Source organism: Budorcas taxicolor, chromosome 8 (assembly GCF_023091745.1).
Source record: "Budorcas taxicolor isolate Tak-1 chromosome 8, Takin1.1, whole genome shotgun sequence".
Lineage (NCBI taxonomy): Eukaryota > Metazoa > Chordata > Mammalia > Artiodactyla > Bovidae > Budorcas > Budorcas taxicolor.
This window is the reverse complement of record NC_068917.1, coordinates 86,071,885-86,216,063: the sequence shown is the minus strand read 5'-3', so window position 1 is coordinate 86,216,063 and position 144,179 is coordinate 86,071,885. Positions and strand designations below refer to the sequence as shown.

Sequence of the window (144,179 nt, the reverse complement as noted above, 5' to 3'; positions counted from 1 at the left end):
AAGCAGAAGATGGCAAGAGTGAACACCAACATCTTAGGAATCAATGAACTAAAATGGCAAGAATGGGTGAATATAATTAATATAACCATTATATCCATGACTATGGGAAAGAATCCCTTAAAAGAAATGAAGTAGCCCTCATAGTCAACCAAAGAGTCTGAAATGCAAGACTTGGGTGCAATCTCAAAAATGACAGAATGATCTCAGTTCATTTCCAAGGCAAACAATTTCAACATCATGGTAATTCAAGTCTATTCCCCAACCACTGATGCCAAAGAAGCTGAGGCTGACCAGTTCTATGAAGACTTAGAAAACCTTCTAGAACTATAGGGGGTTGAAATGCAAAAGTAGGAAGTCAAGAGATACTTGGAGTAACAGGCAAGTTTGGCCTTGAGTACAAAATGAAGCAGAAAAAAAGGTAATAGAGTTTAGAAAAAAAGGTAATAGAGCTTTGTCAAGAGAACACACTGGTCATAGCAAATACCCTCTTTCAACAATAAAAAAGACAACTCTACACATGGATATCACCAGACAGTCAACACCAAAATCAGATTGATTATATTCTTTGCAGCCAAAGATGGGTAAGCTTTACACAGTCATCAAAAGAAGACCTGTAAATGACTGTGGCTCAGATCATGAACTCCTTATTGTCAAATTCAGACTTAAATTGAAGAAAGTAGGGAAAACCACTAGACCATTGAGAGAGTCATTTCCTAGGCAGGTTGATAAGAAGTCTAGGGGTCCCCAAGGAGAGAGGGGTCTGGAATTCTCAGGGAGGAAGAAAGAACAAACTTTGTTTCCCCTCTACATTCCTTAGGATTATATAACAATAACGTATCCTGCCTAAGGACAGTCTCTGGATTAAACCTTCTGGCTAATCCTGTTATCTTAAAATGTAAATTATGGGAGTAGGTCTGGTCTTTACAAGGATGATATAACAATAATTATCCTGCCTGAGGACAGTCTCTGGATTAAACCTTCTGGCTAATTCTGTTATCTTAAAATGTAAATTAATGGGAGTAGATCTGGTGAGGACTTTACAACCTCCAGACATTCTTTGGATTCACTGGAAAGTATATAACTCCATTGCTAACACTAGCAAGGGGGTACTCTTTCTGCCCCCTTCTGATGTTTATGTCAGAAGCTTTCTCTATCTCCTTTATACTTTAATAAAACTTTATTACATAAAAGCTCTGAGCGATCAAGCCTCGTCTCTGGCCCTGGATTGAATTCTTCTCCTCCGGAGGCCAAGAATCCTGGCGTCTTTGCGTGGTTCAGCAGCAATGTTTCGCCATTCAGGTATGACCTAAATCAAATTGAGAACCCCCTGAACAGTATGAAAAGGCAAAATGATAGGATACTGAAAGAGGAACTCCCCAGGTCCGCAGGTGCCCAATATGCTATTGGAGATCAGTGGAGAAATAACTCCAGAAAGAATGAAGGGATGGAGCCAAAGCAAAAACAATACCCAGCTGTGGATGTGACTGGTGATAGAAGCAAGGTCCAATGCTGTAAAGAGCAATATTGCATAGGAACCTGGAATGTCAGGTCCATGAATCAAGGCAAATTGGAAGTGGTCAAACAAGAGATGGCAAGAGTGAACATCGACATTCTAGGAATCAGCGAACTAAAATGGACTGGAACGAGTGAATTTAACTCAGATGACCATTTTATCTACTACTGCAGGCAGGAATCCTTCAGAAGAATTGGAGTAGCCATCATGGTCAACAAAAGAGTCCGAAATGCAGTACTTGGATGCAATCTCAAAAACAACAGAATGATCTCTGTTCATCTCCAAGGCAAATCATTCAATATCACGGTAATCCAAGTCTATGCCCCAACCAAGGGAACATTTCATGCAAAGATGGGCTCGATAAAGGACAGAAATGGTATGGACCTAACAGAAGCAGAAGATATTAAGAAGAGGTGGCAAGAATATACAAAACAACTGTACGAAAAAGATCTTCACGACCTGGGTAATCACGATGGTGTGATCACTCACCTAGAGCCAGACACCATGGAATGTGAAGTCAAGTGGGCCTTAGAAAGCATCACTATGAACAAAGCTAGTGGAGGTGATGGAATTTCAGTAAAGCTATTTCAAATCCTGAAAGATGATGCCGCAAAAGTGTTGCACTCAATATGCCAGCAAATTTGGAAAACTCAGCGGTGGCCACAGGACTGGAAAAGGTCCATTTTCATTCCAATCCCAAAGAAAGGCAATGCCAAAGAATGCTCAAACTACCACACAATTGCACTCATCTCACATGCTAGTAAAGTAATGCTCAAAATTCTCCAAGCCAGGCTTCAGCAATACGTGAACCATGAACTTCCTGATGTTCAAGCTGGTTTTAGAAAAGGCAGAGGAACCAGAGATCAAATTGCCAACATCCGCTGGATCATGGAAAAAGCAAGAGAGTTCCAGAAAAACATCTATTTCTGCTTTATTGACTATGCCAAAGCCTTTGACTGTGTGGATCACAATAAACTGTGGAAAATTCTGAGAGAGATGGGAATACCAGACCACCTGACCTGCCTCTTGAGAAATCTGTATGCAGGTCAGCAGCAAAGTTAGAACTGGACATGGAACAACAGACTGGTTCCAAATAGGAAAAGGAGTACGTCAAGGCTGTATATTGTCACCCTGCTTATTTAACTTCTATGCAGAGTACATCATGAGAAACGCTGGACTGGAAGAAGCACAAGCTGGAATCAAGATTGCCGGGAGAAATATCAATACTCTCAGATATGCAGATGACACCACCCTTATGGCAGAAAGTGAGGGGGAGCTAAAAAGCCTCTTGATGAAAGTGAAAGAGGAGAGTGAAAAAGTTGGCTTAAAGCTCAACATTCAGAAAACTAAGATCATGGCATCTGGTCCCATCGCTTCACGGGAAATAGATGGGGAAACAGTGTCAGACTTTATTTTTTAGGGCTCCAAAATCACTGCAGATGGTGACTGCAGCCATGAAATTAAAAGATGCTTACTCTTTGGAAGAAAAGTTATGACCAACCTAGATAGCATATTCAAAAGCAGAGACATTACTTTGCCGACTAAGGTTCGTCTAGTCAAGGCTATGGTTTTTCCTGTGGTCATGTATGGATGTGAGAGTTGGACTGTGAAGAAGGCTGAGCACCAAAGAATTGATGCTTTTGAACTGTGGTGTTGGAGAAGACTCTTGAGAGTCCCTTGGACTGTAAGGAGATCCAACCAGTCCATTCTGAAGGAGATCAGCCCTGGGATTTCTTTGGAAGGAATGATGCTAAAGCTATAACTCCAGTACTTTGGCCACCTCATGCGAAGAGTTGACTCATTGGAAAAGACTTTGATGCTGGGAGGGATTGGGGGCAGGAGGAGAAGGGGACGACAGAGGATGAGATGGCTGGACAGCATCACTGACTCAATGGACGTGAATCTGAGTGAACTCCGGGAGTTGGTGATGGACAGGGAGGCCTAGTGTGCTGCGATTCATGGGGTCGCGAAGAGTCAGACACAACTGAGAGACTGAACTGAACTGAACTGAACTGAATTGAAATCCCTTATGATTATATAGTGAAAGTGACAAATAGAGTCAAGGGATTATCTCTGGTAGACAGAGTGCCTGAAGAAGTATGGGTGGAGGTTCATAGCACTGTACATGAGGCAGTGACCAAAATCATCCCAAAGAAAAAGAAATGTAAGAAGACAAAGTGGTTGTCTGAGGAGACTTTACAAATAACTGAGAAAAGAAGAGAAGAAAAAGGCAAGGGTGAAAGAGAAAGATATACCCAGCTGAAGGCAGAGTTCCAGAGAATAGCATGGAGAGATAAGAAAGCCTTCTTAAGTGAACAATGCAAAGAAATAGAGGAAAATAATAGAATGGGAAAGACTAGAGATCTTTTCTAGAAAATTGGAGATATCAAGAGAATATTTCATGCAAGGATGGGCACAATAAAGGACAGAAATGGTAAGGACCTAAAAGAAGCAGAAGAGATTAAGAAGAGGTGGCAAGAATACACGAAGAACTATACAAAAAAGGTCTTAATGACCTGGATAGCCACAATGGTGTGGTCACTCAACTCCAGCCAGGCATCCTGGAGTATAAAGTCAAGTGGGCTCAGGGAGCATCAGTACAAACAAAGCTAGGGTAGGTTTTAGAATTCCAGCTGAGCTATTTAAAAATCCTAAAAGATGATGCTGTTAATGTGCTGCACTCAATATGTCAGCAAATTTGGAAAACTCAGCAGTGGACATGGGACTAAAAAAGGTCAGTTTTCATTTCAACCCCAAAGAAGGACAGTGACAATGTTCAAACTACCATATGATTGTACTCATTTCACATGCTAGCAAGGTTATGCTCAAAATCCTTGAAATGAGGCTTCAGCAGTATGTGAACCAAAAACTTCTTGATGTACAAACTGGGTTTAGAAGAGGCAGAAGAACCAGAGATCAAATTGCCAACGTACATTGGATCATAGAGAAAGCAAGGGAATTCCAGAAAAACATCCACTTTTGCTTCATTGACTACATGAAAGCCTTTGACTGTGTGGATCACAACAAACTGTGGAAAATTCTTAAATAGAGGGGAATACCACACCAGCTTACCTGTCCCCTGAGAAACCTGTATGCAGGTCAAGAAGCAACAGTTAGAACTGGACATGGGACCATGGACTGGTTCAAAACTGGGATAGAAGTACATCAAGACTGTATATTGTCACCCTGCTTATTTAATTTATATGCAGAGTACATCATGCGAAATGCCAGCCTTGATGAATAACAAGCTGGAACCAAGACTGCCAGGAGAAATATCAACAACCTCAGATATGCAGATGATACCACTCTAACAGCAGAAAGTGAAGAGGAACTAAAGAGCCTCTTGATGAAGGTGAGAGACAAGATGGCGGAAGAGCAGGTGAATGTGGAATACATCTCTCTCCTTGGATACATTAGGAATACACCTTAGACAAAGAATATCTTGCAGAACACCAGCTCAGAGTGGCCAGGAGTCCCTGACCACCAGGAAGGAATCTATAGATCCATATAAAACTTGGTAAGATGAAGGAAAGAGGGGGAAAAAAAGGAGCGTGAGCAGGACTAGATCTGCACCCAGTGGGTGGGGGAACTGACACAGGGGTCAGCAACTCTTGCTGTAGCCCTACATACCCTGGAGAGGGAGACAGTTCCTAGAAGCCGCAGTGGCTGGAAGCTCAAGTGCAGGGATTGGAGAGCAGTCCCAGGGTGAAGTCTGCTGTTGACTATGGGTAAATGGCCCAAGAGGATGTGAGTCAGGAGATCGAAGTTTGAAATGCCTGTGGAGGAAAGCTGAGCAGCTGTGGAGGCAAGGCGATACTCCTGAGTCACACACAGTGGGTGGAGCCATCACTGCAGCCTCTCTCTTCCCACACACCAGCACCAGCAACAGAGCGATAGAGAAAGACTCCATAGAGGGTGGCCCTTTAAGTGCCTAATGTGTGGAGCAACAGAGAAAAACCAGCCAAAGAGGCCCTTGGAATGTTAACTGCCAGAGGCTAGGAAAATACTCTAATTGGGCCATTGTTCTTGCAGCTTCCCTCATAGCTCAGTTGGTAAAGAATCCGCCTGCAATGCAGGAGACACCAGTATGATTCTTGGGTTGGGAAGATCACCTGGAGAAAGGGATAGGCTATCCACTCCAATATTCTTCAGCTTCCCTTGTGGCTCACTTGGTAAAGAATCTGCCTGCAATGCAGGAGACCTGTGTTTGATCCCTGGGTTGGGAAGATCCTCTGGAGTTGATGGCAACCCACTCCAATATTATTGCCTGGAGAATCCCCATGGACAAAGGAGCCTGGTCAGCTGGAATTCCATCACCTCCACCAGCTTTGTTCCTAGTGATGCTTCCTAGGGCCCACTTGACTTTGCGCTCCAAGATTTATATCTTTTCCCAAATTTGAGAAGTTTCAGACACTATTTTTTCAAGTACTTTTTCAGTGCTACTCTTTTTCGCCTCTCTTTCTGTGTTTCTGATGGCATGTGTGTTGACTCTTTTGTTATTGTCCTACAAGCCCTTGGTTTAAATTCTATTTTGTTGTTGTGGTTTCTCACATATGGTGATTTCTATTGATTTGTCTTCATATCTCTGAATCTACATTCTGTTCTGTCCACCTTACCATTGAGCTTATACAGCAAGTTTTCATTCTGATTATTGTATTTTTCAGTTCTTTAATCTTCATTTGCTTATTTTTTGAATTTTTATTTCTTTGGTTAGATTTTCTATTTTTTATGTTTCCAAAAATATGTAACTGCTTATTGAAACGTTTCTAAGATGACTACTGTAAAACCTTTGTCAGATACTTACATCAGATATATCTTGGGGTTGGTGTCTGTTCATTGTCTTTTCTCATTTCTTTTGTGATTTTCCTGGTCTTGGTAAAACACGTGTTTTTTGTTGTTGTTGTTGTTGTTGTTATATCTGAGATATTTTATATGTTATACTATGAGATTATGGATCTTATTTAATCTTTTGAGCAGTCAGGTGGGTGTATTTGTTCAGCTTCCTGTCAGGATCTTCCAAAGCATCCTGGCCAAAATGGGGCACTGACTCATGCTCCTTTATTGCAAATGGGTAGGGTAAAAGTTCAGATCCTTCATCACCTCATCGTCATCTGTCTGGGAAAGGTGGGGCACTGACTCACATCACATTGTTGTCTCTGAGTGATGTATGATCAACTCACTGCTTGGCTCTACTGCCTCCCAGGTGGGAAAGAAGAATGAGCAGAAGGCTGACTTAACCATTTTGTTGCTGTGGGTAGGGGTAAAGGGTCAGCTCCCCATGGGGCCCCACTGACATCAGGCGAGGGGAGAAGCAAAGCATGAACTTCCTCTCACTGCACCATTCCATTCTGCCTCTCTGATGCCAGATAAGGTAGAGAGTTAGCTCCCCAATAGGCCTTGATGACAGGGGTAAGAGAGGTGAAGCCTCGCTGTGACTACCTCTGCCTTGTGCAAGCTTGTGAAGTTTCACTGTTGCCGTGTGGGAGTGGAGGATCAGTTCAAGGCTTGACCCCACTGATGTTCTCCTGAAGAAGCAGGGGGGAATCAGGCCACTGCCTGCATCTAGGAAAGTACAGAATTTCAGCCCTTTCAATACTACTCTTTCTTTCCTTATTTGTGTCTGGGTTTTAAAAATATGATGGCTTTGCTTTGTGAGATCTCCTGTTTTTATTCTCCTCTCTCATTTCAATTTAAATCTCCTCTTTTCATCATCTCTGTTTTCCTTATCACGCTTGATTTTGATTCAACTGCAAGCAATTTCTTGCAGGTCAGCCCCAGCAGGTCAACTCAGAGTTCATAGCAGTTATATTGCTCTCTCTGTTTTTATTCTGTCTTAACATAGGCCCCTTGCACCAAAGTGGTACTGGAGACAATAAACTTCCTTTTAGAGCCGCTGTTCTCAAACTAGCCCATCTCACTGTTTCCCTTGCATTCTCTTGCACAGATGCTACTAGTGTGCAGATGGTGTGTCTCTAAACCCATATTTTGAGATTTATGGGGATATCTTGTCATCTTTTTTCCTTTTTTTTTTTTTTTGGTAAATTTATCCCTGATGCTTGATGTTTAATTTTGTTTTGATATCTAGTTGTTCTGTTTTTTTTTATGTAGTAGTTTAGAATGACTAAACAACTTTTTTGCCACTTTCATTGTCTTCCCAGAATCTCCTCTCTCTTTCTATTCTTCATTTTCTATCGTTCATTCTTCTCAGAACAGTCTGTGTGGTACTCTCTCTCCATTGTTTCTTCATGGATAAAGTGGCATCACAGGTATTCGCAGGTTATCCAAACAGAAGAGAGAATTCTCATTTTGAGTCAATGACTGATTTAAGCCATCCCTCCCACAAGTTCGATGATGATGTGCTCAGTCATTTCAGTCGCGTCCGACTCTGCAACCTATGGACTGTAGCCGCCAGGCTCTTCTTTCCATGGGGATTCTCTAGGCAAGAATACTAGAGTGGGTTGCCATGCCATCCTCCAGGGGATCTTCCCAACCCAGGAACTGAACCCATATCTCTGGCATCTCCTGCATTGTAAGCAGTTTCTTTACCCACTGAACCACCTGGGAAGCCCATTAGTGCATTAAGACCCCCTAAACCTTGTTCCTATTAGCTCATGGTATCAGAAAGAGGAGAAGTAAACCTACACATCTGTCTCCTGACTGCCTTCCTAAGGCATGTAACTGATCTGTTATCAACTGCACACAGGCCCTGAATGCATAGTTTCTCTAGTCCTACAGAGCTCCTTAAACTGCTGTTGTAAGGGATATATGCAGTAAGCAAGGGCACCAGTATAAAGACAAATGCTAACTGAATAGTGTCAGAGCAGCATTTCACATACTCCCACCAAGTACAGGCTATGGAGTAAGTGAAGAACAGAACCAGGATAAATCATGTCCTAGAGCAGGGCTGGTGAGCACTGAGAGTAGGCTGTGCAGGAGTGTCCTGTGCACTAGCAGGAAGCCAAGAGATCCACTCCACACCATGTTTCTACCAAGAAATGGGAAGAGCCAGGTCTAACAGGGAAACATTCTATAAAAAAAAAAGAGTGCAGTTCATGGACTCTGAATGCACATTTATGGCATAAAAGAATTTCAAATCTCTGTTTTCATAAAGCAAAAATCTCAAGTCTTTGCGATTGAGTTTCGCTTTAACTGGCACTTTATTTGCTTAAAACCTAAGCATTGTCAGTTTGAGAAGTAATCCACTGAGATACATAGGTCTCTCCATCTAAATTCTAGGGTTTCTTCTTTTGATCCTTGATAAAAAATTTTTTATCCAAGAAACAGAATAGATACATGAACCATTAGAGAATGAAACAGGGAATCAAGGAAGATTTAAGTTTTGGTGGCCCTTACTTTTTTTAAAAAAAGTTCTTTAAGACTGTAGCAGAATAAAAGGATCACTGGCTCCGAGTCGCCTAGAGACAACAAGTGATGAAACTAAAACAAACAAGTAAACCCACATCCCTAAACAAGTTTGCTGCTGCTGCTAAGTCACTTCAGTCATGTCCAACTCTGTGCGACCCCATAGATGGCAGCCCGCCAGGCTCCCCCGTCCCTGGGATTCTCCAGGCAAGAATACTGGAGTGGGTTGCCATTTAGGCAACCTCAATTCCCTGCCCTGCCCCATGGTAAAAAACATGAATACTTTAGGTAGCAGTTCAGAATTTATCTTCATCTCTTACCTGCCCCATCAATGGAAGTTCAAAGTCATGATTTTTTTTGGACATCCATATTTTTGTATATAGAATATAAACTAATATTAGATGATAACTAATTTTTTTTAATTCAGGTCCAGAAAGAATCAACAACTTTTAATTAAAACTGTCTACATTTTGATTACTGTTCAACTTGCTTCCATTTAGCAAAAAGCAAAATTTCATATGTTTACTTCAAATCTCATTGCTTTACAACTGTGGCATAACTTCCATTAAAAATAAAAAGGTGAAGCAGTCAATCCAGTGATTAATTTAACATGGCTTTCATTGGGAAAAGGGGGGAGGGGGAAGTGGGGGTCATGACGAAGTGGAGACCAATAGACAAAAAAGGTAAATTAAACATACAATTGTTTCCTTTAAAAAAAACAAGAAAAAAATTATCATTTTCAATTATCAATTATTATCAATGGTGATAACTGAAGTAAAGGAAACTTCAGCTAGTCTTTTACAACCAACAATGTGGAAAGATGGGATGTATTTTTCAAGTTTAAAATTTCTATATTGACATTAACATTTTATAATTAGGCATAATGTAAATATGCATCCAGTTAAAATTAATACATAAAACTCTTGCCACATAACTAAGACCAAGAGACTGATTCTTCCCAACTAATGCCTTTGCAATTTTTTAAGTCAGAGGCTTGGTTCCACAGTTGCCAAGCAATAGAGATTAAAATGAGTCTAAAAAAGTCATCTTTTAAAATAAAATAGAAAATAATTTTATCAAGAAATTAGTTTCTCTAGTTGAGAATCAAAGGATAATTCAGAATCCATTATTAAAGGAAGCCTATCCTTCTTTTAGAAGTGGCCAATTTTCCATTCGTACTCATGCTTAAAAAGAATTTATCATGTGAAATTTGCATAAGAAAATAATGAAAAACTTACTGGTAAAAGGCTACTAATATGTCTTCCTTATGGTTACTAATAGATAAATATGCTCTAATTCTAAAGAATTAAGGCTGCTTCATTCCAACAACTCAGCAAGTAGTTTGTATTTTTGGAAACTAAAAGATCTTCATGATCCAGATAACCACGATGGTATGATCACTCACCTAGAGCCAGACATCCTGGAATGCAAAGTCAAGTGGGCCTGAGGAAGCATCACAACAAACAAAGCTACTGGAGATGATAGAATTCCAGCTGAGCTATTTAAAAATCCCAAAAGATGATGCTGTGAAAGTGCTGCACTCAACATGCCAGCAAATTTGGAAAACTCAGCAGTGGCCACAGGACTGGAAAAGGTCAGTCTTCATTCCAATCCCAAAAAAGGGCAATGCCAAAGAATGTTCAAACTACTGCACAACTGCACTCATCTCACACACTAGCAAAGTAATGCTCAAAATTCTCCAAGCCAGGCTTCAACAGTACGTGAACTTCCAGATGTTCAAGCTGGTTTTAGAAAAGGCAGAGGAACCAGAGATCAAATTGCCAACATCCGTTGGATCATCAAAAAAAACACAAGAGTTCCAGAAAAACATCTATTTCTGCTTTATTGACTACTTCAAAGCCTTTGAATGAATGGATCACAACAAACTGTGGAAAATTCTTAAAGAGATGAGAATACCAGACCACCTGATCCGCCTCCTGAGAAATTTGTATGCAGGTCAAGAAGCAATAGTTAGAACTGGACATGGAACAACAGTTCAGTTCAGTTCAGTTCAGTCGCTCAGTCGTGTCTGACTCTTTGCGACCCCATGAATCGCAGCACGCCAGGCCTCCCTGTCCATCACCATCTCCCGGAGTTCACTCAGACTCACATCCATCGAGTCCATGATGCCATCCAGCCATCTCATCCTCTGTCGTCCCCTTCTCCTCCTGCCCCCAATCCCTCCCAGCATCAGAGTCTTTTCCAATGAGTCAGCTCTTCTCATGAGGTGGCCAAAGTACTGGAGCTTCAGCTTTAGCATCATTCCTTCCAAAGAAATCCCAGGGCTGATCTCCTTCAGAATGGACTGGTTGGATCTCCTTGCGGTCCAAGGGACTCTCAAGAGTCTTCTCCAACACCACAGTTCAAAAGCATCAATTCTTTGGCGCTCAGCCTTCTTCACAGTCCAACTCTCACATCCATACATGACTACTGGAAAAACCATAGCCTTGACTAGACGAAACTTAGTCAGCAAAGTAATGTCTCTGTTTTTGAATATGCTATCTAGGCTGGTCATCACTTTTCTTCCAAGGAGTAAGCATCTTTTCATTTCATGGCTGCAGTCACCATCTGCAGTGATTTTGGAGCCAAAAAAAAAAAAAGTCTGACACTGTTTCTACTGTTTCCCCATTTATTTGCCATGAAGTGATGGGACCAGATGCCATGATCTTCGTTTTCTGAATGTTGAGTTTTAAGCCAACTTTTTCACTCTCCTCTTTCACTTTCATCAAGAGGCTTTTTAGCTCCTCTTCACTTTCTGTCATAAGGGTGGTATCATCTGCATATCTGAGGTTATTGATATTTCTCCTGACAATCTTGATTCCAGCTTGTGTTTCTTCCAGTCCAGCATTTCTCATGATGTACTCTGCATAGAAGTTAAATAAGCAGGGTGACAATACACAGCCTTGACGTACTCCTTTTCCTATTTGGAACCAGTCTATTGTTCCATGTCCAGTTCTAACTTTTGCTTCCTGACCTGCATACAGATTTCTCAAGAGGCAGGTTAGGTGGTCTGGCATTCCAATCTCTTTCAGAATTTTCCACTGTTTATTGTGATCCACACAGTCAAAGGCTTTGGCATAGTCAGTAAAGCATAAATAGATGTTTTTCTGGAACTCTCTTGCTTTTTCCATGATCCAGCGGATGTTGGCAATTTGATCTCTGGTTCCTCTGCCTTTTCTAAAACCAGCTTGAACATCAGGGAGTTCACGGTTCACATATTGCTGAAGCCTGGCTTGGAGAATTTTGAGCATTACTTTACTAGCATGTGAGATGAGTGCAACTGGGCGGTGAGGGGAAGGTGAAGTCACTCAGTCGTGTCCGACTCTTTGCGACGCCATGGACAGTAGCCTGCACCAGGCTCCTCCATCCATGGGATTTTCTTAGGCAAGAGTACTGGAGTGGGTTGCCATTTCCTTCTTTGAGCATTCTTTTGCATTGCCTTTCTTTGGAATTGGAATGAAAACTGACCTTTTCCAGTCCTGTGGCCACTGCTGAGTTTTCCAAATTTGCTGGCATACTGAGTGCAGCACTTTCACAGCATCGTCTTTCAGGATTTGAAACAGCTCAACTGGAATTCCATCACCTCCACTAGCTTTGTTCATAGTGATGCTTTCTAAGGCCCACTTGACTTCACATCCCAAGATGTCTGGCTCTAGATTAGTGATCACACCATCGTGATTATCTGGGTCATGAAGATCTTTTTTGTACAGTTCTTCTGTGTATTCTTGCCACCTCTTCTTAATATCTTCTGCTTCTGTTAGGTCAACAGACTGGTTCCAAATTGGGAAAGAAGTATGTCAAGGCTGTATATTGTCACCCTGCTTATTTAACTTATATGCAGAGTACATCATGAGAAATGCTGGGCTGGGTGAAGCACAAACTGGAATCAAGATTGTTGAGAAAAATATCAATAACCTCAGATATGCAGATGATACCACCCTTATGGCAGAAAGTAAAGAACTAAAGAACCTCTTGATGAAAGTGAAAGAGGAGAGTGAAAAAGCTGGCTTAAAACTCAACATTTAGAAAACTAAGGTCCTGGCATCCAGTCCCATCACTTCATGGCAAATAGGTGGGGAAAATAATGAAAACAGTGAGAGACTTTATTTTTTTGAGCTTCAAAATCACCACAGATGGTGACTGCAGGCATGAAATTAAAAGATGCTTCCTCTTTGGAAAAAAAGCTATGACCAACCCAGACAGCATAAAAAGCAGAGACATTACTTTGCAAACAAAACTCTGTTTAGTCAAAGCTGTGGTTTTCCCAGTGGTAGTGTATAGATGTGAGAGTTGAAAAATATCATTATGCTGTTGGACAATATCTTTATGTCTTTATACTGAGCTCCATAGAACTGATGCTTTTGAACTATGGTGTTGGAGAAGACTCTTGAGAGTCCCTTGGACTGCAAGGAGATTCAACTAGTCCATCCTAAAGGAGATCAGTCCTGAATATTCACTGGAAGGATTGATGCTGAAGCTGAAACCTCAATACTTTGGCCACCTGATGCGAAAGGCTGACTCATTTGAAAATATCCTGACACTGGGAAAGACTGAAGGTGGTATTGGGGTCCAGCCCCAGCAGGATCCAGGGGTTCCCTCAGGATGGACGGAGCTGGAGAGAGAGAGAGATGGGGAGACGAAGCTTAAGTGGAACAGGTCTGTAACTTTATTTTTAAAAAGAGCTTTTATACCTTGGGTTGTACATAGAGGGGAATGGAAGATGCAGAGTCATGCAGGGTCAGCAGTTCTGACCCTTATCGAAACCAGGCTTTCTTTCTGCATACCTTTGCATATACAAAAGTCTTATGTGATTTACATCATCTTCTGGCCTGGAGGCCTGTTAACATTTTATGACCCTTTTTTCTGATAAAGTTTTGCCAACCAGAAAACTTATTTTCTCTAAAAGTGTTTTTTCTCTAAAGTCTGGTACCACTCTCTGAAAGTACTAAATAAAGTTACATTCCTATGGGGCAAAGGTGCAGTGGGTTATAACAAAGAAAAAACTTATTAACTCAAAGGTCTAATGTTGCTAACACCAAAGCTACTACTTATTTTTCCTACACACCAACTATATTAACTAATATACTCCTAGGCACACAATGGGTAAGGGATATGGAAACTTGGCAGCAAGCATTGGCTCAACAATGAAATCCTTCACCAGCACTATTCTAATAATTTTTACTCCTCAAAGGGCTCTATGCCTATTAGGACTTTAGAATGTTTAAGTTCCGCTGCCTTTCATGGTTGGGAAGTTGTGAACAATCATGTGCACTAGTTGTAAGAGTATGGATAGACCTGCCATGCAAGTTAGAATGCTAACAGAGGGGTTTGAATTGAAATATTCCTTTCATGCCCAGGAGACTTATCAACTAGAGCCCTAAGTTGATTTTCTCCAGAGAAAGGTGGTCAGGGATAGCCCCCTGTTAATGCCAGAAGAGTTGGAAAGGCATAATATAGTAAACAGTAGACAGACAGATTTTGGTATCGGGGTAGATGCTCGAGCAGGTCCAGGGAGTCCCTCGAGTCCTGATCCACCCTGCCTGTCAGGTCTCTCCTCATGACCTTGTCATGGGTGGGATCTCGTGCGCTGGCTCCCAGCAAGGTGGGAGGAGAAGGGGATGACAGAGGATGAGATGGTTGGATGGCACCACCAACTCGATGGACATGAGTTTGAGTATGCTCCTGAATATGGTGATGGACAGGGAAGCCTGGTGTTGTGCAGTCCATGGGGTCACAAAGAGTCTGACACAAATGAACTGAACTGAACTGATAGTCACTTTTCTCACAGCCTTTAAAATCCTGCTGTTCACAGAAAACTGTAGAATCTAAAATATAAATTCACTTTTCATGAATTTAGGTCCTTTGGACTTAACCTATTTTTTGGTCACATCAAACAATCTACATAAATGTCAAGTAATTGACTAAATTCTGAACACTTTTAATCTACATATTCCACATTTTATTAGATCTCTGATAATGTGTTGTTAGAATAAGCACACACACACATTTCCAAAATATTTCATTTTATGCAATCCAGGCACTTTTTATTAAATTAACAAGAAAAGTTTAATACTCAGATGGAAATGCAAAAGATCTAAATAATTAAAACAATTTTATAAAATAAAAATAAAGTTAGAGAACTTATATTATTTGATTTTAAAAATTACTATTAAACTATAGTAATTGGAATGGGCTGGGAGGTTGGAGGGAGGGGACATACATATACCTATGGTCAATTCATGTTGATATATGGCAGAAACCAACACAATATTGCAAAGCAATTATCTTACAGTTAAAAGTAAACATTTTTAAAATGTCAAAAAACTGTAATTATCATGATAGTGTGATATTGGCATAAGGATGGACCTACAGAACAATAGAGCAGAATGGCAAATCCAGAAATAGACACAAACATTTATGTCTGTTCAATTAATTTTCTATACAGGAGCCAAAGTACTTCAATGAACAATGATAGTCTTTTCCATAAATAGTGATGGAATAACTGAATATTTGTTTAGGGAGAAAGCTTAATCCTTACCCCATACCCTATATTATGCATAAAAATTAACACAAAGTGGATCATAGCCCTTACTTTAAAGGCTAAACATATAGTTTCTAAAGGGTGAAAATTTTTTATAACATTGATTTCTTTACAAATAACATTAAACAAAAAGAAAAAATCAATAAATTAGACTTCATCATAATTAAACCTTCTGCAATTTGAGAGAGTCTCTTAAGAAAACAAAAACTAACCATGTGATGAAAAGTGTTATATACCATGATCATCGATGTCAAATCCTGGTTATGATACTGCACTATAGCTTTGCAAAATATTACCATTGGAATAAAATGGGTACATCTCTTTACATTTCTAGAATCTGCATATTAATCTATCAGTTTAGTTCAGTTCAGTCACTCAGTCGTGTCCAGCTCTTTATAATTATTTCAAATTAAAGGCTTAATCTAAAAAGAGCACATCACAGACTGAGAGAAAACATTTGCAAAATATATATCTAACAAACAACCTATATACAAAATATATTTCAAGATTTTAGAGATTAAAAAATAAGATGATGAAACTTAATAAAGGTAAAAAATTTGAACAGACCACGTACTGAAAAAGTTGCATATAAATAATGACAGGAAAATAAGTTCAACATAATTGTCTACCCCAGAGATGCAAGCGAAATCTCCATCCAACTGAGTGGCTAAAATTAAATGACTGACACTTTTCTGGTTCCAGGCTAGATGTAAGCACATGCCCCTATCTATGTTTCTCACACTGCTTTCAAAACAAACAAAGAACCAAAATAATTCTAGACGAAATTTATAAAGCAAGCAACAAAAGATTCCAGAAGTAAAGGGAAGAAGATAGATTGTATAGAGACCTTGAGACTAGAGAAAAACCAGTGGTGATTTCCTGTAGGTTTTGTTTGTTTGTCTGTCTTTGTTTTTTGCCTTACATATCATAGCCTGGGCACTTAAGGGTCCTGTGACTTGGAAAGAACAATGGGCAAAAAGAGAAAAACTTCCAGAAAAAGCCCACTTTCTCCAGCATAAGTACCAGGAAAAAGGACAAAAAACTTTTGACCATTCCTTCCCAATTTAGGAAAACATAAAAGAGCACACACAAAGACACACACACTCATTTCTTAACTGTCACTGGCCATTACAGCTGCAAGGATTGTAGGCAGTCTTGTCTTTTATCCAACCCTGCAGTAACAGGGAGGCACCTTCTTGTCAGCCATGGAGCTGACATGAAGTCCTGACACTCATTCCTGACAAGTAGTAATGGAGTAGCACTTTGCATTTACAGCCATGGAGACTCTGGGCAAAGACTGATTTTCGGTCTCTTCCCTTCAGTAACTAGGTGGAACTCAGCCCTCGCCAAATGACCACAGACTTTGGGAACACGCTTGTCTTTCATCACTGATCTGCAATAGCAAGGTGGTGTCCCTTTCCCTCCACATGGGACGCTGCAGCTGCAGAGAATACCAGCAAAGTTCTGTCTGTGCTTACCACCCTTCAGAAAAAGGGATGCCCCTCTCGACTAAATAAGGGGGGATGGGAGTTCAGAGGACTATAGAGAGAACTGAACTAGAGAAAGGAATTTTCTTAATCTTTGCATGAAGTCCTGGGCAGAACTCTGAACAGCCCATGCATAAACCACAAAAATAAGAAAAGGTTTAAGAACTGAACACTGATGTGGACTTCTGCCCAGGTTTCAAATGCTGTCATAATTTTAAAAAATTAAAAGTTAAAAAAAAAAAAAAAAAACCCTGAATTTTGAAATAAGGAGCTCATGATATGAGCCACAGTCAGCTCCAGGTCTTGTTTTAGCTGACTGTATAGAGCTTCTCCGTCATCATCTCTTGGGTTGTTGAAAAAGTTTGCTATGAACAGTGTTCTCTTGACAAAACTTTGTTACTCTTTGCCCTGTTCATTTTATACTCCATGGTGAAACTTGCCTGTTATTCTAAGTGTCTCTTGACTTCCTATTTTGGCATTCTAATCTGCTATGATGAAAAGGACATTTTTAATTTTTTGAGTGTTAGTTCTAGAAGGTGTTGTAAGTCTTCATAGAACCAGTCAAGTTCAGCTTCTTCAGCATCAGTGCTTGGGGCATAGACTTGGGATTACTGTGATGTTGAATGGTTTGCTTTGGAAATGAACTGAGATCATTCTGTCATTTTTAAGACTGCACCCAACTACTGAATTTCAGACTCTTTGTTTGACTATGAGGGCTACTCAATTTCTTCTAAGGGATTCTTGTCCACAGTAGTAGATAAAATGGTCATCTGAATTAAATTAATCCATTCTCATCCACTTGAGTTCACTGATTCCTAATATGTCAGTGTTCACTCCTGCCATCTCCTGCTTGACCACATCCAATTTACCTTGTCATGGACCCAACATTTCAGGTTCCTATGCAATATTGTATTTTACGGCATCAGACTTTACTTTCACCACTAGACACATCCACAACTGAGCAATGTTTCTGCTTTTGCCCAGCCACTTCATTCTTTCTGGAGCTATTAGTAATTGCCTCCCACAAGGGATCAGTTACACTGGGGCTTCCCAGGTAGCGCTAGTAGTAAAGAACCTGTCGGCCAATGCTGGAGACTCAAGAGACATGGGTTCAACCCTTGGGTCAGAAAGATCCCCAGGAGGAGGGCACAGCAGCCCACTCCAGTATTCTTGCCTGGAGAATCTCATGAACAGAGGAGCCTGGTGGGCAACAGTCCATAGGGTCGCTGAGAGTCGGACACAATTAAAATGACATAGCATGCACACAGACTTCCTCAGTAGCATATTGGACATCTTCCTGGGTGTCTTATGGGGGGAGCTTATCTTCTAGTTTCATATATTTTTGCCTTTTCATACTGTCTATGGTGTTCTTATGTCAAGAATGCTGGGGTGGTTTACTATTCCCTCCTCCAGTGGACCATGTTTTGTCAGAATTCTTCACTATGACCTATTTGTCTTGAGTGGCCCTGCCCCTCATGGCTCATAGCTTCAATGAGTTATGCAAGCCTCTACATCACACAAGCCCCTGTGATATATTAAGGAGTTTGTTCCACTGTCTTCTGATATTTTTCAAGTGACTTCATACTTCCATCTTTCCAAAATTTTTATCTTTTTGAGCAAAGAACACTTCCAGGTACCTTTTATATTCTTCCAGGGAATTGAAATTTTTTCCAATAAGCAAATTTTGTAAAAACAAAAATAAATGGGAATCTGAAGGTGTAACGTCTGGTAAATACAGCAGATGAATCAGAACTTCCCAGGCAAGCTGTAACAGTTTTTGCATGATCATCAAATAAACATGAGGTCTTGTTTTATCCTGATGGAAGATTATGCATTTCCTGTTGCCAATTCTGGAAGCTTTTCTGTGAGTGCTGCTTTCAGTTGGTCTAACTGGGAGCAGTGCTTGTTGGAATTAATTGTTTAGTTTTCCAGAAAGAGCTCATGATAGAGGACTGCCTTACAATCCCACCATGTACACAGCATCACCTTCTTTGGATGAAGATCAGCCTTTGGTGTGGTTGGTAGTGGTTTATTTGACTTGCCTCGTGATCTCTTCCATTTCACATTATTGTATAGCATCCACTTTCCATCACCCATCACAATTTGTTTTAGAAAGGGAACATTTTCCTTATGTTTCAGTAGAGAATTGCATGCAGAAATACAGTCAAGAAGGTTTTTTTCACTTAACTTATGTGGAACCCAGACATTAAAGTGATTAACATAACCAAACTGGTGCAAATGATTTTCAATGTCTGATTTGTATATTTTGAGTATGTCAGCTATCTCCTGCATGGTATAACATTCAGTTCAGTTCAGTTCAGTCACTCAGTCGTGTCCAACTCTTTGTGACCCCATGAACCGCAGCATGCCAGGCCTCCCTGTCCGTCACCAACTGCCGGAATCTACCCAAACCCATGTTCATTGAGTCAGTGATGCCATCCAACCATCTCATTCTCTGTCGTCCCCTTCTCCTCCTGCCTTCAATCTTTCCCAGCATCAGAGTCTTTTCAAATGAGTTAGCTCTTCGCATCAGGTTGCCAAAGTGTTGGAGTTTCAGCTTCAATACCAGTCCTACCAAAGAACACTCAGGACTGATCTCCTTTAGGATGGACTGGTTGGATCTCCTTGCAGTCCAAGGGACTCTCAAGAGTCTTCTCCAACACCGCAGTTCAAAAGCATCAATTCGTTGGCGCTCAGCTTTCTTTATAGTCCAACTCTCACATCCATACATGACTACTGGAAAAACCATAGCCTTGACTAGACAGACCTTCGTTGACAAAGTAATGTCTCTGATTTTTAATATGCTGTCTAGGTTGGTCATAACTTTCCTTCCAGGTATAACATTGATTGCTCTTAATTAATATCTCAGTTTGATTGCTATCAACTTCAACTGGTTTACCCAACCATGGAGCACTGTTCAGCAAGAAATCTCTAGCACAAAACTTTGCAAACCACTTTTGACATGTTTGATCAGTCACAGCACTTTCTCCATACACTGCACAAATCAAGTTTTGTGTTTCAGTTGTGTTTTCACCTTTCTTGAAACAATAAAGGATAATATGCCAAAATGTTACTTTTTTCTTTAATCTTCAACATTAAAATGGCTACACAAAAAGTCACCAATTTTGATAAGGTTTTTCTAATGCAATCTAATTGTTTCAAAGGAAGTTAAAGAAAAGTAAATGCTACTAGAGCCATCATAAGAAGAACAAAAATTAAAGAACCTTTTGGCCAACCCAATAAATCACAGAGAGAAAACGACCTGAGGGACCTATGGGACAGAAACCAAAGGTCTGACATTTAAATCATCAAAGCACCAGAAAGAGAGAAGAAAGAGTGTGAATAAATATTTACTGAATGAATATTTAAAGAAATAGTAACTGTGAAGTCCTAATACTTAGAAAAAGACACACACAAAAATCTAATGTCTGAGGAAGCTGAGCAAACACTAAAAGAAAAATCCAAATAATCTGTACCAAGATATATCAGAAGAAAATTTTTGAAAAATAAACACAAGGAAACATCCTTGAAAGTAGCCAGAGATAAATGAGGGTTAACCTACAGGAGAATAATGATTTAGTAACAGTTGATTTATCATTAGAAATGATGGAAGCCAGAAAAGGCACAACATTTCAAAGTGCTGAAAGAATGAACTGTCAACCAAAGTTTTACATCCAGAAAAAAATATTCTCTAAGAACAAAGATGAGCGGTCGCTTCGGCAGCACATATACTAAAATTGGAACGATAGAGAGAAGATTAGCATGGCCCCTGCACAAGGACAACATGCAAATTTGTGAAGCATTCCATATTTTTTGGAAGTGTAAAAAAAAAAAAGAACAAAGATGAAATCTATATTTTCAAATGAAACAAAACTCAGAGAATCTGTCACCAGCAGATCTTCTCTAAAAGAAAGATTAAAGTAAGTTCTTCAGACAGAGAGGAAATGAGAGCAAAAGAAAACTAAGAACACCCAAAATGGAGAAAAATCAACAGGAAGAGTAAATATATAATTAATACAGTATACCATGTTTTCTATCTTTTGAGGTTTTCCGTTTTAGTGGGTGAAAGTAAAAATGATAACACTGTCTAATGTGATTCTCAGTGTAAGTAGAAATAATATTTAAGACAATTGTATTATAAAGAGGGAGGTTAAGGGCTGATAAAGTTTCTATATAATCTTTGAAGCAGTAAAATATTGATACTAGTAGCCAATGATATGTTACAGAGATGGGAGAATGGATTACGAAAGATGAAAATAAAATTAAAAAAAACCAAAGTACATGCTATGCACAAAATCTCACATGAAATGTTATGATTTAGGTAAGCTGAACCTAAAAGTACCAAAAAGATATAACATGCGAACACTAAGCCAAGAAACCTGGAATGACTATATTAATATCAGACAAAGTAAATTTCAGAGCAAAAAATTTACAGAGACAAAAACAACGTTATGTAACTATCAAATAGTCTATTCATGAAGAAAAGATAACAGTTCTAGATGTATATTCATCACACAAGAGAGATTCAAAATACAGTAGATGAAGTAAGATCTGACAGAATTGAGAGGAGAAACGGACAATAGATTATAGTTTGGATGTTGGGCTTTCCAGGTGGCACTAGTGGTAAAGAACCCTCTTGCCAATGCAGGAGATGCAAACAGATTCAGGTTCTATCTATGGGTCAGTAAGATCCCCTGAAGGAGGACACGGCAACCCCCTCCAACATTCTTATCTGGAGAATCCCTTGAACAGAGGAGCCTGGAGGGCAACAATGAATAGGGTCACAAAGAGTCAGATGTGACTGAAGCGAGTTAGCACACACACATAGTTTGGGATTTTAACACTCCTCCCTCAGTAATTGACAGAAGTAATGAACAGAAATTCAGAAGAGATAGAAAAGAATTGAAGGACCCTGTCAATCAACATAATCTAGGGAACTCCTTGGTGGCCCAGTGGTTAGGACTTGATGTTTTTCACTGGTGTGGACTGGGTTTGATTCCTGGTCAGAGAAATAAGATCCCACAAGCCATGTAGCATGGCCACACACACACACACACATGCACAAGTAAAAAACCAGGATCTAATTGAAATGTACTGAACCACAGCAGAATACATCATTTCAAGTATACCTAGAAGATAAAGACAGTCTATGTCCTGAGTGTTCATTGGAAGGACCAATGCTGAAGCTGAAACTCTAGTACTTGGGCACCTGATGCGAACAGCTGACTCATCTGAAAAGACCTTGATGCTGGGAAAGATTGGGGGCAGGAGGAGAAGGGGACGACAGAGGATAAGATGGTTGGATGGTATCACCGACTCAATGGACAAGGGTTTAGGTGGACTCCAGGAGTTAGTGACGGGTAAATGGGAACTACCCCATTATCAAACTACCCCAAATTACCAAAACAGTGGGAAATTTAAAGAACAGTGGGCAATGTGACTATAATTAACAATACTTGAAATTTGCTATGAGATTTAATCTTAACTGTTCTCACCACAGAAAAAAAGAAAAAGAAAATGGTAACTGTGTGAGGTGATGAATATGTAAATTAGATTCTTTGTGGTTATCACAATATATGTGTAAGTCAAAGTATCAAGTTATACACCTTGAATGTAAATGATTTTTATTTATCAATTATACCTTAGAGAAACTAGGGGTGATATAACATCATAAATTGAAATTTTAAAAACATATTATTATTAATTACAATTCTCAAAAAAATAAAACAAATTTGATAAAACTTGAGCAGGATCTGTATGGCAAAAAATACAAATGTTGATTTAAAAAATAGAGAAAACAAATGGAGATACATGCAATGTTCATAGATTAAAAGACTTTATGTAGCTCAGATTCCTGAGGTTTTGGAGTAAATTTTGCCTTTACCTCATGATAACAATCCTCCTTCTGAAAAGGAGCTTCTGATTTGCCATTGGATCCTAATAGACACTAAACTCCTGAACATGGGAAAGCAAGTGACTATGTGACCCAAAATATCCACCATTTACTTGTGTAATCTGCTTCACTGAATCAAAATAATGGATACATAAAGCTATTTCTTTGTTAAATGGGATAGCAAAATATAAGAACAGACCAGGGTTTCCCTGTGGTCCAGTAGTTAAGAATCCACCTGCCAATGTGAGGAACACAGTTTTGATCCCTTGTCCTAGAAGATCCCACATGCCAAGGGGCACCTGAGCCTGTGTGCCACAACTTCTGAACCCATGCTCTGGAACCTTCCAACAGTAACTACTGAAGCCCATCCACTGTATAGTTCATGCTCTGCAACAAGAGAAGCTATCACAATGAGAAGCCTGCTCACTGCAACTGAAGAAAACCCACACACAGAAACAAAGACCCAGTGCAGCCAAAAATTAATAAACTATATTTTAAAAAGAGACCAGACCAAAACAGAATCAGAAAGTATAAGCAAACTGTATAATAAAGTAGTTCACAGTATCGTGGTATCAATATTTATTTTAGAAAACTGCTGACCAAAACCACCTGCATACATGGGCAGCCATAATGATAATCACTTGCAAGAGCTGTTTTGCAACAAGAGGTCTATATAAGGAATACAGTGCTGTAGCAGACACGACTGAGCGACTTCACTTTCACTTTTCACTTTCATGCATTGGAGAAGGAAATGGCAACCCACTCCAGTGTTCTTGCCCAGAGAATCTCAGGGACGGCAGAGCCTGGTGGGCTGCCGTATATGGGGTTGCACAGAGTCGGACACGACTGAAGCAACTTGGCAGCAGCAGCAGCAGCAGTAGCCAAAAACTAACTGGGAGAATTCAGGAGGGGCCTAAAAGAGGGAGGAGATGTCAGTCCATATTCTACCAAACTCCCATAATCCTTCTCACTGAAATTCATCTTGGCTAAGAGATGCACACACCACCAGGAAGGACCCTGAGTCATATCGAATACAGGTCAAGCAAGGTGATTGGCCAGAGAAAACCTGGAAACTAATCCCATTACCATAAAATCCGAGATTATACGCTACATGATAGAGCAGTTCTCCTGGTTTCCCTTACTTTGCTGCTCTCTGCCCGAATACCACTTCCCAATAAAATCTTTTGCTTTGTCAGTATGGGTGTCTCCTTGGACAATTAATTTCCAAGTGTTAGACAAAAGCCCACTCTCAGGCCTTGGAAGGGGTCCCCTTTCTGCAACACTTAGTCTTATTGAGTCAACACATGACCCCCCCCCCCCCCCAATACACCTTAGAGCCCCATGGGGAGTCCCCTATAAATATTTAACAGAGGATGAAAGAGTACCCTTCTTAGGTTACAGATGTGTCTGCAAGGGATGGTGGCAGAATGGTGACCCTAAAAAGCTGTAGTGAAGAGAAATCCTCCTTAGAGGGCAGAGTTTGGGGAAAGTGAAAGTGAAGTCACTCAGTCGTGTCCAACTCTTTGTGACCGCACGGACTGTAGCCTATCAGGCTTCTCCGTCATGGGATTTTCCAGGCAAGAGTACTGGAGTGGGTTGCCATTTCCTTCTCCAGGGGATCTTCCAGTTCAACCCAGGGATTGAACCTGGGTCTCCCGCATTGTAGGTAGATGCTTTTACCATCTGAGCCACCAGAGTTTGGGGAGGTATATTTAATTGTCCACTTTGTTTGAAGGAAGATATGTTTAAAATCATACTAATTCCCTTGGACTGCAAGGAAATCCAACCAACCATCCTAAAGGAAATCGGTCCTGAATATTCATTGGAAGGACTGATGTTGAGGCTGAAACTCCAATACTTTGGCTACCTGATGCAAAGAACTGACTCATTTGAAAAGACCCTGGTGCTGGGAGAGATTGAAGGTGGGAGGAGAAGGGGACGACAGAGGATAAGATGGTTGGATGGCATCACCAACTCAATGGACACTGAGTTTGAGTAAACTCCGGGAGTTGGTGATGGACAGGGAGGCCTGGCGTGCTGCAGTCCATGGGGTCGCAAAGAGTCAGACACAACTAAGTGACTGAACTGAACTGAGCTGATGTTTAAAATCATATTAATTCAAGATTAATGATTTAATGAGTTCATTGATAGTCTGTGCCTGGAAAATTATCAAGTAGACTTGGAAGAGACTATGTGGATGTACTTCTAAGAACCAAACAGAGAGGGAGGATACACATAGTCACTACTGGACAGGACAAGAGGGTGAAAAACAAGTAGAATTTGGGTATTTATTCCTTTGGCCCTCTATACTAAGCCTTGAGTTGGCCATTTTAATGTTCCTCTTCTGAAGACCATAGCTCCGCTTGGGGCAATTTCTTGCCAAGCTGTAGTTATATACCCAGCCCCCACCATAGGCCTTGTGGTGATAATGGCTCCATACAGCCACTAGTCACGGGGTGTGTCTCACCAACCCTGCCCGTATTTTATTAGATTTCTTTAAGTATCCCATTGTTTCCTAACAATTGAGCACAGCAACCCTGATCATAAACTCCACGAGAGTAGGGATTTTTCTCTCTTAATATTGTTTGTTAAAATCCCAGCATCTAGAATCATGTCTACCACACAGCAAGTTTTCAATAAATGTTTGTTGATCAAATATATGTATGGCCCACTTTCTCTCCATTGGAACACTGTAGACTTAAAAATAGTCACAACCTACAAACTGAGAGTTATGGTTTAGGTTTTTTCTGTTGTTGTTGGAATGTTTAGGACATGGAGCCTGGGAGACAGCATCTCAAGTGACCCTCAGAGAATTGTTCTGAGGAGGAAAGGGGAAGGAGTCAGGCCATATTCAAATTTGCAACAAAGGGGGCAGGTAGTCTGAACATCAAAGATTATTGTTTCAAGTTGAGAATTTAACACTATTCTGTGCAAGGGAAGATGCGAGAGTCTGGCTCACTAAAATCATTCCTTTCAGATGCATTTCAGCTCTCTGTGGCCAGAATCTTGGGTTTTCACATCCCCATCTTGGGTTTTCACTCTCCCTACAGGAAGTGGCTGCAGCCTGACGGCTATTAGATAGCAGGTAATCTTCTTCCTGAATTCCCTTAAGACTCACTGGCTCACACAGAAGAGCTGCAACACTCATGACTGTGACATCATTGTTTACTGATACGGCAGGAAATACTCCATTTCACAATATGAATAGCAATTCATTTGGCATCACTAATAATTAGTTTTCAAAAATGCATGTTATCTGCTATCTGGTGTTGGAATGGATGTGAGAAAACAAAATAAACTGATACAGTTTTTCTGAGGACAATTTGTTAGCGTCTGTTAAATATTTAACATTGACAGGGCCTACATGGAGACTCATGGTTAAAATGGCTCATTATGTTGACCTCACAAAGAATGAAGTCACACTGACCCTTGAGATTGATCACATTGCTCAAGCAGACATTCTGTTTTCCCACTAGTGCCGACTTTCTCAAGGCTATGCAACCACCAGATTCCAGACCTCAGGTTACGTGAGCACAAGACCCTAGCTGCAGGCTAAAAATTAACCACCTGCTCAGAGAGTTTTTCATTGGTGAGGTATAAGAAGGACTTCATCAGGAAGAGAGGACACTGGTTCTTCTCAAGGGCCAGTCACTCTCTTGGTTTCCCCTTAATAAGTTTCCTTTTCTTGCCTATCTGGCTCACTCTCTTTTCTCTACACTTGCCTTACAAACGTGACATTTTTTTAATGCCATCTGGCTTTCAGGATCTTGATTCCCCTGCCCAGGGACTGAATCAGGCCCTTGACAGTGAAAGCACAGAATCCTAACCACTGGACCACCAGGGAATTCCCACGGGTATACATTTTAACAAAAATTTTTTTTTACAAAAAAATGTATGGGCAATGATGTGTGCTATATATTATTTATAAAAGTGAAAACTGGAAGCAAACTGAACATCAGTCACAAAGAGATTGATTAAATAAGCATGATATACCTCTACAATGCAGCCAAGGAAAAGAATGCTTTAGTTTTACATAGTCTGACTAGATGGGCTTCCCTGGTGGCTTAGACTGTAAAGAATCTGCCTGAAATGCAGGAGACCAAGGTTCAATCCCTGTGTCAGGAAGATACCCTGGAGAAGGGAATGGCTACCCACTCCAGTATTCTTGCCTAAAGAATTCCATGGACAAAGGAATCTAGTGGGCTATAGTCCACTGGAGTCGCAAAGAGTTGGACACAACTGATTGACTTCCACTTCACTTTCAACCTGACCAGATAACTGGATCAGGAGACACTTTGTGCAAAAACAAGTAGTAAATAAGTAGTGATCATGCTTTTTGAAAAACGCAGTTAGCTCTAACATAAAGTCTAGAAGTCAACATCAGTTAATATTGGTTTTATATGGAAGATGGGATAGAGAGTAGAGGGAAATTCCATTATCCAGCAAAGACTTATAATTTAAAGAGAAACATTAAAATACACTTACATTAAAAAATAAACAGGGTCAACTGAAGTGTTTAAAAGACAACAGGCTTATTTAATAGCTCTGCTCAGCACAGAATGTAAGGACCATAAAATATCAAGTTGTGAAGCTTATTACAACACTAATGAATGTAGTCGGGATAACCATCTCCTGAACTGTCACATTTTGCTTTCCTGGTACAAGTTCAATGGTATTTACCTTAAAAGCTGCATTTAAAGAAAAAGAAGCGGATTTGATTGTTAACAAACCAACTGCATTGCTTATGGAAAATACATTTTTTTGTCCTTCCCAGAGAGTCCACATGACACCAAATAGGGTCCATTTTTGCAAAGATGGAAAATTCAATCTGATTAACGATATATATCCATGACCATCAGGAGTTGACCAACATAGAAGACTCCTTACCCAGCTGAGGTAAACCTGAATTCCTTTCACGCTGGCGTGGGGCCTAGCCGGGGAAGAGGGTCAAGGGTGGGGTGTGGGATGTGGCAGGAGTTCAACTCCACTGGAGACGCGGCTGGATCCCGGCTGCGGGGAAACCTACCCTGTCTCCCAGTGAAGAGGAAAAGTTAAAATTTTACATAACCTCCTGCTCCTTCTGCCTCTGTAACTCAGCTTGCTCCTTGCAAAGTCTAGATCACGTAGGTCATGTAGTCTCAGAAAGGGGGGACTTAAAACACTAGGAACTGGAGCTTATCTCACTCACCCTTGTCCTACTCTTTGCAACTGCCCAGCCCCTGCAAACCTGCTTAATCATGTCTGTCCATGTAAAGGTCAGGCATCCCCCTCCCCACCTTGACTGCTGTTTCCAAGCATGCAAAACCCCTTAGTTTAAACCAGCGTATTAGCAGCTAGTGTTGCCCACTATAGTCTGTCTATAAAAACTCTGTAACCCTTTTGTTCTGGGCTCAGAGCTTAGAGTGTTAACTCCTTTGGGCCCGCTGGCGTAATAAACTTGACTTCTCCAACTCTCCTGAGTGTGGTGCTTGGTTTCTGCAACGCCAAGACCCAGGCGTGGGAGCATGCCCACAGACTCCTGTAGGGCAGGTGAGGACGCGCCCAGTCCAGCACTAGCACATCCACTCTGGCGGGAAGACGCCTCTGGATCCGGCCAAGCAAGGCGGGAGAACACGCCCAGACGCAGGACTGAGGCGGATTCCCTGAACGAGGCGTAGCGAGGCCGGAGGACGCCAAGAGGGAGCGGCGGCGGCGGCGGCTGGGGAGCAAGGGAAGAGCCCGTTAGTGCCCGCTGAACTGTGCCCATTGCCCTCTCTGCTGGCCCAGAGCCCTGTCCACCCTGGCAGCGGGGAACTGAGGAGGCTGAGCACCACGGGCAGGGTGTTCCAGGCATGGGTCGGGCTGAGAATTTCCTAGGAAAGCTGCTGAAGCTTTATGTCTCTGCTCACGTAGATTGCACTAACTTCTTGATGACTGTATTCCTTTTTTCACCTTATGAATAGGACCGAACTTTAAAAATCATTGTTATAGAAAAAAGGATATGTTTGATGTCAATTAATATTGACCTTATTAACTAAATTACGTATAGTTAATATATTAACTTTAAATATATAAATATTTACTAGTAATTTATATTAATATTAACTAGGATCTAGTTAATATTAATATATATTAATATATTAGTTCTTATTTAGTTAATATAGTAACATATTGCACATGTTAACAAGCACAATATATGTAATTTAGTTAAAAGATGTCCCTATAATATTATTCTCATATGTACTTAATTTGGTTAAAAACAAACCAGGATGTTTACTTAAGGTGGCAGCAGAGTCATCTCTGATAAATACATGATTTTTGTTTTTGCCACACTGTTGTGGGAGCTTAGTTACCTGACCAGGAAACCAACCCAAGGAAGCTCAGAGTCTTGACCATGGAACTGCCAGTGCTTTTCTTGATAATCATTTTCTTATTTTGGATTGTGTGCATTTTCATACATTAATCATTTTTGAAATTCCTCTTTTCCCTTTCCTGAGATAAATTCTGTTTGTCTCAAATACTTTCTTTTATAGTATTGCTGTGCTCAATGTTCAAATGTCTTATTTGCCTTATTCCCAAAATGTGTCTTGACTTCTTTTGGCAACCTTGAGTTTTAATGGGAGCACTGATGGAAAAAGAATGCCTATTCTTTTCTTTGTATTAAAAAAATGTGAAAGACATAGTGATGGAATAAATGTTAGATATTAAAGCAGGACTCCAAGCAACAGTTAGAACCAGACATGGGACAACAGACTGGTTCCAAATTGGGAAAGGAGTATGTATTGTCACCCTGTTTGTTAAACTTATATGCAGAGCACATCATGTGAAATGCCAGGCTGGATGAATTACAAGCTGGAATCAAGATTGCTGGAAGAAAATACCAATAAACTCAGATACGTAGATGACACCACCCTTATTGGCAGAAAGTGAAGAGGAACTAAAGAGCCTCTTGATGTAGGTGAAAAAGCAGAGTGAAAAAGCTGGCTTAAAAGTCAACACTCAAAAAATGAAGATCTTGGCATCTGGTCCCATCATTTCATGACACATGGATGGGGGAAACAATGAGAGATTTTATTTTCTTGGGCCCTAAAATCATTGCAGATGGTGACTGTAGCCATGATATTAAAAGATGCTTGCTCCTTGGAAGAAAAGCTATGAACAGCCTAGACAGCATATTAAAAAGCAGAGACATTACTTTACTGACAAAAGTCGGTATACTTAAAGCTATGGTTTTTCCAATAGTCATGTATGGATGTGAGTTGGACTATGAAAAAGCTGAGCACCAAAGAACTGATGATTTTGAACTGAGGTGTTGAAGAAGACTCTTTAGAGTCCCTTGGACTGCAAGGAGATAAAATCGTAAAGGAAATCAGTCCTGAATATTCATTGGAAGGACTGATGCTGAAGCTGAAGCTCCAATACTGACTCATTTGAAAAGACCCTGATGCTGGGAAAGATTGAAGGCAGGAGGAGAAAGGGAGGACAGAGGATAAGATGGTTGGATGGTATCATTGATTCAAGGGACATGAGTTTGGGCAAGCTCCTGGAGTTGGTGATGGACAGGGAAGCCTGGCGTGCTGCAGTCCATGGGGTCGCAAAGAGTCAGGACACAACTGAGTGACTGAACTGAACACATATTCAAGTTTCCCAATTTGTCTCCAAATGATTTATGAAAAAACTGCTATTTCAATCGGGAGCCAATAGAAGACCACCCCTCGCATTTGGCGGTTAAGTTAAAATTTAACCTGTTCTCTTCAGGATCTTTGAGATTCTGGGCAGGTTACTTTTAAGACACTGCTCTGCTGCTAAGTCGCTTCAGTCGTGTCCGACTCTGTGCGACCCCATAGACGGCAGCCCACCAGGCTCCCCCGTCCCTGGGATTCTCCAGGTAAGTACACTGGAGTGGGTTGCCATTTCCTTCTCCAGTGCATGAAAGTGAAAAGTGAAAGTGAAGTCGCTCAGTCGTGTCCGCTTCTTCGCGACCCCATGGACTGCACTAAAATGCATAAAAGCCTCCTGAGAGACCACCACTGTGGCCGCGGAGGTCTATGGGAAATGTAGTCTTGAATCCGTCTGTTTCACCGCGCAGCACTCTGGGAAGAGCATTCTGGGCTTCTTCCGCGCGTGTGCAGCCGTAGCCCCGCCTCCTCACTCGTCTTCTCTGAACTCTAGGGGAGCGGTGTCGTAACGTGGGGTTCTGCTCGGAAAGTGAAGGGTGCGAACCTGGGGTGAGAGTGCGAGGGGGCGGGGGGTCAGCTGGGAGGGGGTGCCTTTGTGGCTAGGGACGAGAGCGGAAAATCTTTGAAACGCACTCCCACCAACGCTGGTGTACATGCCTGAGCGGGCCCTCAGCCTGGGGAAGGCCAGTAAGGGGTGACCCGGGCCCTCGGGCTCCGAGGGTGCAGGTCGGGTTGGTCCGGTTAAGAGCAGGTGTTCAGTCTAGGCCTGGGTGTGTGGGACCTTGGATTTGTCCCCGCCTGCAGCCTGACAGGGGAAAAAAATCCATGTCGGCGACAGGAGAGAGAGTGAATTTACACCGCTGATGATGGCCATGGGTCGGGAATGAGAACCGTAGCTCTGGAGCCAGAAAGGCCTGGGTAAATGCCAGGTCTGTCACCTGTAAGCAGGGTTACAGAAGGAACCTGGATAAGAGTCCAGTTTCTCATGTGAAAATGATACTAATGATGACTGATGGCGTTGTTTTGAAACTTAGACCTAAGTCATCCCTTGCAAAGTATTTAGACAAGTGCCAGATAATGAGCACTGAATAAGTTCCAGTGCTATTATAGTTGGAAGACACTTTATTCTTTTTCATTGGACGGGTTTATGTAACCTCACGACCACTTTAACAAAAACGGAGGCTCAGGGTGGTGGATCGATTTGCTCAGGTCAAAAGTTAGTGGTGAGGGAATTCAGATTGAAGGGCAGGTGTGCTTTACTTACAACCTCAGGCTTTATCTAAATATCACAACAGCCTAAAACCATCATTGTAGCCTTCACAACCCTTAATAAAGTGGCCTGCCCCTAGTTTCCAGAAATATAAGGAACGTGAATGTAGATGGGATCCTACCATGTGTCAGATGTGTTCTGGGAATTCTGTCTCTTCCTGTCACTTGGGGCAGACAGAGGTTCCTGGCCCCTTCTGCATTGTCAGGAAGTCTCTCTTTTACATGTAGTATTATAGTAAATTCCAAGAATTAGGCATTTGCTCCTAAAATGAATTTGTTTCTTATATCCACATCCCACTTACCTTGAAATAAAGTGACCCTTGTGAGTTTGGAAGCAGGGGATCTCTGTAAAAGGGAGTCTTAGCTGGAAGAGAGCATGCATAAGACTTTAGACCTCGCTCCAGAATCTCATGGCAGAGACAGACTGGGCCTAGAAAGGAGTAGATCCTAAACTTGCAAGATCAGAAGCTGCTCAGAATGAGCCAGTCTTGGTGATGATGCCACCTCCAGAAGCCACCAAACTCTTGATCGTGGGGAGTTTGGGCCATTGCTGAGAAGAGCAAAGTGAGCTGAGGTGGTCCAGGGGCAGGCTACTCAGGAAGAGACATTTTGTCGGAGAGCTTGTGAGGGCAAGGGCTGGGGGTAAGAAATAACCAGCAGAGGGAGGAGATGCTGTCTCTGCTCCCCTTAAATGGCCCCCACATATTACAGATGCTGTGCTGCGGTCACATGTGTCCATCACATGTGACACGTGACATCCTGACCTCACAGGATCCCAGGATGATGATATGTGAAGGGCTTTCCAAGGTCATCTATTTTAACTCTCTTGAAAACTTTAAAGACATTGAACCTGAAAGGTTCAGTAATTTGTCCAAGAAAAGAATTAGGAGAACAGTGCACTTATAGGTTAGTCACCAAACGCATCTTATCAAAAAGGCCTTTTAACAAATACATCACAGCTAAAACAATTAAAATTTCTTGCCTTATAGCATCCTATCTAGGCTTTCTGTAGATTGTTTATACCAGGGGGTAAATAATATTATTAATAGTAAGAAAAATAGATAAATGATACATACTGAGTATTTTTCTGCTAAGTTAGTTTTAATGAAAGAATAGTGTCTTATTCTTTGGTGTATTTAATTAAACTAATCTGTTGTTTTTATTTATTTGTGTTAGAAGGACACATGCATTATTTTTAAACAGTTGAGAAAAGTTTACATTCACTTAGTAAAAAAACACAGATGTAATCTTCATGGTCATCTCAGAGTCACACACAGAGAGGTGGTGCCACCTGTGCATGATCCCTCTCATGCCTTTTCAAGGCCCGGAGGAGGATGAGGAAAATAAGGAAGATGATCCCCAGTTGGGGTGCTGAGATTTGGGGAGGTGAATCTGGGAGCTATATGACAGGTTAAATCTCATGACATCCATCTTCTTTCTGTCCTCTCAGCTGAACCACAATTCTCTACTCTCCCAAAAGCAGAAAATGAACATAATTCAGGTGAGCTCTTTATGCTTTCCGCATTCTGCATTGTATTGGATTTATAAGTCTAAGAAGCATACATGTATTAACGGAAGAGGAAAAACAGAAATAGATCAAGTCAATCTTGAGGGATAATATATACACTGTCTTACTATTCACTGTGATGTTTGCTGTCAGCCTTTGATAGGTAACCTTTGTCGGGGTAAGTAGGTTACTTCCAGGAACCAGTTTGCTAAGATTTTATATTAGTCATGAATGCATATTAAATTCTGTTGATTAAACAACCTGCCTGAAATGCAGGAGACCCAGGTTTGATCCCTGGGTTGAGAAGATCCCCTGGAGAAGGGAATGGCTACCCACTCCAGTATTGTTCCTGGAGAATTCCGTGGACAGAGTATCCTGGCAGGCTACAGTCCATGGGATTGCAAAGAGTTGGACACGACTGAATAACTAACAGACACACACACATTTTGTTATCTATTGGAGAAAAACTATAGCTTATTTCCTTTATAAATACTGTAAACAGTATAATAGATTTTCTAGTGTACTAAATGGAGAAGCCAATGGCAACCCACTCCAGTACTCTTGCCTGGACAATCCCATGGATGGAGGAGCCTGGTAGGCTGCAGTCCACGGGGTCATTAAGAGTTGGACACGACTGAGCGACTTCACTTTCACTTTTCACTTTCATGCATTGGAGAAGGAAATGGCAACCCACTCGTGTTTTTGCCTGGAGAATCCCAGGGACGGGGGAGCCTGGTGGGCTGCTGTCTATGGGGTGGCACAGAGTCAGACATGACTGAAGCGACTTAGCAGCAGCATCCTAAAACCCCTGTGTAGATCTTAATTGCTAATAAGTTTGGTAAGTTGCTTCTTACATGTTTTCCTAGGACTTTTTTTAGGATTTTTATTTTTGTATTCACAAGTTGAATTACACATACTTTCTTGTTTCTGTGTCCAGTGTATCATGGCATGGTCATAATCTCATGAAAGGAAATGGGACATTTTCCTGCTCCTTTAATAATATTTTAGATGAGAAAATTGTGTTGTATAGGTTTTGTGACGCTCACCTATGAATTAGGGCTTTATGAAGACTTTTTGCATGAAGATTTTCAGTATTTACTGGTCATAAGTCTTTGCTGGATTTGTACTTTTTTCTTTCATCGTTACATTTTCATAGAAAATTGTTCATTTTTATTTAAATGTGTTTATATGAGCTTGTTTATAGTATTCTCTTAGGATTTCAAAGTATTTGCTTCTTAATCAGTAATTTCCTTTTTGATCAGCTTTAAAATTTTATTTCAGTATAATTGTTGCCAATCAGGAAAGGGCAAGGTATGTTCTATTAGGCCCAATCTAAAGCTAAGAATTTCTGTGTCTGAGGGTCTTAGTATTCTGTGCTAGCAGTGGAATCTAAATATTGTGAGTAGAAGAACATACACTTGCCTTGTTTGTGATTTTTACCTTTGGGTACATACCTGTCAGCACCATTTGTTGACAAGAATATGCTTTCTCCATTGAATTGCATTAGCACTTCTGAGGGAAATCAACTATTATCCTATGTATGGGTCTGTTTCTGGATTCTGTTTACTTCTTTTTTATTTTCTAAATATTTTTATTGAAGTATAGTTGATTTACAAATTTCTTCTGCATGACAAATTGACTAAGTTGAATATATATATGTGTGTGTGTATATATATATATATATATATTTAGTACATTCTTTTTTATATTTTGTTCCATTATAGTTTATCACAGGATATAGAATATAGTTCCCTGTGCTACACAGTGACTTTGTTGTTTATCTGTCATATATATAATAGTTTGCATCTGTTAATCCCAGACTCCCAGTCCTTCCCTCCCCTGCCTCTGCTCCCACTTGGCAACCACAAGTCTACTTTTTGTATCTTTGTGGACTCTGTTCATTTCTGATGATCTTAAATCCTTTTGCTCATACCACATTTTCTTGATGAGTGTCTCTTTACAGTAACTGTTGAAATAAATAACATGTGTCTTCCTACTTTTTTAAAGAGTGTCTTGGAGATTCAAAGTTCTTTGCTTCTCTATAGAAAGTTTTGAAAATCAGCTTGTTGATCTCAGGAAAACCTGCTGAGATTTTGATTTTGACTGCACCGACTCTATAGAATCTGTAATATAGCTCAGTTTGAGGAGAATTGGCATCTTGTTCAAAATGAGTCTTCCAATTCATGAGCACATTATCTCTCTCACTGGGGGATTCAGAGGCTTTTCTTTTTTTTAAGTTTTTTTTTTTTTTTTTGCTTTGGCCACCTTTTTCAAGTCTTTATTAAATTTCTTACAGTATTGTTCTGTTTTGTGTTTTGGGTTTTTAGCCATGAGTTATGTGGGGTCTTTGCTGCCTGACCAGACCCCCTGCATTGGAAGGTAAAATCTGAACCACTGAGTCTCCAGGGAAGTCCCAAGTTTTTCATTTTTATTCTTTTGAGTCAAAATCATAGTTCTGCCTTACAGTTTTTACAGTTTAAAAGAAAAGTCTGTGTTTGAAGATAAGACTCTAGTGGTGTAGTAGTGAAAGCAGGAACAATATAGGAAGCTATTTCTCTAATCCTAGTAAGGGATGATGATTGTAAGAGAGTTATTTACAAGAAGTAGTCGGATTCTGGAGGTACCTTAGGTAAGAGCCAACAGTCTAAGAGGGTGTGTTTCTTCTCCACAACCTTACAAATAGAGTATGTCGTCAAACTTTTTGCATTTTTAGAAATGTGATTAAAAAATGATAACTAAAATTTAGTTTTACAAGCTTTCTTCTTCTCATAAGTGAGGTGGAACATCTTTTTTGTTTGTAATTCATCTATATTTCTTTTTTATTGAACTGTTTATTTCTTATCCATTTTCCTGTTGATGTGCTAATTTTTAATTACTATATCCAGCATATCTTTATAGCCATTTTTTTTGCAATATAAATTGCACTATTTTCCGAAGTTTTTGTATTTTTTCTCTGCTCATGCTTTTTATTTTTATTTTTGTTTTTAACTGTGGTGAATTGTTTGGGCATTTGAAAAATATTTATTGAAATATAGTTGATTTACAATGTTGTGTTAGTTTCAGGTATATAGCAAAATGATTCAGTTATACAAATATACCCACACACATATTTGTACACAAACACACATGTATATGTTTATACAGTGTATATATTCTTTTTGAGATTCTTTTCCATTAAAGGTTAATACAAGATAATGAGTATAGTTTCCTATGCTATACAGTCAGTCCTTGTTGGTTATCTATTTTATATATAGTGATGTCCATATGTTAATCCCAAACTCCTATTTTATCCCTCCCACCTTTTTCTGTTTGGTAACCATAAGTTGTTTTTTATGTCTTCGAGTTTATTTCTCTTTTGCAAATACGTTCATTGGTATCTTTTTAGATTCTACATATAAATGATATCCTATATTTGTCCCTTTCTCTTTTGCTGACTTCCCTTAATATGATAATCTCTGGATTCATACATGTTTTTGCAAATGACATAATTTCTTTTTTGTGGCAGAACAGTATTCCATTGTATGTATGCATGTATGTCTGCTTTTGTGTATATGTATAACTTTATCCATTTTACTGTGGAGGAACATTTAGGTTGTTTCCATGTCTTGGCTATTATAAATCCGTTCAGTTCAGTTCAGTTGCTCAGTTGTGTCCAACTCTTTGTGATCCTATGAACCAAGTATCCCAGGCCTCCCTGTCCATCACCAACTCCTAGAGTTTGCTCAAACTCATGTCCATTGAGTTGGTGATGCCATCCAGCCATCTCATCCTCTGTTGTACCCTTCTCCTCCTGCCCTCAATCTTTCCCAGAATCAGGGTCTTCCAAATAAGTCAGCTCTTCACATCAGGTAGCCAAAGTATTGGAGTTTCAGCTTCAACATTAGTCCTTCCAATGAACACCCCGGACTGATCTCCTTTAGGATGGACTGGTTGGATCTCCTTGCAGTCCAAGGGACTCTCAAGAGTCTTCTCTAACACCACAGTTCAAAAGCATCAATTCTTTGGTGCTCAGCTTTCTTTACAGTGCAACTGTCACATCCATACATGACCACAGTAAAAACCATAGCCTTAACTAGATGGACCTTTGTTGACAAAGTAATGTCTCTGCTCTTTAATATGCTCTCTAGGTTGGTCATAACTTTCCTTACAAGGAGTAAGTATCTTTTAATTTCATGTCTGCAATCACCTTCTGCAGTGATTTTGGAGCCCCCAAAAATAAAGTCAGCCACTGTTTCCACCGTTTCCCCATCTATTTCCCATGGAGTGATGGGACTGGATGCCATGATCTTAGTTTTCTGAATATTGAGCTTTTAACCAACTTTTTCACTCTCCTCTTTCACTTTCATCAGGAGGCTCTTTAGTTCCTCTTCACTTTCTGCCGTAAGGGTGGTGTCATCTGCAAATCAGAAGTTATTGATATTTCTCCCAGCAATCTTGATTCCAGCTTGTGCTTCCTCTCGCCAAGCATTTCTTATGTTGGACTCTGCATATAATTTAAATAAGCAGGGTGACAATATACAGCCTTGACGTACTCCTTTTCCTATTTGGAATCAGTCTGTTGTTCCATGTCCAGTTCGAACTGTTGCTTCCTGACCTGCGTACAGGTTTCTCAAGAGGCAGGTCAGGTGGTCTGGTATTCCCATCTCTTTCAGAATTTTCCACAGTTTATTGTGATCCACAGAGTCAAAGGCTTTGGCGTAGTCAATAAAACAGAAATAGATGTTTTTCTGGAACTCTCTTGCTTTCTCGATGATCTAAAGGATGTTGGCAATTTGATCTCTGGTTCCTCTGCCTTTTCTAAAACCAGCTTGAACGTCTGGAAGTTCAAGGTTCACATACTGCTGAAGCCTTGCTTGGAGAATTTTGAGCGTTGCTATACTAGTGTGTGAGCTGAGTGAGATTGTGTGGTAGTTTGAGCATTCTTTGGCATTGCCTTTCTTTGGGATTGGAATGAAAACTGACCTTTTCCAATCCTGTGGCCACTGCTGAGTTTTCCAAATTTAGTGACATATTGAGTGCAGCACTTTCACAGCATCATCTTTTAAGATTTGGAATTCCATCACCTCCACTAGCTTTGTTCGTAGTGATGCTTCCTAAGGCCCACTTGACTTCACGTTCCAGGATGTCTGGCTCTAGATGAGTGATCACACCATCGTGATTATCTGGGTCGTGAAGATCTTTTTTGTACAGTACACCTCTTCTTAGTATCTTCTGCTTCTGTTAGGTCCCTACCATTTCTGTCCTTTATTGAGCCCATCTTTGCATGAAATGTTCCCTTGTTATCTCTGATTATCTTGAAGAGATCTCCAGTCTTTCCCATTCTGCTGTTTCCCTCTATTTCTTTGCACTGATCGCTGAGGAAGGCTTTCTTATCTCTCCTTGCTATTCTTTGGAACTCTGCATTCAAATGGGTACATCTTTCCTTTTCTCCTTTGCTTTTGGCTTCCCTTCTTCTCACAGCTATTTGTAAAGCCTCCTCAGACAGCCATTTTGCTTTTTTGCATTTCATTTTCCTGGGGATGGTGTTGATCCCTATCTCCTGTACAGTGTCACAAACCTCTGTCCATAGTTCATCTGGCACTCTGTCTATCAGATCTAGTCCCTTAAATCTATTCCTCACTTCCACTGTATAATCATAAGAGATTTGATTTAGGTCATACCTGAATGGTCTAGTGGTTTTCCCTACTTTCTTCAATTTAAGTCTGAATTTTGCAGTAAGGAGTTCATGATCTGAGCCACAGTCAGCTCCTGGTCTTGGTTTTGCTGACTGGATAGAGCTTCTCCTTCTTTGGCTGCAAAGAATATAATCCATCTGATTTCGGTGTTGACCATGTGGTGATGTCCATGTGTAGAGTCTTCTCTTGTGTTGTTGGAAGAGGGTGTTCGCTATGACCAGTGCGTTCTCTTGGCAAAACGCTTATTAGCCTTTGCCCTGCTTCATTCTGTACTCTGAGGCCAAATTTGCCTGTTACTCCAGGTGTTTCTTGACTTCCTCCTTTTGCATTCCAGTCCCCTGTAATGAAAAGGACATCTTTTTTGGGTGTTAGTTCTAAAATGTCTTGTAGGTCTTCATAGAACTGTTCAACTTCAGCTTCTTTAGCATTACTGGTTGGGGCCTAGAGTTGGATTACCATGATATTGAATGGTTATTATAAATAGTGCTGTGGTAAATATTGGGGTGCATGCATTTTCAAAGTATGGTTTTCTCCAGATATATACTTAGGAGTGGGATCACTGAATCATATGGTAACTCTATTCTTAGTTATTTTAAGGACCTTCCATAGTGTTCTCCCTGGTGACTGCACCAATTTACATTCCCACCAGCTATGTAGGAGGGTTTTCTTTTCTCCACACACTCTCCAGCATTTGTTACTGGTAAATGTTTTGATGATGGCCATTCTGACTGGTGTGAGGTGATACCTCATTGTACTTTTGATTTGCATTTCTCTAATAATTAGTGGTACTGAGCATCTTTTCATATGCCTATTAGCCATCTGTATGTCTTCTTTGGAGAAATGTCCATTTAAGTCTTCTGCCCAGTTTTTGATTGGGTTACTTGATTTCTTTTGTTAATTAGTTGTATGAGCTGTTCTTTTGTTATTTAGTTGTACGAGTTATATGAGCTGTTTTTGTATATTTTAGAGAGTAATCCCTTGTTGGTAGCATCATTTCCAGATATTTTCTCCCCATCTGTAGGTTGTCTTCCATTTTGTTTATATTTTCCTTTGCTGTGCAGAAGCTGTTCCATTCAATTTAGGTCCCACTTGTTTATTTTTGTTTTTATTTAAATTACTGCAGGAGATAGCTCCAGAAAAATATTGCTGCGACTTATGTCAAAGAGTGTTCCGCCTATATTTTCCTCTAGGATTTTTATATCCAGTGTTACATTTAGGACTTTAATCCATTTATTTTTCTATGTAGTGATAGTTCATTACTCTACATGTAGTTGTTCAGTTTTCCCAGTACCACTGGTTGAAGAAGAGACTCTCTTTTCTCCATTGTATAATCTTGCCTCATTTGTTGTAGATTAATTGACCATAAGTGTTTGGGTTTATTTCTGGGTTTTCTATCCCGTTTCATTAATCTGTATGTCTGTTTTTGTGCCAATGTCATTTTGGTTTTTTTCCTATTTATTTTTTAACATATTTTTAAATTGGAGGATAACTGCTTTAATAATCCCATCATAGAGCGCAGCTTTTTCATAGAGAAGGGGCTTGCATACCTCAGTGAAGCTATGGGTGGCCATGCAGGGCCACACAAGACAGACGGGTCATATTAACGAGTTCTGACAAAATGTGTTCCACTGGGAAAGGAAATGTCAACACACATCAGTATTCTTGCCTGGAGAACCCATGGAAAGTATGAAAAGGCAAAAAGATACGACACCAAAAATGAACCTCGCAGGTCAGAAGGTGTCCACTATGCTACCGGGGAAGAGCAAGAGATGACTCTACACATGGACATCACCAGATGGTCAGTACCGATTTCAGATTGATTATGTCCTTTGCAGTAAAAGATGGAGAAGCTCTATACAGTCAGTTAAAATAAGACCTGGAGCTGACTGTGGCTCAGATCATCAGCTCCTTATTGCAAAGTTCAGGCTCAAATTGAAGGAATTAGAGAAAACCACTAGGCCATTCGGGTATGACCTAAATTACATCCCTTATGATTATACTATGGAGGTGATGAATAGATTCAGGGGATTAGATTTGGTAGACAGAATACCTGAAGAACTGTGGACAGAGGTTCATGAAATTGTAGTGTTACAGTGACCAAAACTATCCCAAAGAAAAAGAAATATAAGAAGGCAAAGTGGTATTTGAGGAGGTTTTACAAATAGCTGAGGAAAGAGAAGCAAAAGGCAAGGAAAAAAGAGAAAGATATACCCAGCTGAATTTAGAGTTCCAGAATAGCAAGGAGAGATAAGGAGGTCTTCTTAAATGAACAATCCAAAGAAATAGAAGAAAACAATAAAATGGGGAAGACTAGTGGGATCGCAGAGAGTCAGAAACAACTGAAGCGACTTAGCAGCAGCAGCAGCAGAGGTCTCTAAATAAAATTGGAGATGTCAAGGGAACATTTCATGCAAGAATGGACATGATAAAGGACAGATATGGTAAGGACCTAACAGAAGTAGAAGAGATTAAGAAGGAAGAATATTCAGAACCATACAATAAAGGTCTTTTTCAGTTATGATTTTCTCAGGATACTTGCCTAGTAGTGGGATTGCCAGATATATGGTCATTTTATTCCTAGTTTTTTTTAGGGAATCTCCATACTGTTCTCCATCATGGATGTAGCAGTTTGCATTCTCACCAGCAGTGAAAGAGGGTAACTTTTTCTCCACACCCTCTCCTGCATTTATTGTTTGGGGATTTTTCGATGATGGCCATTCTGAGGTGTGAAGTGATACTCATTTTAGTTTTGATTTTCATTTCTCTAGTAATGAGCTGTCTTGAGCATCTTGTCATGGCGTTGTTGGCCATCTATATGTCTTCTTTGGAGAAATGGCTGTTTCGGTCTTCCGCCCATCCCAGTGTTCAATGCAGCACTATTTACAATAGCTAGAACACTGAAGCAGCCTAAATGTCCATTGACAAATTAATGCATAAAGAAGTTGTGATATATATATACAATGGGATACTACTCAGCCATAAAAAGGAACACATTTAAGTCGGTTCTTGTGAGGTGGATGGACCTGGAGCCTGTTATACAGAGTGAAATAAGTTAGAAAGTAAAAAATATACTTTAACACATATATATGAAATCTAGAAAACTGGTACTGATGAACCTATTTGCAAGGCAGGAATTGAAATGTAGACTTAGGGAACAGATTTTGGACACAGTGAGGGGAGGGGAGGAAGGGACTAATTGAGAGAATAGCATTGAAACATATACATCACCATATGTAAAATAGAAGGCTAATGGGAAGTTGCTGTACAACATTGGGAGCTCAGTGCAGTAGTCTGTAATAACCTAGAGAGGTTGGATGGGGTGGGGGCTTGGAGGGGAGGTTCAAGAGGGCAAGGACATATGTATACATATAGCTGCTTTCATGTTGTTGTATGGCAGAACCCAACACAATATTGTAAAGCAGTTATTCTCCAAGCTAGGCTTCAGCAATACGTGAATCGAGAAAATACAGATGAACAGGCTGTATTTAGCATCACATCTTGCTGAAGCCTAGCTTGAAGGATTTTGAACATGACCTTGTTACCACGTGAAATGAGTGCAGCTGTACGTTAGTTTGAACGTTCTTTGGCACTGCTCTTCTTTGGGATTGGAGTGACACCTTTTCCAGTCCTGTGGCCACTGCTGAGATTTCCAAATTTGCTGATACACTAGGTACAGTACTTTAACAGCATCATTTTTTAGGATTTGAAATAGCTCAGCTGGAATTCTGTCACCTCCACTAGCTTTGTTTGTAGTAATGCTTCCAAAGGCCCACTTGACTTCATAGTCCAGGATGTCCTGCTCTAGGTTAGTGACCACACCATTGTGGTTATCCAAGCCATTAAGAACTCCAGGCTGGATGAATCCTAAGCTGCAATCAACATTGCTAGGAGAAATATCAACAACCTCAGATATGCAGATGATGCCACTCTAATGGTAGAATGTGAAGAGGAACTAAAGAGACTCATGATGAGGGTGAAAGTGGAAGGTGAAAAAACTGGCTTGAAACTCAACATTCAAAAAACTAAGATCATAGCATCTAGTCCCATCACTTCATGACAAATAGAAGGGGAAACAGTGGAAGCAGTGACAGATTTTCTTTTCTTGGGCTCCAAAAATCACTGCAGATGGTGACTGCAGCCATGAAATTAAAAGACGCCTGCTCCTTGGAAAGAAACCTATAACAAACCTAGACAGCATATTAAAAAGCAAAGACATCAATTTGCAAAAAAAGGTCTGTATACTCAAAGCTATGGTTTTTCCAGTAGTCATGTACGAATGTGAGAGTTGGGCTGTATAGAAGGCTGAGCACTGAAGAATTGATTTAGGCTTGTGGTGCTGGAGAAGACTCTTGAGAGTCCCTTGGAGTGCAAGGAGATCAAATTAGTCAGTCCTAAAGGAAATCAACTCTGAATATCCATTGGAAGTACTGTTGCTGAAGCTCCAAATATGGCCACCTAATGTGAAGAGCCAACTCATTGGAAAAATCTTCTCCAGCACCACAGTTTGAAAGCATCAGTTCTTTGGTGCTCAGTGCTAGGAATGACTGAAGGGAAAAGGAGAAGGAGGCATCAGAGGATGAGATGGTTGGAGATGAGACAGCATCCCTGACTCAATGGACATGAATTTGAACAAACTCTGGGAGATAGTGGAGGACAGAGGAGCCTGACATTCTACAGTCCATGAGATCGCAAAGAGTTGGACACAACTTAGCAACTGAACAACTCAACAGCACCTTGGTTTACAGTGTAGTGTTGATTTCTGCTGTACAACAACATGAATCAGCCATAATTATATATATATATCTTCTCTGCCTCTTGAGCCTCCCTCCTCACTCCCATCTCACACCTGGTTTGTCACAGAGTGCCAGGCTGGGCTCCCTGTGTTAAACAGAAGCTTCACACTAGCTATATATTTATACACATGATAGTGTACAGATGTCGATACTGCTTCCTCATTTCGACCTTCTCTCTCCTTCCCCCACTGTGTCCATGAGTCCGTTCTCTACTGCTGTATAGTAGAACTGTACTATTTATCTAGAAACCATATAGATGCATTATTTGTTTTTATGTTTCAGATGTATTTCATTCTGTATAACAGGCTCTAGGTTCAATCACCTCACTACAACTGTATAAAATTTGTTCCTCTTTAGGCTGACTAATATTCCATTGTATATATATCACATCATCTTTCTTGATTCATCTGGTGATGGATATCTAGGTTGCTTCCATGTACTGTTGGTGGTGTTCAGTCAGTAAGTTGTGTCTGGCTATTTGTGAGTCCATGGACTGCAGCATGCCAGCCTCCTTTGTGCTTTACTGTCTTTTGGAGTTTTGCTCAAACTCATGTCCACTGAGTCAGTGATGTCATCCAACAACCTCATCCTCTTTTGCCCCCTTCTCCTCCTTTCTTTGGTCTTTCCCAGCATCACAGTCTTTTCCAGTGTGTTGGTTCTTTGCATCAGGTGGCCAAATTATTGGCGCCTCAGCTTCAGCATCAGTCCTTCCAATAAATATTCAGGGTTGATTTCCTTTAGGGTTGACTGGTTTGATCTCCTTACTGTCCAAGGGACTCTCAAGAGTCTTCTCCAGCACCACAGTTTGAAAGCATCAGTTCTTTGGTGCTCAGTGCTCTTTATGGTCCAACTCTCACATCCGAATATGACTACTGGAAAAAAACCATAGCTTTGGCTATACGGACATTTGTTGGCAAATTGATGTCTCTGCTTTTTAATACACTGTCTAAGTTTGAAAGAGGAGAGTGAAAAAGTTGGCTTAAAGCTCAACATTCAGAAAACGAAGATCATGGCATCTGGTCCCATCACTTCATGGCAAATAGATGGGGAAACAGTGGAAACAGTGTCAGACTTTATTTTGGGGGGCTCCAAAATCACTGCAGATGGTGACTGCAGCCGTGAAATTAAAAGAAGCTTACTCCTTGGAAGGAAAGCTATGATCAACCTAGATAGCATACTCAAAAGCAGAGACATTACTTTGCCAACTAAGGTCCGTCTAGTCAAGGCTATGGTTTTTCCAGTAGGCATGCATGGATGTGAGAGTTGGACTGTGAAGAAGGCTGAGCACTGAAGAATTGATGCTTTTGAACTGTGGTGTTGGAGAAGCCTGTTACTCCAGGTGTTTCTTGACTTCCTACTTTTGCATTCCAATCCCCTATGATGAAAAGGACATCTCTTTTTGGTGTTGATTCTAAAATGTCTTGTAGGTCTTCATAGAACTGTTTGGCTTCAACTTCTTTGGCATTATTTTGGGGGGCATAGACTTGTATTACTGTGATGTTGAATGATTTGCCTTGGAATTGAACCTAGATCATTCTGTCATCTTTGGGATTGCACCCAGGTACTGCATTTCAGACTCTTTTGTTGACTATGAGTGCTACTCCATTCCTTCTGAGGGATTATTGTCCACAATAGTAGATTTAATTGTCATCTGAATTAAATTCACCCATTCCCTTCCTAAAATATTGATGTTCACTCTTGCCATCTGCTCTTTAACCACATCCACTTTACCTTGATTCATAGACCTAACATTCAGGTTCCTCTGTATTATTGTGCTTAACAGCACTGGACTTTACTTTCACCACCAGATACATCCACAACTGAGCATTGTTTTCACTTTGGCTCAGCCTCTTCACTCTTTCTGGAGCTATTTCTTCACTCTTCTCTAGTAGTATATTGGACATCTACCAACCTGCGGGCTTATCTTCCAGTTTCATGTCTTTTTGCCGTTTCATAGTGTTCATGGTGTTCTCAAAGCAAGAAGAATGAAGTAGCTTGACATTCCCTTCTCCAGTGACCTCATTTTGTCAAAACTCTCCACCATGACCCATCTGTCTTGGGTGGCCCAGAATGGCACAGCTCATAGTTTCATTGAGTTACATTGGGTTACAAGGCTGTAATTGATGTTATCATTTTGGTTAGTTTTCTGTGACTGTGGTTTTCATTCTGGAGGCCATGGGATTGCAATTCTTGCTTCTTCTGTCTACCCTCTGATGGATGAGGATAAGAGGTCTGTGCAAGCTTCTGATGGGAGGGAATGGCTGTGAGGATAACTGGATCTTGCTGTGGTGGGCAGGACTCTGCTCAGTAAATCTTTAAAGCAGTTTTCTGTTCATGGGTGGGGTTGAGCTCCCTCCCTGTAGTTTGGCCTGAGATGGAGCCATCCTGGAGTCTGCATTTTCTATGGTAGTGCTAATGTCGACCTCCTCCAAGAGGACTTATGCCAACACACCGCACCTAGCAGGACTGCTGCTGCCAGTGCCCTTGACCCTGTGGCAGGCTACTGTCAACCTACACCTCCACAGGAGACTCCCACACACTCACAGGCAAGTCTGTCTCAGTCTCTTGTTGGGTCATTCCTCCTTTCCCCTGAGTCCTGTTGCACACAAGGTTTTCTTTGTGCCTTCCAAGAGTCTCTGTTTCCGTCAGTTCAGTTCAGTTAAGTCACTCAGTCGTTTCCAACTCTTTGCAACTCCATGAACTGCAGCACACCAGGCCTCCCTGTCCATCACCAACTCCCAGAGTTCACCCAAACCCATGTCCATTGAGTCAGTGATGCCATACAACCATCTCATCCTCTGTCATCCCCTTCTCCTCCTTCCCTCAATCTTTCCCAGCATCAGGGTCTTTTCAAATGAATCAGCTTTTCACATCAGGTGGCCAGAGTATTGGAGTTTCAGCTTTAATATCAGTCCTTGCAATGAACACCCAGGACTGATCTCCTTTAGAATGGACTGATTGGATCTCCTTGCAGTCCAAGGGACTCTCAAGAGTCTTCTCCAGCACCACGGTTCAAAAGCATCAATTCTTCAGCGCTCAGGTTTCTTTATAGTCCAACTCTCACATCCATACATGACTACTGGAAAAACCATAGCCTTGACTAAACAGACGTTTGTTAGCAAAGTAATGTCTCTGCTTTTTAATATGTTGTCTAGGTTGGTCATAACTTTCCTTCCAAGGAGTAAGCACGTTTTAATTTCATGGCTGCAGTCACCATCTGCAGTGATTTTGGAGTCCAGAAAAATAAAGTCAGCCACTGTTTCCACTGTTTCCCCATCTATTTGGCATGAAGTGATGGGACCGGATGCCATGATCTTCGTTTTCTAAATGTTAAGCTTTAAGCCAACGTTTTCACTCTTTCACTTTTATCAAGAGGCTCTTTAGTTTTTCTTCACTTTCTGCCATAAGGGTGGTATCATCTGCATATCTGAGGTTATTGATATTTCTCCCGGCAATCTTGATTCCAGCTTGTACTTTTTCCAGTCCAGCATTTCTCATGTTGTACTCTGCATAGAAGTTAAATAAGCAGGGTGACAATATACAGCCTTGACGTACTCCCTTTCCTATTTGGAACCAGTCTGTTGTTCCATGTCCAGTTCTAACTGTTGCTTCCTGACCTGCATACAGGTTTCTCAAGAGGCAGGTCAGGTGGTCTGGTATTCCCATCTCTTTCAGAATTTTCCACAGTTTATTGTGATCCACACAGTCAAAGGCTTTGGCATAGTCAATAAAGCAGAAATAGATGTTTTTCTGGAACTCTCTTGCTTTTTCCATGATCCAGCGGATGTTGGCAATTTGATCTCTGGTTCCTCTGCCTTTTCTAACACCAGCTTGTTTCCCTAGTCTTCTGGAAATTGTTCTGTAGTCAAATTGCGGTGACCTTCACACCTGGGGATTCCTGGTCCCTTTATCAGATCCCCAGATTGGGAAGTCTGATGAGGGGCCTCGAACCTTTGAATCACATTGAGAACTTTTTTGTTATAGTTGTTTTCCAGTTTGTGCATCACCCACCTGGCAGCTCTATGGTAGGGCTCCAGGCTCTATGCTAGGGCTAATGTCAACACGTTGCACCTCCCAAGACTGCTGCTGCTAGTACTCCTGTCCCCACAGCAGGCCACTGCTGACCCACACCTCCTTAGGAGACTCTGAAACACTCACAGGCAGGTCTGGCTCAGTCTCTTGTGGAGGTCACTGCACTTTTCCCCTGGGTCCTGGTGCGCACAAGATTTTATTTATGCCCTCCAAGAGTCTCTGGCAGGTATGGGGTTTGATTTTAACATGATTGTGCCCCTCCTACCATCTCGTTGTAACTTCTCCTTTGTCCTTGGACGTGGGTTATCCATTTTTTGGTGGATTCCAATATCCTTTTGTCAGTGGTTGTTCAGTTGGTAGTTGTGATTTTGGTGTTCTCAGTGGAGGAGAAGGGTGCACATCCTTCTACTCGGCCATGTCCTGGCTATTGTAAATAATGTTGTATGAACATTGGGATGTGCGTCTTTTTGAATTGTCATGTTTTCATGCTATATGCTCAGTAATGGGGTTTCTAGGTCATATGGTAAATTCCTAGTTGGTTAAGGAATCTTCATGATGTTCTCTGCAGTGGCTGTACCAATTTACATTCTCATCAGTAGTACAGGAGTGTTCCTTTCTCCACATCCTCTCCACCATTTATTGTTGGTAGATTTTTTGATGATGACAATTCTGATTGGTGTGAGGTGATACCTCATTGTAGTTTTGATTTGCATTTCTCTAGTATGAGTGACATTAAGCGTTTTTTTCACGTGTTTGTTGTCCATCTCTGTGTTGTCTTTGGAGAAATGTCTGTTTAGGTCTTGTCATTTTTTAAATTCAAATTTAAATTGTTTTCCTTCTATTGAACGATTTATGTATTTTGTAGATTAATTGTCAGTTACTTTGTAATTATTGTCTCCCATTCTGAGGGGAGACATTCTGTATTTTTTGTATTTTCATTCTGTATTTTCTGTATTTTCATCTTTACAGTTTCCTTTGCTGTGCAAAAACTTTTAAGTTTAACAAAGTTCCATTTGTTTATTTTTGTTTTTATTTCCATTGCTCTAGGAGGAGGTCAAAGAGGATCTTGTTGTGATTTATGTTAAGGAATGTACTGTCTGTGTTTTCCTCTAAGAGCTGTATATTTTCTGGCCTTACCTTTAAGTCTTTAATTCAACTTGAGTTTGTTAGGAAGTGTTCTAATTTCATTCTCTTACATGTAGCTGTCCAGTTTTTCCAGCTAAGAGGCTCTCTTTTCTCCATTGTATATTCCTCCCTCCTTTTTCAAAAATAAGGCACTCATGGGTACATGGGTTTATTTCTGGGGTTTCTATCCTATTCTGCTTAGCTGTATTTTGCTTTTTGTGCCAGTACCATATTGTCTTGATGAGTATAGCTTTGTAACATAGTCTGAAGTCAGTAAGATTGATTCATCTATCTCCATTTTTCTTTCTCACAATTGCTTTACCTATTCGGGGTCTTTTGGGTTTCCAAACAATGTGTAAAACTTTTTGTTCTAGTTCTGGAAAAATTCCATTGGTAATTGAATAGGGATTGCATTGAATATGTAGATGACTTTGGGTAGTATTCTCAGATTTTCACAGTATTGATTCTCCTAATTTAAGAACATGGTATATATCTCCATCTGTTTGATCTCCTTCATCAATATCTTATAGTTTTTTGCATATATGTCTTTTATCTCTTTAGGTAGGTTTATTCCTAGATATTTTATTCTTTTTGTTTCAGGGATGAATGGGATTGTTTACTTTCTGATTTCCCTTTTTGATTTTTTATTGTTAGTATCAGATACAGGGGATTTCTGTGTATCGTTTGGTATCCTGCAACATTACTGAATTTGTTGATGAGCTCTAGCAATTTTCTGGTGGCATCTTTAGGGTATTCTACATTTAGTATCCTGTCATCTGCAGATAGTGAAAGTTTTGCTTCTTGTTTTTCAGTCTGGATTCCTTTTATTTCTTTTTCCTTTCTGATTGCCATGGCGAGGACTTCCAAATCTATATTGAATAGTAGTGGTGAGAGAGTCGATTCCTAGGCAGGTTGATACGAAGTCTGGGGTCTCTGAGGAGGAGAAAGGAGTCTTGGGCCCTCAAAGCAGAGATAGGGGTCTGGAATTCTCAAGGAGGAGGAAAGGACATCTTTTTTTCCCCTCTACATTCCTTAGTCTGATGATTACACAGCAAACAACTCAGTTTAAACTCTGTACGAAGGACTGATGTTGAAGCTGAAACTCCAATACTTTGGCCACCTGATGCGAAGAGCTGACTCATTTGAAAAGACCCTGATGCTGGGAAAGATTGAGGACAGGAGGAGAAGGGGACAACCGAGGATGAGATGGTTGGATGGCATCACCGACTCAGTGGACATGAGTTTGGGTAAACTCTGGGAGTTGGTGATGGACAGGGAGGCCTGGCGTGCTGTGGTTCATGGGGTCGCAGAGCCAAACACGACTGACTGAACTGAACTGAAGGATTATATAACAACAGTGTGTCCTGCTTGAGGATAGTTTCTCCTTCCTGAAAACCTTCTGGCTAATCCTGTAATCTTAAAATGTAAATTATGGGAGTGGGTCTAGTAAGATCTTTACAACCTTGAGACATTCTTTTGATTTATTGTTAATAACTGCTTTTAAAAGTTATTATAATTAATAACTAACACTCGCAAGGGGGGCATTCTCCATCCCCCTTCTGATGTCTATGTCAGAGGCTTTCTCTGTCCCTTTTCTTACTTTAATAAAACTGCTACAGAAAAGCTCTTTTGAGTGATCAAGTCTGGTCCTTGGTCCTGAAGCTAAATCTTTTTAGAGATCACAAATCTGACAGCATTCACCGTAAGCTATCAGTGGCAAGAGTGGGCGCCCATGTCATGTTCCTGACCTCAGAGGAAATGCGTTTAGTTTTTCCCCATTGAGAATGTTGTTTGGTGTGGGTTTGTTGTATATGGCGTTTATTATGTTCAGGTAGGTTCTTTCTATGCCAGTTTTCTGGAGAATGTTTATCATAAATGGATGTTGAATTTTGTCAAAAGCTTTCTCTGCATCTATTGAGATGATCTATGGTTTTTATTTCTCAATTTGTTAATATGGTGTATCACATTTATTGACTTATGTATATTCAAGAATCCTTATAGCCCTGGGATAAATCCCACCTGATCATGGTGTATGATCCTTTTAATGTGTTGTTGGATTCTGTTTGCTGTAATTTTTTTGAGGATTTTTGCATCTATATTCATCAGTGATATTGGCCTGCGATTTTCTTTTTTTGTGGCATCTTTGTCTCATTTTGGTGTCAGGTTGATAGTGGCCTCATAGAATGAGTTTGGGAGTATTCCTCCTCCTGCAATTTTTTGGAAAAATTTGAGTAGGATGGGTGTTAACTATTCTCTAAATGTTTGATAGAATTTGCCTGTGAAGCTGTGTGGCACTGGGCTTTTGTTTGTTGGAAGATTTTTGATCATGGTTTTGACTTCGGTGCTTGTGATTGGTCTGTTCATATTTTCTGTTTCTTCCTGGTTCAGTCTTGGAAGGTTATACTTTTGTAACAATGTGTCCATTTCTTGCAGGTTGTCCATTTTTTTGGCACATAGTTGCTCCTGGTAATAGTCTTTTATGATCCTTTGTATTTCTGCATTGTCTGTTGTAGCTTCTTCTTTTTCATTTCTAATTGTGTTGATTTGAGTCTTCTCCCTGTTTCTTTGATGAGTCTGGCTAATTGTCAGCTTGGTTTATTGTCTCAAAGAACCAGCTTTCAGTTTTATTGAACTTTGCTCTTTTTCCATTTATTTCAAAATAAATAAAACATCTGATCTCTATGCTTTCTTTCCTTCTACTAACTTCGTCAGGTTTTTTGTTCTTTTTCTAATTGCTTTATATTCTAAGGTTAGGTTGTTTATTTGATGTTTCTTGTTTCTTGAGGTTGGCTTGTATTTCTGTAAACTTTCCTCTTAACACTTCTTTTATTGCATCCCATAAGTTTTGAGTTGTCTCTTTTGGGGGTAGTAACATACTGTTTTGATGACTGTAGCTTTGTAGTATGATCTCTAGTCAGGTAGCCTGATCCCCTCTCCCAGTTCTATTTTCTTTTTCAAAATTGCTTTGTCTATTCAGAGTCTTTTGAAAACATTTTATCTTTATATTGTCGAATTTAGCATTTTTTTCTTTTATGCTTTGTTGATTTTTAGTCATTGTTGGCCATTACCCACTATAACGATATAAAAGAATTGTTCTTTGTAGTCTTTTAGAATATGGTTTTATTTTTCACGTTTAAATCTTGAATATATTTTAATTTTTCCTGCTCTGTGATGTGATATATAGACCTCTCTTTTCCAGATGGCCATCTATTTATCCAAATGACATTTGTATCCAGCCTTTTCTCACTCATTAAATGATGTTATCTGTATTTAAATAGGAAAGTGATTCTGTTTATTATTCTCCCTACTATCCGCTTTCTCTGGTTTAAGCTTAGACATCTTTCTGGGCTTTCACTAGTGCACTGCTCCTTTTGCCCACTTCTATGTTTGCATTAGACTGTGGGCAATAGTGTTGTAATTTTTTTTTTAATCTAGTATTACCTTACCCTCTATCTTCCAGAATTTTTTCAAAATTCAGGCCTTGTGCTGGGGTTTTTCTGCATTCCTCTTTTGTCATATTTTTATTACTTTAAAAGTTTTGTATTTTACCTGAATGTGTTTTTGGAGACAGGAGATATAAGTATGTATGTTTAGTCTATTCCTTTAAACTAGAGAAACAATATTTTGTTGTAATTCTCCCTGGTGGCTCAGACAGTAAAGTGTCTGCCTGCAACGCACAAGACCTGGGTTTGATCCCTGGGTTGGGAAGATCCCCTGGAGAAGGAAATGGCAACCCACTCCAGTACTCTTGCCTGGAAAATTCCATGGACAGAGGAGCCTTGTAGGCTACAGTCAGTGGGGTCGCAAAGAGTCGGAGACGACTAAGCAACTTCACTTCACTTCACTCTTAATATTTTTGTTTTCTCTTTTTACCACTGAGAATTTATTTCTCGGTCTTCCTGGCTTATCTTTATACCGTACTTTTAAATTTTGGTATTCCCTTGAATTTATTCCTTGATTGTTTTCTTTCCTAAAATTTCTATATCCTTTCTGAACCAACCGTTTTTCTTTAATGACTTCAATTATCATCTGAAGGACTAATGTCTCCTAAATCCTTTTTTTCATTTTAGACCTCCCTTCTTCATTCCAGGATCATGCAGCCAATCATGAAATAATTCTATTTGTAAATTCCACAGGTGTTTTGAGTACAGTTGAACAACATCTACTCTCTGTGACCCAACCTCTGGTTCTTATTTATTTTTCCAGTCTCTGTGTATGGCATCAGCATCTGTCAGTTGGTTGTGGAGCATTTCTTTGTATAGCTATACAAAAAAAAAAAAAAAAAAAGTGACCAGATTTTTTTCCTCTAAGGATTAATTCCCATTCTTTATCTCTGTTGATTTGCCTTAGGATAGATCATCCCTAAAATTGGGTAGTTTGTTTTGTTGCTGAAGATATTGTCCTCTAATGAGGAGAGATTTTTCTTCCTAGGAGATATTTGGAAGTATTTGAAGATATTTTTGGTTGATGCTATTGATATCTGATTAGTAGAAGTAGGGATACTGGTAAACATCCTGGAATACACAGGACAGTCTTCCACAGAAATAGCTTTATCTGGTCCAGAGTGTCAGTAGTGCCAAATTGAAGAAACCCTGTTCTAGTGTAAAGGCAGAGTTGCTCATCTTTTATAGCATTTTGTTTTAAACTCTAAACAGTTAAACATATGTTAGGAGAAAACCATGGTTTGAAAGTATACATTCACCCCAGTGTTCACTGCAGTGCTGTTTATAGTAGCCACAGCCTGGAAGCAGCCTAAATCTTCATCAAAGAATCTGTATAGATGTGGTGCATATATACAGTGGAATGTTACTCACCCATTAAAAAATGAAGTAATGCCATTTGCAGCATCATGGATGGAAAGGTGGGGAGGGAGGGATAAATTGGGAGTTTGGAATTGACATATACACACTGCTATGTTTAAAATGATAACCAACAAAGACCTACTGTATAGCACAGGGAACTCTGCTCAGTATTCTGTCATAATCTAAATGAGAAAGGAATTTGAAAAAGAATATATGTATATATATATATAAATCTCTTTGCTGTACACTTGAAACTTATAGAATATTGTAAATCACCTATAGACCAATAGAAAATAATCATTAAAACATAAACAGAAAATATAGTATGAGTTAGTTTTCAAAAATATTTTCTACATCCTGATTCTGAACTCTGATTGAGTCGAAATATATTGTTTCAGGCATCAGTGTCATTCAAGGATGTGACTGTGGAATTCACCCAGGAAGAGTGGCATCAGATGGACTCTGCTCAGAGGACCCTGTACAGAGATGTAATGCTGGAGAACTACAGCCACCTCGTCTCAGTGGGTGAGCAGACCTTACCATGCAACTTCCTCAAGAATGCAGATTCAGTTTTTTCTTTTTAAAAATATTAATTACTTTTATTGAGGAATATTAAATGAAAAATAAAATTCAGCACTTTATTGTACAAATCAATAGGTTTAAAAAGTTATGCAGTAGATTACCATCATCAGAGTCATGGCTTGGAATATTTTCATCATCCCCCCAAAATTCCTTGTACCCCTTTACAGTGAGTCCCTTCCTCTCATACCTCTTCTCAGATGCCAATCACTGATCTATTTTCTATTCAATACTTTTTCCTTGTTTTGAATCTTATATAAATGAATTTATATATAGTATCTTTTGTCTGACTTCCACATTTAGCATGATGCTTTTGAGACTCCTGTGTGTGTATCACCAGTTTATTCTTTTTATCCTGAGTAGAATTCTTTTGTGTGCATATACTACAGTTTGTTATTCTTTCAGCTCATGGCTTCATGGGTGTTTTTCCAGTTTGGAGCTGTTATGAATAAAGCTTCTATGAACATTCACATATAAGTCTTTGTGTCAATATGTTTTTATTTCTTGTGTAAATACCTAGGAGTGGGCTTACCTAGCCTCCTGGTAAGTTTATATGTAACTTATTCCAAAAGTTCCAGATGTTTCCCCATTGGATCTACTGTTTTTCATGCCTATAAGCAATGCCTAAGAGTTCCATTGCTGTTTGGTTACCAGCATTTGGTTTGGTAAATCTTACTATTTTTAACCATTGTAGTTAATGTCTAGTTGCATCTAGTTGCATCTTATTGGATTTTAATTTGCATTTCTCTGGTAATTAACAATGTTGAACTTCTTTTCATGTGCTTTTTAACCATTCATAATCTCCTTTAATGAAGTGTTTCATCAAATCTTTTGCCCATTTTTTTCATGTTGTTTTTTGGTTTGAGTCTTATTGTTGAGTTGAAGGAGTTCAGATCTCACCAGATACATGTTTTGAAAATGTTTCCTCTCCAGGTCTGGCTTACCTTTTTAGAAGAAAATGTTTACAGATGGTTTTGGTTTGCATATATACTTAAAAATTTTTTATATGACATGATTAAGATTCAGGGATTTAGAACAATTGTATTCTTTATGTTTCCCTTAATGGTTATATCTTACATAACTATAGTATAGTCTTAACACAAGGAAATAGGCATTGGTACAATTAATGTGAATATGTTTATATCATTTTTTTACTTTATAATTCTGTATTGAGGTGTGGTTGATTTATAATATCATGTTAGTTTCAGGTATACAGCAGAGTGATGCAGTTATATATTCTTTTCCAGATTCTTTTCCCTGATAGGTTATTACAAAATACTGAGTATAGTTCTCTGTGCTACAGAGTACATCCTTGTTGTTTTCTATTTTATATTGGGTTGGCCAAAAGGTTCATTTGTTTTTTTCCCATAAAATGGCTCTAGTAGTGCTGTAGTTGTCTTTAATGTCATTCGAAACCAGTTTATTAGATTTTATTGTGACAGCTGTCATACCAGCATCCATTTTAAAAAACTTATCAAAATCGGTGAATTTTTGTGTAGCAATTTTAATATTGAAGGTGGAAGAAAAAAGCATCAGTTTTGACATGTTATGCCTTATTATTTCAACAAAGGTAAAAATGCAACTAAAACACAAAAATAGATTTGTGCAGTGTATGGAGAAGGTATTGTGACTCATCAAACAAGACAAAAGTGGTTTGTGCAGTTCTGTGCTGGAGATTTCTTGCTAGACAATGCTCCATGGTCAGGTAGACCAGTTGAAGTTGATAATGATCAAATAGAGACATTAACTGAGAAGAATCAGTGTTACATCAAGTAGGAGATAGCTGACATACTCAAAATATCCAAATCAAGATTTGAAAGTCATTTGCACCAGCTTGGTTATGTTAATCACTTTGATGTTTAGGTTCCACCTAGGCGAAGTGAAAAAACCTTCTTAACCATATTTCACATGTATTTCTCTACTGAAACGTAATAAAAATGTTCAATTTTAAAAACAAATCGTGATGGGTGTTGAAAAGTGGATACTGTGCAATAATGTGAAATGGAAGAGATTGTGGGGGCAAGTGAAATGAGCCACCACCAATCACACCAAAGGCGTCTTCTTCCAAGGAAGATGGTGTTGTGTGTGTGGTGGGATTGTAAGGGAATCCTCTGTTATGAGCTCCTTCTGGGGAACCAAACAATTAATTCCAACAAGAATTGCTCCCAGTTAGACCAACTGAGAGCAGCACTTGATGAAGAGTGTCCAGAATTAGTCAACAGAAAATGCATAGTCTCCATCAAGCTAATGCAAGACCACATGTTTCTTTGATGACTGGGCAAAAACTGTTACACTTTGGCTGGAAGTTCTGATTCACCCACCATATTCACCAGCCATTGTACCTTCAGATTTCCTTTTATTTTGGTCTTTACAAAATTCTCTTAATGGAAGAAATTTCAGCTCCCCTGGAGACTGTAAAAGGACCCTGGAAAAATTCTTTGCTCAAAAAGATAAAAAAGTTTTGGGGAAATGGAATTATGAAGTTGCCTGAAAAATGGCAGAAGGTAATGGAAATTACCTTCTGCGGTTTTTTGAAATAACTGCAGAAGGATAGGTGTTAGCTCTTCTCTAAATGTTTGCTAGAATTCACCTGTGAAGCTGTCTGGTCCTGGACTTCTCTATGTTGGGAGTTTTTTAAAACGCAGATTCAATTTCAATACTGGTAATTAATCTGTTTATATTTTCTGTATCTTCCTGGTTCAATCTTGGGAGATTTTACCTTTTAAGAATTTAACTGCTTCCTCTTAGGTGTCCATTTTTTGTTGATTTTGTTGGCCTGTAGTAGTCATTTATGAGCCTTTATTTCTATGGTGTGGGTTGTAACTTCTATTACAATTCTAATTTTATTGATTTTTGGCCCTCTCTTTTTTCTTGATATGTCTGAGTGAAGGTTTATCAATTTTGTTTTTCTTTTTAAAGAAGTAGGCTTTAATTTAATTGATTTTGCTATTATTTTCTTTGTCTCTATTAATTTATTTTTGCTCTGATTATTATAATTTCTTTCTACTACCTTTTGGTTTTGTTTGTTTTTTCCTAGTTGCTTTGGGTGTAAGGCTAGGCTGTTTTTTTTTTCTTTTTCTGAGATTTTTCTTGTTTCCTGAGGTAAGCTTCAGTTGCTATAAACTTTCCTCTTAGAACTACTTTTGCTACATGCCATAGGTTTTAGACTGTAATATTTTCATTTTTCTCTAGGTATTTTTTGATTGCCTCTTTGATATCTTCAGTGACCCTTTGGTTGTTTAGTTGCATATTGTTTAGCCTCCACGTGTTTGGTTTTTTTTGCAGTTTTTTTTTTCCTACAGTTTATTTTGAATCTCATATCATTGTGGTTGGGGAAAAAAAAAAAAGTTTGATATGATTTGAAGTTTCTTAAATTTACCAAGTTTTGCTTTGTGGGCCAGCATGTAATCTCTCTTGGAGAATATTCCATTGACACTTGAAAAGAGTATGTATTCTGCTACTTTTGTATGGCTTCCCTTGTGGCTCAGTGATAAAGAATTTGCCTGCCAATGCAGGAGATGCAGGTTCAATCCCTGGTTCAGGAAAATCCCCTGGAGAAGGAAATGGCAACCCACTCCACTATTCTTCCCTGGGAAATCCCATGGACAGAAGAGCCTGGAGTCCTCTGTCCATGGGGTCAAAAAAAGGTCAGATACAGCTTAGCAACCTAATAACAACTCTCATATGGAACACTATAAATATAAGTTGAGGCCAGCTGGTCTAATGTATCATTTAAGGTCCCTGTTTCCTTATTCATTTTCTGTCTGATTAATCTATCCATTGATACAAGTGGGGCATTAAAGTTCCCCAGTACTACTGTGTTACTATTGACTTCTCCTTTAATAGCTGTTAACATTTGTCTTATATATTGTGGTGCTCCTGTGCTGGGTGCATACATATTTAGAATTGTTTTATCTTCCTCTTGGATTTATCGCTCGATCATTATGTAGTATCCTTCTTTGTCCTCTGTAACAGTCTTTATTTTTAAAGTCTATTTTGTCTGATATGGTATTACTACTCCAGCTTTCTTTTGATCTCCTTTTGCATGGAACACCTTTTTCCATCCCTCACTTTCAGTCTGTATGTGTCTCTAGATCTGAGGTTGGTCTCTTGTAGACCACATATGTACAATTCTTTCTTTGTCTCTCAATTCAGCTAGTCTCTGTCTTTTGGTCAGAGCATTTACGCTGTTTACATTTAAGGTAATTATCAATATGTAAGTTCTTATTGCCATTTTGTTAATTGTTTTAGATTTTTTTGCAGGCCTTTTCTTTCTTTCCTTTGTTTTCTTCTCTTGTTGTTTGGATTCCTTTTCTTTTCTGTATGTTTATCTTAGATTTTTGTTTGCAGTTACCATGTTTTCATATAGCAGTATGCATATATTGATATATACATGATTGTTTTAAGTTGCTGGTCTCTTAATTTCAATTTACATTTCAGAAAGCCTTGTACTTCTACTCTCCATATCTCACAATTACTGGTTTTGATATATTTGTGTGTGAATAATTTCCTACCTTACTATATGTTTGTCTTTACTAGTGAGCTTTCCCACTCTGTAATTTTCATGTTTCTAGTTATTGCCATTTCTTTTCCACCTAGAGAAGTTCTGTTGGCATTTATTGTAAAGCTGGTTTGGTGGTGCTGAATTCTCTTAGCTTTTGCTTGTCTATAAAGCTTTTGATTTCTCCATCAAATCTGAACAAAAGCCTTTTCTGGGTAGAGTGTTCTCGTTTGTAGATTTTTCCCTTTTAGCACTTTAAATACATTGTGCCACTCCCCTCTGGCCTGCAGAGTTTCTGCTGAAAAATCAACTGATAGTTTTATTTCCTTGTATGTTATTTTTTGCTTTTACCTTCTTTTAATATTTTTTTCTTTGTCTTTAATTTTTGTCAGTTTGATCTCAGTGTCTTGACATGTTCCTCCTTGGGTGTATCCTGCATGGAATTCCCTGTTCTTTCTGGACATGGGTGATTGTTTCCTTTCCCATGTAGGGGAAGTTTTCACCTATTATCTCTTCAAATGTTTTCTCAGTCCCTTTCTTTCCTTCTTCTTGGACCCCTACTATCCAAATGCTATTGCCTTTGACCTCGGCCCAGTGGTCTCATAAACTATCCTCATTTCTTTTCATTCTTTTTTCTTAATTTCGTTTCACAGCAGTGATTTCCATCACTTTTCTAGCTCACTGATTTATTCTTCTGCCTCGTTTATTCTGTTGCTTCTTTCTGGTGTATTTTTGTTTTAGTTACTGTATTCATCTACTCTCTTTGGTTGTTCTTTATACTGCTAACTCTTTGCTAGAAACCTCTTGTAACTTCTCACCCTATGCATCCATTCTTTTCCTCAATTTTGTGTTCATCTTTACAATAATTACTCTGAACTCTTTCTATGATAAATTGGTTATCTCCACTTCACTAAGTTGTTCTTCTGGGTTTTATCTTGTATCTTCATCTGGGAAATGCTGTTTTTCCATCCCTTTAAAAATTTCTATTTGTATTTTTATGAATATAGTACTTTCTGTAGAGGATGTCCTATGTGTCCCATCAGTACACTCCCCTCTCATCACCTAAGGGCCAGAGATCAGCTGGTCCTAGGATAGGTTCTGACCTGTTTGAGGACTCAATTCTTCAGACTGCATGATTGTAATTTTTTTGCTTCTTGTGCCTGTCTCCTGGTGGGTGAGGTTTGTCTGGAGCCTTTGCATGCTTCCTGGCAAGAGAGTCTGGTACCTGCCTGCTGGTGGAGGAGCTGGGTCTTGTCGCTCATGTAGGCAGGGGTGTGTCACAGGGCATATCTAGAGGTGGCTATGGGCTCTAGATGTCATTAGGCAGCCTATCTGCTGATGGATCGGGCTTGCTCCCACCTTGTTGGTTGTTTGGCCTGAGGTGTCCCAGCACTGGAGCTTTTAGGCCGTTGGGTGGGGCAAAATCTCATTGCCAAGAACCAAAAATGTCTACTTCTAGCCAGAGTTTATGTCCCTGCTGTGTCCGCCACCAGCTTATAGACCCCAGAGAGAGCCACAGCTGCCATAGGAGACCTCCAAGTCTGGTAGGTAGGTCTGGCCCAAGCTCCCATGGAGTCACAACCTTTTTTTTCTTTTTTTTTTTCATTTCGGAGTCACTGCTTTGCCCCTGGGCCCAGTGTGGCAGGACCTCGTATGTACCCTCCAAGAATGGAGTATTTCCAGTCCTGTGGTACTCTTGCAGTCAAGACCTACTAGTCTTCAAAGCCACATGGTCCGGGAGCTACTCCTCCCTATTTTGGACCCCTAGGCTGAGGAGTCTGGCATGGGGCTCAGAGCTGTCACTCCTGTGGGCGAATTTCTGCAACAATTTATTTTCCAGTTGGTGGTTCACCCACCTGGGTGATGTCGGATTTGATTACATTGTGAGGACTCCCCAACTACTGTGTCATGGTTTCTTCTTTGTCTTTGGATGTAGAATATCTTTTTTTCTGGTAGATTCCAGTCTTTCTTATCAATGGTTATTCAGCAGTTAATTGTGATTTTGGTGTGCTAGGCTATATGTGGATTTGTGTAATCACCACAACAATTCAGATGCAGAACTATTCCATCACCACAAAGATTTCTTCCATGCTACCTCTTTATTTTCATATCCATCTTTTCTCCCACACTGTGCATAATCTCTGCCAACTATTAATTGGCTCTTCATCTGTACAATTTCCAGGACATTATGTAAATGGAATCATGCAGATTCTGACGTGTTGAGATGGAAATCCATCCAAGTTGTAGTGTGTGTATATCAACAGTTTATCTTTTACTACAATGGTATTCCACTCTATAAGTGAATGTGTTATAGTTTGTTTAGCCATTCACTTATTAAAGCATATTTGGTTGTTAATAATTTGGGGCTATTATAAATAAAGATACTACAAACATTCATGTTCAGATTTTTGTGTAAGACAAATTTTTCTCTGGGATAAATGCCCAGAAATGTGATTGGAGTTGTATGCTAAGTATATATTTTGTTCTTTAAGAAACTATCAAACTCTATTATCAAGAAGATTACAAATAACAAATGTTGGCGAACATATGGAGAAAAGGGAACCTTTGTATACTATTGGTGGGAATATAAATTGGTGCAATAAGCAGTAAATGTGGAAAACAGTATGAAGTATCCTCAAAATACCAAAGATAGAACTACTAGCAATTCCACTCCTGGGTATATATCCAAAGGAAATTAAAACACTAACTCAAAAAGATACACGCACACCAATGTTCATAGCATTATTTACAACAGCCAAAATATGAAAGCTACCTAAGTTTACATCCACAGATAAATATATATATATAAAGTGGAATATTTACTCAGCTATAAAAAAATTTCTATATGCAACAGCATAGATGGACTTGGACTGTATTATGCTTTAGTGAAATAACACAGACAGAGAAAGACAAATACTGTTCGGTGGATTAGTCACTGAGTTGTGTCCCAGTCTTGTGACCCCATGGCCTGTAATATGCCAGGCTCCTCTGTCCATGGGATTCTTCAGGCAAGAATACTGAAGTGGGTTGCCATTTCCTTCTCCAAGGGATCTTCCTGATCTCCTGCATTTCAGGCAGACCAACTGAGCTACAAAGGAAGCTTTGTATTTGTAGCTTTCCAAATACTGTATAATATCACTATATTATATAGTGGAACCAATATAATATGTGGAACCTAAAAATAAGACAAACTAGTGAATATTACAAAAAAGAAACAAACTCACAGAGAAAGCAAACTAGTGGTTACCAGTGAGGAAGGTGAAGGGGGTGGGGTAAGATGGAGGTAGGGGAATAAGATGGACAGACTACTATGTTTAAAATAAATAAGGTACAAGAATATATTGTATAGCACAGAGAATGTGACCAATATTTTATAGTAATCATAAATGGAGTATAACCTTTAAAATTGTGAATGACTATGTTGTACACCTGAAACTTATATAATTTGTGGATCGATTATGCCTCAATTTAAGAAAATAAAAACTGCCAAACTGTTTACTAAGAGTGGCTGTACCATTTTGCATTTCCTCCAACAGTTTGTGAGAAATCCAGTTACTTTTTATCCTTCCTAGTACTTGGTATTGTCAGTATTTTTTGTATTAGAAAAATGCTTTTTCTACATCTTTTGAGATGTTTTTTTTTTCTTTCATTTATTTAATGTGGTGTGGCACATAGATTGATTTGCATATAGTTAACCGTCTTTGTGTCCCAAAGGTAAACCCCACTTGTTCATCGTAATAGGTGTGTAGTAATAGTTCATCTTGGTCTTAACTTGCCTTTTTTTTAATAGCTAGTGATAATTAAAATATTTTTCATGTGTTCATATGCCATCTCTGTATCCTTAGATAGTAAATGTCTGTTACTTTTGTTATGACTTTTGCATATTTTTTTGTTATGACTTTTGCATATTTTTTTCTATCTTTATTGAGGTATAATGTCAAAAATTGTTATATCTAAGGTATAAGGCACTAGGGAAGCCCTAGTGGCTTAGTAAAAAATTTGCCTGCAATAAAGGAGAATTGCAGGAGATGCGGGTTCACTCCCTTCATGTTCACTTCCTGATCTTCAGGAAGATCTCCTGAAGTAAGAAATGGCAACCCAGTCCAGTATTCTTACCTGGAAAATTCCATGGACAGAGGAGCCTGTCAGGCTGCAGTCCGTGCGGCTGCAAGTAATTGGACATGACTGGGCAACTAAACAATAGCAACAAAGGTATAAGACTTGATGTTTTTATATATGTATCAGTTCAGTTCAGTCACTCAGTCTGTCCAACTCTTTGTGACCCCATGAATCGCAGCACGCCAGGCCTCCCTGTCCATCACCAACTCCCAGAGTTCACTCAGACTCACGTCCATCGAGTCAGTGATGCCATCCAGCCATCTGATCCTCTGTCGTCCCCTTCTCCGCCATTATTTCACAAAGTATATATATATATATGTATACTTTGTGAAATAATGGCCACAATCAAGCTAATTAACATACACAGCACCTGACATAGCTACTTTTTTTGGAGGTTGGAGGTGGAGCCTTGAGTACACAAAAGATCTACTCTCTTGGCAGACTTCAAGTATAAAATACAGTATTGTTAACTATAGTCACATTTGTGTATTAGATCTCCATAGCTTATTCATCTTGGTTAATTGAATTTTGCATCCCTTTAACTAGTATCTTCCCATTCTCTAGCTCTCCAAGCCCTGGAAACCAACATTCTACTCTCTGTTTCTATGAGTTTGTTCTGAATTCCACCAAGATCGTGCAGTATTTGTCTTTCTGTGTCTGGCTTATTTCACTTAGCATAATGTCCTCTAGTTCTATCCATGTCAGGGCAGATGTCAGGATTTCCTTCCTTTTTGTGACTAAATAATATTCTATTGTTTGTATGTATACCACATCTTCTTTAATCATTCATCTGCCAATAGACATTTTTGGATTGTTTCCATATCTTGAATATTTTGAATAATACTGAAGTGAACATGGAGTGCAGATACTGATTTCACTGGCTTTGAATACCCAGAAGTAAAATTTCTGGCTCAGAAATTAGTTCTGTTTTTAGTTTTTTGAAGAAACTCTGTTATTTTACATAATGGCTATACCAATTTATATTCCCACCATCTGTGTAGGAGGGTTCTGTTTTCCCTACATCCTCAGCAACACTTATCTTTTGTCTTTTTGATCATCACCATTTTCTAACAGGTGTGAGGTGATACCTCATTGTGGTTTTGATTTGCATTTTCCTGATGATTAGTGATGTTGAGCACATTTTCATATTCCTGTAGGACATTTGTATGGCTTCTTTTGAGAAATGTCTACTCAAGTCCTTTTCCCATTTTTAACCTGATTATTTGCTTTTGTCCTATAGAGTTGTAAGACTCTTACATTTTTTTAGATATCTGCTCATAATTATTATTATAGTTTTCAAATATTTTCACCCATTCTCTGAGTTAACTTTTTCATCCTGTTGATTATTTCCTTCTCTGTCCAGAAGCTTTTTGGTTTGATCTCACTTGTCTCTTTTTGCCTTTGTTGTCCATGCTTTTGTTGTCATATAACAACCATTGCCAAGACTGATGTCAAGGAACTTTTACCTAAGTTTTCTTCTAAGTGTTTTGTGATTTCAGGTCTTACCTTTATGTCTTCAATCCATTTTGAATTGATTTTTGTGTACAGTGTGAAACAAGAGTCCAGATTCAGTTTCTATGTGTGGATGTCCAGTTTTCCCAGTACTATTTATTGAAGAGACTGTACTCTACCTATTTTGTGTTTTTCGCACTCTTGTGAAGACCAGTTGACTGTAGATGTTTGGATGTATATCTGGGCTCTCTGTACTGTTCCACTGTTCTGTAAACCTCATTATGCCAGCATAAAACTGTTTCCATTACTCTCGTGACTATATCAGTCCAGTTCAGTTCAGTTGCTCAGGTCAGTTCAGTCACTCAGTCATGTCCAACTCTTTGCAACCACATGAATCGCAGCATGCCAGGCCTCCCTGTCCATCACCTACTCCCGGAGTTCACTCAAACTCATGTCCATTTAGTCAGTGCTGCCATCCAGCCATCTCATCCTCTGTCGTCCCCTTCTCCTCCTGCCCCCAATCCCTCCCAGCATCAGAGTCTTTTTCAATGAGTCAACTCTTCGCATGAGGTGGCCAAAGTACTGGAGTTTCAGCTTTAGCATCATTCCTTGCAAAGAAATCCCAGGGCTGATGTCCTTCAGAATGGACTGGTTGGATCTCTTTGCAGTCCAAGGGACTCACAAGAGTCTTCTCCAACACCACAGTTCAAAAGCATCAATTCTTCGGCGCTCAGCCTTCTTCACAGTCCAATTCTCACATCCATAGATGACCACGGGAAAAACCATAGCCTTGACTAGATGGACCTCAGTCTTCAAAGTAATGTCTCTGCTTTTGAATATGCTATCTAGGTTGGTCATAACTTTTCTTCCAAGGAGTAAGCATTGCTCAGTCGTGTCCAACTCTTTGTGACCCCATGAACTGCAGCACACCAGGCCTCCCTGTCCATCACCAACTCCCGGAGTTCACCCAAACTCATATCCATTGAGTCGGTGATGCCATCCAACCATCTCATCCTTTGTCATCCCCTTGTCCTCCTGCCCTCATTACTGTATAGCCTTATAGTATATTTTGAAGTCAGAAAGTATGGTGCCTCTAATTGTTCTTTTTCAAGATGTTTTGGCTAGCCAACATCTTTTTTGTTTCCGTGTGAAATTTAGGATCATTTTCTCTATTTCTATAAAGAATGCCACTAGGATTTTGATAGGAATTCAGTTCAGTTCAGTTCAGTCACTCAGTCATGTCTGACTCTTTGTGACCCCATGGACTGCAGCATGCCAGGCCTCCCTGTCTATCACCAACTCCCAGAGTTTACCCAAATTCATGACCATTGAGTCGGCGATGCCATTAAATCTATAGATCACTTTGGGTCACATGGACATTTTAACAGTATTTCTTCAATTTGTAAACATGGGATGTCTTTCCATTTACCTCTATCTTTAATTTCTTTCATCATTTTATAATAGTCAATGTACAAATCTGTGACCTCTTTGGTTAATTTCTAAGTATATTTTAATTTCCTTTTTGGATAATTCATTGTTGGTATAGAAACATAACTGAATTTTGTAGGTTGATTTTTGTATCCTCTAACTATACTAAATTTATTTATTAGTTTTAATACAGTTGTTTTGGTTGAGTCTTTTGGATTTTCTACATACGGAATTTTGTCATCTGCAAAGAGAGATAGTTTTCCTTCTTATTTTTTATTTAGATGTTTTTTGTTTCTTTTTCTTGTCTAATTGCCCTGGGTAGGACTTCTCATGGTTCTGATAGAAGTGACAGTATGCATTTTCACTTTCAGTTTTCCCCCATTGGTTATAGGCTTTTCATATATGTTGCCTTTACTAAGTTGGGAAAATTGTCCTCTGTACCTATTTTGTTGAGAATTTTAATTTTGAATGGGTGTTGAACTTTGTCAAATGCTTTTCCCACATTTTTTGTGATCTTTTCTTCTTTCACTTTTTATGGTATAGCACATAGATTGATTTGCATATAGGTAATACACATCCTTGTGTACCAAGGGTAAATCCCACTTGTTCATGGTTTAAGTTCTTTTAAATGTGCTGTTAAATTTAGTTTGCTAGTCTTTTGTTGAGGATTTTTGAATGTCTGTTCTTTAGGGAAATTAACCTATAGTTCTCTTGCAGTAACTTTTTCTGCTTCTAGAATCAGGGGTGATGCTGACGTTGTAAAATGAGTTTGAAAGTGTCCCCTGTCCTTTTTTAAAAATGTATGTATTGGAGAATAGTTGATTTATAATGTTGTGTTAGTTTTAGGCATATAGAAAAGTAGTTGAGTTATATGTATACATATATTTGTTCTTTTTCATATTCCTTACCCATTTAGGTTATTACAGAATATTGAGTGGAGTTTCCTGTGCTTTACAGTAGATCCTTGCTTTCCATTTTTTAAAAGAGTCTAGGAAGAATTGGTATTAATTCCTTGAGTGTTTGGTAGAATTCTACCATAAAGCCGTCTGGCCCTGGACTTTTCTTTCTCAGGTTTTTGATTACTGATTATTGTTGTTTAGTTGCTAAGTCCTATCTGACTCTTTTGCAGCCTCATGGACTGTAGCCCACCAGGCTCGTCTGTCCATGGAATTTCCCAAGCAAGAACACTGGAGTGGTTGCCATTTCTTTCTCTAGGGGATCTTCCTGACCCAGGGATTGAACCCACGTCTCCTGCATTGGTAGGTGGGTTCTTTACCACTGAGCTGCCAGCGAAGCCGCTTGATTACTTCTGGACAAATACTGGGTCAAAAAGGAAATGAAAAGGAAATTCTAAAAGTATCTTAAGGTCTCCTTATTTTTTAATAGGTCAATTCAGGCTTTTGTTTCTTCATGATTCAGTTTTGACAGGTTGTATGTTTCTAGTGATTTATCCATTATATTTGTTGTAATAGTTCCTCTTTTCATTTTTATTTTATTTATTTGAATTTCTCTCTTTCCCTTTAGTCTAGTGTAAGGGTTTGTTGACTTTGTTTAGCTTTTCAAAAAAAGAACTTCTAGTTTATATTACTCTCTTCTCTATTTCTGCGCTAATCTTTATTATTTTCTTCTTCCTACTAACTTTGGCTTAGTTCTTTTTTCTAGTTCCTTGTGATGTAAAATTAATTATTTCTTTGATATGCTTCTTTTTTGTGTAGACATTTATAATTTTCTTCTTATACTGCTCTTGCTGCCTCTCATAAGTTTTAGTATGTTGTGTTTTTGTTTTTCTTAAGATACTTTTAGAATTCCCTTTTCATTTCCTTTTTGACCCAGTAGAGTATGTTACTTAATTTCCACATTTTTGAAATTTCTTTTTTTCTACCTGTTGATGTCTAGTTCAGTAAAGATGCTTAGAATGATTTCAGTCTTCTTAAATTTGTCAAGGCTTGGTTTGTGACCTAACATCTTTCATGAAGAATGATCCCCGTGTGCTTGAAAGAATGTGTATTTTTCTCTTGGGTGAAATCTTCTGTATATATCTGTGTTTATATATATACACACACATATGCAATCTAGAGTTAGATGTGTATATGTTTATAATGGTTATATGTTCTGTGGAATTGACCATTTTTTCATTTTATGATGACCTGTTTAGTCACCAGAGACAGTATTCTGTCTGCTCTAAGTATAGCCACTTATGTTTCTTTTTACCATTTCTGTGGAATATCTTTATCCATCCCTTCACTTTTAGCCTATATTTGTCTTAAATTTAAATGAATCTCTTGTAGATAACACATCTCTGAATCTTGTTTTTTGATCCATTCATGTATTCTATGCCTTTGATTTGAGAATTTAATGTTTACATTTAAAGTCATTATTGATAAGTGAGGACATACTGTTACCATATTGTTAACTGTTTTCTCTCTTACAGTTGTTTTGTCCCTTTCTTCCTGTCTTGTTGTCCTTTTTTATTATTTAGTAATTCTTGTGTGATTTTTTTTATTCCTCCTCTCAGTATCTTTTGCATGTCTATTGAATTTTTTTCTTTGTAGTTAGCTTGACTTTTGCCAAAATATTTTGTAGTTATAACCATCTATTTTAGGTTGATAGCCTCAACAGCTCACAAAACCTCTACACTTTTACTCTTTCCCCCATACTTTTTGTTCTTGCAGTCAAAGTTTGCTTCTTTTTATATTATGGATCTATTATATAATCTGTATCTAATTTTTATCTTAGCATAAAAAGTATTTTAACTATTACAGTGTTACATTATTCTGTATTTATTTATTTGCCTTCATCAGTGAGACTTTCAATTTGCTATCTAATGTATTTTCACTTCATTTTGAAGAACTCCCTTAACTCAACATTTGCTATAAGTCAGATCTAGTAGTTACAAACTCAGTTAGTTTTTTGAGTTTTATTTTTCTCAGAAAAGACTTTATTTTCTCAGAAAAGATTTATTTCTTCATTGCAAAGGATACTTTTGCTAAGCCTAGTATTCTGAATTGGCAGGTTTTTTCTTTTAGTGTTTTGAAGGTGATGCCCTACTCTCTCCTAACCTGCAAGGTTTGTGCTGAGTAATTGACTAATAAATAGTCTTATGGGAGCTCCCTTCTATGTGATGAGTCACTTCTCCCTTGCTGCTTTCAAAATTCTCTTTGTCTGTAACTTTTGACAATTTGATGATGCGTCTCAATGTACTTTAGGTTAATTAATCTTATTTGGGACCTTTGAGTTTAATCAATCTGGATGTTCATTTCCTTCCCAAGATTTGAGAACTTTTTAGCCCTAATACCTTTTCTATTCTTTTACTTTTTTATTAAAATATATTTGACATATAACACTGTATAAACTTAAGGTATTCAACTTGTTAATTTGATACATTATATGGTGATATGTTTGCCATTGTAGTGACAATTAGCACCTCTGTCACACTACATAATTATTTTCTTTTTAGTCTGTGTGTGTTTAGTCACTAAGTCGTGTCTGACTCTTTTGTGACCCCATGGACTGTAGTCCACCAGGCTCTTCTCTCCATGGGATTTCTCAGGCAAGAATCCTGGAGTGGGTTGCTGTTTTCTTCTCTAGGAGATCTTCTGATCCAGGGATTGAACCCGTGTCTCCTGCATTGTGGATGGGAGCCACTGAGGAAGCTTTTCTTCTTAGTAGTTGGAGTAATGAAGTTATAATCTCTTAGCAAATTTGATGATTATAATACAGTATTGTTGCCTATTTTTACTGTTCTGTGAATTATATCTCTAGGGCTTATTTACCACTTGTTACAAGTTTGTAATCTTAAATAACTTCTATCCTGCTCTGTACCACCCACTGCCCCCACCCTCCCCCCCATTCTTGGAAACTGCAATTTTATTCTCTGTTTTTACAAGTTTTGCATTTAAAAATTCCACATAAAGGTAATATCATATAGTATTTGTCTTTCTCTGTTTGACCTTTCTCACTTAGCACAATGTATAATGTGCTAAAGTCCATCCAGTGTTGTAAATGAAATGACAAGCTATCCTCCTGTCTCATAGGTAAATATTCCATTGTATATATGTACCACATTTTCTTTATCCATTCATCTATCAGTAGACATTTAGGTTGTTTCTAAATCTTGACTGCTGTAAGCAATGCAGCAGTGAACATGGGGGTATATATGTCTTTTTTTGTTTTCTTTAGATAAATGCCCAGAAGTGAAATTGTTGGACACGTTAGATCATTTTTTAATTTTCTGAGGAGCCTCCATAGTCTTTTTCATCAAGGCTGCACCAGTTTACATTCCCACATACAGTGTTCCCTTTTCTCCACATCCTCACTGACACTTGTTATTTCTTATCTTTTTGATAATAGCCATTTTAACAGGTGTGATGTGATACCTCATTGTGGCTTTGATTTGTATTTTCTTGATGATTTATGATGTAGAGCATCTTTTTATATACCTGTTGGCCATGTATATGACTTATTTAGAAAAATATTATTCAGGTATTCTGCACATTTTTAATTGAATTGTTCTTTCGTTATTGAGCTGTATGATTCTTTATATATATTGGATATTGTCATATATATGATTTTCAGATTTTTTTCTCCCATTCTGTATGTTGCTGTTTCATGTTGCTGTTTCTTTTGATGTGCAAAAACTTTTAAGTGTGATGTAGTCCCATTTGTTGATTTTTACTTTTATTGAATTTCTTTTTCTATTTTTTTTTGGTGTCATATTCAGAAAAGTATTGCCAAGACAATGTTAAGGACCTTCTTCCTTGTGTTTTCTTCTATTAATAAGAATTTTATAGTTTCAGGTTTCGTGTTTAAATGTTTGATCCATTTCAAATTAATTGTTGTGGGTGGTGTGAGTTAAGGCTCCAGTTTTATTGCTTTGCATGTGTTTATCCAGTTTTCCTAGGACCATTTATTGAAGAGGCTATTTTTTCCCCATTGGGTATCCTTGGCTACCTTGTCAAATATTAGTTGACCTTATAAGCAAGTATTTGATTTTGGGATCTCTATTCTGTTCCACTGGTTTGTACATTTTTGTGCCCATACTATACAGTGTTTACTACTGTTGTTTGAAATTAGCAGGTATGATACCTCCAGCTTTGTTCTTTTTCCTCAAGGTTGCTTTGGCTATTCAGGGTCTTTTGTAGTTCTATACAGACTTTAAGATTTTTTTTTCTATTTCTGTGAAGAATGCCATCATCATTATGATGGAGATTGCATTGAATCTAGTGATGACTTTGGGTTATATGGACATTTTAGCAGTTCTTATGATCCGTGCACACAGATCCATTTGTTTGTGTCTTCTTTGATTTCTGTCAGCAAAATCTTATAGTTTTCATTGTAGAGATTTTTACTTCCTTTTGTTAAGTTTATTTCTAAATGTTTAATTGTTTTTGATGCTGTGGTGAATGGAAGAGTTTTCTTTCTTTTACATGTTTCATTCATTCTTAATGCATAGAAATAGATTTATACCTCAGTATTTTATTTTGGGTGATTGTAAATGTTACTGTATTTTTAATTTCTGTCTCCTTATCAGTTGCTAGTTTATAGAAACATTTTTATATGATGTTCCTTTATACTGACACCTTGCTGAACTTTCTTGTGAGTGATGAGAGCGGACACATTTGCCTTGTTTCTAACCTCAGAGGAAAAACATCTTGTCTTTCACCAAGTGATGTTAGGAGATTTTCTTCAGCTATTCTTCATCAACTTGAGGAAGTTTTCCTCTATTCCTTGTTTTCAGAGAGTATTTATCATGAATGAGTATTGAATTTTGTCAGATACTTCTGTTGTATCTACTGCTGTGATTATGTTTTTTCCCGTATTTGCCCCATTAACATGGTTGACTCCACTGGCTGATTTTCAAATAATAAATTGGCCTTGCATAATTGGAATAAACCTTACTTGGTCATATATTTTTATTTATTGCTCAATTACATTTGTTAGTATTTTTAAAGTAGTTTTTCACTTTTATTCATGAGAGATATTGGTCTATATTTTTATACTGTGTTTATCTAGGATTTATAAATTTATAATGTAAACATATTATTTATATAATGCTGGCCTCATTCAATTGATTGGAAATATTTTCCTCCTGTTCTGTTTTCTGGAAGAGACCATGTAGAAGTTTTGTTTATTCTTTAAATGTTTGGAGGAATTCTCTAGCAAAAGCATCAGGGCCAGGAGATTTCCTTTTTGGATGTTTTAAGTTACAAACTCAGTTTCCTTAATAGTTATAGTACTATTTAAATTGAGTCTATTAGATTTAAAGTGTAGAGTTTCTCATACTATTCTCTTATTTTCATTTTAATGTCTGTAGGATCTGTATTTATATGCTTGTTTTATTCATCATGTTGATAATTTGTTCTCTCTCAAATAAAATTTGTTTCATTGCTTTTTTCAACCAGCTTCTATCTGTCAACTACAGACTTTTCTCTGTAGTTTTTCTGGTTTTAATTTCACTGATTTCTGCTCTTTATTTTTTTCCTTCTGCTTAAGTTGGGTTGTGGTCTTTTTTAGTTTCTGACTGTGAGACTGCTTTAGATGTTTCTTTTCTAATGTAATAATTCAATGATATAAATCTCTCTCTTTTCACTGTTCTAGCTGCATTATACAAATTGTATATAAAGTCACTAAAACATTTTAAATTTATATCTCCTTCTCTGATAGAATCATCACTTATATGATATATGATCTTGAAGAAATGAAATTAAAGTATAACAACTGTTTGCTGTTGTTCGGTCACAAAGTCATGCCTGACTCTTTGCGACCCCAAGGACTGCAGCACACCAGGCTTCCTGTCCATCACTGTCTCCCAGAGTTTGCTCAAACTCATGTCCATTGAGTTGGTGTTGCCATACAACCATCTCATCCTCTGCCTTCCCCTTCTTCTCCTGCCTTCAATCTTTCCTAGCATCTAGGTCTTTACTTAATACCTACTATTTGGCGGACCCCTGTACAATCTTGAAGATATATAACATATCCTCAATTTTCATAGGGTGGTCTGAATACTCAGTCCAGTCATTGAACTAACTAGTAGAGAAGTGTTAATAATTATGAGCAAAATACAGGGCATCTCTGCTTTCAGGGACCGTCACATTTTGAGAGGGAAACAAATTATATAAACAAATGCAACTAAATTTGATAGGCATCAAGAAGCAAAAATATACAATCCAGTTTCTCTGGTAACAGTACTTTAGGGAGTGCCATGAAATCTTTCTATAAAAAAAGTATGATATGAGACTTCCTTGGCTGTCCAGTGGTTAAGACTTCATGCTCCCGATGGGACATGGGTTCGATCTCTGGTTAAGGAAATAAGGTTCTGTGTGCTTCACAGTGCAGCCTGAAAACATATTTTTAATAAAAGTTAAAATGTATGATATTTGTTGATATGGGATGAAGAATACATCAGGAGAGGTGTTCAGTGAACTATGTACTATTTTATAAAGTTTTTTTAATTCAAAAAGAATTATTAAGATAAAGTGATGCTTAAATACATCTCTAAAGAAAGTATAGGAAGAAATGAAATAAGGAAATATAAATATTCCAAGGAGTATATGGTGTTCTTCACTCAGCAGTAAAGAACTTGCTTGCAATACAGAAGACATGGGTTTGATCCCTGGGTCGGGAAGATCCCCTGGAGAAGGAAATGGCAACAAGAAAGCAAGAAGGCATATGGTATAACATGTAGAAAAGGACCAAGAGAATATATTGAGGCCATATTCTGAAGTTTTTAAGCAATAGGTAGACATTAAGGGTTTTAAATAAAATAGTAACTCAATCAGATTGCTCCTTTAATAAATGTACATTTTTGGCACTAAAAAAAATTCCAGGTGTATTATATTTTACGTAGCAACTTCATCTCCAGGAATCTGTCCTAAAGCTATATCTGCACAGATAAAATATAGTACATACACAAGGTCATTCATCACAACATAGTTGATAATAGGAATAAAACAAGAACAACCCAAATGTTCATCATTGATTGATTACAATCTACCCACAAGTGACTGTTATGCAGCCATAATATAAGAAGAGTTTATACACAGATAAGGAGTAATATTCAGTATATATTAAATCAAAAAGAAGCAGAACAGTGTGTATAAAAAGTTATCTTTTGAGTAAAGAGAGGAATATATGCAATTGCTTGTATCTGAAAAAATGAAAATACTGGAAGGAAATCAGAAAATAATAAAAATGGGAGGGAGGGGAGTGACTGGAGGGGACAGGAATAGATGTGAGACTTCAATTATACCTTTTTAAAAAAACAATTTGAATTTTTTAACTACATAAATATGTTACATACTTTAAAAGCTACGGAAAATTTTTAAAGCAGTTTTTGTAAGTGTGAAAATTTGGAGACTGTTTCATACAATTTTGATTAGACATATTCACCTTGTTCCTTCTCTTAAATACAGCTAAAACCCTAGACATTATATATAAAACAAACATAATACTTTGGACAGGGGGTTAAAAAAACAATCCAGAAACACCAATGGAATAGGCTAAAAAAAAAAAAAAAAGCCCAAGTAAAACCTGCTTCCTCTAGACGGGGAAAAGGATAGAGGCAGCGTAGAAAAATAGAAAATTTTAGATAGCTGCCCTACCTCAGCTAAAACACCGTGGAAAAACAGCCCATCTCCATTAGTAAAGACTGACTTCCCTCATTCTCCTCTAACAAGTACCACTCCACCTTTCCAACAGCATGATGACAGAGAAAGCCTGGTGGGGAACCAGAACTTTCAGCACTGACTAGCAGCAAAAAGTGGCCCCAATCCCTCCCTCATGGTGTCTGGTGAGAGGCCAAGTGGAGAACCTGGACTTCAAACCTCATCTGGCAGGAAAAAACAGTATCTCTCTAGCTTCCATGGTGTCAGAGGCAGCCTGCTGTAACAGAAGATAAAGAAGATTCACCGTCACATAACATAATGCTTGGGATGTTCCGGATGCAGTTGGAAGTATTAACAGTAACAAGTTACAGGGTGAATTAGAGCATACGGATAAGTTAATAACAGCAGTAGCACAAGGGGTGGCAACGATCACAGGGAATAAGCTATTAACAGGTGCCTGCACTAATTTAGAAGTGAATTGTTACAATGTTACTGTAATACAGGCACAGATTACTTTAAAATGTATATTGTAAACACTGGGCAACCACTAGAAAGATTTTAAAAGAAGTGTAAATGATACACTAAGAGAAGAAATGAAATGGATTCATATAAAAAGAATGGCTACAAGAGTGATACACCATGATAACACTAACCAAAAGAAAATGGAAGTAAATATATTAATTTTAGACAAAGTATACTTTAAAACATGGAAGATTACCAAGAATAGAGAAAACTGTATACTGAAGTCAATTCTCTAAGAAGACATTACAGTCCTAAATATTTATGTACCTAACATAAATTCAACTCCAGTACTTTGGCCACCTCATGTGAAGAGTTGACTCATTGGAAAAGACTCTGATGCTGGGAGGGATTAGGGGCAGGAGGAGAAGGGGACGACAGAGGATGAGAAGGCTGGATGGCATCACTGACTCGATGGACATGAGTCTGAGTGAACTCCGGGAGTTAGTGATGGACAGGGAGGCCTGGCGTGCTGCAATTCATGGGATCGCAAAGAGTCGGTCATGACTGAGCGACTGAACTGAACTGAACATAAATTCGAATACAGGAGGAAATTCAAATGCAAAATATAGGAGAAAAAAACTGATAGAACTGGAAAGAGAGATAGTTAAATCCACTATTAGAGTTGGGGACTTAAACTCTATTCTGTCACTATTAATAGATCAAGAAGGCATAAAATTAATAAGGATATAGATGACCTGAACAGTGCTATCAACCAATTTGGATCTACTGATACATACACATGTACATATATATGTGTACGCACACACACACACACACAGACTATTCCAACTACGAGAGAATACACTTTATTTGCAAGTATACATGAAATATGTATTCCAATACTTTGTCCACCTGTTGTAAAGAACCAACTCATTGGAAAAGATCCTGATCCTGGGAAAGATTGAGCACAGGAGAAAAAGGGGGCACCAGGATGAGGTGGTTCGATAGCATCATCAATCCAATGGACATGAGTTTGAGCCAACTCTGGGAGATAGCAAAGGACAGGGAAGCATGACATGCTGCAGTCCATGGGGTTGCAAAGAGTCAGACGTGATTTAGCAACTGAACAATAATGAAAACAATAGATACAGAAAGTGTTAACCAAAACAGAACACATTCTAGGCCAAAAACACACTTCAACAAATTTAAAAGTATAGAAATTAAAAGTATATTCTCAGATTACACCAAAAGTAAACAAGAAATCACGTATAGAAAGATAGCTGGAGTATGCCAAAATATTTGCAAATTAGCCAAAACATTTATAAATGGTGCATGAGTCAGAAAAAGAAGTCATAAGAGAAATCTTGAGAATTTTTTAAATGAAAAAAAAAAAAAAAAAAACCAAAACGTGTGAGATGCAGCTAAAGCAGTACTCAGAGGTTAGTTTATAGAACTAAGTGCACGTAGTAGGAAAGAAGATCTAAGGTCAGTAACCAAAGTGTCCATCTTAGGAAACTAGAAAAAGGAAATTAAACCTAAAGCAAGCAGGAAAAGGAAATAATAACAAAGCAGAAATCAGTGAAGTTGAAAATAGGAAAAAAAATGAAGAAAAATAAAACAAGTTCTTTAAAAAGATCAATAAATTGATTAATCTGTAGCGAGGCTAACAGAGAAAAGAGGAAAGACAAATTACCAATATGAGTTATAAAAGAACAGTCAGCACTACTGATCCCTTAGACACTAAAATATATATAATAAGGGAATGCTGCAAACAGTTCTGTGCCCATAAAGTTGATTATTTGAATGAAACAGACCGATTCCTTGAAACACAAATGTCCATATGTACTTGTGATGAAATACCTAACTTGAATAGTTCTTTATCTGTGAAAGAATTTTTATGTAGAGTTTAAAACCATCTAAAAAAGAAAGTGCCAGACTTAAATGATTCCACCAGTAAATTTTATCAAACTTTTAAGGAATAATACCAATTCTGTACAAACTCTTCCAGAAAAGTAAGCAGCAGGAAAGAATTCCCCACCATTTCATTAGTCCAGTATTAACATACAATGGGAAAACTAGAAGAAAGCTACAGACTTAATATCTCTCATGGACTTAGATCTAAAATCTTTTATAAATATTAAAAAACCAAATATAGCAATTTATTAAAGGGTGATAGATTCAAATTTGTTTCACTCCAGAAAGGCAAGACTGGTGCTACATGTATAAACCAATAAATGTAAGTCACAGTAACAGACAGTAAAGAAATACTGTGTGATTATTGCAATGGAAATTTTTAAAAATTTCACTAAATTTCCAAGGCATTTGTATATTTGCATCCCCCACAATATCATGTTGAAATCCCAGCCTTCAAAGTATTTAAAGGTGGGGCCACTCAGCATTTATTTGGTCATGAGGCCAAAACTATCATAAATGGGATCAGTGTCCTTAGAAAAGGAACCCCAGAGAGCTTACTCACTGTTCTATCATATGAGGATACCTCAAGAAATCAGCCATCTCTGACAAGGAAATGGGTCCTCATCACACAGCTAATCTACTGGCACCTGGATCTTGGACTTCCCAGCCTCCAGAACTATAAGCAATAAATGTTTGTTGTTTATAGACCACACAGTCTATGGAATTGTTGTTACAGCAGCCTGAAAATACTAAGACATGATTCATTGTGAGAAAAGTAAAGAATCATTCTCAGAAAATTAGGAATATGAGAATATGACCCAATAAAGGATATATATGAAAGATCTAATGCTAACAACATACTTGTTGTGGGAGACAGAACACTTTCCCTCTAAGTCAGAAAATAAGATAAGGATTAATTTCTTATCACTATTATTTAGTGTCTTACTGGAACCCCTTATTAGTAAAGTAAGGTTAAGAAAAGGGGGAAGAAAGTATATAGATTGTAAAGGAACAAATAAAACTGTGTTTATTCATACATGACATTTCCTATATAGAAAACCCCCCAAAATACACCAAAACATTCCTGGAAATAATAAGCAAATATAACAACTTTACAGGACCCACGGTCTATTTGTAAAAGTTATTTCTGTCCTGTATATTAAAAATGAACAATTCAAACTTAAGTACAAAAAATAATCATAATTGTGTTAAAAGGAAGAAGTACTTAAGGATAAATCTACAAAATATGTTTGCAGAAAACTGCAATTTGCAGATGAAAGAAATTGAACAACATCCAAATAATGGAGAGTTTTTATTTATGGATTGAACAACTTAAGATATCAGTTCTCTCTGCTATCTTGATCTATTCAAGGCAGTATCTGTCATGATTACAGGAAATTTTTATCAATAAACTGATTCTTAAATTTATATGGAAAGTCAAGGGATCTACAATAGCCAAAATAAATCTGATAAAGAACAGAGAATGATATTTCCCTATTTCAAGGTATATGATATTGGTGAAAGAATACTCTTGTTATTGAGTGGAACAGAATGGAAACTTGAGTAGATACACACAAACATAATAAAGTGAATTTTGACAAAGTTCAAAGGCAATTCAATGGAGAATGTATAACCTTTCATTAAGCAGTGCCAGAACAATTGAATGTCCATATGTTATAGAAACAACAACCTCAAATTCAGGCCTCATATCTTACCCAAAAATAAGCTTAATATGGATCATAGGCATAAGTGTAAAATGCAAAACAGAACCATCTAGAAGCCAAAAACATAGGAAAATATCTGTGAACTAGGGTTGTCAATATATTTTTACATACAACACCAAAAGAAGATTTATGAAAGAAAAAAATTGATATGTTGGACTTCATTGTAATTTTTAAATGGTGCTCTAAAAGACATTGTTAAGAGAATGAAAACAAAAACCATGGACTGGAAGAAAACATGTTAATTGTACTTGTACTCAGGAATTGTACAGAATATACAAAGAGCTCTTAAAATTCAATAGTAAGAGATAATGATGTCAGTAAAATAGTGAGCTAGAAAACTCCAAGCTGTCATTTCCCTGTAGAAACAATTTTTTAAAAGTTTGTCAGAACTCTGAAAAATGAAGTTTTATAGTTAAGCAACTAAACAAATACACAATCAAGAAAAGGTCATCTACAGAATGGTAGAAAATTCTTTAGTGTTTTTACTCATCCTTGTCCCTCACACTGCTGAGTACAGTGATGGTCTTGTCCTTGAGCAGACAGCTTCCCAGTTCCCAGGTCTTTCCTCAAACCAGAAAATTTACAAATTAATTTGCAAAATTTGCAAATTATTTTGTATGTCTATTCTGACCTATCGGGGGATACCTAAAGGGTTAACTCAAGGTGTTCATCTGTTTCACATAATACAGAGTACAGGCAGGAAAAGTGACAAGACATGCTCATAAAAGACAAAGCAGACTACAAGTCCATAGATGCCTGGGGCAAGAGATTATGAGTGGAGATATACAATAGGCCATCTAAGACAAAGTGGATAAGCTAGGGAAAGATTCTTGAAAATTAGGACATTCAAAAGTAGCCAGAAACAGGTAAATTTAAAAAGCCATTGACTTGCCTACTGTGCCAAAGCCTTTGACTGTGTGGATCACAATAAACTGTGGAAAATTCTGAGAGATGGGAATACCAGACCACCTAACCTGCCTCTTGAGAAATCTGTATGCAGGTCAGGAAGCAACAGTTAGAACTGGACATGGAACAACAGACTGCTTCCAAATAGGAAAAGGAGTACGTCAAGGCTGTATATTGTCACCCTGCTTATTTAACTTCTATGCAGAGTACATCATGAGAAACGCTGGACTGGAAGAAACACAAACTGGAATCAAGATTGCCAGGAGAAATATCAATAACCTGAGATATGCAGATGACACCACCCTTATGGCAGAAAGTGAAGAGGAGCTAAAAAGCCGCTTGATGAAAGTGAAAGAGGAGAGTGAAAAAGTTGACTTAAAGCTCAACATTCAGAAAACAAAGATCATGGCATCCGGTCCCATCACTTCATGAGAAATAGATGGGGAAACAGTGGAAACAGTGTCAGACTTTATTTTTGGGGGGCTCCAAAATCACTGCAGATAGTGATTGCAGCCATGAAATTGCTCCTTGGAAGAAAAGTTATGACCAACCTAGATAGTATATTCAAAAGTAGAAACATTACTTTGCCGACTAAGTTCTGTCTAGTCAAGGCTATGGTTTTTCCTGTGGTCATGTATGGATGTGAGAGTTGGACTGTGAAGAAGGCTGAGCACCGAAGAATTGATGCTTTTGAACTGTGGTGTTGGAGAAGACTCTTGAGAGTCCCTTGGACTGTAAGGAGATCCAACCAGTCCATTCTGAAGGAGATCAACCCTGGGATTTCTTTGGAGGGAATGATGCTAAAGCTGAAGCTCCAGTACTTTGGCCACCTCATGCGAAGAGTTGACTCATTGGAAAAGACTGATGCTGGGAGGGATTGGGGGCAGGAGGAGAAGGGGACGACCGAGAATGAGATGGCTGGATGGTATCACGGACTCGATGGACATGAGTCTGAGTGAACTCCTGGAGATGGTGATGGACAGGGAGGCCTGGTGTGCTGTGATTCATGGGGTCGCAAAGAGTCAGACACGACTGAGTGACTGAACTGAACTGAACTGCCTGGGCAAGACACATACTCAGATCCTAAGACTGGAGAAGACCTTAAGCTTCCACCACAGTCTGACTTTTGGCATAAAACAAACCTAAGTAAGTGGTGAAGAAGCACCACAGAATTGATCCAGTTTGCAGATAGGGAGAGGTGGTTCTCTCATTTTTGTGTTGTTTGTTTTGGGTAGGTTTTTTTTTTTTTTTTTTTTTTTTAGCTTCTATCAAGGAATTCCATCAAAATATCAGCTAAATGTGAACCAAAAGAACAGAGAGTTTGGTGATCCACACACTACAAGTAATTGATTTTACAAAAAAATAGTTTGGGTAAGTCTCAAGACACTTGGACTACTACAGCCTCCAACAGTCAAAAAAATAATAATATTAGCAAACCCTGGAAAAGAGGAAAAGCTGATTTCCAGAGCTGACACATTTTAATAATCAAATGCCCTATTTTCAATGAAACATCACGAAGTATACAGAGAAATGGGAAAACATGCCTCATTAAAGGGAACAAAATTCTTTGACAGAAAAAAACCACCCTTGAGGAACCCAGACGTCAAATTTTCTGGAGAAGTACTTTAAGATAACTGTCTTAAATATGACCAAAAAGCAAAGAGAAAACATGGAAAAGAACTGAAGGACATTAGGAAAACAACATGTGGATAAAATTAGAACAAAAAAAAAGGGAAAAATTAAAAGGAACAAAACAGAAATTCTGCAGTTGAAAATTTTTCTGAAATGAAAAATTCACTATAGGACTTCAACAAGAGACAGAAAGACAGAAAAAGAGCTAGAAGATAGGACAATTGAAATTACCTAATCTGAGAATCACAAAGGAACAAGAATGAGGAAAAGTGAACAGACCAAAAGACTTTCGGGGTACCATCAAGAGGAACGATGAATACATAACGTGAGTCCCAAAAGAAGAAAGAGAAAGGAATAAAAAGTTATTTGAAAAAATAATGGCTAAAAACTCCAAACTTGATGAAATACATGAATCTATAAATCCAACAAGTTCAATGAACTCCAAGTGTAAGCTGCAAAAGACCCAAACTGAGAAACATACTCTGTCAAAATATATACAGAGAATCTTGAAAGCAATGAGTAAAGTGACTCATCACATGCAAGGGACCCTGAACACAATTATCTCCCTATTCCCCACAGAAACTCTGGAGACCAGAAGGCAGTGGGATAATGTATGGAGTGCTGAAAGAAATGAACTGTCAGGTGAGAATCTATATCCATAGGAAATGGCAACCCAATCCAGTGTTCTTGCCTGGAGAATCCCAGGGACGGCAGAACCTGGTGGGCTGCCATCTGTGGGGTCTCACAGAGTTGGACACGACTGAAGCAACTTAGCAGCAGCAGCAGCAAGATAGTCCTTTAAAATTGAGGGAGAAATTAAGAAATTCTAAGAAAATTAGAAGGAGTTCATTAGCACTGGAGCTGCCCTTAAGGAATGGTAAAGGAAGTCCTTCAGGTTGAAATGAAAGGATGTTAGATGGTGTCTGGCATCTAAAATCTCCAGTAAAGGCAAAGGCATGAACAAATAGAAAAGCCAGTTTTAGTTTTAACTTTGGTGTGTTGCTTCACTTTTTATATTCCGCAAAACTAACAGATAAATAAAAATGATTATGAACCTATATTATTGGGCTCACAGTGCATACAGATGTAATTTGTGAGATGAGTAGCATAAACGTAGAGGATAGAACTATACAGCTTTCATATGATTGATGTCAAGTTGACATCAATTTAAATTAAATTCTTATAAATATGTATATAACTGCAGATGGTGATTGCAGCCATGAAATTAAAAGACACTTACTCCTTGGAAGGAAAGGTATGACCAACCTATAGCATATTAAAAAGCAGAGACATTACTTTGCCAACAAAGATCCATCTAGTCAAGGCTATGGTTTTTCCCGTGGTCATGTATGGATGTGAGTTGGACTGTGAAGAAAGCTGAGCACCGAAGAATTGATGGTTTTGAACTGTGGTGTTGGAGAAGACTCTTGAGAGTCCCATGGACTGCAAGGAGATCCAACCAGTCCATTCTAAAGGAGATCAGTCCTGGGTGTTCTTTGGAAGGAATGATGCTGAAGCTGAAACTCCAGTACTTTGGCCACTTCATGAGAAGAGTTGACTCATTGGAGAAGACCCTGATGCTGGGAGGGACTGGTGGCAGGAAGATAAGGGGACGACAGAGGATGAGGTGGCTGGATGGCATCACTGACTCGATGGATGTGGGTTTGGGTGAACTCTGGGGGTTGGTGATGGACAGGGAGGCCTGGTGTGCTGCAATTCATGGGGTCGCAAAGAGTCAGACACGACTGAGCAACTGAACTGGACTGATGTATATAACCCCCATGATAACCACAGAAAATATCTACAGAATATACATAAACAAATGAGACAAATCAAAATTTACCAGAACAAAACAATCAACTAAACACAAATGGTGCTAGTCATGGAGAAAATGAGGGCAAAATAACTATAATATATACCAAAAGCCAGTAGCAAAGTGGCTCAAGTAAGTCATTCCTTGTCAGTAAGTACTTTAAGTGTAAATGTATTAAACTGTATCAGATTGTCAGAATTTTAAAAATGAACCAACTTTATGCTGTCTTATAAGAGACTTAATTTAGATCTAAAAACACACCTAGGTTGAAAATGAAAGTTGGGGAAAGATACTCTATGCAAATAGTAACCAAAAGACAGTAGAGGAGGCTATTCTATTAATAGACAAAACAGACTTGGAATCAGAAACTGTTACAACAGGATAACAAAGGACCTTATATTTTGACGAAAGGGTCAATCTGCCAAAAAAAGAAATGCATGAGCATATATATATCAAACATCAGAGTTTCAAAATATATGAAGCAAACACTGACAATTGAAGGGAGAAGCATATGATTCTACAATAATGAACACTTCTGTATTCCACTTTCAGTAACGGATTAAACAACCAGAGAAAGATTAAGTAAAGGACTTGAACATCATAAAGCAACTGAACCTAAGACAGAGAAGATTCCACCCAAGTTCAGTAAACTACACATTGTTTTCTGATGTGCATGTGGATCATTCTCTAAGATATACCAAAAAACAAGTTTTAACACATTCTAAAAGACTGAAATCATATATAGTATCTATTCCAAACACCATTAATAAAAGTAAGAAATCATTCACAGAAAATGGTATGTCATAAATATATAGAAAATAGAAAGTGAAGTCACTCAGTCGTGTCCTACTCTTTGCAACCTCATGGACTGTAGCCAACCAGGCTCCTCCATCCAGGGGATTTTCCAGGCAAGAATATTGGAGTGGGTTGCTATTTCCTTCTCCAGGGGATCTTCCTGACCCAGGGATTGAACCCAGGTTTCCCCATTGCAGGCAGACACTTGACTGTCTGAGTCACCAGGGAAGCATATAGAGAATAGCATGCTCTTAAACAACCAGTGAGTGAAGAAATGACAAGGGAAATTAGAAAATACCTTGAGACAGTAAAAATATAAATACAATATACCAAAACTCATGGGATGTGGTGAAAGTAACACTAAGGTGGAAATTTATACCTGTAAACACATATATCAAACAAGAAAAAAGATCTAAAATCAATGACCTGACTTTACACCGTAAGTGAAACCAAAAGTTAGTTCTTTGACAAAGAGGCAAAAATCACAAACATTAGCTAGATGAATAAGAAAAAAAAAAAAAAGAAGGCTCAAATTACCAAAATCAGAAATGAAATTGGGGCAATATTACCAATTCCACAGAAATAAAATATTTATGAAAATACTATGAGTAATTATGTGACAGCAGATTAGACAACTTAGATGAAATGGTCAAATTCCTAGAAACCCTTTGTCTTCCAAAACAAAATTATAAAGAAATAGAAAATAACATAGCTCTATATATAGTTTCTAGTATAATTCTCCAATTAAGAGAAACCAAAGTTTCTTGGAGAAATGGCTGGTTCTAGAGCTGGAACATGGAACATGCAAGATGAGTATATAAGAACATAAAGAAATACTCAAAAAACAGAATGATGTGGGTATGTCAAAGACCACAGGAGCCTAATCAAAAGAGCTTGCAACAATTTGAACAAGAAAATGATAAATAATAAAATAGTGTTGGTTTATAACTCAAAGTATAAATTACTTATGAGTCCATACTAGTAAATGTGGTTGATTAATACAATTAATCATACAGATAAGTATGATTAAGTAAGTAAATGGGAGAAAACTGAAAAATCTCCAACACAGAATTACTAACAATATAGTTACTGTACCTTCAAAGAGGTGGAGCAAAATTTCCCACCCCTTGCTTCCCTTGTGGTTCAGTTGATAAAGAATCCTCTTACAATGCGGGAGACCAGGATTCAATCCCTGGGTTGGGAAGGTCCCCCAGAGAAGGGAACGGCTACCCACTCCAGTATTCTGGCCTGGAGAATTCCGTGGACTGTAAAGTCCGTGGGGTTGCAAAGAGTCGGACATGATTGACTTTCACTTTAGTGGGCTTTGCCTAGTGACTTCCTTCTCAGAGTACAATATAGGGACTTAGCTGACAGTCCGATGTTTAAGACTCCCCACTTCCACTGAAGAGGGCACAGTTTCAATCCCTGGTCAGAAAAAAGATCCTGCATGTCACTCTGCATGCTAAAATTAATAATAATGATAATAAAGAATATAATATGTATGGGGTGAGGTTGGGAAGTAACTACATTGGAGAATCCTGGTATACTTTTAACCGGGTTATCATCAGTGATCAATCATATTGATAGCATGTACCCTTGATTTGGTGGGGTAAGAATGCCAGTCGTTTTATCTCTGTGGTCCTTCTCCCAGAAACACAACGCCATTTTTAACTATGAGAAAAACATCAGACAAACCAAAACTGAAGCCTTCTCACAGTGTCCTCTAAACTGTCAAGATTATATATATATATAAAAAGATTACTTATAGTCCAGAGGAGGCTAAAGACACAAAATAACCAAATATAATGTGGTATCCTGGATGGAATTGTGGAACAGGGAAAAAAAAAAAAGATTAGGTTAAAAAAACAAGGAAATCTGAATAAAGTATAGATTTTACTTAATAATAGTGTATCATTATCATATTAACAGGTATGACAAACATGCTAGTAATAAAGAATGTTAACAGTAGGGTAAGTTGGATACAAGTTATACAAGAATTCTCCTTTCTCTCTTTGCCATTTTTCTGTGAATTTGAAAGTATTATTAAATAAGACATTTATTGAGGGAGAGGGAACCTCCTCAAGGCATGAGTACAGCAGAATGGAGAGGAAAGGGAGAGGGGAATCACTGTACGACAGAACAACATAAATGGCTCAGTTATTACAGAGAGAAAAAATAGAATACAGATAAGCAGAACATCTCTAAGGGAAGGTGCATTATTTGGGCAATCTGATGGTTGCTGCTAACACTGTGATTTTAAAAAGTGAATCCAAAATTAGAATAAGCTCACTTTGAGTAGAATTTAATATGTAAGTTTTTAACATATATGCAGAGTACATCATGCAAAATGCTGGGCTGGATGACTCACAAGCTGGAATCAAGGTAGCTGGAAGAAAACAACCTCAGGTATGCAGATGATACCATTCTAATGGCAGAGAGCAAGGAGGAACTAAAGAGCTGAGGATGATGAGGGTGATGAAAAAGCTGGATTGAAACTCCACATTCAAAAACTAAGATCATGGCATCTGGTCCCATCACTTCTGGTAAATAGGTGGAGAAAAAGTGAAAACTAGTGACAGATTTTATTTTCTTGGGGTCCAAAATCTCTGCGGAGAATGACTACAGCCATTGCTCCTTGGAAGAAAAACTAGGACAAACCTGGATATCATATTGTAAAGCAGAGATGTCACTTTGCCAACAGAAGTTCATATAGTCAAAGTTATGATTTTTCCAGCAGTTTTGAATAGATGTGAGAGTCAGGCCATAAAGAAGGCTGAGTACCAAAGAATTGATGCTTTAAAATTTTGATTCTGGAGAAGACTCTTGAGAGTCTCTTGGACAGCAAAATAAAGCCAGTCAATCTAAAGGAAATCAACCCTAAATATTCATTGGAAGGACTGATGCTGAAACTGAAGCTCCAGGACTTTGGACACCTGATATGAAGAGCTGACTCACTGGAAATAACCAGGATGCTGGGAAATAATGAGAGCAGGAAGAGAAGCGGGCAACAGAGGATGACATCGTTGGATGGCATCACCAAGTCAGTGGACATGAGTTTGGGCAAACTTAGGGAGATAGTAAAGGACAGGGAAGCCTGGTGTGCTGCAGTTCATGGGGTCACAAAGATTCAGACAAATCTTAACAACTGAACATTAACAAGAATAAAAAAGTGTGGTCTAAATTTCAGTTCCATCCCCTTCACTTAATTCTATTTTGTTAATATATCAGAAAGGTAATCTGCAGTTTGGTACAAGGGTAAATAAAGATTTCCAAACTCACTCAGTCATGTCCAACTCTTTGCGACCCCATGGACTGTAGCCCACCAGACTCCTCCGTCCATGGGATTCTCCAGGCAAGAATACTGGAGTGGGTTGCCATTTCCTTCTCCAGGGGATCTTCCCGACCCAGGGATCGAACCCAGGTCTCCCACATTGGAGGCAGACGCTTTAACCTCTTAGCCACCAGGGAAGGCCAAATTAAGTGACAAGAAGCATTAACTCTGAGTTGCAATGTAGAAACAAAGCTGGTATATCTGTTGTAAAAACATGAAAACAGTAAATTCAAAAGTGGAAAGACATTTAAAGTTTAGCCAAAACCTAAAGCTAGATTTATTTCTCTTTAGATATTGAGACATAAAATGCATCAGTTGGTTCTTTTGAAGTTTGGGCTTATGAAGATCTTCTGTCAGGCTTCTCAGCCTGGGGATCCAACAGAGGGACTGGGAATCACCAGGGAATCTGACCTTGAAGGCCAGTGGGATTTGATTATAAGACTTCCACAGGACTGGGGGAAAGATTCCAGTCTTGGAGGGCACCAGCAAATCTTGCAAACACCAAGACTCAGAGGAAAGGATCTGTGTCCCCACAGGAGACTGAACCAAAACTACCTGCTAGTGTTGGAAGGTCTCCTGTGTAGGCATGGATTGGCAGGGGCTCACCACAGGGATGGGAGCACTGGCAGTAGCAGTCTGGGAAGGTCCCCGTTGGTGTAAACCCCCTTAGAAGTTGCCATTAACCCTACTAAAGAGCCCATATACCCAAGGCCTGGGTAGCTTCAGGCCAAAAAACTACCAGAGAGGGAGCACAACCCCACTCATCAGCAGATAATTGAATTAAAGCTTTACTGAGCATGGCCCTGCCAAACCGAGCAAGACCCAGTTTTTCCCCACTGCCAATGCCTCCTATCAGGAAGCTTGCACAAGCTTTTTAACCTCCCATCAGAGGGCAGACAGAAGAAGCAAAAATAACCACAGTCCCACAGTGACTAAAACAAAAGCCACATTACAGAAACTTAATCAGCTTGGAAAAGCAGAAAGTTATGTGCTAGATGAAGGGAGAAGATAAAACCCCAGAAAAAAAAAAAAAAAAAACTAAATGAAGTGGAGATAGGCAACATTCCAGAAAAATAATTCAGAATAATGATACTGAAGATGATTGAGGATCTTGGAAAAAGAATGGAGGCAAAGATTGAGAAGATGCAAGAAATGTTTACCAAAGACCTAGAAGGACTAAAGAACAAACAGGGATGAATAATACACCAGAAGAAATCAATAGGAGAATAACTGAGGCAAAAGAACAGATAAGTGGCCTGGAGGACAAAATGGTGGAAATCATTGCCACAGAACAGAATGTAGAAAAAAAAGAATGAAAAGAAATGAGGACAGCCTAAGAGACCTCTGGGACAACATTAAATGCACCAACATTTGCATTACAAGGGTCCCAGAAGGAGAAGAGGGAGAGGAAAAGGACCTGAGAAAATATTTGAAGAGATAATAGCTGAAAACTTCCCTAACATGGGAAAGGAAATAGGCAACCAAGTCCAGGAAGCACAGAGAGCCCCAGGCAGGATAAACCCAAGGAGAAACACACTGAGACACATAGTAATCAAACTGACAAAAATTAAAGGCAGAGGTAAAATATTAAAACCAACAAGGGAAAAACGACAACATAAAAGGGAGCTCCCATCAGGCTATCAGCTGATTTCTCAACAGAAACTCTACTTACTGGAAGGGAATTACATGATATATTTAAAGTGATGAAATGGGAAAACCTACAACTAAGAATACTCTACCCAGAAAGACTCTTCTTCAGATTTGTTGAAGAAATCAAAAGCTTTCCAGATAAGCAAAAGGTAAGAGAATTCAGCACCACCAAACCAGCTTTACAACAAATGCTAAAGGAATTTCTCTAGGCAGGAAACAAGAAAAGGAAAAGACCTACCTACAGAATATAAACCCCAAACAATTAAGAAAATGGTAAGAGGATCATACATATCAATAATTACCTTAAATGTAAATGGATTAAGTGCACCAACCAAAAGATATATAGACTGAACAGATGAAAACATGTACATGTATCCAGTTCCGCTTACCATATCACTCTACTTGATCCCCCCAGATTGCATATAATTATTTGATATTGTTAGCTTAATCATGCTCCCATTATGACTTGCAACTGTAATTATCTTCTTGTCTATTGATTGTGAAAACTGATAAACACCTTTCTCTATTGTGATTATGTAACTGTAACAATACCATTGTATCATCATTGGTCAACAGAAAAATGATAGAATTCTATATCACCCAAACTACCATTTAATAGAAAAACCTATAATCACTTTTTAAAATTCAGATGCATATCAGAATTATCTTGGAATTTTTTGAAAAATACAAATGCCCAGGTTTTGGGTTTTTTTTCACCAGAGCTCCAGATGTTTCTAATGAGTAGCCATGTTTAAAGACTGCTGGACTATATGAAGATCTTTTACTTTCATCTAGTTTGTTTCACTTTTTCTATTTCATATTTAGTGCTCCCATTTCATTTATGTCTCCAAGTTCTCCATCTCTTCTTTTTTTTTTTATGTTCTTTCTCAAGCCTTTATCAAACATAGTAGAAATGTGCTTGTATACACATATATAAAGAATACATATAATATATATATTTTAGAAAACTTATGAATTTTTGCCTAACTAAAAAATTTATGGCATTTTTATTGCACTTGTTTGACTTAGTATAAATAGAACGTTAGGTTTCTAACTTAAATAGATATGCAACAAGCAACAAAAGTTTACTGTATAGCACAGGAAACTATAGTCAATATCTTATAATAACCTATAATGGATAATAATTTCAAAAATAATACATGTGTATATGTATAACTGAATCACAAAAAAAAGAATTCTACTTTTTGAAATTTAGTACTGTTTTTCTTTTTGCCAGCTTTTCTAAACATCCTATGGACATCTAATAACAATGTATGAGATACAAAATTTTAAATATATTTGTATAGGATATGAGTACTATAAATAGAAATCTATTATATTTAAATTGTTGATGACCTCATTCAAGATGCTCCTATTCTTAATTTTTCTGCACTTGATAAAATATTCTCAGAGAAATGTTATTATGTCTCACAATGATTATATATTTTTTCTTTTCCCTATATTTCTTATTTTTGCCTTATGTATGTTTGTTTCTTGGTTGTTAGATGTCTAACAGTTTATGATGTCTATCTTTTTTGTGAGTTGTATCTTTTATTAATAAAATATTCATCTTTGTTTCACTTTAAGAGAAAAAAAGACAATTTGGTACTGACACAAAAACAAATATAGATCAATGGAACAGGATAGAAAGCCCAGAGATAAACCCATACACCTGTGGTCACCTAATCTATGACATATGAGGCAAGAATAAACAATGGCAAAAAGGCAGTCTCTTCAATAAGTGGTACTGGGAAGACTGGACAGTTACATGTAAGATAATGAAATTAGAACAGTCCCTAAAAACCATCTACAAAAATAAACTCAGAGTGGCTTAAGGACCTAAATGTAAGACTGGACCCTGTAAAACTCTTGGAGGAAAACATAAGAACACTCCTTGAAGGAAATGGCAACCTATTCCAGCATCCTTGCCTGGAAAATCTCATGGACAGAGGAGCCTGGTGGACTGCAGTCCATGGGGTTGCAAAGAGTCAGGCACAACTGAGCGACTAACACTTACTTAGCTACTTGACATAAATCAGAGCAAGGTGTTTTTTGACCCACCTCCCAGAGTAATGAAAATAAAAATAAACAAGTGGGACCTAGTTAAAAGCTTTTGCAGAACAAAGGAAACCACAAACAAGACGTAAAGACAACCCTCAGAATGGGGAAAAATATTTGCAAACAAAACAACTGACAAAGGGTCAATCTCCAAAATATAAATAATTTTAACTTACATAGTGAAAAAGATCATGCAGTTGACAGTGTAAACACAGGGAACAAATTAATCATTTGTGGGTGGGTAAGCCAAAGAATGCTCCAACTACCACACAGTTGCACTCATCTCACACGCTAGTAAAGTGATGCTTAAAGTTCTTCAGGCCAGGCTTCAGCAATACGTGAACCGTGAACTTCCAGATATTCAAGCTGGTTTTAGAAAAGCCAGAGGAACCAGAGATCATATTGCCAACATTTGTTGGATCATTGAAAAAGGAAAGGAGTACCAGAAAAACATCTGCTTCTGCTTTATTAACTAAGCCTCTAACTGTGTAGATCACAACAAACTGTGAAAAATTCTTCAAGAGATGGGAATACTAGAACACCTTATCTGACTCCTGAGAAATCTGTATGCAGGTCAAGAAGCAACAGTTAGAACTGGACATGGAACAACAGACTGGTTCCAAATCAGAAAAGGACTTCATCAAGGCTATATATTGTCATCCTGCTTATTTAACTTATATGCAAAGTACATAATGTGAAATGTCAGGCTGGATGAAGCACAAGCTGGAATCAAGATTGCCAGGAGAAATATCAATAATCTCAGATATGCAGATGACACCACCCTTATGGCAGAAAGCAAAGAAGAACTAAAGGGCCTGTTGATGAAAGGAAAAGAGGAGAGTGAAAAAGTTGTCTTAAAACAACATTCAGAAAACAAAGGTCATAGCATCCGGTCCCATCACTTCATGGCAAATAGATGGGGAAACAATGGAAACAGCGAGAAACTTTATTTTGGGGGGCTCCAAAATCACTGCAGATGGTGACTGAAACCATGAAATTAAAAGACACTTGCTCCTTGAAAGAAAAGCTATGACCAACCTAGACAGCATATTAAAAAGCAGAGACATTACTACTGCCAACAAAGGTCCATCTAGTCAAAGCTATGGTTTTTCCAGTAGTCATGTATGGATGTGAGAGTTGGACTGTAAAGAAGGCTGAGTGCTGAAGAATTGATCCTCTTGAACTGTGGTGTTGGAGAAGACTCTTGAGAGTCCCTTGGACTGCAAGGAGATCAAACCAATCAACCCTAAAGGAAATCAGTCCTGGTTATTCATTGGAAGGACTGATGCTGAAGCTGAAGCTCCAGTATTTTGGCCACCTGATGCTAAGAACTGACTCATTGGAAAAGACCCTTGTGCTGGGAAAGACTGAAGGCAAGAGGAGAAGTGGATGACAGGATGAGGTGGTTGGATGGCATCACCAACTCAATGGACATGAGTCTGAGCAAGCTCCAGGTGTTGGTGATGGACAGGGAAGCCTGGCATGCTGCAGTCCATGGGTCGCAGAGTTAGATACAATTGAGTGAGTGAACTGAACTGAATTCATAATAAATATTGGTAAATTTCTCAGCAACTCTGCATGCCTGATCTACATAAGTTTAAAGTCCCCAATATTCCTAACTCTCACTATTTCCCATCTCCTACAGTACATTATTATTGTTTTAAAACACAATTTACTATTTTTAAGAGTTCTGAAAATGATAAAAGTTTATTTTATTTTTATCCATTTGTGTCCAGATTATGGTGCTCTTTTTTTCTATATATTAATCCAAATTTCCACCTGATCTCATTTTTCTTCTAGCTGAAGAATTTCTGTCAGAGAATTAACTCTCCTGTAATACATGTCAGTTGGTGATAAAGTCTTTCAATTTTTATTTGTTTGAAAATGCCTTATATTAGTCAAGTATAAAATTCTAGGTGGGCTTTTTTCTTTCAGTACTTTAAAATTGTTACTTCATAGTCTTCTGAGGTATAATTTCTGACAAAAAGTAGCATCCATTCTTTTTTCTTCCTCCATACATATTATGTCTTTTTCTATCTATTCAACATTTTCTTTTTATCTGTGACTTTAGCAATTTAATTATAATGTATCTTGGTGTGGTGTTCTTCATGTTCCTTCTCCTTGGCATTCATTTGGATTTATACACTTCTTGGGTTTCCCTTGTGGCTCAGCTGGTAAAGAATCTGCCTCTAATGCGGAAGACCTTGGTTCAATCCCTGGGTTGTGAAGATCCACTGGAGAAGGGAAAGGCTACCTACCCATTTCAGTATTCTGGCCTAGAGAATTCCATGGACTGTATAGTCCATGGGGTTGCAAAGAGTCAGACACACTGAGCGACTTTCACTTTTCACTTTGCCTTCAGAAATCTAACTTTTGCCCATTATTGCTTTTTCCATTCTCTCTGTGTTCCTTCTGAAATGCTAGTTACCCACATTAGACAAATTTATCCCACAGGTCAGAGATAACTGTTTATTATTTTCTAGTCTTTATTCACTGTGGTTTTCTTCTTTCATAGTTTTTAACCTTAAAGTTATTCATTGTGCCTTATGTCATTTAACCTTCCATAGGTAGTGTGTGTGTGTGTGTGTGTGTGTGTGTGTGTGTGTATACTGTTATTAATCTTATTTATTTATTTTTTTGTTTCTTGTTTGGTTGATTTGTTTACTCATTTCAGATATTTTTCATATTGAGAATTCCAGTTAGGAACTTTTTTTAATAAATTCTCTTTCTTTTATCATATTCTTGAACATATGGAGTATTTTTACTGTTTTAATGGCCTTGACTATTAATTCTATATGTCATTTCTTACTCTATGGCTTACTGATTCATTTTTCTTCTTGATTACAATAATATATCCCTTTTATTCATATCAAGTAATTTTTTATCGAGGGCTAGATGTTACAGATTGTATGTTGTTAAGTGGTAGTTTTGCTGTATTGTCTGAAATCTTCTGGGCCCTTTCCTGGGATGAATTTAAATTACTTGGAATTACTTTAATCCTTTTAAGATTTGCTTTAAGTTTTGTTGTATTGGATTCAGAACTCATTTTACTCTCAGACTCATTTGGCTCCTCTACCAAGGCAATAAATGCCCTTCTGGTTATTGTATCCAATTGGCCATGGGTTAGGAAGTTTTATACCTCTCTATGTGCTTTGGTGGTATTTCAGCCTACTCTTTTTCACTGGTTTCTCCCCGACCTCAAGTGTTTTCCTTTCCTTACATTTTCAAAAGTTAGTACTCAGGAGACCCTTCTGCAGATCAGACAAAGACTCTGTGTCTTTCTTCTTTTGTATTTTATCTTACAAATCCTATTTGTCATGACTTTCTTGAAGTCCAATTCTATTGCCTTAACTTAGTGAGTCCGCCAAGCTGTTTTGGTGGTCTCTTTTTGTTTAGGGTTGAAAGCTCTCTAAGCAATAAGCTTTGGTAATCACAGGGCTCACCTCATTTGTTTCTCTGTTCTCGAGTATCACTGTCTGTACTGCCTGTTTTCTAAAGTCTAAAACCCATTTCATGCATTTTGTATGGTTTGTTTCGATGTCTGATATGGAGGGGTGTGTGTGTGTGTATGTGTGTGTGGTTGCTTCATTCGTGTCCAACTCTGTGATCCCATGGACTGTAGCCCACCAGGCTCTTCAGTCCATGGGATTCTCCAGGCAAGAATAGTTGAGTGGATTACCATGCCCACCTAGGGATGTAACCTGCATTGTCTACATTAGCAGGCAGGTTCTTTACCACTAGCACCACCTGAGAAGCCCTCATGGAGAGGTAAATTGGTTCTTTTACTCCATTACGGCCAGCTATAGAGTCAGTCCTTATGAAATCTTGTTTAAGGAACAGACATTGACAATTTTAGAACTTAATGTTATTTAGGCTTGTGACTTACAGGTTTAAGAAGAGTAATCCCTTATAAGTATAAGAAAATGGTTTTTGCTATCATTCCCTCCACCAAAAAAAAATTCTAGCAGGCACCCTCAATGTGCCATTTCTGAAGCTGTACCTTTCTTCACATTCAGAAACAATGAAACCTATGCAGCTAACTCAAGTGCTAAAGTATTTCCCATTTACAGGATACTGCTTTACAAAGCCCGAACTGATCTTCATGTTGGAACAAGGAGAAGATCCATGGTTATTAGAGAAAGAATTTATAAACAGAAGTTCCCCAGGTGAGTTATTGAATACTGGCAGAAGGCATCCAAGAAAATTAGATCCGAAGTGATCAGCTAGATAGAAGTGAGCACTCTCACTATTTGAAATTTTAGAAGTAATAAATCTAATAAAATGTGAGAAGGGGACAACTAAAACAAAGGAATGGAATGTAAGCATGTTGATATTCTCATCTTTAAAAGATGGGAGCTAAGTATACCCTTTGAAACTGAAAAATTAAGTAATGGATGCATATTTAACAGTAAAAAGACAAAAACTAAGAAAACTTAACAAAAAACTGAAACTGGGAGTAACAGATCCGAAGAGAGAAATAAATTAATTTTATCATTATATAATAAATTACTAGACAATCTAAATTAATAGATGTTTAAGAAATTATATAGTATAGTTAGAAAGGATAAAGACTAGAGCAAAAGGCAACCTTCCTAATTGTTAAAAGTTATTTACATTTGATAGACCAAAGAAAACAGACCTGTTACTAGAGAAGTTTCTTATAAGTACTGTATCAGGGTCCTCAGGATCATCATCAGGTTTATTAATTCACCTGGAGGGCTCAGCACATAGGCATACTCATAACTAAGATTTATACCATGAAATCATACAGAGCAAAATCAGTAAAGAGAACAAGCGTATGGGGCAAAGTCAGTAGAAAACCAGTTATGACAACTCGTGTGAAATATCTACCTGGAAAGTTCATTTGCAGTGAGGTACCCAGAGTTTTTACTGTAGGCACCCATGTATCAAAATTCTAGGCTTTCAGATAGAAGCTAATTATTCAGCATAAATATATTGTTTGTACAGTTTAAGCACATTGAGCCCCTCTTAACAATTCTGGGAATCTTGGCAACCATCTTGAAATCTGAGTTCCCAAATGCTAGGTAAGGGCTCATCTTGTAAGCAGGCCTTTCTAAGGGTAACAGTCTAGGCCTGCTGTGTTAAAAATTTTCACCACAAAAGCTGTGCAAACACACAACATAAAACAGAGGAAGACAAACATATCTGACATATCAACTCTCAATGTAAATGCATTGCTGCTGCTACTGCTGCTAAGTCACTTCAGTTGTGTCTGACTCTGTGCGACCCCATAGACGGCAGCCCACCGGGCTCCCCCATCCCTGGAATTCTCCAGGCAAGAACACTGGAGTGGGTTGCCATTTCCTTCTCCAATGCATGAAAGTGAAAAGTGAAAGTGAAATCGCTTAGTCGTGTCCGACCCTCAGCAACCCCATGGACTGTAGCCTTCCAGGCCCCTCCATCCATGGGATTTGCCAGGCAAGATACTGGAGTGGGGTGTCATTGCCTTCTCCATAAATGCATTAAATATACCTATTAAGAGAAAAGGCTATCATATTGTATCAAAGAGATTGTTCTTTTTTTTTGCAAAGAGATTGCTCTTGCTTAGTCACTAAGGCATGTCTGACTCTTTCACGGCCCCATGGACTATAGCCCTCCAGGCTCCTCTGTCCATGGGATTTCCCAAGCAAAAATACTGGAGTCGGTTGCCATTTCATTCTCCAAGGGATCTTCCCAACCTACGGATCGAATCCGTGTCTCCTGTTTGGCAGGCAGATTCTTTACCACTGAACCACTAGGGAAGCCCATCAAATAGTACATCTACAAAATAGGAAGTTTGAAAATGCAGTCATGAATTATTAAGCCAGTAAACATAAAAGCAACTCAGTGTTTATTTATTTCAAAGTTCAGGTCAAAATAGATGGAAAAAACGACATTTTGATGATGCTAAAGAAGATAATTTTTAAAGGATACAGAAGAGTTCAAAATATTAGTACACCAAATAAATTGTCATCAAGATTCATAAAACAAAAAACTGCAAGAGTTATAAGGAGAAACAGGAACTCATTAGATGTAGTCAGCCTTAATATCCCTCTCTAATTTTGTTTCACAGCCTGTGGACTCTAGAATGTGTGTGTGTGTTAGTTGCTCAGTTGTGTCCGACTCTTTGCAACCCCATAGACTGCACCCCACCAGGCCCCTCCGTCCATGGGATTCTCCAGGCAAGAACACTGGAGTGGGTTGCCATTTCCTTCTCCAAAAGGAACTATAGAAAGAAAGAAAGTGAAGTCGCTCAGTTGTGTCCGACTCTTTCCGACCCCGTGGACTGTAGCCTACCAGGCTCCTCCATCCATGGAATTTTCCAGGCAAGAGTACTAGAGTGGGTTGCCATTTCCTTCTCCAGGACTCTAGAATAGTGCTTGGCAAACTGTGGCCCACATGCCAAATCCTGCCTACTGATTGTTTTGGCAAAGAAACATTTATTGGAACACAGCAATATCCATTTGTTTATGTATTCAAGCTACAAGGCAGACTTGAATAGCTACAATAGAGACTGAATAACAGGTAAAGCCTAAATCATTAACTCTGTGGCCTTTCACAAAACAAGTTTACCAACCTCTTATCTAGAAATATAAATAGCATATTTTATAAAGATGAATCTAATATGTTCTGAAAACAAAGCTATGCAAACACAGTACATAACTATTCCTAAAGAATAAACTTCCTTTTAGATTACCTTAGATCATTGATAAAATGTAAAGGTGGCACCAGGTGGCACTAACGGTAAAGAACCAGCCTGCCAATGCAGGATGCATAAGAGAGGTAGTTTCAATCCCTAGGTGGGTAAGATCCCGTAGAGGAGGGCATGACAACCCATTCCAGTATTCTTGCCTAGAGAATCCCATGGACGTGGGAGCTTGGTGGGCTACAGTCCATAGGGTCACAAAGAGTAGGACATGTAGTAACTTAGCAAAGTTATTTTAGGCAAATTCTACAAAGTAAAGACATTGTTATAAAACACTATAAATTGCAGACAATATGAGAAAATTTTAAATTCTTCTATCTTAAAATTAATAATGAATATATATATATGTATATATCTTTTAAAACCTATTCTTCAAAGTTAAAATTGTACAATATGCAGAAATTTTTTTTTAATGAAAAGCATGATTATTAGACCTTTTGAGCTGTAGATGAAGCAATGCTTAGAGGACACTATTTTCACCTCATATACTTATTTTTAAAAGCAATAAAGTTTTAAAAGAAAACTAAGCAAGCTAAAAGATGCAATAAAGATAAAACATTACAGTTAGAAGTCATTATAATTATAAAGCCAAAAGGTGGTTCTTGGAATAAAGCAAATAAAATAGCTAACCTCAGCTAGAAAAGGGGCAGAAAGTACTATTACTCATTTTAAATTTGGGGGGCTCAGATTCCTACTTCTATCATATAATCTCAGAATATTTTAGTCTATACGTGATCTCTTACTTTTGTAAACTCTTAACCCATGTGATGGATGTGTCTAAAGAAAATGAGATTCTGTGCCAGATAGCATACAGTTACCGAGAGTTCCTTTCCTCACCTGGATTACAGTCTCCCAAGAAGAATGGTCTCTGTTTGACTCTTCCTGCCTGGGCACTTGTCACATAATAAATATTATTTAATAATATTGTAGGCTGATTCCAAAGTCAGGTGGAGAGAGGTATTTCATACTGATTGACTCAGAGAACACTTTCCATGAATGTAAATATGCAAATTTTGTCACTTTTGAATCATCAGGTATGGGTTGTTATTGCACCTGAGCCCTTATATGTGAAAGAACTCTAGGTAAATTTTAGACATGGAGCTTTTTATGTACCTCTAAATTTATATTATAGAGGGATACAAAGAATATTACAGTGAAGGTTTTATTTTGGAAAAGTGAGCAAAGCTTCATAAAGCATATCTAGGGGCTATAGATTAAAAGGTGAACTATTATTTTAGGTACAACCAAGAAAGAGAAAATGCTTCTCATTTAACTATGGATTTTTCTTCAATTTTAAGATGCCTCTTGATTTTGGTGATGGGTATTTACTATAAAGTCACAGCTATGGGTGCTTTTATCCCTTTATAAAGTGAGTGATATACAGGTAGTAGCTTCTTTCAGGTTTTAAAATAAATGTTGCTTAAATTTGTGAGAAGGATGTTACAAACTTTGTTTTTTGTTGTTAAGATTTGGGAAAATTGTGTGCCCTGCCTGAAGGATACCTAGGTTCTCAATAGTTCTAAGGCTAGAATGGAGGATAATTTAGAGAAAGAATGTGAGTATGAAGTTATTGTTGGAAATGAACCACTTAATGAAGACTGATACTCTTATCAAAAATTAGAGCAGAAAAGAATGTGTACTAGACAGGAGACCTGGGTTCGATCCCTGGGTCAGAAAGATCCCCTGGAGGAGGAAATGGCAACCCACTCGAGTATTCTTGCCTGGGAAATTCCATGGACAGAGGAGCCTGGTGGGCTATAGTCCATGGGCTTGCAAAAAAATCAAACACAACTGAGTATGCATACATGCTCATGCTAAGAGGATTGATAGCAAGAACACATAATGATCATATAGTTAGTGTAAAACTTTCTTTTTCTGAATTACATCACTTTAATCTTTCATCTGTTGGTACCTAAGGTAGTATAGCCAAAGCCTTCAAATATTTTTAGCATGGGCATGACATTTTTGCATGGAGTGTGGGTAACAAGAGGACAATAGCAGTCAAATATGCACAGGAAATTTGTGGTAAGTAAATATAGAAAAGGATACTTATAAGATTTCTAGGGCCAACTTGAAACACAATCCTTAAGATCTTACAGTGACTATAAACTAGATATGTGGAAAATAGATGAAAATTAAGGATTGGACAGGAGCAAAACTGATCTGGGGGACATAAGTGAACAAATTGAAAAAAAGGAAAGTAAAGATTTGATGATTAAGAGGGATTCACTACTGAACAACCCTGATATAATACCAAGGCACTAGAACCAGGAAAGAAGGGTAACTCCAACATAAGCAGAAAAATTATTTTAACTCTCATCAGTTTTCTCACTTCCACCTATACATTTATGTTTCTGATTCTTTCTTTCAACGTAAGAAAGTTGGTGCCATGATTTTTGTTTGTTTGTTTGCCATACCATGTAGCTTGCAGAATCTTGGTTCCCAGACCAGTGTGGAGCTCCAGTTGGAAACATACAGACTAGTGGTTTTCTTATCATTGTACTCTATGTTTCACTCTGAATATAGTCACTGGTGTACTTCCCTAATGCAAACTCTATCTCAGTAAAGCCACTAAAAGCAATTCTCCATTGATACTTTTTGTTATCTACTTAGAGCAAAATCCTTGTTGAATTCATTCCAGTCTTTGTTTTCTCTGTTCCCAGGATTCAGCTCTCTTAAATATATTCTCCTTTCTTAATTGTTGCTTTCCTTTATATCCTCTTCTTTTTCCAGTTTTGAAAATTATGGTTTAAGTTACCAAAGATATGTGTAATTTCATTTCTAGATTGCTCTCTTTTTCTACTAGAAAAAGTTTTTAACAACAAAAGAAGAGAGAATATAAACTTGAAATTATTTTATTTTGGGGAAACTGAGCCAGACATCAAGGAATCAAACACATAATGGGGTATAGGTATATAAATCTCATTTCATAAGTGTGTTAAATATCAAAATATTTTTAATTTTCTCATTTTTTAGAAGAAACCGAACCAGATGAACTCTTAGAGGAGAGCCTAGAAAACCAAGGCAAACGTTTGAGGCAAGGTTTATTCATCAACAAATCATTGACCGTGGAGCAAGAAATATCAGGAAAACCATGTACTCTGGACATAAACATTTTTCCTGCAGAAACAATGCCCTGTAAATTTGACACTACAGGGTCTACTTACTTGCTTCTTAGCTCACTGGCCCCACACTGTCAATATTCAAAAAAGAAGACTTGTGCGCCTAATGTATGTGAGAACTGGCTCTTCAGTATTAAGGATGGCAGAACTAATACTGGAGAGAATTCTTTTGTTTATAGTAAAAATGTGAAAACCTTTGGATATAAAGTTATCCAGCATCCGACAATTCAGACTTTGCCACAAGCCTTTGAATATAATGAAAGTAGAAAAGATTTTCTTGAAAAGACTGCCCTTGTTATGTCTAAGAGTACCCACCCAAAAATGAAACCTTATAAATTCAATAAATTTGGGGAAAACCAACATGAGAAATCAACCTTGATAGTTTCTCAGAGCAGTCATCCAAAGGAGAAGAGTCTCTATGAGTTTAATAAATATGAATGTACTAAAAATGGAAATAATTTTAGTAGGATCACTCAAAAAACTGACATAGAAGGGAAATCTTTCAGCCAAAAATTACACATTAAAGAACAGGAAAAATTTTATATAGGGGTGAAATCCTTTGAAAATGGAAAGAATTTCAGCCATAATTCAACCCTCCCAGTGCATCAGAGAATTCACACAAGAGAACAATCCTCTGACTATGGCACATGTACAGAAACATTGGGTTACCAGTCAACTTGCAATGTGCATAAGAAAACTCAAATAATATTGAAACCCTATGAGTGTAATGAATGTGGAAAATCCTGCGCTAAAACTTCATGCCTGATTCAGCCTCAGAAAAGTCACATGGAGGAGAAACCCTTTGAATGTCATCAATGTGGGAAAGCTTTCAGTGAGAAGTCACGTCTAAGAAAACATGAGAGAACTCACACAGGAGAGAAACCCTATAAATGTGACGGATGTGAGAAAGCTTTCAGTGCAAAGTCGGGACTAAGAATACATCAGAGAACTCACACAGGAGAGAAACCTTATGAATGTAATGAATGTGGGAAATCTTTCAACTATAAATCAATCCTCATAGTACATCAAAGAACTCACACAGGGGAGAGACCCTTTGAATGTAATGAATGTGGAAAATCTTTCAGCCATATGTCAGGCCTAAGAAATCATCGGAGAACTCACACAGGTGAAAGACCATATAAATGTGATGAATGTGGGAAGGCTTTCAAACTGAAGTCAGGCCTAAGGAAACATCATAGAACTCATACAGGGGAGAAGCCCTATAAATGTAATCAATGTGAGAAAGCATTTGGTCAGAAATCACAACTCAGAGGACATCATAGAATTCACACAGGGGAAAAACCCTATACATGTAATTATTGTGGGGAATCATTTAGCCAGAAGTCAAACCTTAGAGTACATCACCGAACTCACACTGGGGAAAAACCCTATAAATGTGATGAGTGTGGAAAAACTTTCAGGCAGAAATCAAATCTTAGAGGACATCAGAGAACTCACACTGGGGAGAAACCCTATGAATGTAACGAATGTGCCAAATCTTTCAGTGAGAAGTCAGTCCTAAGAAAACATCAGAGAACTCATACAGGAGAGAAACCCTATAACTGTAATCACTGTGGTGAAGCTTTCAGCCAGAAATCAAACCTCAGAGTACATCAGAGAACTCACACTGGAGAGAAACCCTACAAATGTGATAAATGTGGAAAAACTTTCAGTCAAAAATCAAGCCTTAGAGAACATCAGAAAGCCCATACAGAGAAATAAAAATATAAATAAAATGAAGATGGAAAAACTCTGAGCTGAAAATAAAGCCTCACAATACAAAATACATATGAGGGAATGCCTATGAATATAATAAAAACTTGGAAGTTCTTATGCAAGATACTAGTTTCACTCAACATCAGAAAACTTAACATGAGCAAATTTCTTGGAATATATTTTATATGGACAGTTTCATCTTGAGTGTAGTCCTCATTGTAGATCAGAGAATTCAATCCAGTAAAGAAACTAAAATAATACAAGAAATACTCTAGGCATTCAATCCTTAGAAAACTCACACTGCAGAAGAACTCTGGGAATGTAATGAATATGTCAAAACTTTGTCCCAGCAAATCAAAATTCATTCATCATCAGAGAAATCAAACAGTGAGAAAATTGGGAATGGAGTAAATGTGAGAACGGTTAGTCAAACACCAGTTTTTTTCAATAAGCAGAAAATAACATAAAGGGTAGAGACCTTACAGTATATTAAAACAGACAAGAAAACAAAGTAATGGATGTGAGGAATCCTTCTACTATGTTCAGCCTCAATTTGACTCACATAAGGGTAATAACTATATGACATATAATGACATATGTCATATGGTACATGACTTAATGATATATTCATTGTTCACCAATAACCATTTCCTCTTTTTCTAATGCCACACCTAGCTTAAATTTCTCAACCACTGTCATCCAACTTGAAATCATATCTTTAACCTCTGGATAGTGAAATGTAGGGGTCAGTGACAAGTCTTACTAAATACATCCCTCAAATTCTTAATGTTTTCTCCTGTCCCTTGTCAGAATGCAGTGGATGTTAACCCCAGCAAAACCAAGGGGCTTATGCACAGAAGATGAAAGAGTACAAAATAGAAACAGGGCCAAAGAATAAATATTGAATGGAATTTTCTCCTGCATGTACACAGACTTTTTGCTATGAGGAAATAGACTTGTTCTTTGCTGAGCTTCTGCAGGTTCGAGTATACTTAATACTGACATATACTCATCAAACCTATGAATATGATTTCTGTGGACATGTGAACTCAGTGTAGTATATCAGAAATATCACACAGGAAAAGCCCCTGGCAAATTCTGAATGACCATAGCTTTTGTCCATAACTCTGCCTCGTCAGTCAGGTGAATATGAGGGGAAGATATCTAATATTACTGCATATACAGGTAATCCATTACCCAAAAAATGAGATCTCATTGAATATCTGATAATTGAGCTGTGAATGTGTCAAAGCTTTTAATGAGTCATCAAAGTTTAATATCACTCAGAGTTTGTTATGAGGGAAAAATTTATCAGTTTGAGAAAGTGAATAATAGCCTTTATGTTAATCAAAACTGTTGTTTCTTGTGTGATATTAAGACATTTAATGAACTATAACAGTATTGGTTCATGGACATTTATTAGAATAAGAAGATTTTTTAAAATAAGAAATAAATGGTATAAGCTACACAGTGTTGACTATATATGAATATTTTCTGAATTTTTTGTTGTCTACATCAGTTTGTATGTGCATGCCACTTAAATGTTTGTTTTGTATGTATCCTAGAATTCTACAGCATTGTAATAGAATTATGTACCCCTTATTTAGTAACTGTTCTGATCCGCTATGTATATTAATACATCGTCTACATGTATAGTAATAACAAATAAACCTTTCACAGGAAGTATCTGAAAATTCAAAATCCAATACCACATTTCTTTTCACTTGTTGCCTCCTGACATGTGCATATAGGAAAGGCCATTTTTACTAAGCTGTCTTTTTTCAACAAAGACAAACCCTGTTTTCTGTGTACTTTTGTATTATCTCAGGGTCACTAATAGAAATATTGTGTTGAAGCCTACACACATACAAATTCATGTAAGTGTGTTTGTATCCTGCCTTTCTTCAATGTCACTGAATCCTTCCTCAGTCATATCAAGTATACTGATAATCCATCCCTTAAAAGGCATTCTTCATTTGTTGTGTTTTTTATTTCCAGCATTTAAATTTTACTATAATTTCTCTCTCTTCTGAACTAACCTATCTGATCTTGCATGTTATTTAACTTTTTTTACAGTCATTTTATATGGTGTGTGGCATTCTCTGTCTCAGTTAAACAGCTGCGTGAGTTCTTGTTTCTCCCTGCAGCTACCTAGTGTCCAGACTTTGGACTCATTTTTTGCCCCATAATCTCAGATATGTGATGTAGTCAAAAAAAGTTTTTAATGGAAACTCTTCCCAGCTATCTTCTTATTTAAGAATAGGAACAATGCTTTTTCCTGCTCTCTAATGATCTGTAATGTAACTGAAAGTTGTTAGTTGATTTTTGACATATGTTCCTGGGTAATTTGATATGGAAATGATGTTAAAATAATTGGATATTCATATATTTCAAATGCACCTTGATATTTATACAATAATTAAAGTTTTATTCAAAATAAATTATAAATCTAAACAAAATAGCTAACAGCATAAAATTTCTGTTGGGAAACATAGAAACTGCTCTGAAGCATGGAGAGATTTTTAAGATGTAATACAAAGAATTGTGTGAGACATAAAAGCAAAAAAGATAAGCTGGAGTTTATTAAAATTTAAAGTGTTTGCTTTTTAAGATTTTATTTTGAAAACAAAAAAAAAATCACACATTGGGAGAAAATGTCTCTAATAGATATATCTGTCAAAGTACTGAAATTCACAATACGCTGTGTTCATAATACAATAATTCCAGGCCAGAATACTGGAGTGGGTAGCCATTCCCTTCTCCAAGAGATCTTCCCAACCCAGGGATCAAACCTAGGTCTACCAGATTGCAGGTGGATTGTTTATCATCTGAGTCCACCAAGGAAGCCCAATAATACAAACAACTCAGTTTAAATTGGAAAAAAAGGATAAGATTAAAACAAGTATTTCACAGCAGAAGATATATAGATAGCCAGTAAGTACTAGAAAAGATTTTAAAGCTTTAATCATCAGGAAAGTGTAAATTAAAACTATAATGCTATAATGTGATAGCATTAAAAATCCATTTGATAGTTCCTTGTAAAAGTAATGCTACCTTATCTAAAACCAACCATTACAGTTCTAGGTGTTTACCCCCAGCAAATACCCCCAGCAAAACTTAAATTATTGTAAAAAATAAAATAATTTTTTAAAAAGAATTGTATTAAAATGTTCATTGAATCTTTATTTATACTATCCCCAAGTTAGAAAGAACCAAAATGTCCATCGGCAGATAAATGTATAGTCAGTGATGTTGCCTAACAATGGAATACCACTCAGTAGTGAAAATGAAGAACCTATTAATATTACACTAATACATGTAACAACATTAATAATAAGATCAGGCTGAGCAAAGGAAGCCAGGCACAAGAAAATAGAGCTGTATGATTCTATTTATGCAAAATTCTAGGAAAGATGTCTAGAGGGATAGGAAGCAACCCCTTGGTTGCCCTGGTGTGGGGTAAAGATTAATTTGGTAGGGGAACAGGGAATGTTTTAATATGACAGAAAGTTCTATGCAGATTGTGATGGTATTTACAAAGGTATATAAATTTTCAAAACTCATCAGAAGGTATCAAAAATGCATGTTCATATTAGTCGCTTAATCGTGTCCAACTGTTTGGACTGTAGCCTGCCAGACTCCTCTGTCCATGGAATTCTTCAGGGAGGAATACTGGAGGGGGTTGCCATACTCTCCTCCAGGGGATCTTCTTGACTCAGAGATCAAACCTCGGTGTCCAGCATTGCAGGCAAATTGTTTACCATCTGAGCCACATATTTATATAAATTATACATCAATATATTTGATTCTAAAGATTATAAAAGTGAATTTTGGATGTCCAGCATATTCTGGGACTCTGACTCTGAATTCGTCACATGGTTCACTGGCTTTACTACTTGTATATTTATTCTCTTCTCCCTCCCATGTGGCTGTGTGACCTTGGGCAAGGCAGTTCTCCTTTATATCCCTCAGTTTCCTCATTTGTGAGGGGTGCATAATGATGGTAATTACCTACAATGCTTCTTGAGGGCATTTTCTGAGTTAATCTATGTCAGTTATTTTAAACAGTGCCTGGCACAGAGTAAATGAGCAATACGTAATAACTAACCATTATCTTTTTAATTGTGGTGCTGGAGAAGACTCTTGAGAGTTCCTTGGACAGCAAAGAGATCAGACCAGTCGCTCAAAGGAAATCAACCTTGAATATTCATTGGAAGGACTGATGCTGGGAAAGATTGAGGGCAAGAGGAGAAGAGGGTGACAGAGGATGAGATGGTTGGATGGCATCATCAACTCAGTGGACAGGAGTTTGAGTGAACTCTGGGGGACAGTGAAGGACAGGGAAGTCTGGTGTGCTGCAGTCCATGGGACAGAAAAGAGTCAGACTTGACTTAGCAACTGAACAACAACAAACCATTACCTATTTTACTACTACTATTAAAAACAGAGCTTAAAGCAAGATTTTAGCTGATAATAATAAAAAATACATTAAGCCTAAAGGAGATTCAGCCTTGATATAGGTGGGAGTTCCTCATGTTTTTGAGCCATTACTTTTTATCTGATGATACAATTCCTGAAATTTTGGAAGCTTCACACCTGTGCACTGGCCTATGTACCTCAACCAAAAATGTTTTCTAAGTGTCCAGGAAATTTCTTTTCCACAAAAGCAGGAAAATCACCACCTGTGACTATCTATCCCCTTCCCCCCAGATCTTCTCTCTGATAGAAGTCTGAACTAAACTGGAATATTGTCACTTGGGTTCTCTGTTACAAGTTCTTGCATCCAGGGTAGGAGTTACACAGCAGATGTGTAACTGTTCTAGACAGAAGTCACACTTTAAGATAGTACTAGCAACACACACACACATATCCTCTAATGGTCACTACTGCCCTGAGTCCTGTTTCCCTGCTATACTGAAGGTGATTCCATTAATGCCTTTTAACACAGGAATTGCATCTTGAGTTCTGTTGTATACAGGAGTCACTTCATGGTGACCTCTCTGACAAAAGAAGATTTAGAGATCAGCAGGTGATTTGGCCCTCATCATGGGCAAAAGGCATGAAACTTTTCGTTCTTTACCAGAGCTTATGTCAGAACCTTAAAAAGGCACCATTTCAAGAAGTAGATAGCCTCCTGCCAGGTTACAGAGTTTTGGGGGGGCATGACTTGGGCCAGAGTTTGAGAACTCATCTTCAAGGTCAGTGGAGAATTTTGAGAAGGACCTTGAGATAAGATTGAGCTCGATGAGACAAATTTGGAGAGTAGAGTGACATATACACACTACCATGTATAAAACAGTTGGCTGGTGGCAACCTGCTGTATAGCACAGCAAACTCTTCTTGGTGCTCTGTGATGACCTAGAGGGATGGGATGGGGAGGCGGGAGGGAGGTTCCCAAGGGAGGGGATGTATGTCACTTGGGTTGACATACAAAGCTGATCGACTTTGTTGTACATTAGAAATTAACAACATTGTAAAGCAACATACTCCAATAAAAAAGAAAATTTAATAGGAAAAAAATATTTAACTCAATTCTCAGAGGCCCCTCCATATTCCTAAGGGAAACTTGCAGTCATCAGTGGTGCCGGCATGACTATATCTGTAAATTTTTCAGCAGTAGGTGAGATGAAATCAAATGGAGTGATGAGACAAAGTGGTTTTTTACTTGATAGTATAACATTTTCATGTCAAAATTATTGGAACAGCACAGAAACAAACAGTAGTCACAAGATACAGGAAAATAAGTATAGAAAATTATAGTGAAAAGATGCAATCATATTTAAGCATGCAACAGAAGCCACTAAGTTGCTATCAATTGTGAAACTTTATTCCCTGAACTAATGCTTTATATCCACATATTTTAAATGGAAGTGAGGGTTTCGGGCCTTTATTTTTCAATTTACAGCATATGTTTTGGTGATTTATCCATGGAAAAAGCAAAACCCAATGTCTAATCTCTGCAGGAGGCTGAGCCAATGTCTTATCCTGAGTCTACAAGCCAAGTGTTTGTCCCATGGAAGCTGAAGGTGACCCTTCTGGCACAGGTAGCACAGAGGCTGATGTCTCCAAACAGGCAAACCAGGTAGACTTCAGGGGCCTCCTGTAAAGCCCTACTAGTACCACACTGGAAATACAAGCCAGGCTACGAAGTTTGAGCAACTTCCCAGATCAAAATCTGTAATGGCTGTTGAGGATCAGAAGCCTCTGGGATTTCTAATTCTGCCTGATTTCACAGAGAATAATCCAGGGTAGGTAACAACACGATGCTGAGGCAGGGGTGGTGGCACTGTCTTGCCACTGGTGCCAGGGGTTTTCAGGATCCTGGGGATCATGACAGGTGTTTTTGCTGGTCTGCTTACTGTACGCTTCAGGCTGTCAAGCAATGTTTCCTTACATCGGCCTTTTCTGTGTAATCTTTAAGAGCAAACAGTAGCTTCTGTGCATGAAAAAGTACATGACAGCTGCTGACACGTACAATACTTAGCTCTGAACAACATCTGGGGAAGGCAGTGACAACCCACTCCAGTACTCTTGCCTGTGAAATACCATGGACGGAAGAGCCTGGTAGGGTCTTTTTGGGATACAATGAAAACACTGCTTAAGGGGGAGTTTATAGCTAAATAATATGAAAAGATTGGAAAACTTCACTGAAGAGGCTAAGTCATGGGGTCACAAAGAGTCTGACATGACTGAGCGACTTCACTTTCACTTTTTACTTTTATGCACTGGAGAAGGAAATGGCAACCTACTCCAGTATTCTTGCTTGGAGAATCCCAGGGATTGGGGAGCCTGGTGGGCTGCCGTCTATGGGGCCGCACAGAGTCAAACACAACTGACGCAACTTAGCAGCAGCAGCAGCAGCAGCTGAACAACATCTAAGTGTGGACTTCTTTAAGCTTGGGGACATTACACCTACTTATCAATAATAAAGGTTTATCAAAGGAAGGAGTACATGAATGATGTTTCTAACCAATACACTGATAATTTGTTTTTATATTATTAATATATTTTTCTTGGGAAAAAAATGAATACAGTTTTTAAAATAACTCTGGCTTCGCCTCTTTAGTGAAGTTTTCCAATCTTTTCATATTATTTAGCTATAAACTCCCCCCCTTAGCAGTGTTTTCATTGTATCCCATGATTTTGGTAACTATCCTATTGTGATTGTAGAAGAGATTTTGTATGATATCTGTCTTTTTAAATCTGCTGAGGCTTACTTTGTGGCCTAACATATAATCTCTTCTGGAAAATATCCCATTGGGCTTTGGATACAGTGTTCTGTATATGTCAGATCTAGGTGGTTAATTGTGTTGTTCAAGTTCTCTATCTCCTTATGTATCTTCTGTCTGGTTGTACTGTTCATTAGTGAGGTACTTAAGTCTCCCTGGGAGAAATATCAATAACCTCAGATATGCAGATGACACCACCCTTATGGCAGAAAGTGAAGAAGAACTAAAGAGCCTCTTGATGAAAGTGAAAGAGGAGAGTAAAAATGTTGGCTTAAAGCTCAACATTCAGAAAACGAAAATCATGGCATCTGGTCCCATCACTTCATGGCAAATAAATGGGGAAACAGTAAACAGTGTCAGACTTTATTTTTCTGGGCTCCAAAATCACTGCAGATGGTGATTACAGACATGAAATTAAAAGATGCTTACCCCTTGGAAGAAAAGTTATGACCAACCTAGACTGCATATTAAAAAGCAGAGACATTACTTTGTCAACAAAGGTCCATCTAGTCCAGGCTACGGTTTTTCCGGTAGTCATGTATGGATGTGAGAGTTGGACTATAAAAAAAGCTGAGTGCAGAAGAGCTGATGCTTTTGAACTGTGGTGTTGGAGAAGACTCTTGAGAGTCCCTTGGACTGCAGGGAGATCCCACCAGTCCATCCTAAAGGAGCTCAGTCCTGAGTGTTCGTTGGAAGGACTGATGTTGAAGCTGAAACTCTAATACTTTGGCCACCTGATGGGAAGAGCTGACTCATTTGAAAAGCCCCTGATGCTGGGAAAGATTGAGGGCAGGAGGAGAAGGAGACGACAGAGGGTGAGATAGCTGGATAGCATCACTGACTCAATGGACATGAGTTTGGGTAAACTCCAGGAGTTGGTGATGGACAGGGAGGCCTGGCGTGCTGCAGTTCATGGGGTTGCAAAGAGCTGGACATGACTGAGCAATGGAACTGAACTGAAAGTCTCCCTATTATTACAGAAATGTTTGTTTCCCCCTTCAATTGTGTTTTTAAAGGCTACTTACCTCCCAGGGTATTTATGGCTTTCTTAATTCCCTTAACATATGGGATTGCTTTAGAATGCCCTACTTCTTAAATGTCTGGCTCCCAAAAATGAAAAAAAGAAAAATTAAGAGAGAAAAAGAAGTGCTGGACTTATACATCCTCTCGAAGTTGCTTCAGCCAGATAAAGAGGGGCTTGCAAGAATGGCAGCCTGCTTCTGTGTCCACACATCTGTCATCAGAAGCAGTAGTCAGCAGTAAAAGAAGATTTCCAATATTTGGGGGTCATTCTCCTTACTGCTCACCCTGTTTGCACAAGCTACATGAAAACTGCTTCAGGAACATGTTCATGGTTGTCTGCACAAGGTTTTAAGGTGTGTGAGATGAGTAACTGCTATGGTGCTAAAAGCTGAAATTGACTAAAATCAACTTCAATTTATAGGACCAACCCTTCTCCAGGAATAGCAAATCTTCAATAGACTCCAAAATAGTTACATCAGACAGATTCTGCCAGCATAATTCTTGTCTGGATAGGGAGACAGTTTCCTGGTCCTTCCTTACCCCACCATCTTCCCTCTAGCTCTACCTCCTTTTCATATATTTAAATTTACAATGGTTAATTATTTATTTAAGGGACAATGTTATGTTTTGTTTCTATAACAGCGTTTTTCACCATATAAATTCTGTTGCTTATTTCTGAATGTTCTCCAGTTTGTGGCTTGGAAGTTCTCAGAGCTTAAGTCAATATCCTCAATCACTGGTTAGCCAAGTATATTGTTTCTAAGAAGCTAAATGGTTTGGTCAGATTTGATGTATGATTTATGTTTTATTTTATCTACAAGATTATTCTTTAAATCCATGGGAAAGATTTTTAGTTTGGAGAGGGTAGTTTTCTGAGAGATAAATCTTCCCTACCCAATTATCTGGCAATCCTACTTTAATTAATTTCACTCTATCTGGTGAGTCCTATTAGGGTTATTTGTAAAATTTAATTATGGGAGACCTAGCGTCTTTTATTTCCCAAATCAGCCATGGCTTTCAGGTGGCTGCTGTGGAAGGACTGTTTAATACAAGTAAACCAAAGCCTCCCTGAATGCCTATGGACCATTGAGCAGACAAGCTCTTCGTGAAAAGTTGGTATCTTTTATTTTATCACAAATCACCACAGCTAATTAGCATTTCCTCCTTTAAGTTTCTTATTGGCATGTGTTAATCAAAATTAACCCACCATATGAAATAAGCATGTTGTATTTTAAACTACGAAAACAGAGAAATGTGAAGAGCAATATTACTAAGTAAAGTCACTCAAATTTGATATGCTTATTACAGTGACATTCATCTTTGTGTCTTAGCTGCTGAATGTGTTTGGTATAGTGGATAACTCTGCCAATTTGATGGTCTTTCTTGATGATGTTTTTACATGCATAAAGCATATTAGGATTACACTGAAAACCAAATGTACTGAAAGAAAGGAATGAAATATTTTTAAAAATAATTTGTGGCATAGAAGTAAATGTGATAATTTACTAATACATAAGATACCCAAATCTCTTGTGAGATATATAAACTGTCATAATTTCAAAGTAGAGATGAGCCAAGCAATATTTCTAAATACTTATAACTACTTGTATGTGATACATGAGAATATTTATGATTTCTATTTGTGATGGAGTGATAGGTACTCTGACACTTTGAGTATTTGTTGCCCGTGTTCATAATTGAAGGAATAGATAAGTTTTAGTAAGGGCTGGTTACATTTAAGATGTAATTTGGGGAGTTCCCTGGTGGCCTAGTGGATGGTTTCACTCCCATGGCCTGGATTCAATCCCTGGTTGGGGAACTGAGATCCCACAGGCCACATAATATGGCCAAAAAAAAAAAAAAAGTAATTTTGAGTGACCTCAGCAAGATGGAAAAGTAGATTGTCCCTGACCTCAGTCCTCCTTAGAGGAAGAGTGACTAGCAACTATCCAGAGACAAGATACCTTTGTGAAAATTCCAGAACCCAGAGGTAAAACTGAAGCACTCTCCTTGGACCGAAGACAAAAAAAAAGGACCACATTAGAAGGGCAAGAGCAGCAGTTTCACTTTGACCATATCACCTCTTCCCAAGGCTGATACAGCAATGCATCGAGAGAGATCTCTGGGCCTATAGTTTCTCTAGTGGGAATTAGCCCAAGGTGGGCATACAGCTTCCTCAGCATTGCAGATTCTTCTCAGAAGGCCCACTTGGATCTCATCTCACAGGAATTTGTGGAGCTGGACCACCTGATATTGGACAGAGATAGAGAAGTCAGCAGAGTTTATAGTAGCCAGCACAAATATCTTCGCAAATCACATTCCTCCTGCTGGTTGTGCCTGAGCAGAGATTGTAGCCAGTGGTCTCTGCTCATTTGCAGACCCAAACCACTGGCTTCCTGTGCCCAGGGAGCTCAACTGGCAGTTATGTCAGGTTTGGGTCCCCAGCTAACCGTCACTACTGGCTATAACATCCATTCTAGGGGCCACTCAGGGAAGTAAGACAGCAGCCCCTCCAACTACTGAACATAATCTCTAGTCTCGCCCAACTGGAAAGCCTAGACAAAAAACATGGGCAGTTATGGAGTTCATCCTATAGCTGCCCCTCTCAACTCAAGAGCATAGCCTCTAGCCCTTCATGAACACAGAACCAAACAGGGACTCCCAGGAAGCCTTAAAGCCTAACATATAGAACTCCCTGGCTGCAGAGCACAGCCTGTGCCTTCATCTAGCCTGTGACCCAATCAAAGGGAATAGCCTGAGCATAATCCATGGCCCTCTCCTGACACATAAGCCCAGACAGCAACCCTGCCCAACTGTGGAGCACAGTCTCCACCCCACCCAATTGTATAGTAAAGTGGACAGCCCCACCAAATGAAGGAACCCAACAAGCAACTTTTATCAACAGTGGCACACAGCCTGCAGCATCCAATCACAAAACCAGCCTGTGACCCTGACCAATTTAAGGGCACAACCTGCAGCCGTACCTGGCAACAGACCACAGCCTGAAGTCCCATCCTATCATAAAGCCCTACCTGCAGCCCTGCCTGAACACAGACTTTAGCCAGTAGCACTATCCAGATGGAGCACAGTCTGAGTCCCCACCTGACTAGGTGGTATTGCAACATGTGCCTGCAGCCCTACCCAGTCACAGAGTCCAATAAGCAGCAATGCTTTACAAAGGAATGCAAACTGACCTGTCCAACCAGAGATGAACATAGAGCCCAACAAGTGGCACTACCTGACCACAGAGCACAGCCAACAGCCCCACCTAATCGGGGTGTCCAGTCAGAGTCTTCCCTCCCCATACTTCAGAGTAAGAGCAGTCAGAGCCTTCCCTCCCCCCACTTCAGAGTAAAAGCAGTCAGAGCCTTCCCTCCCCCCACTTCAGAGTATGAGCAGTCAGAGCCTTTCCTCCCCCAACTTCAGAGTATGAGCAGTCAGAGCCTTCCCTCCCCCCACTTCAGAGTATGAGCAGTATAAGTATTAACTAGAGAACAAGCCTTCGGAGAAGGCAATGGCACCCCACTCCAGTACTCTTGCCTGGAGAATCCCATGGATGGAGGAGCCTGGTGGGCTGCAGTCCATGGGGTTGCAAAGAGTTGGACACGACTGAGCGACTTCATTTTGACTTTTCACTTTCATGCATTGGAGAAGGACATGGCAACCCACTCCAGTGTTCTTGCCTGGAGAATCCCGGGGACGGGGGAGCCTGGTGGGCCACCGTCCCGTGGGGTCGCACAGAGTCGGACACGACTGAAGCGACTTAGCAGCAGCAGCAGCAGCAGCAGAGAACAAGCCTTACTTTCCTACAGGTGTTACCAGATAAGCTGCCCAGGACACAAAGCTGAGATAACTGGTGAAGTTCTTCCCCTGACAAAGCAAACCTGTAAAATTTGGAAAAGAAAACTACTTCTTCAGTTGCACAGAAACCAAAACAAGGTACAAGGATCACAAAGAATCAGGTAAACATGACATCACCAAAGGAAACTAATAAAGTTCTAAGAATGGACCCTAAAGATCTATTAACTTTCTGAAAAAGAATTCAGAATAATCCTCTTAAAGAAGTTCATCAAACTATTAAGAACACACAGATAAATAACTAAGTGGAATTAGGAAAACAATACATGAACAAAATGAGAAGTTAAAGAAATAGAAACCAACACACACACTAAAATCCCATTGTATTCAGGATACAATGACTGAAGGACTCAACAGAGAGTTTCCATAGCTGACTTGATCAAACAGAAAAAAGAATCAGTGAACTAAGGTGCAGATAATTAGAAATTATCCAATCATAGAAGAAAGAGGAAAAGGGATTTAAAGGATGAAGGAAACCTACAGAACTTGTAGGACACCATCAAAGAAAATAATATATTCATAATAGGAATTTAAGAAAGAAAGAAACAGTCTATTTAAAGAAATAATGGCTGAAAACTTCCCAAACTTGAGGAAAGAACTCGTCATATTCAAGACTCAAAAGTCTCCAGATATGTTGAACCCAAAAAGAGCTACACCAAGAGACATTGTAATTATTGTAAAAAGTCAAAGACAAAGAATTTTTAAAGTAACGTTTAAGAGAGCCTCCCTCCTAAAACTGTCAGTGGGTTTCAAAGCAAAAATCACTCAGGCCAAGAGAGAGTGGAATGTTGTATTCAAAATACTGGGGAGAAAGAAAGACTGTCAACCAAGATTGTTATGCCTAGCAAAGCTGTCCTTCAGAAATGAGATAAAGTCTTTGCCAAACAAAAGCTAAACTACGCCAGATCTGCCTTACAAAAGTTGATAAAGAGAGTTCTTCAAGCTAAAATGAAACAATGTTAGCAGTGTAAAAGCATACGAATATGTAAAATTCAGAAGTAAATGTAAATGCAGGGGTCCCCAGTCTCCAGCCTCTGGATCAATACTTTTTGTCAGATTGCAGCAGCATTAGTGTGATTAGTGTGAAGTCACTCAGTCGTGTCCGACTCTTTGCGACCCCGTGGACTGTAGCCCACCAGGCTCCTCTGTCCATGGGATTCTCCAGGCAAGAATACTGGAGTGGGTTGCCATTTCCTTCTCCAGGGGATCTTCCTGACCCAGGGATCGAACCCAGGTCTCCCACATTGCAGGCAGATGCTTTAACCTCTGGGCAGCATTAGTGCACAATAAATGTAATGTACTTGAATTATCCGAAAACCATCCCCCACCCCCTGGTCCAAGGTGCCAAAAAGGTTGGGGACCTTTGGGTAAATATATAGTAAAGATCAGATTCTCTAATATTGTTATAATGGTGGTGCATAAATAACTTTTAACTCGAGATTTAAAATGAAAAAACAATAAATATAACCATGATTATAGTGATTTTTTTATTGGATTCACAATATTTTAAAAGCTGTAAACTGTAAAACATCAATAACCTAAAACATGAGGGAGAGGACTTCCCTGGTGATCCAGTGGTTAATACTCCATGATTCCAATGCAGTGGGCACAGGTTTGATCCCTGATTAAGGAACTAAGGTCCCAAATGCTGCAGGGCATGATCAATAAAAAAATAAAATGTGAAGGAGGAGGGAGAAGTATAGTTTCCATATTTTGCCAAAATTATCAACTTAAGATAGTATTTTAAAATGAAATATAACTATAAGCTTCATGGTAACCACAAAGGAAAAATGTACAGTAATTCACAAAAGATTAAGATGAAGGGAATCAAAGCACACCACCATATTAAAAGTCACCAAACCACAAAGGTAGACAGCCAGAAAGGGAGAAAAGAAGAAAGGCACAACAAAACAGTCATAAGACAATTAACAAAATGGAGATAGTAAGTCCTTACCTATTAATAATTACTTAAAACAAGAATAGGTTAAATTCTTCCATGAAAAGGCAGAATGGTTGAGTGGATAAGGGAGAAAAAAAAGATCCCGCAATATTCTGCCTACAATAGGCTCACTTAAACTATAAAAACATGGGCTGAAAATGAAGAAATAGGAAAAAGATATTCCAAGCAAAGTTATCAAAAGAGAATAGGGATAGTTATACTTCAGTCAGACAAAATAAACATTAAACTAAAACTGGTCACAAGAGACAAAGAAAGTCATTATATAATGATAAAGTGGTCAATTCAAGAAGATATAACAGGTTTAATATTTATGTACCCTACATTGGAACAACTAAATATATAAAGCTCATACTAACAGAACTAAAAGAAACAAACAGCACTACAATAACAGAAGGGGCCTTAATACCCTGACTTGTAACAATGGATATAACATTCAGCTACACTTGTGAGTTCAGTTCAGTTCAGGCACTCAGTCATGTCCTACTCTCTGTGACCCCATGGACGGCAGCACGCCAGGCCTCCCTGTCCACCACCAACTTCAGGAGTTTACTCAAACTCATGTCCATTGAGTCGGTGATGCCATCCAACCATCTCATCCTCTGTCATCCCCTTCTCCTCCCACCTTTGATCTTTCCCAGCATCAGGGTCTTTCCCAATGAATTGTTCTTTGCATCAGGTGGCCTGAGTATTAGAGTTTCAGCTTCAACATCAGTCCTTCCAATGAATATTCAGGACTGATTTCCTTTAGGATTGACTGGTTGGATCTCCTTTCAGTCCAAGGGACTCTCAAGAGACTTCTCCAACATCACAGTTCAAAAGCATCAATTCTTTGGCGTTCAGGTGTCTTTATAGTCCAACTCTCACACCCATACATGACTACTGGAAAAACCATAGCCTTGACTAGATGGACCTCTGTTGACAAAGTAATGTCTGCTTTTTAATATGCTGTCTAGGTTGGTCAGAGAAGGAAATGGCAACCCACTCCAGTATTCTTTCCTGGAGTGTCCCATGGACAGAGGAGCCTGGCGGGCTCCAGTCCATGGGGTCACACAGAGTCAGATACGACTGAAGCAACTTAGCAGTCAGCGGGCAGGCTAGGCTGGTCAAAACTTTCCTTCCAAGGAGTAAGCGTCTTTTAATTTCATGACTGCAGTCACCATCTGCAGTGATTTTGGAGCCCCCAAAATAAAGTCTGCCACTATTTCCACTGTTTCCCCATCTATTTGCCATGAAATGATGGGACCGGATGCCATGATCTTAGTGTTCTGAATGGTGAACTTTAAGTCAACGTTTTCACTCTCCTCTTTCACTTTCATCAAGAGGCTCTTTAGTTCTTCTTCACTAGTGTTCATTGAGCAACGCTATAGACCCAATAGAACGTTACATCCAACAACTGCAGAATACATTGTTCTAAAGGGCATATAGAACATTCTCCAGGATAGATCATATGTTAAGGCAACCAAACAAGTCTCAAAAATTAAAGAAGATAGAAATCATATCAAGTATCTCTTCTGATCACAGTGGTATTAAACCATACCATACTGATGATTTCTGTGTTCTTCTTATTCATAACCTTCACCCTACAAAGATGTATTAATTTGCCAGATATATAAACCTAATAAATAATCCATTGGTGTGTTCAGTGTAAATGGAAATGCAAGACTTATCCTTTAAGTTTTTTTATGCACTCTCTCTCCCCTGCCCTCATCAGGCAGAAGAGAAAGCTAAGTATCACCACATCAATCAAGCACACCTTTGCCTTGGTGAACTTTTCACAAACAAATATTAATGATGCTTGCTTTATTTTCCCAGAACCACCTTTTTATTTATTCATTTTGGTAATACAGAGTGTATAATTTTTAATAATCTTTCAATATTATTTGTCAAGAAATTGTTGAAAAAACAAAGCTATTAGGTAACAACTGGAAACATCTTTATGCTCATTTTATTCTGTTAATTCATTTTATGGCGATCCTCTGTGGATCCACTGTTTTGTGGCATTCCACTTATGTCGGACATTTATAAACATGCTGACCCATGATCTCCCTTCAAACTGTGTATATGTGGATGACAGTAGAATTATGCTCAACCATTAGGTTTGGTCAGGTTTACCTGGGTGTATGGCTATTTCAGTTCAGTTCAGTTCAGTTCATTTCAGTCCCTCAGTTGTGACCGACTCTTTGCGACCCCATGAACTGCAGCACGCCAGGCCTCCCTGTCCATCACCAACTCCCGGAGTTCACCCAAACCCATGTCCATTGAGTCGATGATGCCATCCAACCATCTCATCCTCTGTCGTCCCCTTCTCCTCCTGCCCTCAATCTTTCCTAGCATCAGGGTCTTTTCAAATGAGTCAGCTCTTCACATCAGGTGGCCAAAGTATTGAGGTTTCAGCTTCAGCATCAGTCCTTCCAATGAGCACCCAGGGCTGATCTCCTTTAGGATGGACTGGTTGGTTCTCCTTGCAGTCCAAGGAACTCTCAAGAGACTTCTCCAACATCATAGTTCAAAAGCATCGATTCTTCTGCACTCAGCTTTCTTTATAATCCAACTCTCACATCCATACATGACCACTGGAAAAACCATAGCCTTGACTAGACAGACCTTTGTTGGCAAAGTAATGTCTCTGCTTTTTAATATGCTGTCTAGGTTGGTCATAACTTTGACTATGCCAAAGCCTTTGACTGTGTGGATCACAGTAAATTGTGGGAAATTCTAAAAGAGATGGGAATACCAGACCACCTGACCTGCCTCTTAAGAAACCTATATGCAGGTCAGGAAGCAACAGTTAGAACTGGACATGAAAAAAAAAAAAGAACTGGACATGGAACAACAGACTGGTTCCAAATAGGAAAAGGAGTACGTCAAGGCTGTATATTGTCACCCTGCTTATTTAACTTATATGCAGGGTACATCATGAGAAACGCTGGACTGGAGGAAGCACAGGCTGCAATCAAGATTGCCGGGAGAAATATCAATAACCTCAGATATGCAGATAACATCACCCTTACGGCAGAAAGGGAAGAAGAACTAAAGAGCCTCTAGATGAAAGTGAAAGAGGAGAGTGAAAAAGTTGGCTTAAAGCTCAATATTCAGAAAACTAAGATCATGGCATCTGGTCCCACCACTTCATGGCAAATAGATAGGGAAACAGTGGCTGACTTTATTTTTCTGGGCTCCAGAATCACTGCAGATGGTGACTGCAGCTGCTGCTGCTAAGTCACTTCAGTCGTGTCCGACTCTGTGCAACCCCAGAGACGGCAGCCCACCAGGCTCCCCCGTCCCTGGGATTCTCCAGGCAAGAACACTGGAGTGGGTTGCCATTTCCTTCTCCAGTGCATGAAAGTGAAAAGTGAAACTGAAGTCGCTCAGTCGTGTCCGACTCTTAGCGGCCCCATGGACTGCAGGGTGAATGCAGACATGAAATTAAAAGATGCTTACTCCTTGGAAGGAAAGTTATGACCAACCTAGACAGCATATGGCAAAGCAGAGACATTACTTTGTCAACAAGGTCCTTCTAGTCAAGGCTATGGTTTTTCCAGTGGTCATGTATGGATGTGAGAGTTGGACTATAAAGAAAGCTGAGTGCAGAAGAATTGATGCTTTTGAACTGTGGTGTTGGGGAAGACTCGTGAGAGTCCCTTGGACTGCAGGGAGAACCAACCAGTCCATCCTAAAGGAGATCAGTCCTGGGTGTTCACTGGAAGGACTGACTAATGCTGAAGGTGAAACTCCAATACTTTGGCCACCTGATGTGAAGAGCTGACTCATTTGAAAAGACCCTGATGCTAGGAAAGATTGAGGGCAGGAGGAGAAGGGGACGACAGAGGATGAGATGGTTGGATCGAATCACCAACTCAATGGACATGGGTTTGGGTGAACTCCGGGAGTTGGTGATGGACAGGGAGGCCTGGCGTGCTGCCATTCATGGGGTCACAAAGAGTCAGACACGACTGAGCGACTGAACTGAACTGACTAACTGATACCTACTATCACTATATATTAGTATGGAATATTTAACATAATTCTATTTAAGTAATTGAATACCCTGTGGTATCTTGCTAGATTCCTGTTAAATTTGTCTGAAACTATCTACTTACTAAAGTATCAAGCATTTTTAGAAAAGAAGTGTTAAATGATTTCTATCTAGACCATGATAAAGTTGAAATCTTGCCATCTGTTAAATTCCCATACAAAGACAAACCACTGTTCACTCAGTTAATATTTCCAGAACATGTGACATTTTAATTTACACTTGTACCTTAGCACTTGAGGACAAAAGTGACAACTAAAATAGCAACATTGAAATATAAAATCAGAATAAAATCATGCCCTATCACAATATTCTATCAAGGCAAAATTGTAGTCTGTGGTTCTCTAAGAATAACTCAGACGCGAAATTCCTCCTCCTAATATTCTCCACCACACTCCCCAACCCCTCTAAAACACACACTCACACATTCTCTTCAGGTTCTAACAAAATAAATTTAATTGTGAGCTTATCAATTATAAGGTAGAAGTTTAATTTATCTTACCATTACAGAAACAGCAAAGATTTTTCATTAAAAGCTAGATTTAGAAACTTAATAAAAAGTACCAGATTTATAATTTTAATTCATTTTGTAATACTGTAATACTGGCACAATAAGATTGTTCTGTAAAATATATGGGAAAATGTTCCAAAGTAACCTCTTTTTCTCCTTAATTATTTTCCCAATTCAATAAGTTAATAAAATATCAAAGGAGGTATGGTTTAACATAACTACATTTATTTTTGAAAATTCAAAAGGAATTTTATGATCTTTCATCTGTATGATTAATTATGATGTTAAAGATTTTAGGCCTTAGGGAAGGCAACTGCACTTTTCCTGATTCTTCCATTACTGTGAATATATAAATACCAGGTTCCAATGTTTAAACAAATGGGAGTCTGCTTTGTTTCTGATATGGATTTAAACATATTACAACATATGCATTTAAAAATATTTTAATTACCTATTTAACTTTATTTTTTAACTACTTGGGAGTGGATAGCAATGTCATCACCTGTTCCAAAGAATGACTCTCATAGCCTTCTCTTTTGGTTTTCTGCACTTTTATCTTCTCAAGACCTGTTTGCACAAGAAACAAACTGTCTTCTGTTGTACTGCAATCCAAATACACCAAGTTTTAGCATTCATTGATCTCTCTTTGACATAGAGAAAATTTGAAAAAGTTTTCTTTAAAGTCTAAATTAACTTTGATTTGATTTTGCAAAAACTGCATTAATTAGATGTCATATAAATTAAGAACGTTATCATCTCAGAGCAATTCCAGGATAAGAAGCTGTAGCTTTTCAACTGCAGACTGAAAAATCCCTATCATTTAACCTGTAAGTTTCTTTGTGTTTGGTTCAAAGCATCAGTGGCTCTTACAGCTAGTTGATGGTCATCTGATACTCCATCCGCTACCTTTATCCAGTTAAGTCCCTGTTTCTGCTTAAGTTTTTCCTCCTGTAGTGGACATAAAAGAGCTTTAAAAGAATTGAAAAGACAGAAGGAAGACAAGACCTATGAAGAAATAAGTCAACAAAACTGCCTTCTCAAGCAATTTGGACAGTTCTTCTGAAGAGGGAAAGCTGAGCAGTGCATACCTGGTGGTAAATTCCCACCCTTCTGTCTTTGACATGGAGGTAAATGGGGAAGATGAAAAAAAAATGAAGTTTTTGTTAGAGCACTCATTAACATAATGAGATTAGTAAAAAGGTTAGTGATTGCCAAAGGTTAGAGAGGCAGGAGGGAAGGATGAATGGGGGAGCACAGAGAAATTTAGGGTAGTGTATGATAATTTAGTATATGATACTATCATAGAGGATACATGTCATTATACATTTGTCAAGACCCATAGAATATACAACATCAAGAGTAGAATGGTAATATAAACTGTGAACTTTGGGTGATAGTGATGTGTTAATGCAGGGTCATCATTTTAACAAATATACATTCTGGTGCAGGATGTCAACATGAGAACTCACATACCTTCTGCTCAATTTTACTGTGAACCTAAAATTTCTCTTTAAAAAAAAGCCTATTTTTTAAGTTGATATTTATTTTCCATTCGCAGAAAAGATAATAGAGTTTTGTGAGCTTATTTTACTATATAATTATATCCCTTTCACTTGACATACAGCTATGTTCACTTTTTTTTTCAATTTGTAGAATTATTTTTCCTTTGTGTTTTAATTATGAAAATATTTGCATGGTTACAAGTCAAAATTATTCTAAAAAAGAACATTAATAGAAATTTTGCCTTCCTCCTCATCTCTGCAATTCTTTTCCTCCTTCTTTAGACAGTTTTCTTAGTTTTGGTTTCTCCTTTCATTGTTTCTTTTGAAAATACAAGCAAATGCATTTAAATACAGTCACACCCCCTTCTCTTTCTTACACAAAATTCAAATACTATAAAAGCATTTTGCATCTTTCACTTTTTTTGCTTAATAATATATGATGGTGATCACTCCATATCTGTGGACAGAGGTCTTCCTGCTCATTTTTACAGCTGCACAGTACTCCACCAGATGAATACAACAGGTTTGGGTTTTTTTTAAGTTTCCTGTAATAGAGTTTTGGGTTGTGATAACGTCTCTGTTATTAAAAACAATGCAGTGCTGCAATGAAAAACTTTGAAACATTTGACAGTTTTTAAAAAATCAAAGTTAGTTGTATTAAATGCAATAATAAGCTTCTAGGAGAGTTCCAGCACCATGGTAATCATTCCTTGTTAGTAATTAGTAATAACCTACCCCCCCACATTGGCTTCTTATTGAATATTGCTTTATTTGCCTAGATGTGAGCCTCCCACTGTCACTCAGATACATGCTAGCTATCCAGGTGTTTACTATGGAGTTGCAGTTCTCTTATAAGCCCCACATTCCTTGCCACAATGATAGGCCTATGCTTAGACACCTAATCCAAACTGGGTCCATCAAAGAACCTCAACTGGATGGCCTGGGTTTAGTAATTTGACTGAAACTGTGCCATTCAGAGCACTACTCTGGCTTCTAAATTAGAGCTCTAGGAGGGTTATTTTCTGATCACCAATTCCAATGTGTGTGTTGTGGTGGAGGAGGGTGAGGGTTCTCTTCACACCTCCAAGCAATGCTCCAGATATCAGCCAAGTGTCCTAATAAATTCAACTCAATTCTGACATTATCTACTGGGAGATGGTATCAGATTCCACAGGCTATAGGTTCAGGTCTACAAGACTATCCCCACCTTACTTCAGATGTCAGTCACAACTAGTAGGTTCTCAAGTTTTCCCCAACTTCTGTCCAACTTAGCTAAAAATCGAAGGTTCCCATGAGGACCCTCAGGTTTTTATTAACTTGTTAGTGTGTGCACAGTCACCCAATCATGTCTGACTCTTTGTGATCCTTTGGACTGTAGCCCACCAGGGGATTTTTCAGGCAAGAATACCAGAGTGGGTTGCCATTTCCTCATCCCAGGGATCTTCTCAACCTAGGGATCAAAGCCGTGATTAACTTGATAGAGCAGTTCACAGAACTCAGAGAAACATCTTACTTAGTAGATCACTGGTTTATTACAAAAGAATATAACTCAGAAACAACCAAATGGGTGACAGGGCAACATATGGGGAAAAGGCATGCACCTCTATGCTCTCTCTCTGAGTGTACCACCTGCCCCCAAACCTCTGCACATTCACCAGCCTGGAAGCTCTTGGAACCTCTTATTATTGGGATTTTTATGGAGGCTTCATCATGAAGGCACAATCAATCATTACCTCTGTTTTTAGGCCTTCTCTCTTCTCAAGAACATGATAAGTGGGGCTGAAAATTCCAAGCTTCTAATCATATGGCTCAGCTTTTCTGGTGACCACCCACCATCGGGGAGCTTTCCAGAGCTACATTAGACTAAAAGATGCTTCTATCACCCAGGAAATGACAAAGGTTTAGGAGCACCGTCAGGAACCAGGGTCAAAGACCAATATTAGAACAGAAATGCCTCAAGAGCTCTTATCACTTAGGAAATTACAAGGGTTTCAGGGGCTCTGTGCCAGGAACTGGAGGCAGAACCAATATATATTTTCCATCACCTCACAAGGGGGAATATGTGAGGGGAATGTGTGAGACATGGTTCCGGGACTAGCCATGTTCTCAGGCGTTGTATAATGGGAGAAGCTGAGCAAAGGAACCCGACAATATAGAGATGCAGAACTAGAGAAGAAGGAAGAAGTTCCCGGTGGTGTTATCTTCTGAGACAAGCCATATCTCTGCCTTTCCTGCCATTTTGTTACATGGAACAGGAAACTTCTTTTATTCTAAAAAATAAAAATGAAATTAGGCATTAAGATGTTACATTAACAAAAAGAATTGCCAACAAAAAAGCTCATACTAGAGTCAGAACCTACTTTAATTCTTAACTCTATCGTTTTCTCTCAGTTCATCTAGTTTTTCAAACAGAAAAGTTCACGGCACCTGGGACACAGTAGGTGCTTGATAAGTGAATGTTGATTGAACAGATGAATGAGTAAACAAAGGATGTGCTGTTATTTTTCAGTGATTATTTTCTCAACAATCTACACATGTATTAATTAATAGATTACAATTCAATCTGAAATTAGAATATGTTTCTTAAATCTAAGAGTTACTGAATTTCAAGTTGGTTCTCACACAACTGATAAAAGCACTGTTTCATCATCTGTTTACTAAAGAAAGATTCAGTGTCCTGGATTGGCAAGTTTTAAAGAAAGATGGAAAATACTCTCTCTGCTTGGTGCTTTTGTGTGGCTATGGAACATTTAAAATCTACCCATTGCAAATCAATGAATTTTATCTTCATGTTACTAAACAATGGTAGATACCACAAATTTATTTTATGAAACTACATTGTATGTAGAGCAAACTTGTTCCATTCATCAAGGGATGCTTGCTCTTACTCTTATTTACTAAAACTCAAAAAGAGGCATTCTGTTTGCATAGCCTAGATAAGTGACATATCTTGAGATCTTTCATCTGAAATACAAACTTACTGAATTAGGGTCCAATGAAGAGCAATAAGGGTGGCGGCCGAGAAGAGCTACCCTGCATCCTAGGCCAGGGGTGGCGGCCGGGAGGAGCAACCCCACTTCCAAGGAGCGGTGGCTGCCCGGGTGCAGGAGGGCCTAGAGGAGCTATTCCATGTTCAGGGTCAGGAGAGGTGGCAGTGAGGAGATACCCCTCGTCTAAGGTAAGGAGCAGCAGCTATGCTTTGCAGGAGCAGCCGTGAAGAGAAACCCCACTTCCTAGGTAGGAGAAACCAAAGTTAGATGATAGGTGTGGCAAGAGGGCTTCAGAGGGCAGACACACTGAAACCATAATCACAGAAAACTAGCCAATCTGATCACACTAGGACCACAGCCTTGTCTAACTCAATGAAACTAAGCCATGCCCGTAGGGCCACCCAAGACAGGCGGGTCATGGTGGAGAGGTCTGACAGAATGTGGTCCACTGGAGAAGGGAATGGCAAACCACTTCAGTATTCTTGCCTTGAGAACCCCATGAACAGTATGAAAAGGCAAAATGATAGGATACTGAAAGAGGAACTCCCCAGGTCAGTAGGTGCCCAAATGCTACTGGAGATCAGTGGAGAAATAACTCTAGAAAGAATGAACGGATGGAGCCAAAGCAAAAATAATACCCAGTTGTGGATGTGACTGGTAATAAAAGCAAGGTCCGATGCTGTAAAGAGCAATATTGCATAGGAACCTGGAATGTCAGGTCCATGAATCAAGGTAAATTGGAAGTGGAAACAAGAGATGGCAAGAGTGAAAGTTGACATTCTAGGAAGCAGCAAACTAAAATGGACTGGAATGGGTGAATTTAAATCAGATGACCATTATATTTACTACTGCGGGCAGGAATCCCTCAGAAGAAATGGAGTAGCCATCATGGTCAACAAAAGAGTCCAAATGCAGTATTTGGATGCAATCTCAAAAACGACAGAATGATCTCTCTTCGTTTCCAAGGCAAACCATTCAATATCACAGTAATCCAAGTCTATGCCCCAACCAGTAACACTGAAGAAGCTGAAGTTGAATGATTTTATGAAGACCTACAAGACCTTTGAGAACTAACACCCAAAAAAGATGTCCTTTACATTATAGGGGACTGGAATGCAAAAGTAGGAAGTCAAGAAACACCTGGAGTAACAGGAAAATTTGGCCTTGAAATATGGAATGAAGCACGCAAAGACTAATAGAATTTTGCCAAGAAAATGCACTGTTCATAGCAAACACCCTCTTCCAACAACACAAGAGAAGACTCTACACATGGACATCACCAGATGGTCAACACCAAAACCAGATTGATTATATTCTTTGCATCCAAAGATGGAGAAGCTCGATACAGTCAGCAAAAACAAGACCAGGAGCTGACTGTGGCTCAGATCATGAACTCCTTATTACCAAATTCAGACTCAAATTGAAGAAAGTAGGGGAAACCACTAGACCATTCAGGTCTGACCTAAATCAAACCCCTTTTGATTATACAGTGGAAGTGAGAAATAGATTTAAGGGCCTAGATCTGATAGATAGAGTGCCTGATGAACTATGGACTAAGGTTCGTGACATTGCACAGGAGACAGGGATCAAGACCATCCCCATGGAAAAGAAATGCAAAAAAGCAAAATGGCTGTCTGAGGAGGCCTTAAAATAGTTGTGAAAAGAAGAGAAGCGAAAAGCAAAGGAGAAAAGGAAAGATACAAGCATCTGAATGCAGAGTTCCAAAGAATAGCAAGGAGAGATAAGAAAGCCTTCCTCAGCAATCAATGCAAAGAAATAGAGACAAACAACAGAATGGGAAAGACTAGAGATCTCTTCAAGAAAATTAGAGATACCAAGGGAACATTTCATGCAAAGATGGGCTCGATAAAGGACAGAAATGGTATGGACCTAACAGAAGCAGAAGATATTAAGAAGAGGAGGCAAGAATGCACAGAACAACTGTACAAAAAAGATCTTCACAACCCAGATAATTACGATGGTGTGATCACTCACCTAGATCCAGACATCCTGGAATGTGAAGTCAAGTGGGCCTTAGAAAGCATCACTACAAACAAAGCTAGTGGAGGTGATGGAATTCCCCTATTTCAAATCCTGGAAGATGATGCTGTGAAAGTGCTGCACTCAATATGCCAGCAAATTTGGAAAACTCAGCAGTGGACACAGGACTGGAAAAGGTCAGTTTTCATTCCAATCTCAAAGAAAGGCAATGCCAAAGAATGCTCAAACTACTGCACAATTGCCCTCATCTCACATGCTAGTAAAGTAATGCTCAAAATTCTCCAAGCCAGGCTTCAGCAATACATGAACCGTGAACATCCAGATGTTCAAGCTGGTTTTAGAAAAAGCAGAGGAACCAGATGTCAAATTGCCAACATCCGCTGGTTCATTGAAAAAGCAAGAGAGTTCCAGAAAAACATCTATTTCTGCTTTGTTGACTATGCCAAAGCCTTTGACTGTGTGGATCACAATAAACTGTGGAAAATTCTTCAAGAGATGGGAATACCAGACCACCTGACTTGCCTCTTGAGAAACCTATGTGCAGGTCAGGAAGCAACAGTTATAACTGGACATGGAACAACAGACTGGTTCCAAATAGGAAAAGGAGTATGTCAAGGCTGTATATTGTCACCCTGCTTATTTAACTTATATGCAGAGTACATCATGAGAAACGCTGGGCACAAGCACAAGCGGAATCAAGACTGCTGGGAGAAATATCAATAACCTCAGATATGCCCATGACACCACCCTTATGGCAAAAAGTGGAGAGGAACTAAAACGCCTCTTGATAAAAGCGAAAGAGGAGAGTGAAAAAGTTGGCTTAAAGCTCAACATTCAGAAAAGTAAGATCATGGCATCTGGTCACATCACTTCATGGGAAATAGATGGGGAAACAGTGGAAACAGTGTCAGACTTTATTTTGGGGGGCTCCAAAATCACTGCAGATGATGATTGCAGCCATGAAATTAAATGACACTTACTCCTTGGAAGGAAAGTTATGGTCAACCTAGATAGCATATTAAAAAGCAGAGACATTACTTTGCCAACTAAGGTCCATCTAGTCAAGGCTATGGTTTTTCCTGTGGTCATGTACGGATGTGAGAGTTGGACTGTGAAGAAAGCTGAGCACCGAAGAATTGATGCTTTTGAACTGTGGTGTTGGAGAAGACTTTGAGAGTCCCTTGGACTGCAAGGAGATCCAGCCAGTCCATTCTGAAGGAGATCAGCCCTGGGTGTTCTTTTGAAGGACTGATGCTAAAGCTGAAACTCCAATACTTTGGCCACCTCATGCAAAGAGTTGACTCATTGGAAAAGACCCTGATGCTGGGAGGGATTGGGGGCAGGAGGAGAAGGGGACGACAGAGGATGAGATGGCTGGATGGCATCACCATCTCTATGGACATGAGTTTGGGTGAACTCTGGGAGATGGTGATGGACAGGGAGGCCTGGCGTGCTGCAATGAATGGGTCGCAAAGAGTGGGACATGCCTGAGCGGTTGAACTAAACTGAACTGAAGGCCAAGTCAGGAGACAGTTGCCATTGAAAAGATAGTTTGTTACTCATAGTTCCCCAAAGGAGAAAGGAGGCCATGCCACATAGGGCCACACAGGATCCATTAGTCAGTCAGGAGGCAGAGGGAGTGAGAGGAAAACATGGGCAACAGTCTTTATTGTGGTCTTCATGGGAAAGAATGGGAGAGGCAGGGTAAATAGGCCTAGGATTAAGTAGCTTAGGTAATTTTAGTGAGCTCCAGTGGATAGGGGCTGCTCCTGGTTGTCTGATAACTGGCCCTGGAATGATTAGTGTAAAGGAACAGTGGCCTAGTATGAGAGCCCAATAAAAGACTGGTTGAGGGGTATAGACTCTGAATTCTTTAGTGTGCATCTTAAAGCTGTGCCTGCAAGCAAGCCCTTTGCTGTCTCTAGGAACTGGCTACCTGGCAGTCCCTCCAGGGCCAGCAAGGCCCCAGATGACAAACCATCAGAAATACATGGTTAATACCACCCCCTACTGACAAGATGTGTTTACTGCAGAGGAGAAATGCTTTATTACCATAGATCAAGCAATGCTGCTGCTGCTGCTGCTAAGTCACTTCAGTCGTGTCCAACTCTGTGCGACCCCATAGGCGGCAGCCCACCAGGCTCCCCTGTCCCTGGGATTCTCCAGGCAAGAACACTGGAGTGGGTTGCCATTTCCTTCTCCAATGCATGAAAGTGAAAAGTGGAAGTGAAGTCGCTCAGTCATGTCCAACTCCTAGCAACCTCACGGACTGCAGCCTACCAGGCTCCTTCGTCCATGGGATTTTCCAGGCAAGAGATCAAGCAATGAAGGGGGGATTTATAGCTGAGATGCATTTATTACTAACCAGCAAATCTACTCAGATTATTGATCATCCTGTTTATAGATTTTCAACCAGTTGAGTTCAGCTCTGTTTATTTTTTTATTTCAGTTTTTTGATCAGTGATAAGATCATCTTTGGAAAATTGATCACTCAGTGTTTTGTATTCTGTAATGGTCATTTTGGTTTATTTTCCAGTGTCCATTTTATTCAAATCATCAATTTAAACCAATCATAGTCTTTTGCCAGAGATTGGTCCAGAGCAGCGTACGTCTAAGCTGTGTTGACCTGAAACAAATAGGCTGCCAGGCTTTCCTCCAGAAAAGATGGGTTTATTCTGAAGCAACAGGGAATTGCAGTTGTAGGTCTGCAACCATGGTAAGCCACATCCAAATTCACCCACCACAAGGAAAGATGCACATTTTCATAGAGGGAAAAGGAAGTTGGGAGGCTACAGTGAGCAGAGTCCATAGCTTTTCATTGGCCAAGTCCTTGCCAGGAAAGGAATCTTTCTTAAAACTCTTGCGCTCGGCTATCACTGCAGGGTGTGAGAGCTCCCCCTTCTGGTTTCCCAACTCTATTTAACACAAGTTTCTGTTTAATAAATTTTTTAATAGCAAATTTAGGTAAGCTAAACTAAAAGGAAAAGTTTGCTAGAGCTTCTGGGGATGAAAATGTTCTACGTCTCTTCATCGCATCTGAACTAGAAAATGCAGCTCTACTGCTACTGGGATCCAGCTTGTGACTACACAGGAGGCCAGCTTAAGGCAATGCCGGAACAAAGGAGGGTAGAACTAAGAGAAGAGCTGAGGGAGGAATACCACTCCTGGAACCTACCTGGGGCTTCCCTGATAGCTCAGCTGGTAAAGAATCGACCTGCAATGCAGGAGACCCCTTCTGATTCCTGGGTCGGGAAGATCCCCTGGAGGAGGGCATGGCAACCATCTCCAGTGTTCTTGCTTGGAGAATTCCATGGACAGAGGAGGCTGACGGGCTGCAGTCCATCAGGTCACAAAGAGTCAGACATGACTGAGCGAGTAAGCTCAGCACACAGTCTGACTTGTCTCTGAATTTCCTGTTATGGTAGATAATAAATATCCTTATGATGCAAAACCATTTGAGCCAGGGTTTTCTGTCACTTGAAACCAAAAGTACAATAACTGATTCAAGTTCTCACTATATTTTATTCATACTTCTGCTATAATATTTATTGCTTTTCATCACAACTATTTATTCTGAATTTATCTTCATGACTATTGTCTCCTTGCCTTGAGCTTATCTTAGTTAACTTAATCTTTCTAGATAGCAGATAAAAGCTATTATATATAAAATAAACAATAAAATCCTACTGTATAGCACAGGAAACTGTATTCAATATCCTATAATAAAAGATAATGAAAAATAATGTGAAAAAGAATATATATACATGGGTGTATATATATATATATAACTGCATAACTGAATCACTTTGCTGTACATCAGGAACTAGCACCACACTATAAATCAACTATACTTCAATAAAAAAAGAAATGGACAAAAAAATAATCATAACTGTAACACATGCTTTAAAAAAAAAAAAAAAGCATGCAGTGTACCAAATAACCAGAAATTAGGAGGTCAGGAAAACATGATAAGTTGGAATCTTTGATGAGCTAGAATATATGATGAACCAAGTGACACAGCCCCAAGTTCAACCAGGAAGTTTGGGGGAGTTTTGACCATCTATTGGAACACCAGTGTGAAGACTGTGGTTGGAGTTAGTTGTTACAGCATCTAAACCCAGGAAATCTGGGCATTCACTACCAGGTAAGGCTCATCTCCGGAATAATCTGAATGAAACAGAGCTGGTTGGGAGTTAGGTTGGTGGGTTTCTGTGGACTGGCACACTTGCAGTTGGACATGGCTGCTGAGCTCTGCCTTGCTTGTTTCAAACGGTGGAAAATACCAGTTCTGTAAAGCACTCTGCCTGCTTCGCTCCCGTTCATACTGGCTCCATGCTAGCTGCTGAAAACTCTCTAGGGCCACCATTTCTTGCACATTCCGCGCATTGACCAATCAGACAATATTCATAGAGGCCTACAATGTGCCAGACTTTGTGCCAGTCTGTGAAGATATCACAGTGCTGCAAGAGGCAAGGAGCTTACTGTCTGATTCAAAGATTTCCAAACTTTCTTGGTTCACAGTAGTTTATTTGTTGGTGTCAGTAATTTATTCACAGCACCCTTAGGCTGAAAGAAATTCCTATCAGTTCCTTTTACTTAGAAGTTAGATCCAAACAACTTCTGTCTGAACAACTTAGTAGCTATTTTAAGATACAACTATAAATTAAGGGGGCTTCCCAGGTGGCTCAGTGGTAAAGAATCTTCCTGCAGTACAAGAGATGCAGAAGACATGGATTCCATCCCTGGTCTGGAAGATCCCCTGGAGGAGGAAATGGCAACCTACTCCAGTATTCTTGCCTGGAAAAACCCATGGACAGAGGAGCGTGGCGGGCTACAGTCCAAAGGGTTGCAAAGAGTCAGATATGACTAACACACATGCACTATAAGAAAAAGTAACATCTTTATTTCACCCAGGGCATGCCTACCTGTTGGACATTGCACAACTTCTCCAATCTTGGAATCAGATTGGACATCTCCAACCTCATTCCCTAAACACAGTGATTTTTGTGAGGTTCTAGTTTTTTATCACAATTGTTAGAAACCCAGCTTGGCAAAGATATGACATTATTTAAAATATAGTGAAAAGAAATGCAGTCTAATGGAAATCATGAACTACCTCCCCTCACAAGAAGGATGTCAAACAGATAACCTCTACTTCCCTCAAGTATTTAAAATATGCTGCAGTGCCCCTGAGAGTACATCTGTGGTACCCCAGCACTGGGAGATCATGACCTAGAAATAGGTCTATGATTAGAACTGTCCAAACCCACAGCAGAGTTTCTCAAACTAGGTGCACTTAAATGTGTGTTCAATAATGGATGTCTTTACACAACCGAAAGCCAGAGGATTCTGGATCAGCCTCTCCTGTACTTTGTGGCAGAGTGAATACTCTGTGCTAGATAAGGGTGATCCTGAAGGTCTTCCACTAAACAAACACCATAAATTTTGTTATTGTTTAGTCGCCAAGTTGTGTCCAACATTTTGTGACACCATAGACTGCAGCACACCAGGCTTCCCTGTCCCTCAGCACCTCCCGGAGTTTGCCCAAATTTATGTCCATTGAATCGGTGATGCCGTCCAACCATCTCATCCTCTGTCATCCTCTACTTCTACCTTCAATTTTTCCCAGCATCAGGGTTTTCTAATGATTTGGCTCTTCGCATCAGGTGGCCAAAGTATTGGAGCTTTAGCATCAGTCCTTCCAATGATTATTCAGGGTTGATTTCCTTCAAGATTGACTGGTTTAATCTCCTTTCAGTCCAAAGGACTCTAAAGGATCATATTTTCTGAGCCACAAATCCAGAAGCAAGGTGGGTGAACTTTTAAAGACAAAGAACCTGAATGTTGTCTTGTTCTGCCCTGGAAGGCTTGGACACATTGTCGCCATCTATGAGAAACCCCAGTACAAGACCAAACTCCAAGTCCAGGACCAGCTGAGTCTCAAAGAGGCTGCAAAAATTCCTAAATTCCCATATGCTTGCTTGCCTGCAGCCTGCACCAGAAGAAAGTAAGGTGGGATAGAAACATGCTTAAAAGACTACCTGGTATGCATGTACTGTCGGACATCTACAAAACTGATGCAAAGCCATTTAAATCCATTTTTCTCATCCTTCTCAATCCATCATTTACATACATACATACATACATACATACACACAGAGTCATCTCACTTAAGGATCCTAGTAAATAGCTTTAGCAAAACAAAAGTTTGAAGAAAGAAAATGGACTCCTGAGACAACCTAGCACATTTATAAATAGGTTTATTATACCAGCTCTTAAAAAATATAATTGAGGGAATTTTCTCAAGTGATAGCAATGGTCTATATTTTTATGGAGTTGTGGCTCAGTGGTAAAGAATCTGCCTGCAGTGCAGCAGAAGACACAGGAGGCTTGGGTTGGATCCTGGATTCGGAAGATCCCATGGAGGAGGGAACGGCTACCCATTCCAATATTCTTGCCTGAAAAATCCTATGGACAGAGGAGCCTGGCGAGTTACCATCCAGGGGGCTGCAAAAGAGGGACCAAGCATGCAACAATAAGTGGATAACGGGTGAATAATCAGACAAAACTCACCTAACTGTGGATAGATGCACTAATTTTAATAGAGTAAAATGTTAACCAACAGTAGAATCTAGGTGGTGGATATGGGAGTGTTCACTGTAAAATTCAACTTTCTGGGCATGTTTTTAAATTTCCATGATAAAATTTTGACAAATGTTTAAATTTTAACTAAAAATAAAATTTAAATCCACACTTAAGATTTATACATTACAGTGTATGTTAACGATAGCTCCAAAAAAAAAAAAGCATGAGAACTGAGGAGGGAGTGGATTTAAACCAGACTAAATCTAGCATATTTATGGATGTGCTTGGTAGGCAACTGATTCTCTTGAAAAGGTAACTAAAAGAAGCTAACTTCAACCCAGATGGCTACGGAGGGCAGGGGTTTTCTTCACATATAAGTCCTTTCTCGCCTTTGGTATCTCGCTCTCCTCTTTTCTCTCTTCTCTCTCTTCCCCCCCTCTCCCCGCTCCACGCCGTCTCTCCGTCTCCGTCTTTCTCTCTTCCCCCCACCCTTGTCTCTCTTGTCTCTGTCTCTTTGTCTCTCCGCCCCCGCCCTACCCCCCACCCCGCCTCCGTGTCTCTCTCTGCGTCTCTGTCTCTCTTCCTACCATGAGCGGCTGGGTCAGAAAACTCGAGAGTGGTTCTGTACCTTTCTGCAGCTTCGGAACCATCGGAGCCACGTCAAATGCAGACTCTCGAGGTCTTGCCTGAGAACCGCCGGGCGCAGCGGGTGAGGCCCCGGTCCTCCGCGGCGAGCCTGGGCCCCGGGCAGCCCCGCCCCGCGGAGAGCCCCGCCCCGCGGAGAGCCCCGCCCCGCGGAGAGCCCCGCCCCGCGGAGAGCCCCGCCCCTTGCCCTCCGCTTGGCTGCGATCCAACCCACCCAGCCTCGGTCCGGCTCGGTCGCTATCCGAGGGCCCGCGGACGTAGGGCGCGATGGCAGACCCCTCCGAGGCCCCGGTCACGCGGCAGGTCAGCGGTCACGCCGCCCCAGCCCCAGTCCCAAGCGGCCCCGCGAGCTGGCAGCCCCTGGCTGCCGCCGTGGCCGAGCTGCCTGTGCTGGACGCCTCCGGGAGGCCTGTGCCGTTTGGTGAGCTGTTCCAAGAGCGCCGGGCTATCGTGGTCTTCGTGCGGGTGAGCACGGGCGACGGGACGATCCGGCGCAGGGACCTCACCTGCAGGCAGGGATGGAGGTTGTTTCTACGGCCTCCCCTGGGGGGAGTTACATCTGGCCTCTGGAAGGGTCCAGGACCGGAGAACGGAACCCGCCGGGCCTGACCCTTCCTCTAGTGGTCGTCCACTAAAGGTTTCTGGAAGGCGGACTCCGCTCTCGCTTCCTTGAACGGGAAAGGAAAAGCAGCCCGCCAAGCCAAGGCCATTTTCTCAGCGAGCGAAGAGGCCTAACAGAGACTGCGTGGGGCCCAATTTCAGGGCACATTTGGGCACCCTTGACATCTCTAACAGTCTTGGGTGTAGCATTACGTCACGCATAAGTACTTGGTTATTTCTGACTCCGAGAGTGTTAGTTGCTAACTTGTCCTTTTTGCCTGTGTTGGGATTTCAGCATTTCCTGTGTTACATCTGCAAGGAATACGTAGAAGATCTGGCCAAAATCCCCAAGAGTTTCTTACAAGTAAGTTTCCCTAGAGTGAGCAGCAGCGTGCCCCGCTTCCGGGCGGCCTGGTGAAACTCACCTGTGGTTTATGAGGAGTGTGATGGCATGAGGTGCAGAATGCACCGCCTCTCCAGCACAGACGCTCACAAACCCAGATTATCATCATCCCACACATCTCCCCAACACCTCCAAAAAGGGAAGAGACTCATTGGAAGTGTATTTCTGTCCTATTCATTACTGCCTGACTATGAAAGGACTAACCATAATAATGATTTTGATGTTACCTAATAACCTGCCTATTCTCAAATGTTGATTGATAATTATGAAAAACAGAAATGCTAGAAATATTTTCTTTTCTTTAGTTTTATAATACAGACACTCCAAATAGTTGTTCATTACAGGAAGTTACTAGTATAACTTAAAGATGAAAAATTTGTATCCTTAATGGAATTACAGTTCCACATTCTTGTGACAGCCACATACAGGTGTATTTCCTCAAGCATATAAAGGTTTGTCCCCAGGTTAGCTTTTTAGTGAAAGCATTGGTAGCTTCTGTAAAATTAAGATCTGTTTTCAGCAGACCTTGTCAATCAAGATGTGAAAGAATAAAATTGTCTGATTAAATAACCCTACTTTAATAGTGTTTATTCTAGTTTAATGTATGCCTTTTGGGAAAGTGTAGAGAATTACTGACTATTATTTTTAAATTCTTACTTAGCAAAAGAATCATCTGAATTAATTGAATATTTTAGCATAATTGCTTTGACTCACACAATTTGGCTGTTTATACCATTCTTCTGGAAGCCTACAGGTGGCATTAAAATGGAAGAAAAGAATTGGATTAGGGGAAGTTATAATTAGGGGAAACATAATTTCTAATAATATGTACATGTCCTTTTTCTCTCCTAAAGGAAGCAAATGTCACTCTCATAGTGATTGGACAGTCATCCTACCATCATATTGAGGTAAATATATAGCCAATTGGGACCCTAACAGGCTAAATCTGTTTTAGATGTAAAAAATATATAATTACCTAAATCACTTAAGTGTTAGTCACTCAGTCATGTCCAACTCTTTGCAACCCCATGGACTGTAGCCTGCCACACTCCCCTGTCCATGGAATTCTCCAGGCAAGAATACTGGAATGGGTAGCCATTCCCCTCTTCAGGGGATCTTCCTGACCCAGGGATCGAACCTGGGTCTAAATTTGCTAAAATTTAGTCAGATTATCACTATTTTTCTCTCATTTGTCTTGATAAAAATTCCAACTATACTTTTTTTTTTCAGCCTTTCTGTAAACTAACTGGGTATTCTCATGAAATCTATGTTGATCCTGAGAGAGAAATTTATAAAAGATTGGGAATGAAAAGAGGTGAAGAAATTGCCTCCTCAGGTAAGACATGTCTCAAGTAGGAAATCCTGACAGTATATTTCACATTTCACATAAGTATATATATGCATAGGGGAATAAATGGTAAATTCATAAATCAACCTGCTCTTTATGATTCTAGTAAGTGGTCCAGATTCATGATACTCTAAAAGATTCATTTCCTGGATGTAATGACATGGAAGGCTGTTGGTGAAGTTCTAAATGAATGAAAAAATGCAAGTTCAAAGCAGTGTTTTTCAGTATGATTTCATTTTTGTGAAAATAAAAACTATTTTCATAAACATAAATATCTATACTATTATATATGTGTGTGTGATGAAAATTGTTTTAAAAGACATTGCAATGTTTACCCCAACACATGGGAGTGAGAACAGTGGCTTATATATATGTATGTATATATATATATATATATATATTTTTTTTTTTTACAATGAGTATATTTTACTTTTGTATTTAAAAGAAAAATAATATTGCTTAAGTTAATATATTTTCATACCTCAACACCATGGCTTTGAACACTCTTATGTTCTTTAACTGATGAAATCTTAGTTTTCATCTAAAGCCCAACTCAAAGGGGGTCTAAATAGCTCTACCAGCAGAAGCAGTTGCTTCCCTCATTGTTTTTTAATAGCATCTTGTACTTTATTATATACTCTATGATCGAACTTAAGGTGATAAGTAGTATAGTTAGTTGAAAGGTTTGATGTTTTATTCATCTCTATATGGTTCACATTCCCTGCCCTTGCACAATTCTTTATAATTAAAAGTACAATAAGCTTTAGGTGAACTATTGATATGTGTTTTAGATAAAAGGAACTTGGCTTCTGAAATACCAAGCAAGAGAACTCAACTAGAACCCAGATCACTTACTCTGAACAAATGTTGAGAATGACACCCATGGTACCCACTGTGTTGGCTGTTCCCAGGACGACTGTGACAAAAGACGCAGTCCCTGCCCTCCCAATGCTCATAATCTACCCTGGGAGAAAGAAGCAAACAGTTAATTACATTACAGCTTAGGGCTTGTAAAAGAGGAGAGCATGTATTGGCAATACCTATAATACAGAATGGAGAAGGCAATGGCACCCCACTCCAGTACTCTTGCCTGGAAAATCTCATTTCACGGAGGAGCCTGGTAGGCTGCAGTCCATGGAGTCGCTAAGAGTCAGACACGACTGAGCGACTTCACTTTCACTTTTCACTTTCATGCATTGGAGAAGGAAATGGCAACCCACTCCAGTGTTCTTGCCTGGAGACTCCCAGGGACGGGGGACCCTGGTGGGCTGCTGTCTATGGGGTCACACAGAGTCAGACACGACTGAAGCGACTTAGCAGATAATACAGAAATGCCTGTAATACCAGAAATGCACAGGGAGAGAAGAATCTGGGAGGGCTTCTTAGAAATGGTGTTGTCTAAGCTCACTCTTTAAGGAGTTAGCTGGGTGAAGTGAGGCTGGGAATGCTGCAGCTGACAGAAACTAGCACATCCGTATGAACAATTTTGACTCTTGGAGAACTGCAAGAGTTCTCTATGTCTGGCCAGAGACCAGGAGCCAGTTGGGAATTGTGTGAGCCAAGGGACTGAGTCTGGGAACAAGCCAAGGAGTTTGGATTCGTTCTCAAGGCAGTGGGGGAGTCATAAAAGTGTTTGCGTGGAGAAGTCTTGTTGCCAGGTAGAGGAGCAATTGGAACGTGCCAAACAGGAGGTATCAATTGTAATTGGTGTTCTTGACAAGTTTGTAGTAATGGCCTAGAAAGAAATGACAGGGCATGAAGTAGAGACACAGAGGGACAGATCACGGAGCTGCTACTTACGAAGCGGCGTTGACATGATCCCTTCCTTTACTAATGTCTTTAAAGAAAGCGACCTAAACTTTATTAAAACTAATGATGAGGTACCATAGATAGAGAATTTGTTCTTTTCTTCCTCCTCTCTTTTTAGTATAGGAAATTGCAACAGTACAGATTGTGAACCTTAATCTTTGGTAGACTATTTTCCTGTGCTATATCAGAGCCTCAGCACATGTAAGGTCTGTTTATCATTTAGCTGCTTTTGATATAAACTGTGAGTCTTACTTTAGTAACACCTCATCATTCATTGCCTCAATAGAGAGAGAGAATTGCAAAGAAAACAGATGAATTTAAAGCAAAATGCATGCTTATAATTATAAAGAAAGTATATTCAAATCATTTAAACTCCTTTGATCTGTGTCAAACAACTCTCTTTCCAAACAGAAAACACTAGGTTCTCATGAAATGATTTTTTAAAGTTCCCACCTGAAAAAGCACAGGTCTTAGAATCAGTCTCAGAATAATCCTACTTGAAAGCAACATTGAAAATAAAATATAATAATTTAAAATTAATGGGACAGGTTATAAAGACAAAGAATAAGAAAATAAAGCCACTAAATTCAAGGAGGTAATGGGTTTACCTGATATTTCATCTTGCCTTACTTGATAATAAGCCAGTTTATGGTATTAAATCTATAGTGATCGCTATAGACAGCAGATAAGTGCATGCAGGAAACATGCTTCTTACAATACTTAATCTAATATTTCAAATTCAAATTCTGGTCTTGAGTCCAAGAACCAAAGTAAAGAGGAAAACATTGAAAAAAAACAACAACAGGAGTTTTACACTTAACTAAATTCATACTGGCAAAATTAGATTGTGCTTTACAGCCAAGATTGTGACATTCTAGGTTGTGGAATCTTCTTCAATTGAATTTTTAAAATTTCAGAAATATTAAATGACCCTTCTTTGGACATAAGGAGATAGTTTGGATTTATGAACATTTATTTTAGGTATAAAATCCTTAAAAACATAAACTTTAGTCCTTTACCCATGTCTCTAAGCTAGTGAGAATGTCTTTGCTTCTTGGTAAGAGGAATGAATGTCCATCCTCTTAAACACAAAAGAAATAGAAAAGTTGGAGAGATGAAGGAAATAATAGGTATCTGGAAATATTAAGAAATCAGTCAGGTCAAAGGCAGCATAATCATTAAAATAAAAAGCCCAAAGCACTAGTTGAAGCTGGACCGCAGGGCTGAGGGGTTAGCTCTGTGCTGTGACTTCCACAGGAGAAGATAAATGGGACTGGTAACTGTGTACACTGGTTGACATGCACCTGGAGAGGCAGACCGCGGCAGGCGGGAAGACCTGGGCTGCAGTGTCTCACTGCTTGGTCACTCTCTGGCCTTAGAATGGTGGAGTCCAGATTTTTTTTTTAAATAAAAGGCAGGGGTAGGAAAAAGATAAGTTATAAAACAGGTAGTTTCTTTACCCAAAGGTAGTGAAAGTATCAGGCACTGTGAGAAAGGAAATAGAAAAACTGACAAGTAAAGATGGAAAGGTAGCTATAGTTACTGTTGTTACAGCTAAACCTCAGAGTCTCAGTGGCATATAAAGAATGAAGTTAGTTCCTATTCATTCACATTTCAAGAAGGATATTTCTAGTGGGTGCTTCTCCAAGCAGCAATTGAGGGACACAGTAGGAAAGACTCAGGCCTCTTCCATCATGTGGCTCTGCCATTGTCAATCCAAACTTCAAAGGATGTATTTAGGTTGGTGCAAAAGTAATTGATGTTTTAGACCATGAATTTTAAATTATAACTAACTAGACTCAAACACATCTTTATTAATCAAAGTAGGTATCAATACAATCAACACATTTTTGGCAACAAGCAATAAATTGGTTTATTCCTGTAGTGTAAAAATCCATTCTTTGGGATTCAGCAAACTTGGAAAGCATTTTCTGCCTCCTGCTGGTTGTGGAAGCATTATCCCCGCAAATAGTTGTCGAGATGCTTGAAGAAGTGGTAGTCAGTTGGCAAGAGGTCAGGTGAATATGGCGAATGAGGCAAAACTACATAGCTCAGTTCGTTCAACTTCTGAAGCATTGGTTGTGCTACGTGCGGGCATTATCATGGAGAAGAGCTGGGCCCTTTCTATTGACCAATGCCAGGAGTAGGCATTTCAGTTTTTGGTGCATCTCATCAATTTGCTGAGCATACTTCTCAGATGTAATGGTTTCACCAGGATTCAGAAAGCTGTAGTGATACAGTGACCATGACCTTTTTGTGGTGCAAGTTTGGCTTTGGAAAGTGCTTTGGAGCCTCTTCCCGGTCCAGCTACTGAGCTGGTCATCACCAGTTGTCATTGCACACCACAATCCAATTGAGAAATGCTTCCTTGTTGTTGCATAGAATAAGAGAAGACAACACTTCAAAATGACATTTTTAAAAATTTCCGGTCAGCTCATGTGGCACCCACTCATTAAGCTTTGTCACCTTTCCAATTTGCTTCAAATGCCCAATGACTGTAGAACAGCCTATGTTGAGTTCTTTGGAAACTTCTCATGTAGTTGTAAGAAGATCAGCTTTGATGATCTCAGTTGGTCGTTGTCAGCTTCCAATGGCTGGTCACTATGTCCCTCATCTTCAAGGCTCTTGTCTCCTTTGTAAAACTTCTTGAACCACCACTGCACTGTACATTCATCAACAGTTCCTAGGCCAATGCATCACTGAGTTGTTTCTACTGCTTTATGAGTCATTTTAAACTCAAATGAGAAAACTGCTCAGATTTGGTAGTCTAACATCATTTCCATAGTCCAAAATAAATGTGAAAGAAATAGCAAGTAATAAGTCATTAGCAAAAAAGACATAAAATGAGAAATGTGCATTAAAATGATATATAACCACATTTATTAAGAATGTATTCCAAAATCAAATGGCAAATTTCAACAATGCAAAAACTGCAGCTATATTTGCACCAACCTGATAGAAAAAACATGGATAAGCACCTCTGGAGAGGTTTTTAGGAGATGCCAGGGAAGTGGCACACATTATTTTACTCATTGGTTTGATTGTGGTCATAGAGCCATACCAAACCCCAGGAAGACTGGGAAATGTTTAGTTGTGGTCCCAGAAAGAGTAAACAAGTTTCGACCAGCATATAACAGTAGTCTGTGCCACAATGTCTTTTGAAGAGGAATGTAGTTATCTATTACTAGGCAAGGGACTAAACCAAATATAAATGGGGGATTAAAAAGGAAAGCGCTGCCAGTTTGAGAATTCTATAGCTGACATTTTTCAGTGGCAGAAAATGATCTGGGTCTGTCATCACTTCCTCTTTTAAAGTAGTAGTTCTCAACTGAGGACACTTTGACCCCTCCCCCACCCAGGGGATATTTGCCACTGGAGACATTTTCAGTTGTCACAGCTTGGTAAATGGTGGTTGCTATGGCATGAAGTAAGTTCAGAGAGCATGGATGATGGTAATCACCCTATGTTACTCAGGATAAAGACTTATCTGGTCTAAACATCAGTAGTGAAAGGCTGAGAAACTGTTCTTCGAAGGAAGAGAAAAAGGCAAGTCAAAAAGTAAGATAATACATAAGAGAGAGACTGTTTTCTAAAAATACTAATGTTATCTTAATATCAAGTCAAATATAAAATGATAACATCTAAAGACAATTCCTAATATTTCAGGACAGAGCCCCCATGTAAAATCAAATATACTCTCAGGAAGCATTCGGAGCCTGTGGAGAGCAGTAACTGGCCCTCTTTTTGATTTTCAAGGAGACCCAGCTCAGCAAGGTGGAACACTCATTTTAGGTCCAGGTAAGCATCAAAGCTCAGCTTCAGCAGTGTGCTTTTTATGCTATCTGGAAGTCAAGAGGCCATCCACTTTCTTTATAAAGTAGCCACCATGTAAAAGTGTACACGGTAGCAGTCAGGATGCTGTGCTCTCACAGGGGACGTCGTTTGTCTTCAAACACTCCTGTATATTTTTGATGTCTGTTTACTGGATGTACTGTGGCCACCATTCCATGCCTGAGTGATTCCAGGTATTCGGGATAGGGAAAATCAGTGGTGGTTTGGTGATTTGTATGTGGCTATAATACTCTTTAAAAATTTCAGTGGAGGTGAGCAGACGACCCACAAAATGCATAACAATTATACCAAAGAAATTCTTGCACTGTTAAGAAAGTTCTAGGACCCACAACAGATTTCCTAACCTGGTGATCTGGCAAAGGGACTGAGAACCCCCAGAGAATTTAACTTTGGAGGCCAGTGGGATTTGATTACAGAAGTTACATAGGACTAGGGAAACAGACTTTTGGAGGGCTCAAATAAGACCCTGTGCACACCAGGACCTAGGAGAAAAGAGCAGTGACCCCACAAGAGACTGACCCAGACTTGCCTGTGAGTGTCCAGAAGTCTCCGGTGGAGGCAGGGGTTGGTGGTGGCCTGATGCAGGGTCAGGGGCACTGAATGCGGCAGTGCATCCACGGGACCTTTTGAAGGAGGTCGCCTGTATCTTCATTACCTCCACCATAGTTTGGCCTCAGGTCAAACAACAGGGAGGGAACACAGCCCCATCCATCAATATAAAATTGGATTAAAGATTTACTGAGCATGCCCCGCCCCTCAGAACAAGACCCAGCTTCCCCCACAGTCAGCCTCTCCCATCAGGAAGATTCCATAAGCTTCTTACCCTTGTCCTTCATAAGGCAGACAGAATGAAAACCACAATCATAGAAAACCAATCAAACTGATCACATGGACCACAGCCTTGTCTAACTCAATGAAACTATGAGCCATGCTTTATAGAGGCACCCAAGATGGACCGGTCATGGTGGAGAGTTCTGATAAAATGTGGTCCACTGGCGAAGGGAATGGCAAACCACTTCAGTATTCTTGCCTTGAGAACCCCATGACAGTATGAAAAGGCAAAAAGATATGACACTGAAAGATGAACTCCCCAGGTCAGTGGGTGCCCAGTATGCTACCGGAGAAGAGCAGAGAAATAACTCCAGAAAGAATGAAGAAACAGAGTAAAAGCTGTGGATGAGCCCAGCTGTGGAAGCGACTGGTGATGGAAATAAAGTCCGATGCTGTAAAGAGCAATATTGCTTAGGAACCTGGAATGTTAGGTCCATGAATCAAGGTAAATTAGAAGTGGTCAAGCAGGAGATGGCAAGAGTGAACATCTATATTTTAGGTGAACTAAAATGGACTGGAGTGGGCAAATTTAATTCAGATGACCATTATATCTACTACTGTGGGCAAGAATCCCTTAGAGGTAATGGATTTTTTCAGCATTATGTTTCCCATGTAGGTTATTACAAAATATTGGGTAGAGTTCCCTGTTCAATACAGTAGGTCCTTGTTGATTACCTATTATATATATAGTAGTGTATATATGTTAATTTCACACTCCTAATTTATTCCTCCCCCCATCTCTCCCCTTTGGCTACCATAAGTTGAAGTCTGTTTCTGTTTTGTAAATAAGTTCATTTATATCATTTTTTTTTTAGATTCCGCATGTAAGTG

General features: G+C 39.0%; 2 protein-coding genes and 1 non-coding gene across 3 annotated transcripts in view; all 3 read left to right on the top strand.

The window, feature by feature from the left end:
• Nucleotides 1-20,610: 20,610 nt before the first annotated feature.
• On the top strand, nt 20,611-20,717 carry LOC128052934 (U6 spliceosomal RNA). The gene has a single exon (XR_008199885.1). It is a non-coding gene; the product is annotated as a U6 spliceosomal RNA (small nuclear RNA).
• A 10,209-nt stretch (nt 20,718-30,926) lies between these two features.
• LOC128052090 (zinc finger protein 782-like) lies at nt 30,927-102,174 on the top strand. Its single transcript, XM_052644545.1, has 5 exons — nt 30,927-31,003; nt 33,174-33,224; nt 54,056-54,182; nt 94,695-94,790; nt 100,307-102,174. The coding sequence occupies exons 2-5, from the start codon at nt 33,210-33,212 to the stop codon at nt 102,172-102,174; spliced, it is 2,106 nt and encodes a 701-aa protein (XP_052500505.1). The 5' UTR covers nt 30,927-31,003; nt 33,174-33,209.
• A 32,598-nt stretch (nt 102,175-134,772) lies between these two features.
• PRXL2C (peroxiredoxin like 2C) overlaps nt 134,773-144,179 on the top strand; it is a 14,008-nt gene continuing 4,601 nt past the window's right edge. Inside the window, exons 1-5 of the mRNA XM_052645164.1 lie at nt 134,773-134,970; nt 135,401-135,469; nt 136,363-136,416; nt 136,739-136,844; nt 142,332-142,463. Coding sequence (XP_052501124.1) covers nt 134,773-134,970; nt 135,401-135,469; nt 136,363-136,416; nt 136,739-136,844; nt 142,332-142,463 — 559 coding nt within the window. The remainder of the gene's footprint in view (nt 134,971-135,400; nt 135,470-136,362; nt 136,417-136,738; nt 136,845-142,331; nt 142,464-144,179) is intronic.

What these genes read in the sequence shown, in the direction of transcription:
- LOC128052090 (XM_052644545.1), top strand. An exon ending in CAGCCACCTCGTCTCAGTGG is followed by an intron (nt 54,183 to 94,694) that starts GTGAGCAGACCT and finishes TCCCATTTACAG; the next exon opens with GATACTGCTTTACAAAGCCC. An exon ending in TATAAACAGAAGTTCCCCAG is followed by an intron (nt 94,791 to 100,306) that starts GTGAGTTATTGA and finishes CTCATTTTTTAG; the next exon opens with AAGAAACCGAACCAGATGAA.